Raw genomic sequence first — 144,179 nt, forward strand, 5'->3', positions numbered from 1 at the left:
TGCACAGCATCCCTCATTGCATGTGCATGCTGCAGGTGGAGCTCTGGAGCTCTTCCATCCTCTCCTGCTCCTGCTCCATCCTTGTGATCCTCTCCCAGATGGCAGATTAGACATCACTGGGTGGGCAGGGCAGCAGGCGGGCGAACCAGTAAGGCAGTGGGTGTGGCACACTCTTAAATATTGCTGCATGACCACCGCCTTGAGCATCATCACCATCATCAAGCTGTGTGGGTGACTGTGGGTTAACAGCAACAGAGGATTGGGGAGGACTGATCACAGGAAAACCAAAGCCTGGAGGGGTGACCTGGAAGAGGGCCGGTAAACTCCAGCTCCACCCCTGACCGGTGACAAAAAGTCAATGCTGGAGACTGATAAAAGGGTGCATGGTGGTAGTGGCCACCTGGGGTAATCCTGCCTGACTCGATCCAGGCACACTGATGGCATTTGAGGTGACAGATGTTACAACTGACAAAGAAATTGCCTGATTTGCAGCTGAGGTGGTGATGGGTGCAGCAGCAAATGCGGGGGCAGGAAGCTTGGTGGTAGTGGACCGTGCAGAAGTTACTACAGCATTGACAATGTCGGCAGAGGTGACAGCTGCTTCCGCGTACACCGTTGATCCAGATTTTTGTGGTTGGTGTCTTGTGGCAACTGCATGATGTCTGGAGTGCATGGGTGACAGAAGACGACCTTTGGGGATGCAGGGTCTACTGCTGCTTTGATGGGCATGGCATGTGGAGGCGCGAAATCACTGCCACTGGTACCTTCACCCTGGCTGCCTTGTGTGGCTTGTGATGATTCATGGAATTCTGTCACTTGTCCACAGGGGGAGCTCTTCCCTATGAGGCTAGGGAGGTGATGCTGCTCCCCAATATTCCGCCTAAGGGTGGTAATAGGCAGGAGGACCCCATAGGGAGAGACTTCCCACTCAGCGATAAGGACTCCCTTTCCTTTACGGAACTCCCTCCTATCCCCCTAAAGGACATCCCTACATTCTCTCACCCTTCTAAGTGGTCAGCCCTTCAACTCTCTATTTGTTACTGTGATGCTGATCCATTTACACCTACACCTTTTAATAGTACTGATAAGAAGAAGAATGAAAGCTATACAAAGAGTGCTTGTTGGTTGGCAGCCAACCATACTGAGATGAAGAAGAGGGAAGGAGGAGTTCAGATCAAGCTGTAAAGACAAACAAAAGACTCTGCGTTCGTTCAGGCTGGGGAGCGGCCATCGGTGCTTGAATAAAAGAGAGACAGGACTAACCTTCAAAGTAGAAAGAGCCCGGGAGATTTGAATGCTGAGCAGCAGTGAAGACAGAAGTGAGAGCCGATAGAATGACGGTCGGGACGCAGAGCGGCCCATCCGACCATATGAGTAGTGGGGAGGCATGCCACCAACCCAGACCAAAGAAGAGCTCCAGGCAGTGGCGTGACCCAAGGAGGGTGTACCGGCTGGTCCATAAACAATGCTGATACTGCCAAGGCCTCAAAGGAGGAGGCAAACCACCCGGAAGAAGACGTGGACAGATCTGCGGATGTCCCGTGGTGGAGAGAAGCAGCCTGGACCCCACAGCAAAAAACGGTGACAGGATGTAATCGCATCAAAGTTGCATATCCTTGTGATGGTGGTGACCCTTTTGAAACTCAAGAGAAGTACCAGAGTAATCTCCCTCATCACAGTGGTGACCCCTTTGAAACTCAAGAGAAGTACAGGAGTAATCTCCCTCGTCAAAGTGGCGACCCCTTTGAAACTCAAGAGAAGTACGGAGTAATCTCCCTCATCACAGTGGTAGCACTAAAACAAGCCAAAGAGAAGAAACACTCGGGAGTAATATCCCTCATCACACTCGTAACTCTGAGGGGTCAGTAATGATAGGACCATGTTTTTAACAAAAGACATTTATTAAATTAAAATAGTTTGGGTGAATGCCTTTCTAGTCCTATACTAAAGAGGTATTTCCCTACCTAGAAAGCAAAACTAAGGATATGTCTGTATCAGGAAGTCCCTAACTAATCATCTGTCATTGTGTCCAAAACATCCTATCCTGGCCTACAAACAAAAGGACAAAGGGATGCAAGGAAATGTCTTTGAAATGTCTTTAGTTGATGATGGCAAAAGTGTTCAAAAACAATCCTAACATCCTATCCTGGCCTACAAACTAACAATCCAAACATCCTGTCCTGGCCTACAAACAAAAGGACAAAGGGATGCAAGGAAATGTCTTTGAAATGTCTTTAGTTGATGATGGCAAAAGTGTTCAAAAACAATAATTTAGTAATAACTCCAATACAAATCTTCTCCAAGGTAAAAGATTCATTCCCTTCCCTGAGATTGTTCAAACAGGACTGCAAACGCATTCCTCCAAGTAGCAGTTCCTTTAGACCTGCTTTGGGCTCACAAGGTTCTTGTTGAAATCACAAGTTTTGCATCAGTCTTTCTGTAAGTTTTTCCTTACTTTCCAGATTGCCAGGTGTACTCCACTGCCAGGAATCTTCATTCAATCTCAATTACCTTGTATACTCACCTGCCAGGGTTTCTCTTATCATTCCTTTGAGATTACTTGGTATACTCTCCTGCCAGGGATCTTTACCTAAGTTCAATTGACTAGTGTACTCTCCTGCCAGGATGTCTTTAAACTGAGTCACAGTTCTTCAGTTATATCAAAATGGCCTATACCATGAGGTACTTGGCATATTGGCCTATGGTAACACTTGTTCAAACATCTCCCCCACACTGGCATCTCATGCACCTGTATTGGTTTGGGTGTTTGTTTGTACTGCGTCTGGTCTGCATACAAACATTCTTCTTATTGGGTGTTGCAATAATACTGTGTCTTGACTGCATTCAAACATTCTTCTTATGCATTCAAACAGCTTATGCTCAGCTACTTGTGTCTCCATGGCTTTTCCTGCTTGACTCCAGCGTCCCTCCTTCTGTCCTGGTAACCTTCTCTGTGTGTCTCGCACACGCGAGCCTCCATGTGGAGTTCACCATCCTCTCCTGTGCTGCTCATTTACAAAGTGTGCTTTCCATCTTTAAATGTCCTGCATACTGCAGGTATTACAAAATGACTAGACTGCAGATGGTACTTTGAGTTCCTGTTATTTTGTACAAACTCCTTAGTCCTCTTCCTCGTCTCAGTATCTGAGTGATTATGGGAGTTGGAGTCCATAGATGACATTGGATTGTCAGCTCTCATTTGGTTTTCCATTGGGTTCTCATATAAAGGCATATCAGAAAAAGATGTTGTGTATGTGCTGTAGGTGTTTGAGTCAAAGGTGAGGACCTGAGCAGAATGACAACAGGCCATCAAAAACTCAGGTATTAAGGGGTCTTCCCCATGGGAAAGGTGGGAATACTGCGTCTTCTCCAATGGAGTCAAAACATGTCACCAGTAGCTATCTCTCCTCCCATGTGATCCTCTGTCAAATAACCGTTGCCAAGGTCAGGATCAGGTAGCAACAGCCGTCCAATGGCCACATTGGAGGAGGCCACTGCTGAGGAATTCGTGATGACTCCACTGGATTCATCATATAGCACTAAGAGAAGCCAAAGAGAAGAAACACTCAGGAGTAGTCTCCCTCCTCACAGTGGCAACACTAAGAGAAGCTAAAGAGAAGAAACACTCAGGAGTAATCTCCCTCCTCACAGTAGCAATACTAAAAGAAGTAAAACAGAAGACACACTCAGGAGTAGTCTCCCTCCTCACAGTGGCAACACTAAGAGAAGCTAAAGAGAAGAAACACTCAGGAGTAATCTCCCTCCTCACAGTAGCAATACTAAGAGAAGTAAAAGAGAAGAAACACCCAGGAGTAATCTCCCTCCTCACAGTGGTAACACTAAGAGAAGCTAAAGAGAAGAAACACTCAGGAGTAATCTCCCTCCTCACAGTAGCAATACTAAAAGAAGTAAAACAGAAGACACACTCAGGAGTAGTCTCCCTCCTCATAGTGGCAACACTAAGAGAAGCTAAAGAGAAGAAACACTCAGGAGTAATCTCCCTCCTCACAGTAGCAATACTAAGAGAAGCCAAAGAGAAGAAACACTCAGGAGTAGTCTCCCTCCTCACAGTGGTAACACTAAGAGAAGCCTCAGAGTAGAAGCATTCAGATGTAGTCCACTTTGCTGTAGCAGTTGTTGGCAAAGTGGACAAAGTCAAGAGTGCAACAAGAGTGCCCTTCCTCATCACAGTGGTGACAGTGAAATTAATAAAAGCCAAGAGTGCCCTGGGAGTAGTCTCCCTTGTCACACTGATTACATTAACAGCAGTGCAGAGAAGAACAGACCATCCGAGCTGTTTACAGAGAACTTTCAGTGGGGATAAAGTTCAAGAAAGACTGTTGGAATTGTGGAATAAGTCTGTAAACCTCTGTTGGAGGAACGAAAGAGACGTGTGAGGACTATTGGGGGGGTCAGGAGAAGGGAGTCATTCTCCTGCCCAGGAGCCCTTGGTTGAATCAGAAACAGAAGCAAATGACTGGAAAAGACTGAACCAGTTTACCAGAAGAAGGGAGCCATTCTCCAGGTATTTTGTTTTATATAAATGCTGGACTATTTTTTAACTTAGGGGTAGGGTAAGAGTAGATCTTGGACAGAGGATGGAGATTCTTTCTTGTGACACTCACCCCGACGACGAGCACCCGAGTTACCGTGGAGCAGGTTGGGGGTAACCCTGTAGGGATAGGAAAAGCTAGCCCCTTTTGTTGATTATTTAATAAACTACATTTGAATAATGCCACCTCTTTGTTCGACTCGTCATGCCACCTTGCCACAGCCTGTGATGAGAGGAATTACCTATATTCTTTTGTCATGTCTACCGTGGCAGGTACATTCTTGGAACACGTGGAATGGTCCGGGGCCTGGGTCCATCTACGTACGTGAGTCTCATGCCGGTCCTGTCCACAGTGCACTGGGGTATGGATTACCTATGCACCTTCAACATTACTGGTCTATGACTGATACAGGATGAATTTTTGCAATTGTCCTGGTCTGGTGGATTTTCCACAGTAAATGCCTGCATCACATAAGCCTGCAACAGTGTAATGCGTGCACACTTGTACATTTTATTCAGAAGATGCTTGTGTGAAACAATTCTGTGATGTGAAGACAAGTCGGGCAACACACAGAGATGTCTGGTTGTCTTGTGCAAGTAAGACATTTTCAAGCATCAGGCTGTTGTAATTGTTTACGGACTCCTTGATTTTGGGAATAAGGGGTGTTTAAAATGAATGTTGAAAACAAGGAAAGGGGGTGTTTTATAAAAATGGGGACGAGCATGGGTACAACTTTAAAGTGAGAGTGCCACCACCGGGAAGATGAGACGGCGTTGAAGAGAACTGTGTGACATTGTCAGCTCCACTCCCACTATCAGGAATGTTCTGTTGTGTAGGTTTTGCCACCAGTGAGTTAGGCACAGGCATTTCAGACACATGTGTGACACATGAGTTCCCAGTCCTTTGCACCTCCTGTCAATTCCGTCTTTCGAGTCAAAGTTTCAATTTGCTGGCAAGTCGAGTAGCAAAGTTGAGTTCCTCTTCCCAGTCCTGCTGGTTTATACTGCAGTAGATATCAGTGGAGTCGATTGGTTGCATGTATATTGTGCAAGATGGCAGGTTGGTATTTGATAAGGAAATTAAACTTCTGATTTTCACATAAGTCTAAGGGAGACATTACGACCCTGGTGGTAGGGGGTTAACGGGGCCGGTAGAGCCGTAAAACCAGGCATCCTTAGTGGGTCCCGCGAGCAGCCCAGCATGCTAACAACGAGCCCCTCCTTAACGGGCCCGTTGTTAGCATGCTCCCCATTCCCATTGAGCCCTTTGGGGGCTCAAATGGGAATGGGGATGGACCGGCTCTGGGTTCCCTGAATGGGGAAATACCGGGCCCTCCAAGGTTGGAATGGCCCGGTACTTCCCCATTCAGGGAACCCGGACCCGGTACCCGGATTGGAGGTAGCCATGCCGCAAATTTCAGCATGGCTACCTCCAAGGTCATAATGACCCCCTAAATCTAGTTTTGCCCTGCAAGGGAAATGTTCCCTTCTTTTATAACATGTGCCTTTATGAAGGCTGCATCCCAATCACCTTTCAGTGACGGCATTTTCCTTTTTAATTTCTAGAAGTGGGTTTTCCCACAAATGTGCACAGATGAGGGCATTCAGACCGAGCCAATATTTTTGCACATCTCCTTAACATTAGGTTTGTGTGAAGTGCTCTGTTCAGTCTCGATGTTGGGGATTTCATCAATTTCCTGAACAAAGGGCTTGGCAAATCCACTTGGTGCATCGAATGAGATTCTACGCGTGCCCATGTAGGTGTTTCTCTGTCCACTGGATTAAACCAATGTTATGTGTTGAAGTCAGGGGTGTTGCCAGGTCTGGAAAAGATCCGGGGCTACGCTAATGTCGGGTCTGTTGGGACTCGGGGCTAGATAGCCTTTTGGCTGTAGCCGCTGAGCTTCTATCCGGGGGCTACAACCAAAAGATCTGGGGCTATAGCCCCCTCAGCCCCCCGCACCCTAGCAGCGCCTCTGGTTGAAGCGAGTGAATGCTTGATGGTATTATTTCGAACAAGGAAATGCAAGCCTGCCTTCTCAGGGCCCACACAACCTTGTTCATCAAGCTGTGTATTCTGCTCAGGTTAGCAGCCTTGCAGGGAATGTGTGGGTTGAGAAAGAGTTACAGGAATCTTGGAACAATAGTCATTTCTAAGCTGTTTGACTTTCCCATCCACTCAAATTGATGTTTTCCATTCAGCCGGATGCTGTTATTTGTATTTCATAGGCTAGATTGCAGTTTAATAGGCCACTGACGGTCTGATTGGTAATAACTACGACAAGGGGCCTCATGACATGTTTGGTGTTATTCCACCAGTAAATCCGGTGGGATACCACCAAACGGAATTACCGTTACCGGCACTTGGTCTGCTGGAATTACCGGCAGATTACAAGTGCCAGTAAGGGTAGTTACTCCCCATTCCATGGAGTGCCACCCGACTCCATTGGGGGGAGTTGCTGGTATTACCGGCACTGGTAATACCGGCAGTTTTTGATGGTGAGGTGCCGGAAATACCTCCAGCTATGAGCGGGATTACCTCCAGCTCTGAGCTGGAGGTAATTCCGGCCACCCCACACCCCACCAACAAACGCGAGGGTTGACTGTTGCCGTAAAATGCCGGTAAACTGAATTACCGGCACATTGACACTGCACCGGCCAACTCATAGGTCTTTAATTTCCTTTGACACCCACAAAAGGGGATTATCCTGATTAGTCCATTTTATTTCCCTGGAGATATATTGCCATTATGCTGGATTTGGACCAGTCGACATTATATTCAGCTACCTTTCCGAATATAGTCGCTTGTTGAAGCAGCTCACAGATTTAGGTGCACAGCTCTGAAACATTCAACATCAGCTCCTCCAGGAACACCACGATTTTGAATGTAATACTTCCTATTTTCAACCCACCACGTCTTTGTCTATTTGTCCGAATGGTACTGGCAAGTGGTTCCAAAACTAGATTGAACAGGAGTGGTGAAAGGGAGCATCCCTGTTTAGTGCATTTGGGCAAATTGCATTGTGTTACAGTAGCTCATTGGTATTAACTCTTACCTTCCTGTTTTGGTAAAGAGATTGAACGTACACACAGAGTCTCTTAGGTTCATAGCCGACATCCCTTTAAACCAGTACTTTCCGATGAGATGGACGAAAGCTTTCTCTCATTCAGGCTAACTAGGAAGCGTTCCTCCTGTTTCTTTCTGATGCATTGGATGATGTCAGCTACCTGTCCAATGTTGTTTCAATCCTTCCTGTATTGGATGAAGTCTGTCTGATCCTTGTCAATCATTTCTCTAATCACAACATTGAGTCTCTCTCTCCAAATCTTGGTTAACAGTTTTCCAATGATGTTGGCCAGATGTTCGAGCATTCTGCATAGTCTTTCCGGTATTTTGGAGTAGCTATGATTTGTGCTTGTTCCATGGAAGTATGGAATATGAAGTCATTGTAAATTTCCTTCAATGTTAGTACTTGTTTGAATGTCTTATAAAAGGTTGATGTGGGTACATCTACGCAGGCGAGAGGATTTTCCCAGTTTCAGAGACTAGACATGAACGATACCATTGATATATGTGAGTTGCGTTTCTCTTTACGGGTGTGTTTAAACTCAGTCACAGTATAATCTATTTTCCTCATCATCTGTAAACAACTTTTAAGATCTCAATAGGCATTTATTATTGAGGACCCCCCCTTCCAGAGTTGTCTTTGATAATGTAGTTCAGCCATGAAAAGAGGGGAATTTACAGTGTGTCAGGTTTTGCCGTGGTCCTGCACCAATGTGTTCCCTTTCTCATGGAAATAAGCTTCAGAACGTGAAACGATGCCTTAGCCATACCCGATTCCATAGATACAATGGATACGGGTTGCCATAGCGACCCTGGCATCCATTACACCCTCTTCACAGTGTGTTACTTTGAGGGCATGAATTTCCATGGCAACCTACTTAACACTTCCGGGTTGCTCTTTGCCTCGCTTCTGATTTTGAATCAGCCGCGGGTTTTGCCCTGTCTTGTATCTTGTATCCTGTGTTTTCATCCTTGCCTCTGTCCCTTACCCTACTACCTTGTGAGCATTGTGACCCAGACCGCTTACTGACCTTCCCTTGCCTGCCGATTTGGATTGCCTGATTTACCATGCATCGAACCAGGTCTGCTGTACGACAACGCGCTTGCCTGCCGATTTGGATTGTCGGACTTCCCCTGCATTGACCCCGGCCTGCTGTACAACTCTTCGCTTACCTACCGATAGTGAACTGTTTTCTTCCTGGATTACCTTGATAAGGAATACATCTCCACCACTTGGATTACCGTTACACAGTATTCTTGATTGGGAATTTACCCAAAAAAAACACCCTAGTGTACAAAGAAGTAAAGCGCTGAACTTGAGACTGCCATCATCTGCGCTGAAGTCGTTAGGCGTCCTTGTGCCGGCGGGATAGGACTGGGACTAGAGACTGCCTCGTTTCGATTAGGCGTCCTCGTGCCGTCGGTTTTAGGCAGTAGTACACTGGGTGTGAAGTTGGTACAGAGACATCATCAGGAAAACTTGGTAAGTTTCCTCTCTTCTTTCACCTTCTGTGATCTTGGACCCTTTCCTAGCTTCATGTCATGTATTCTGTTTTCATAGATCGCATCTTGATCCAGTCCTGCCCTCTTCCCTTTTCTGATCAGAGCATCCTGGGAGACTTGTTCTTCTCTGGTCAGTGGTTTTTGATATTGCCTCATATTTTGCATAGTATATGTTTTGCTCCAAGGCTAAGTTATTCATCGTGTTTCCTTGCAGTGTCTGGTCGTAGTGTGGTGTTCCTTATCTTTCAACTAATAGATCCCTCTGTATTTACCTTGTGGGTTCAGAGGGTTACATTTGTAGAAAGAATTCTACAGCTACACTACGGGTCCGAGCTTGGTTCCGTTGTTACGGATTCTGATGGATCTGACACAGTGAATATGTGCACCAACTTGCCATTCCATTCTGCTCTCTTCCCAATATTGTTTAGTGTGCAGCAGATGAATTTCCACCCTCTTGAAGGGTATCCAGTGAAAATGTTGCCAGCACAAATGTAGTCAGTACAAAAATCGTTGTGAAAATACTGCTGCAGTGAAAAAGCCTCCCAGCAAAAAGTAGTCACAAAATGCAGCTAAAAAAGTAGCCAATAATTCAGTGCTGCTAGGGTTTAGTGGACTTCTAATCACCTGATTTAGGGTTAGGATAATCGACAGGGTAACAGAGGTGTTGGCAGGACTGTCTAACAAGTGGGGCCTGACGCTGACGTAGTTGGGCCCACTGCAGTTACATTCAGAGCTGTAAATGCTCACACAGCGCTGCTGAGCGGGCGTTTACAGTTTTGGGTCGGCCTTGCCTGCTCAGGCCCAACCCTGTCTATGCCTCTGGTAACGATGGGGTTACATTCAAGATTTTGGTTAGAATTAGGGTAACGGTTAGGTTAGGGGGAGTGGTGGGGGGTGCTGGTGATGTTGGGATTTGGTTCGTGGTTAGGGTAGATCAAGTTTCAGGTTAAGGGTTGGAGACGGGATTATGGTAAGGTTGTCTAATGGAGCAATGGTTTGGGGTAAGTATTAAAGAAAGGGACAGGGAGTTTGGAGAGGACTGGTGATGTTGGCGTAGGCTAAGGGTTCGTGTAAACCTAGTGGTTAGGCTAGATTAAGCATTAGAATGACTTGTCATTATATAGCGCTTTTATCCAAAGCGCCTTACATACAACATTTAATATAATATGCAATTATTATTACCCAATCGAAATTGGTGCTCAGTTTTTTTACCTTGGAAGGAGGAAAGACTGAGTGGACCTTGCCAGGATTCGCACCTGCGACCTACAGATCACACACAGATAGCAGCAGCGAGCGCTGAACGCATGAGCTGTCTCACTGGCTAAGGTCAAGTGTTGGAGTTGTGGTTAGGATAGAGCTATGACATTTCTAGCGAGCTGGCGATGGGATTGGAGTTAGGTTCATTGTTTGTTTTCTATTTATTTGGTATTTTGTATTGAGTAACATGTAAATAAAATGCTTTAGTGTGCCGAAGGGTGAATGTTAGGTAAGGGTTCAGGGTAGAATAAGGGTTGTAATTAGAGTGAGGGTAAGGTTTATGAATGGTGTTAGGGGGATTGCAGAGGTTTTACTAGCGGTTTGAGTCATTGGGTTACAGCCTTGCACACTTCTGTATTTAAAAATATTTTTTTAAGCAACCTTATTACTGGCAACATTTCAACACTTTGCAGTGCTTGCACTGAATAACTCCATTTTTTAAAAGGACTTTTTGCTGACTATGTTTTCCCATGACTATTTTTTCCTGGGGCCATTTTCAAATAGAACACTTGAAGTGGAGTTGCTTGATTTCCTTTTTGGACCGCACTATTTTCCTACGCATGTCATAAGCACAGCGCAGGTCTGATAGCACAGCGAGTAGAGGGCTTGCTTTGACATCTGTGCAGAGCCTGCTGATGGAGGTTCGAATACCAGCAGAGCCAAACTCAGCCTTTCATCCTTCTGAGGTCGATAAATGAGTACCACACACCGTGGGTAATAATAAGCAGTGTTCAGATGCCTGAGGGTTCCTACATTATTATAAGCGTTTCTGGAGACCAACTATGTCACTCGCACATGGACATTTAAAATCCCTTACAGACATCAAGGAACAGACCTCTGCACCCCTAAAACCAACTTAAATACCAATGCCTGTCCAATGCATCCTAGCACCATGGGCACACAAGTCTCCCATCTGCACATAATGCACCTATGCCAGTGCTGGTCTACCGGCAAACATTCACATGTTTTTGCCAGCAGTTCCCAAATACCATAGCAGCACAGGAAATAGTAGGGGATGAGGAAAGTTGTGGGCTGTAGCACCTGGGGGCCACAGCTTGCTCATCACTGCTTTGTGACCTCAACACAGACCACCTAGACAAAGACCTACACACTATACCCGGGTACTTCTGAATGGCACGCATGGACATAGCAGAAAAACTTTCTTGCATTTTCCTCTCTCCCAACTAGCCTAACCCTTCCCCCTCTCTTTCAGACCCACCAGAGAGCCTGGAGAACATCGTTGTGCGAAATAAATTCCAGTAACTCAACATCCCCCTTTTATCTCGACTTGCGACGATTCTGCTATGATCCCTCATCTCCAGTACTTCGCCCTACTATGGAGATGTCAATGGTAACAATATTAATCATCTCTAGGAACTCAGTCTTGAATTTCTTTTTTTTAAGTTCTAGATTGGTCAGGTAAACTGGAGCGTGTTCTGATAGGTGAATTTATGATATATGATATGTTATTTATAACACGTTTAATCGCAGACCCGGGGATCGAACCTGTGGTGCTCCTTGTCGTCTTGCTTCCAAGACGAGCACGTGGCCCCTGAGCTATCCTCCAGAGAGGTTTGCTGATATAACCATAAGGCACTTGGTTCCCAAGACTCCAGAGCTCAGAAAGTGGTGCAAATGACAAGTGCATATCAGTCACAACTGTTTAACACCATTTCCTGTTCTCTGGGCATTTTAGTGTTTCTTGGCGGCAGAGTGGGTACAGGATTGCAGTGCCCGTCAGACATCCCAAATCCACCTTCAGAAATCACTTGGTTGTATGCCAGCGTGACATTTCCATGCTGGCAGAAACCAATGGATCCCCGTGGACTACGTTTATTTTCCTCCTGCTAAAATGGGGCGGGCATGAAAGGAAACCAATGCAAATCCTGCCTGCCCTTGCACAAGCTCTTTCCACTCTTTCCACTACGAACCGCACAGAAAAGGAGTAAAAGATCATTTCGCCTGTTTTAACACCCCTTTGTTGCACTATTCAATGCAACGGACTAAAACTGCATGGGAGACCGCGTTGCAAAAAGGTTCAAACATAGAGGATGCCCTGCTTGCAATTTACTCCTTTTTCAAAGAGAGACCTTAGATGTCCTTGTTGGACAGCATTCAAGTTGATCTGAGAGTGATTGGGAATAATGTACTGTAGAGGGTACAATCTATATTGTCCAGAGAACTAGACATCACTTGTCCTTCAGGCAGTGTGAGTCCATAAAGTAAGTCAGGATTAGACACTGATGATGTAACCTAGTGGTCATTGTCACATCGATGTTGGAATGACATCCGAAGGTCCTCAAAGCCAACTTCATCCCAGAGAGTTATATTTCCAAGCCACATCAACCTCTCCTCCCCCTCTAAATTTTGTGAAACCTATCATTCAGGACCTACACATCCAAGAACTCCCCTTGATGTCATAGGAAAAACTCAATGGGTTTGGGAATCCGCTACCAGTGGAGGATATACGTGATGAAATGGAGACTCAAGTCTACTATATGGACATCAATAACATTCACCCAGGAGAATCAACATGGATTCCCAGCAGGTTTTGTATGATAGGCCAGAGAGGTTATGATCAATTAAAAAATGTCTAGACGAGGCGTGGCTTGGAGCCGACGTGATGCAGTCGCTCCTCTAAAGCCGCCCGTGGACTGCCCGCTGCTATAGCTAAAATTGTGCGGTTCCTGTGGCCTACACGATCCATCGACGCCAGCTATGTGGATCGGAACCGATGGGGCACTAGCAGCTCAAAGATGAAAGCCGGGAGAAGGAGCACTATGTCTGTACTCGTCGCTTGAATCCCGGTCCCCCCCTCTGCCGCTCGGGGAATCCAAGATGGCGGACGCACGTATGATGGCATGCACAGTCGGGAGTTGGAGGCGATCCTCCCCGTAGCACTCGAGCCGGAGGGGACGGACGAGCATCCGGATATCCAGACAAGAAACGGGGACTGTTTCCATCGGCCGGTGAGGGCGGCCCGGGCCCCCTCCTGGAACCGGCGAGGAGCCCCGCATGCACTGTCCCCGTTTTGTGCACCCTCTCCCTCTTCCTCCTGGGGCGCCCCGGCCCACGCCGCCTTACAGCTACACCTTCAGCAGACGGAGATCTACGCGGGCTGCATTAGTGGCTCACCTGGGTGCCCGGTGGGGCCTACCTTCCGGCCTATGGACATATGCAACGGCCCTTGAAGCGACTCAATTTACTGGAGCGGAGATGGGAGACCCTCCCCCCAACGGTTGGCGGCGGGAGCCCTCAGCAGGAGCCCCTTGAGAGATTTAAGGTAGGCCTAGCCCGCATGCTCTTCTCCCTGAGCCCTTCCTCCGGCGCCCCGGCCCACGGCCCTGCTGCCTGCGGATAAGGCCTACATCCCGCACGGGCAGCGCTTCTTAGCCTCTGGAGGCCCGTAAGCAGCTCCCATAGCAACTCTTCTTCACCGGTACATCGCTCCCGGCAGCCATTGTCCCGCCGCTGACAACCAGCGCGATGACCAAGCAACAAAAGACCACCAAGTCTTCGGACATAGCAACTCTGCTGAACGCTTCCGACAAAGCTAAAAAACAAGATTCCTGCCCCTCTATCTCACGGGAATACCTAGATAACAAGGGACATTTGGCGACCAAAGAAGATATACGTGAATTCATGGTGGATATCAAATCAGAATTCCGCTCTTGTATGGCGGAACTCACAACTAAACTGGAAAGCACAGATAAAAAAGTCTTGGAGGTTGAACAAAGAGTGGGAGTTGTTGAGGATCATATCCAAGATCATGCCTCTGCGCTAACTGAGGTCCAACGCTCAATCGGACTATTGCAGGACAAGTACGACATCCTGGAATACAAGCAAGAGGACTTCGAAAATAGGGCCCGGCGCAACAACCTCCGTATTCGGGGGGTTCCCACTTCGATCCCAGACAAGGGGTTGGCTGAATATGTGGGCCTCTTTTTCCGATCTCTCCTCCCTGACCTCGAAGATTCACAGCTTCTCCTAGATCGCACCCACAGGCTGAACCCCCGACGTGGAGTGGAATCGGAGGGACCCCCCGACGTCATCACTAGGGTGCACTTCTTTACCACGAAGGAAGCCATCTCGACGATAAGCCGCTCCAAAGACGAAATTACATTCCAAGGGACCTCCCTCCAGATCTTTCAGGACCTTTCTCCTCTTACTCTTCAAAAGAGGCAAGCCCTTCGCCCTCTAACCACCCTTCTTCAGGCTCAAGAAATCAGCTACAGATGGCTCTTTCCCAAAGCTTTGCAATTTTCCTACAAGGGCTCACTCAGGAAAATTAGCCACCTGGAAGATGCTACCGACATCCTGCGCCCAGATGCTGCCAAACCTTCGTCTTTCCTGCCCTCCGAAGCAACGGCTGACTCAAACCTGGTGGCCTCCCCTAATCCCACACAAGATTCTTGGTCGAAGGTTCCCAGATTCCGGAAGAGGAAATAGCCGGATGCGACCCCATGATGGAGCTTCCACCTCGATCCCGACTCGCAGCCCGGCACCATGATCCGATCAGCACCCTCAGGAACACAGATAAGCTTCATCCTTAAAGCAGCGGGCATTATTCCACGGTCCATGTCCGGTTCCAAGGCACAGTCCATCTATGAGTCCTTGGAACAAACCACTAAGATTACCTGTAAGGTTAGCCATGTTGGCTACACACTGTTCTATGGCCCCGTTGGCCAAGGGAGGCATTAGACCCGCAAAAGGTCAGCCACCCTCAGTTAAAACTCAGCCCTCCCGTTGGCGGCCCGAGAAAAAACCCCACAGGCAGGTTGGGGAATGGCCACGCACTCCGTGACATGATGGCTGATCCCTCTACATCTCCCCCTCTCCCCCAGGACTCGTCAACCGCCCCGGAACTGGCCCCAGAACATCGAACTCTGAGGTTCATCTCCCTGAATGTCAAGGGACTAAATTCACCCGCCAAACGCAAGTCCATCCTACAGAAGCTTCGGAATGACGGTGCAGCAGTGGCTATGCTACAAGAAACCCATCTGCTGCCGGCAGACCATAGCCGCCTACGCTCCCGAAACTTTCCGAAGCAACTTTTCACATCTGGGAACTCCAAGAGGGGTGGCACAGCTATCCTATTCGGGAGGGGACTGAACCCTCAAATTCTAGACTCTATAAACTGTCCGGGGCGGCGGTACATGGCGGTGAAATGCCTACCACTAGGACAACTCTACTCTATAATTTCCGTATACGCACCCAACTCAGGCCAGGCGCTGTTCTATGAATCCCTGAGTACAACTCTCTCCCCGTTTCTGGAAGGCCAGATAGTGATTGGAGGGGACTTCAATGGGGTCCCGGACCCCACGAAAGACAAGTCACACCCACCCAGTGCCGGAGACCTCACCATAGCCCTGGCTCTCCTACAACTATTTAGAACTTTGGGGGTGGTGGATTCATGGAGAGTACTCCACCCATCCGAAAGAGACTTTTCCTTTTATTCTTATGTCCACAGAACGTTCTCCAGGATAGATCTTCTTCTAGTGTCCCCACAAATCTTCACGTTCACCAACAATGTGATAATTGGCTCCAGAATCTTGTCTGATCACGCTCCGGTGACCCTGGAAATCCGAGTGCAGGAACCAGCTAACCCCCAACAGCGCAGATGGACTCTATATGATCCGATTCTCAATGAGATGCCACTCAGAGACGTGATCGCAACCACGATCACCAACTTCTTTAAGGAGAACCCCAGTGAAGACACCTCTACCGCCAATACTTGGGACACAATGAAAGCAGTAGTGCGGGGTGAACTGATTGCGCAAGGAGCGGCCTATCATAGACACAAACGTCAAACTCGCCAGGGTCTTGAGGAAGACCTTAGAAATGCAGAAAGGACCCATAAGGAGAAGGGCTGGACCCCTAAAACTCAGCGGGCCATCCGGATAGTACAAAAAAAGATAGAGGCCCACTATGCCGAACACACTGCCCACCAAATGGCAAAAGAAAAACAGTTTTATTATGCTAAAAACAACAAAGCAAATAAGCTACTAGTGGCCAAACTTGACAAGGCGAAGAGGAACAATACAATTGTGGGCCTGCGGGACCAACGAGGCAAGGGCCATTACGCTGACCAGGACAAACTGGAGCTCGCTGCGACCCACCTGACTCAGGTGATGACCGCTCCAGTGCGCGACATGGAGGAACAGAAGGAATACCTACGGGGTGCAGCGCTTCCCCGGCTAAAAAGAACAGCCTGTGACTCTCTGGAGGCGCCGATTACTGACGAAGAAGTGGACGAGGCAATAAAAGCCCTTAAATCCCGACCCCCTGGCCCTGATGGGTATACAACCAGGTTTTACAAGATTTTCAAACCCCAACTATTAGCACCTTTGGTACAGTTGTTTAACTCGTTCAGGACCACGGGCACTGTAACCCCGTCCATGCAGGAGTCAATTACGGTCTTATTACCTAAACCTGGAGGCGATCCGAAGAACCCTGCATCATATAGACCCTTTGCCCTGCTCAACCTAGATGCTAATATTTACTCTAAAATCCTGGCATCACGTCTATCTCAGTTCTTGCCGGAGATAATCAGTGCGGATCAGAGTGGCTTTCTCTGACACCGCTCCATGGCCGACAACATTCGAAGAGCCTTGGATCTGGTGGAACTTGCCTCCCGGGATTCCCGGGAATTGGTGCTTCTGGCCCTGGACGCGACCAAGGCGTTCGACAAAGTGGATTGGACTTTCATGAGGCTCACCCTTGAGGCTTTTGGATTTGGCTCGGAGTTCTGAACTATGATGCTGGCAAATTACGAAGCTCCCAAAACCCTTCTCAGAGTTAATGGCACCCTCTCCTCCCCCATCAACCTAACTTGCGGAACCCGACAGGGATGCCCGCTGTCTCCACTTCTCTTCGCTCTAATTATGGAACCATTTGCCCAGCGGATCAGGTTGAACCCTGCAGTTGAAGGCTTTCAATCAGGCCCGGCACACCACAAGCTGGCCCTCTATGCAGACGATGTCCTCCTGACTATCACGAAACCCCGCTCCTCCCTCCCTCAAGCCCTGGCTGAGATAACGAGCTATGGCAAGGTCACAGGCTTCACTGTCAACTACCGGAAATCAGCCGCCATGGGAGTGGGTTTGACCCGAGAAGACCAGAAGCCCTAGTTCCGCTGTGCCCAATACAATGGACGACCAAAGGAATTAGCTACTTGGGAGTTCAGATCCCGGCCAACCCAAGCGAGACCTATCGGGCTAATTTTCCCCCATTATTTACAAACTTGGAGGCAGATTTGAGACGCTGGGCGGCACAGAGATATCGCTGATGGGCCGTATTATAGCCTGTAAGATGAACTTACTACTGAGATTTCTGTATGCGTGCTCCACACTCCCGGTGCCGGTTCCGGCGCCAGCCCTTCAACGCCTGCAGAAGAAAATGCTGCAGTTTATTTGGAGGGGGAAAAAGCCCAGGATCCCCAAATTCCCAATGCTGGGCAACGCGAAACTGGGTGGTCTCGGGGTCCCTGACCTGCAGAAATACCAAATGGCAGCTCAACTGTCCTGTATCCAATCATGGCAAGTCCTCACCAACCGCCCTAGATGGGTGGACCTCGAACAAGCGCAATTACCCCTCCCGCTACGCTTTCTCCCACATGTCCCCCCTCCGGAACGGCGACAGTGGCGGAATCATCTGGCATCCACCAAACACACCATTTCGGTGTGGGACAAGGCGTTGAAACAGAAGAGGATCCCGACGGGACTCAGCCCCCTCTCCCCGGTATTTATGAACCAGACCTTCTCTCCTGGTCTGTCTCCCTGGAATTTTAAGGCCTGGATTGCAGGAGGCCTAGAGACCATGGGTCAACTTTTTGAAAGGGGCCAACCCTGCACCTTTGAGCGATGCAAAGAACTCTTTAGGATCCAGGAACAAGATAGATTCACATATACCCATCTACGCCACTGGTGCACCCACCGTCAGACTCGCCAGGTGGCTACTCGTCCCCCCACAGCCATCGAACTGACCCTTAATGAGCTCCCGCCCCGAGAAAGAATCTCCACCCTATACAAGCGCCTCCAAACGGATTTCCTAACCTCCAGGACCCGGTATATGGCCCTATGGGAGGCGGACCTGGGCCATCCGATTGAAGACCAACAGTGGGTTGACATCTGGTCCCGGGATCACACTTCCTCATCATGCATCACAAATAGAGAGTGTGCCTACAAGATCCTCCTCCGGTGGTACTACCCTCCCCTAAGACTTCACCACATGAACTCCACACTCAACCCTCAATGCTGGAGGCAATGCGGCCAAATAGGCTCCTTCTTCCACATGTGGTGGTCCTGGCCCAAGGCTCAAGCCTTTTGGAAACAATGCCTAGCGACGATAGCGGACATCACTCAGGTGCGACTGCCCTTGGCCCCCGAACCTATCCTCCTTGGAGCACCGATCCCCGGGATCTACCCAAGGTCTGGTCCCAAGGCCAAACTATTATCGCAATGCCTACTTGCGGGCAGGAACGTGATAGCCCGCACCTGGAAAACGACAGAAGGCCCTCTCATGCCTTTCTGGTGGAAGAAAGTCTGAGACATCCTGATCGCCGAGAAGGTGACGGCTGCCGGGGCCGGCACTTTACATCGCTTTCGCAACATCTGGGGTCCGGTATTGGATTTTGACCAAAGGTTCCCAGCCCTGACTTTCAAGCCCCAACTGGCCAGGAGAACTATTCAGGATGGAGATCCCCTGCGGGGACATGAAGACAGAACTTGAGACCGAAGGGTGGGGTGGGAGGAACGTCAAATGGTATTACTGTATGCTACATGTCGCAAGTGATTAAGCTTTGTATTGCCATAACCTGCATGTTTAAAATAAACACGTTAAAAAAAAAATGTCTAGACATCAACTATCAGTTTTGCTAATGTCACCACGAGCGCGACAGGTATGCACAGACGTGGGTCCCATACCTGCTGTACCTAGAAACCCAAACTACAACTCACTGATGATGCCCAGTGAGGCTGAAACATTTCTGGGGTTGCGTTGATCTTGTGCAGAAAAGAAGTAAACCAGCAGTTTGGACTGTACCATCCCTTTTGAGGTGGGACCCAGCAAGATTTGCATTTAATCTTTCTTTTTCTGTAATGGCATAGCACACAGAAAAGGATAGTCTGATGGATTGCCCAGAGCAATGCCAGATGTTGTGATTAATTGACAAACTTCCAGCCTTTAAATACATCCCCTGAGAACGTGTTCTGCAATAGACTCACGAAACGTCATAACCGGGAAAACCAACCAAGAGGTACACCAACAAAGACAGACAAAAACTATAGGAGAACCCCAATGAAGAATATGGATATCCCTTTTAATATCTTCACTTGAGAAGTCAGTTACGAATTAACTGAGCTACTGATTGGAACCCCAGAAGAGAGCTGTGGACTAAATCCTGACTACGAAGAAGAACCTCTGTGTCATGATGCCTACCTCCAAGGAGCCAGGTCCGACCCAGCAACCCCAGAGGCAGGCATCATTCCCCCCAGGGAAGTGCCAGCGGGCCCAAGCTGGGGCCCTTTGGACACAGTCCTGGCGCCTTAGGCGCCAGGCTCATGTTGGACCCCTGTCCTGGCGCCTTAGGCGCCAGGCTCATAAAGCTATACATGTGTTCAAGTGTTTTAATGTGCACTTACCTGAAGCAGACCATGCTGCTACATCCAGGCCCTCTTGAGGCCTGAATGGAACTACTTTACCTGTGAGACTACTTTTCACCTGGGTGTGGTCGGGGAAGGATACATACCTGATCGGTGGAAGGATACATACCTGGAACTTCTTCCAAAGCTATTTAAACCACGCCCGATCAGCAACTCACGCTTCGCGTTGTTCTGCTCCTCGCAGCTGGACGCTCACCGTGTCAGCTCCTGCATCTGGACTTCAGCCACGCCTGTCAGCATCCTGGGTCGCCTGCAAAGGGAGATAAGAGAGAATTGGAGAGAAAGAAGACCTTACCTGCTAAAGCTGCATCACCGAGACATCACACCGACGATCCTGAAAGGGAAGACATCATTTTAAAAGCATTTCGCTTCGATCGCTGCAGCGCTGCATTTCACTCACCTTTCCTGGGCGCCTCCATCTTCAGCAGCGATCATCCGGATCCGCACCCACTTACCAGAGCCTAGAGAGAAAAGACAAGAAAACAAGGTGAGAGAAGGAAGGGAAATAGGAAAAGCTCAGTTTCCTTCTAAGACTTACCTGTTGGGTCACTCCCATTTCATTTCGGGTCCTGCCGCTTCCTGGCATTCCGGACCCCGGCCCCTATGGGGAAAAAAGACAAAGACATTGAATGAGCGAATGCAAAGACATTACCTGAACGCTCATCCAGAACTTACCTGTCATTTACTGGAACTGCACGTTTCACTTCGGGTCGGCGCCATAACTCCGGCATTCCGAACCCCGGCCCCTAAGGGGAAAAAGACATAAGCATTAGCGCTTGCTGCAATAAGACATTGAACATTATTATTAAGCTTGAACTCTTGAACTTGCAACAGAACTCTTACAGCGCCTCACCTGAATAGTCAAGCTTATTTTGAACTCCCATCAAACCTCAATCCAGTGAAGTAACTGGGTTTCAACGCGCCCCTGCATCAGAAGCAGGATGGAGAACTCATCCTTCCAGACCCTAAGGTGAGACTTCACGGTGAATCGTGGAAGGGTATCGTGGAGGGTTGGAAGGGAGTGGGAGGCTTGAGCATTATTCCGTCAGTAGGTAATACTCCCTTTTCACGCACAGGGGAATATTCCTGCGAGCCAGAAAAGCCAGAGTAGAGGGGCCCTTCCTGTCCATCATCAGAGTCCTGCGCTTCACCATTGAAGAAGCATCAGCACTCAAAGCCAGACCTGCGCCTCTGTGGGAATCAGGTGAGCGTGACACTCTGTGGACCCAGACAATACAAGATTGCAGACATGTCTATATAGGGAAAATACCATCTTCTGATTCTGATTTTTCAGAGAGAGTTATCAGCCCTAATCCAATCTGGGTGCCGTCCCTGTCGACCTGGTCTTTCGTTCTCTAACAAGATCTAAGTACAAAAGAAAGATCCTTCGTTCTGTGCATGGAACGATAAAGCTTACCCAGGCATCCAAGTCTGGGTCCCACCCTAGCAAGAGGTTTATCTGCTTAATGTTGTCCTTATATCTACGTTAGCAGAAAAAGTGATAATTGGTAAAGACTTATCCTACTTTGAGCAGTGGTTCAGCCAAGCTCACAGGATCTACTGGTGGAGAGTTCCCAACTCATTTGCCCTAAAGAGGTGCAATACCTGTGGAAGTTCCTGACATCGAGTCATCGAATCTAGGAAAGAGGGACAGAAAGGAAACCAAAGGTATCAGACTAGGCTCGAATCCGGAACAAAAAACATGTGTCCTTGAAAAAACTATTATTGAAACCATCAAGATGTTGGAGATCAGAAGAAGATGCGCTGGGAAACTCTGAAGGTGAAAAGGAGACACGGGGCAGTTATGTGCAAAGGGGGATGCTGTCATGATTCGCCATTTCAGCCCTTTCTGGACTACGTGGTCCATAAGACACTGCTACGTTCCTTCAAGAGTAATTCCAACATGGCCAACGCCAGTGCAGAGTTACTGCTCTAGTGTTTACAAGGATTCGCCATCTCCTTGACAATAGACGCGCCCCCTGTGGCTCTGCACGTCTCAACACTACCTTTCCGAAACTTCAGCAAGTGTGTGTTGTACTTCCCCTCTTTTTCATGCTATCGCCTTGTTAGCGCATACTATCCTGCGAGGTAAATTATTAGTCCCATCCACGCCTCCCCCTTGAATTCCCTCGTGCTTCTCCTTCCAGGGGCCCCTTCCGGGCCGTTCTGCACTCGTTCCCTACCTGCTACTGGTAAGAGTTCTAGTTCCTTCCTGGCTTCATTCTTACCGGGAAGTCTTACCTGATCCTTCCTGGCGTTCTGAACGCCTGCTTATCTACGGTCGGATTCCCACCTGCTGTCATGACCACTGCTTCCAAGGAGTCAGGACCTGCCCAACATCCTTGGAAGCAGGCTCATAACATATACTATCGGCACCAGCAAGTCCCAATAGGGACCTTTTGGACCTTGTCCTGGCACCGGTGGTGCCAGGGTCATAGCATGGACCCGTCCCGGCACAGGAAGCGCCGGGCTCATAACAAGTGTGAGAGTGCTTGGGTGGACCTACCTGCAGCAGACCATGCTGCTTACTTACCAGCAAGATGATGTTTCACTCTCTTCTGGCAGGGACTACTTTTCCTTCTGGGTGGGGCAGGCACCACTCCCTGGATCATTGATGCTGGACCTCTTCTGGAAGCAGGAACTCTTTTGTCTGGGCGAGGCTGTGGAAGAAGACACCTAAGCACTCCTATGGACTATTTAAACCACACCCGATTGATGCAAGGTGCTTCGCGTTATTCTGCATCTGCAGCAGGACGCTCACCGTGTCAGCTCCAGTGAATCTTCAGTTCCGGATCCTGTGAATACGAAAATTACCTGCTGGGAACCAATCCTCGTTCTTCAGCAGCTCCTGCAAAACAAAAGGCACAGGTTAGGCAAAGGCAAAGTTGGCGGTTCAACTTACCCGATCCATCGGCAGCATTCAAGGCGTTTTTTCTGCATATCTCGTACGGCATCGGGCCTGCAAAGACAAAGAACATTGGTTAGTAACGCTTAGTTACAAAACTGCTTACTTGTGTTACGCTCGCTCCAACTCTGCTCGCGCTGCATTCCGGCACCTGTAAAGACAAAAGAGACATTGAGGTGCATTCTACAGCCCTAGAGCAGCCTTTCTACTTACGTGCCTTCGTATGCCCCATCATCTTGTTACGCTCTCTGCCACGAACCTGTGGGGAGCATCTTCTTCGGCACCGACAGCATCTGAAAGGGAAAAGACAGACATTAAGGAGATAAGACATTTGAAGAGAGCAATCTAAAGGGAACTTTTATACTTACAAGTCACGCTCGTGCAGCACACAGCGGCATCGCTCTCAACTTACCCTCTGCAATTAAGAGGCTGAACTCATATCCAGTGAAGTAACTGGACCCAGTGCCCCTGCCTGAGACGCAGGATGGAGAGCCTAGCATTCACCTATTTAAGGTGAGCACAACCATCGACCGAGTACCACAGGGAGAGAGGGAGAGAGGGAGAGAGGGGCTTGGAACTTCTCCCAATCTTCCAGGCACTAATACCTTGATTTTCCACTTGCAGACACCTCACCCTTCAGGTTAAACTTTCGGTGAGAAAGGGGCCGAATCCGGGAGCCAAACGTATCCTACGCCTGACACTGAAGACGGTTGCATCGCCCAGTCAAGACCCGCGCCTCCGAGGGAACCAGGTGAGCGTTACAGAATGCGAAGCCTTACCACATATTTCCCGCCCAGGCGCAATGGAAACTTCAGACACGGACCAATTGGCCCAGTTGCTCGGGGAGTTGAGGGCAGAAGTACATGCAGCGCGCCAGGAAACAAATGCCCTAAGGAGGGAGTTAGTGGTTTCTAAGGAACGAACAGACGATTTGGCTAGGCAATTGTTGCAAGCCCAAGCGGGACAAACTCCTCTGCCTACCCCTGGGGGGAGCCATGCTCCAACGACTTCCTCTAATCCGGTGCAAATTAATCTACCAGGAAATGTACCTCTGGCCCCGCCCGAACGCTTTTCAGGTGATCCGAAAAGATATGCTGTGTTCATCAATCAGTGTCGTTTGCACTTTTTGTGTAGACCTGCCGCTTTCCCAACGGACCAGGCTAAGGTGGCCTTTGTGCTCTCATATCTTAGTGGCAGTGCCGCAGATTGGTCTATTCCTTTAGTGACTCAGGATAACCCAATTCTTTACAATTTCCAGGACTTCCAAGCTAGTATGGAAAGATTGTTCGCAAGACATTCTCAGGGACAGGCCCTGGACAATGAACTTCTTTCACTACGACAGGGCAATCAAGATCTTCTGGCCTACATTGCATCATTCAACAGACTAGTGGTTGAAACCGGATGGCCTGAGGATAAGAGGATCACCCTTTTCTACAGAGGCCTGCGTGGAGAACTCAAAGACGTTCTGGCTCAGGTGGTGAATCCTCCACAAGACTGTTCCGAATACATCGATCTGGTGGTTCAATTGGATCATAGAATACAAAATCGAAAAGCCGATCGTTCCAGAATTGAGACTCAAACATTTTCAAGACCACAGAGTTCCGCTAAAGGAAATGATACCGTGGAACCCATGCAGATTGGGGTTGTGAAAGGACCTCTAACCCAAAAGGAAAGGGAAAGGAGGAGACAACTGCAATTGTGCCTCTATTGTGGAAACTCAGGGCATTTCCTTCAAGATTGCCCCGTGAAACCAAGGAAGAAGATAGTAGGAGCTTCCGATAAAGGTGCCAAAGGTTCAGAGTCGGAAAACGACCTCGCCCGACAAGTGTAGAGGTCCGCTTGCCGAGCATTAAAACCAGTTCTTTGACCTCGCATTTCATCATGCCCATGGTCCTCGTGTGTCCAGAACAACCCAATCGTATGCATGCCATTAAAGCATACATTGATAGTGGCGCAATCGGCAATTACGTGGACTGTGAATTGGCCGCCAGGATGAATCTATCTCTTTGTCCTAAGACGGTGAAAGACGTCATCACCACCGTGGATGGTACGGAAATAGCTTCCGGACCAGTAACTCACACCACCATGGAAGTGACGTTGGTAAGCCAAGATGGACATCAAGAGAAGATCGTGTTTGATGTGATCAAGGCTCCGCAGTTTCAAGTTATCCTGGGAATCCCTTGGTTGGAGAAACACAATCCCCAAATCGATTGGCGAGCAAAGACAATCCGGTTTCCAGAATGCGCTCCTACCTGTTATACTCAGCCTACCACTAAGCTAGTAGCAACTACTTCTGAGAGTCATCACCTGCCTCCTGAATACCGGGAATTTCAGGATGTCTTTCGAAAAGATCAAGCTAATTCGCTGCCTCCTCACAGATCATACGACTGCCAGATAGACTTGGTTCCGGGATCCACTCCTCTGTGCAGTCGAATTTATGCCCTCACAGAACCTGAAAATCTTCACCTGAGGCAGTATTTGGACCAGTACCTGGCTAATGGATTCATCCGTCCTTCGAAGTCCCCAGCCTCTTCAGCTTTGTTCTTCGTTCCAAAAAAGGAAGGAGACCTGAGAACATGTATAGATTACCGTGCCCTGAACCAGATTACGATTAAGAACAGATATCCGTTACCATTGATCCCTGAACTTCTTGACCAAGTTAAAAGTGCCTGTATCTACACAAAGCTGGACCTCAGAGGAGTTTACCATTTAGTACGAATAAAAGAGGGCGACGAATGGAAGACGGCCTTTCGTACTAAATATGGACTGTTCGAGTATCAAGTAATGCCCTTTGGGTTATGCAACGCACCGGCTGCTTTTCAGTATTTTATGAATGACGTCCTCAGAGAGCTCATCGACGTATGTGTAGTTGCCTATATTGATGACATTCTGGTCTACTCGTCCTCTGAGGCGGATCATTGAAAACACGTCACAGCAGTACTGGAGAGGCTCCGAAAACACAGACATTTTGCAAAGCTGGAGAAATGCGTTTTTCATGTCACGGAGGTCAAATTTTTGGGATTTATTTTGTCACCTAATGGAGTCCACATGGACTCAAGAAAAGTGGACGCTATCAGTAAGTGGCCCTCACCAACGTCTGTGAAAGGAGTTCAAAGCATGTTAGGCTTCGCCAACTTTTATCGTAGATTTATTCCTGATTTTTCTCAAGTAGTCCAACACATTACTGCCCTTCTCAGAAATAATAAACGTTTCGGGTGGTCTACGGAGGCGGAACAAGCTTTTCAGGAACTAAAAACAAAATTCACCTCGGCTCCAGTTTTAAAACATCCTCGCCCGGAACTTCCCTATATCGTGGAGACTGATGCTTCCAGTCTCGCAATGGGAGCAGTGCTCTCGCAAAGAGACCCAGAAACAAACCAGTTACACCCAGTAGCATTCTGGTCCCGCAAATTTTCGGCTCCCGAAATCAACTACACTATTACAGATAAGGAACTTTTGGCTATTAAGTCCGCCTTTAAAGCCTGGCGGCATTATCTCCTGGGAGCCCGACACACAGTCACCGTCATCACGGATCATCGTAATTTACAGTACCTTAAATCAGCCAAAGCTCAATCATCTAGACAACTTCGCTGGGCATTATTCTTTGCCGAATTCGACTTTGTGATAACTTACCGACCAGGCAACAAGAATGGTAAAGCAGATGCTCTCTCCCGAATTGGAGTAGGTGAACTCACGACCAATCCTGAACCAGTACCCATAATTCCGGAGCAGAGAATCCTGGGTTTGATAAGTGCACAAACCATTGAAGACCTTGAAGCTAAAGTTAAAGAACTTCTGACTCCAGCAGAAGTGCAAGACTGGCAACTCAAGGGAAAAGATTTCACAATGGATAAGAACTTACTATACTTTCGAGGAAGATTATATCTACCATGCACCGATTTACAAAGACAGGTGATCTCTTGTTACCATGACTCCTTAATGGAAGGACATCCCGGCATTGCCAAAACGTCGGAAAAGATAAAAAGACATTTCTGGTGGCCGTCTTGGAGAAAGGACATTAAAAATTTCATAAATTCCTGTGGTGTGTGCGCTCAAAGCAAAAGCCGGAAGGAGAAGCCAGCAGGTCTCTTACATCCAATAGACATTCCTCCACACCCATGGCATACTCTCTCCATGGACTTCATCACGGATTTACCACCATGCTCCGGATTTAATACAATCTTAGTGATTGTGGACCTATTCTCGAAGATGGCCCATTTTATCCCATTGAAAGGGTTACCCACAGCTTCAATTCTGGCTCGAGAGTTCCTCGAAAACATCGTTCGGTTGCACGGCTTTCCTTCAGTTTTAATCTCAGATAGAGGAAGTCAATTTATTTCCCACTTCTGGCGGAGTTGTTGTCGCCTAGCCCAAATTGACGTAAGGCTTTCAACCAGCCACCATCCCCAGACCGACGGGCAGACCGAGAGGACCAACCAAACCCTGGAACAGTATCTGCGCTGCATGTTACAACAGTCAGAGGACACTTGGAAAGACATTCTCTGGATTGCGGAGTACGCTTATAATAATTCAGTCCATGCCGGAACCGGAAAAACTCCTTTTTTTCTTTTATATGGACTCCACCCTCGCACTTCAAATCTTGATCCACCTCAAAATCTTGGGACACCCGCTGTAGATCATCTGCATTCTACAATCACTCAAGCCTTTAAAGAGGCCACGTCTCACCTTAAGCGGGCCAAGGAACAATACAAGAAGTGTGCGGACATACATCAAAAGGAAGCTCCTCAATATCTTGTGGGAGATCAAGTCTGGTTATCCACCAAACATCTACCGCTAAAAGGACCGCGTACTTTCAATCCGCGATACCTGGGACCTTACCCAATCACTGCCATAATTAATCCAGTGGCAGTTAAATTGGGCCTACCTGCCCATATGAAAATACATCCAGTTTTCCACGTTTCTCTACTAAAACCCTTGCAACCTGGAACCCGTTTGACCAAATCTCCAGACCCTATTCTTGTGGACGGAGAACTGGAATTCGAAATACAAGACATCTTAGACTCCAAGATTTCCACATCAAAATTATACTATCTAATTGACTGGAAAGGTTATGGCCCCCAGGAATGATCTTGGGAACCGTCAGAACATGTTCATGCACCCCGTCTGGTTAAGAAGTTTCATCGAACTTTTCCTGATAAACCGAAACCCCCGGAGAAGACAAATTTGGGAGGGGCCTTGAGGGGGGGTGCTGTCATGACCACTGCTTCCAAGGAGTCAGGACCTGCCCAACATCCTTGGAAGCAGGCTCATAACATATACTATCGGCACCAGCAAGTCCCAATAGGGACCTTTTGGACCTTGTCCTGGCACCGGTGGTGCCAGGCTCATAGCATGGACCCGTCCCGGCACAGGAAGCGCCGGGCTCATAACAAGTGTGAGAGTGCTTGGGTGGACCTACCTGCAGCAGACCATGCTGCTTACTTACCAGCAAGATGATGTTTCACTCTCTTCTGGCAGGGACTACTTTTCCTTCTGGGTGGGGCAGGCACCACTCCCTGGATCATTGATGCTGGACCTCTTCTGGAAGCAGGAACTCTTTTGTCTGGGCGAGGCTGTGGAAGAAGACACCTAAGCACTCCTATGGACTATTTAAACCACACCCGATTGATGCAAGGTGCTTCGCGTTATTCTGCATCTGCAGCAGGACGCTCACCGTGTCAGCTCCAGTGAATCTTCAGTTCCGGATCCTGTGAATACGAAAATTACCTGCTGGGAACCAATCCTCAGTCTTCAGCAGCTCCTGCAAAACAAAAGGCACAGGTTAGGCAAAGGCAAAGTTGGCGGTTCAACTTACCCGATCCATCGGCAGCATTCAAGGCGTTTTTTCTGCATATCTCGTACGGCATCGGGCCTGCAAAGACAAAGAACATTGGTTAGTAACGCTTAGGTACAAAACTGCTTACTTGTGTTACGCTCGCTCCAACTCTGCTCGCGCTGCATTCCGGCACCTGTAAAGACAAAAGAGACATTAAGGTGCATTCTACAGCCCTAGAGCAGCCTTTCTACTTACGTGCCTTCGTATGCCCCATCATCTTGTTACGCTCTCTGCCACGAACCTGTGGGGAGCATCTTCTTCGGCACCGACAGCATCTGAAAGGGAAAAGACAGACATTAAGGAGATAAGACATTTGAAGAGAGCAATCTAAAGGGAACTTACAAGTCACGCTCGTGCAGCACACGGCGGCATCGCTCTCAATTTACCCTCTGCAATTAAGAGGCTGAACTCATATCCAGTGAAGTAACTGGACACAGCGCCCCTGCCTGAGACGCAGGATGGAGAGCCTAGCATTCACCTATTTAAGGTGAGCACAACCATCGACCGAGTACCACGGGGAGAGAGGGAGAGAGGGGCTTGGAACTTCTCCCAATCTTCCAGGCACTAATACCTTGATTTTCCACTTGTAGACACCTCACCCTTCAGGTTAAACTTTCGGTGAGAAAGGGGCCGAATCCGGGAGCCAAACGTATCCTACGCCTGACACTGAAGACGGTTGCATCGCCCAGTCAAGACCCGCGCCTCCGAGGGAACCAGGTGAGCGTTACACCTGCACACTGGCGACTGAGGACACTCGCCCGTGTTTTTACAAGACCTGAGTCATCCGTAAGAAAGAAAAACCCCAGACCAAGACTTCAAAAGATAAACAGGTGAGATTCAAGGCTAAGTTTGACAGATATGTGGCAACTCGGCCTTGTAGTCGTCCTCACATGGACCTGGGAATGACAACCCCAAACCTTGAGAGTTATATTACCAGGCTGCATCATCCCCTAATTTTGGGAAATCCAACAATCAGGATCTATATCTCCAAGAACGTCTCTTGATGTCATAGGAAATACCAGATATGGATCCAGGAGAGTCACCTACTGTGGCATTATAGGCAGTCTACCAGCGGTGTGCATCTAGTGCATGGTCACATGGGACAGTCTGGAATTGCGATTAGCAGTATTAGGGCAGTTCAGAAATACAGCACACAGGTTTTACTTTTTTGGCTCCAATTTTATGTAGATTAATTCTTTTTTGCAAGGGGAGGGGTTGTGTCATTCGATGACTGAGGCCATAATCTCAGTAATACCAAAAGAAGGGAGAGATGGAAAAAATTTAAAAATTATAGACCAATTTCTTTGATAAATGTGGATGTCAAACCTTTTACGAAAATAATGGCAAATAGATTAAGTAACAGTATTGGTAAAATAATACATTAATCTCAGGTGGGGTTTATGAAGGGAAGATTGGGATATGACAATATACGGATGTTAGTGGATTTAATAAGTATTCACAGTAATAAATCAATTAATGCTGCCTTGGTTTTTATGGATGCTGAAAAGGCATTTGGCAGAGTGAATTGGGATTTCTTAGATTTTATAATGCAGAAAATGGGGTTTGGCAATACATTTCTGAGAATGGTTCATTGTCTTCAGAGTTCTGCTAAGGCACGTGTTTGGGTTAATGGTGAATTATCGGAGCCTTTTAGTCTCACTAGGGGCACGAGGCAGGGCTGTCCCTTGTCACCTTTTTTATTTAACATTGCCTTGGAACCCTTGGTTGCACTGATAAGGAATGAGCAGAGAATTTGTGGGCTAAAATTTAAGCAGAAGAAGTGAGGATACTTACTCTCTTACACTGATGATATGGTAGTGGTGCTCTCGGACCCTGAGAGGGGTAGTGCTGTTCTTAGGGAAGTACTTGAGGGAGTGGGTATGTTTTCAGGTTATAAAATCAACTGGGACAAAATGGAGGTGTTCCCACTATCGACAGCGGTTAGGAGGGGTGACTTTGCAGATTGGAATTGGAATTGGTCTGAAATGCATGTGAAATATTTGGGGATCTTCCTTACAAGAGATATAAAAAAGATGGTTAATTTTAATGTGACTAAGTTGTTAGAAACTCTACGGAGGGCTGTAAGAAAATGGTTGAGATTAAATTTGGGGATATGGGCAAGGATTAATAAGATTAAGATGTTGCTTCTGCCAAAGGTTTCATATATTATGCAATCAATACCTCTTGCATTCTCTAAGAGACAACTTAAGGACATTGATTGGGTTTTCTTAAATTTTCTATGGGGTGAGAAAAAGGCTTTTAAGATTCCAAAGTTTATTTTGCAAAGGGATACTAAAGAAGGGGTTTTGGCTATCCGAATTTGGAAAAGTATTACAGGGGATTTATCTTGAAGAAGGCGGCCTTGTATGTGATGGCAGCGACGGAACCGGAGCCAATCTGGTTAGCAATTGAGAGGGATGCCTTGTTACAATTTCGGTTGGAAAATATTTTTTCTATGGGGAAACTACCGAGGGGGTCTTCTAAGTTATTGACTGTTAAAATTGCTAAAAACATGATGTTATGGTGGTTGCTTAATTTTGATGAATATTTATTTTTGAATTATAAGTCATCTATTTGGAATAATCCTGCATTACAAATTGATAACAAGACATTGTGTTGGCGTAGTTGGATTTCAAGGGGGATTTTGTCACTGGGGGATTTGATGCAGGACAGGCATTTGATGACTTTTCAGGAACTTCAGACATTGTTCAGACTGGATGGAAAGGAGAAAAGTAGATATAAGGAACTAGAATGTCTTTTGGTCAGGGTATTTGGTATGTTGTCCAACCCGGTGGAGCAAGAACCGGTTTGATGGACCATATTTTGGCTATTACCACAAAATGTTTCCACGCATTTGAAACTTATGTCAGAGAATGATTCTCTCTTGGAATCATGGGATATTCTGAAACGGAAATGGGATTCAGATTTGGGTTGTGTTATTACTGATGAAGTCTAGAAATATGCATGGCGAACTGGACATAGTAGCAAAATGGATCTTAAGCTACGGCTTATCCATCAGACTATATATGGGACGACTATATTGGGCACCTGAACGCATGTGTGCCTCAGGGCTAGTAACTGATGATTTATGTTGGGGTTGTGGGAAGGAAAAGGGGAGTTTACTTCATATGTTATGGTATTGCCCCAGAGTAGTCACCTTCTGGTGTGAAGTACTAGACAGATTAGATACGACCCTTTCCATTAAATTCCTTAAATTCCCAAGAAGACCGTTACAGGTCTTGCTTTTAGCAAATACTGGGCGTTGTTTGACGGCTCGTTTATATGGTTCATGGATAGATAGAATCTTGGTGATAGCAGGGAAGCAGATTTTGAAAGTGTAGAAGACCAGGAAGAAGCCAATGGTTGAAGAATGGATTAATGATGTGGTGATACTATCTGATTTTGAATTAGTCATGTATAGGAGAAAGGGTAAAGAGGGGACTTATTGGATTTTATGGAAATCTTTTATTGATTTATATGGTAATGGTACATTAAATATATGACTGATTATTCTAAGTGTTTGAATACTTACATTAGTACTTGTCTTATTTGTTGTAGTTGCTGTGTATGTAGTTATTTGTCTATGGCTTGTTTTTTTCTATATGTTAAGAAGTTTCAATATGTCTATTGTATAGGATTGGGTATTATTAGAAAGTGTTTTATGACTCCAATGAATATATGTTTCTTTACTTTATGAATATTCCTTTATTGATTTTCTTGGGTTATGGTGAATTCTAATAAATGTATACGATAAGATATACTGTATTCTATGTTGATTTTGGTTTGTATTATATCTTACATGTGCTTGTTTGAATAAGATAAATAAAGATATGAAAAAAAAGAAATACAGCACACAATGCTTGCATTCATAGTTGGGCTTAGTATGCTTCCTGGAGGCTGGGACCATGTCCATTACAGCAGTGTGAGAGAAACCATTCTAAGATGTCTGCCAGCATTTGCAAAATTTCCCATTACTAGTGTGTGAAGCCTCCTAAGCCAGCATGTGGATGATGTACTTTCTTCCTGTTACATCATCTTCGGCCCGGACAGCTGACAACATAGGATGAAGACCCACAACTCTCCCTGGTCCTTGAAGCCATGTGTGTCACAGTGATTTACCGGGCTCTAAGGGCCACCTGCAGTTCTCTCACTCTCTCTTAGCTTACATTAACGCCTCAAAATATGCACTCACTACTAGTCATTGGTGAGTAATAATGTTATCTTTACGAGTAACAGATGGACTGCTGGGAGGAGACATGGCATTCATGCCATGGGGCGAGTGAATTGTTATGCCTGGCTAATATCCTGTACCTTGAAATGTTTATCCCCCCGCCATACATGCATACATACCATCATGTTAGTCAGAGATTAAAAATGCATGGTAAACAATATGGCGCCATTCACCATGACTGCAAACCCCAACAAATACAACTATTTAAACCTGGCGTTATCTCATTAGGGGGAAACTAGCGTTTTCCTCAGTGTGCGTTTCCCTATTATTTGGACCTCGCTGTGTTACATTAAATGAACATTCCTCCTAGGGTGCATCTAAATAAAGGTGCCTTTCCAAGACACTTCATTTCTTTTATGGAAAGGACATTGAATCGCTTCATAGAAACAATGGTGCATCCCTGACACGAGAAACTGCATCGCCAATGCACCTGCTACTCCACGCACTGCTCTGCTTCTCCAAAGTCCTACTCCACTTACCGCTCTGCGTCTCCAAAGTCCCACTTCACTCACTGCTCTGCGTCTCCAAAGTCCCACTCCACTCACTGTTCTGCATCTCCAAATTCCTACTCCACTCACTGCTCTGCTTCTCCAAAGTCCTACTCCACTCACTGCTCTGCTTCTCCAAAGTCATACTCCACACACTGCTCTGCTTCTCCAAAGTCCTACTCCACTCACTGCTCTGCTTCTCCAAAGTACTACTCCACTCACTGCTCTGTGTCTCCAAAGTACTACTCCACTCACTGCTCTGCTTCTCCAAAGTCCTACTCCACTCATTGCACTGCTTCTCCAAAGTCCTACTCCACTTACTGCTCTGCGTCTCCAAAGTCCTACTCCACTCACGGCTCTGCTTCTCCAAAGTCCTACTCCACTCACTGCTCTGCTTCTCCAAAGTCATACTCCACACACTGCTCTGCTTCTCCAAAGTCCTACTCCACTCACTGCTCTGCTTCTCCAACTGCACTCACTGCTCTGCGTCCCCAAAGTACTAATCCACTCACTGTTCTGCGTCTCCAAAGTCCTACTCCACTCACTGCTCTGCTTCTCCAAAGTCCTACTCCACTCACTGCTCTGCTTCTCCAAAGTCATACTCCACACACTGCTCTGCTTCTCCAAAGTCCTACTCCACTCACTGCTCTGCTTCTCCAACTGCACTCACTGCTCTGTGTCCCCAAAGTACTAATCCACTCACTGCTCTGCTTCTCCAAAGTCCTACTCCACTCAAATTGCACTGCTTCTCCAAAGTCCTACTCCACTCTTTTCCAAAGTAGGGTTGTTATAGTGGTCTGTTCCTTCCCCCTCAGCGAAGCCTGCAACGGGGACTTGCAGCCAGGTGCAATCAGTGTTTGTACTCAGGCACTGGTTGGTTGGCACGAGCCTTCTACACACAGGTGTATTTTGTCTAGTTTAAATAACGTTTCCCCCAAAGCGACTGCACCCATACAGGGCAGGCCCACCATCTTGAATCATGCATGCGCTTTCTGGTAGGCTTGCCATCTTTGGCTACGGAGCGGGCAGGCCACAATTCCCAGTAACTGACAATTCCATGAAAAAGAATGCATGGCTATAATGTGCAAATTGTGGTGTAGTTTCGAAAAAAGTGAGTTTGGCTGTAAATTGGTGGGAAATCTGCCAATTTACTGCCAAACTCGTTCACGGTTATCCCACTCGGTCCAGTGCAATTACCATCGGATTACGAGTGGTGGTAGGGCAGTGTAAATCTCTATTTTTGGAGTTCAAAGGACTCCACTGGGATTTTTGGTGGATTTTCGCTGAGCGGTAATACCGTGCAGTAAATCTCCACACTCATAATTCAGTGGTGGGGTAAAAGTGGTAGTAATTCCGGTACAGCCAAAAGAAAGTGGTGCTAACAGTATTGCCACTGCTTTTTTACCGCCCTGTTGAACTGATAGTGAGGGCCAAGGAACTGTTCCATTGCTGAACAGATTCTTAATCTGAGCAAAAAAGGTGCTGCCTCGTTTAAATACTTGCTCTGGGGCAAGTACTGTGGGGGGAGAGTACCACTGCAGCAAGTAATTCTCAATACTTTTCACACTTCCCAACCTCCCATTTGCCTTGACATTTCTAGTTCCCAGACGATACGAAGTATCGAAATCATATCAAGTAACCCAAGTATGCCCAGCATGCTTGCCATCTATTTGGTTATTTAATTACTGGATTTGTCAAAGTACTGATCAGCTCATATCTCAAATGGGAACCAAGAGGCCAACAACAAACACCTTCATTCATTCTTTCAAACCAAAAACTCCTGTCCGATCACTGAATAATTTCTCCGACAATAGAAAAAGGGCCTCATTACACGGTAGGCGGTAAGGGTTTACCGGTACCGGTAAGGGCACCGGTACCGGTAAACCCTTACCGCCTTACTATGAGGTCCCTTTGCGGGACCCAACCTTAACGGCTGGTTTTACCAGCCGTTAAGGAACGGGCCCGCTAAGGGACCTTGGTGCTAATTACGGTACCGCAATTGGTCAGCAGGCTGTGCTTGGAAAACTTAAGCTCACACCGCCCTATCAGGAGAATCTGCATTGATGATAACCGGCCTGGAAGTGCCGGCATGTCGTAATACAGGTCCAGTTTGAAAACCTTCCCACGGGGTAAAAATAATTGAAAAAAAGGCACTCCCAGCCCCGTCGTCTCACCAACACCTTTTTACCAAGTTCTCTTTCTTTAATAAGTTGGTCATCTCAGATTCATACTGACAGAAATTCTAAATCAACTGGAAATAACATTTTGAAAACTCCAGAAACATTAGGACTCTACACCAGTCACAGGGGATGATGTCCTTTCTAAAATGACAGCCACCTTCTTGGGGGCGTCCGTGACACCCACAATGCCTTAAAAATATCTGCCCTAGACTAAACTACCCGCAACATCTCCTGCAAGACCGGATGGTGGTTCCCCTCTCCGTGAACGCATCTAGAAAAATAATTTAATTTTGTGAGGTCTAACAGCACTACGATACTCCCCTCAATCTGGCCTACCACAATGCGGCCTCACCAGCTGCCGTCACAAAAGCCAAGAAGCAGAGTTAGTTATTTGATAACAAGATCGCATTAAATAGAGAGATCATTGAGGTATCAAAATATTGTCCCTTGCAACTGTACATGCTTACGCTCAGTCTCAACAGGCATCATGAGGTGTAAGTGACTAGAGGGCTGGTTGAAGCAAAACTGGATTACTACAACAGTCTACCTTTTGTCCTCCCTAAACCCCTCATATGCACCTACAATAGAATGAGGCAATTTATCTTCAGACTGAATCCTTGCTTCGGACTGATTCCTTGGATCGAATCTCTCCAGTCCAGAAGGCCCTACGCTGGCTTCTGCGGAAGGAAAGGATTCATTTTAAAGCACTTTGTACCATACATACAGCTATTCATTGATGGTGGACCCTTCTACCTCGTGCCGTCTATAAGGAAGTACAACCCTCCCCATGAACTATACCCAGCACCTTCTAAAATGCTAGGACTGAGGTCAATGAGTTCATGAGGCCCCTTACAATTTAGGAACTCCCTCTGACCATTAAAACTAAGGACATCCACCTGAAGTTTAGAAAGCTGATAAAAACTCCCCTTCTCAAACAGGTTCACTTACCTGAATGCCCCACCCTGTAAGAAATGGAGAGCGGCCCAATACGACTACGGTGATGACTACAGTCGGCCGCCGCACAACTGTTACGGGCCTCGGCCTCATTTCTTTGCCAGCAGACAAGCAGAACCCTGGGGACTTTACACCTGAACAAGTAGCACTACACTCTGGCAGCTAATGATACTCCCCTGCCACACTAGTGTTGTTTTTGCACTTGCCCTTGGCCAGTTATCCTATCAAATATGCTCTTCTCCCGGAAAGTACAACTCAAGTACACAAAATTGTGCATCTCAAACTCACATTATTTGCCTTCGTGAAATAACTTATTCTCACACTGGCACAGCAAAACTTAACAAACATACCACTGATGGGCCAACAAATTAGAGGAACGAATCAAAATGTCATCGAAGTAAGTAATCATGAATTGATTACAAATATCAGGAAAAAGATAAGATCCACGAATCTCGAAAATAAATAGCTGGAGCACCGCAGGGACATTATCACATTACCTGATATACAAAATGACAATACGTTGTGTTTAAGGGATTGTTCTACTCATCTCCAGGCATAACTGGTGAGAGATGACAATCTCCATGCAAGCTTAGTTTAGAAAATGATTACACTGTGAAAAGAGTAAATAATGGCACTTAACTAGAGTAGCAGGAAAGTGTTTACTCTGATATCATCTAATCCGATAACTCCTTCATTGCAGTGTAAATCTATGGTCACAAAATGATGGAGACCCAGCAGGGGCTTTTGGCATTTCAGTGAGTGAGAAACACACATTCTACTGTAAATAGTCCATGAGTTTCATTTTCTGACAAGGTACAAAACACTTCTATTCGCCAAATCCCATTCTGCTGAAGCTATATCTATGCAATATTTCTATAATGCCTGCCACGTCTTTCACCCTGTTTTGTATGATGTATGCCTCATGGAACGAAGTAATTTCCTTGTAACAGTGCCTCGATGTCCCCGGGCTGTTTGCATGTTCTATAAATAAATAAATAAAATGATCCAAAAGAAAACACACCCTTGCTCCATCTCTATGATACACTCAAACTCTTGATGAGGTTGTACATGATCTGCTGGCTTCAGAAAAACATCAAAAAATCTATGATAATGATTTTAAATAATAGATGATTTCAGAATAATCAATGGTCCTACAGCTGCCGGATCCTGCATTTTATTTTCGGCCAGTTCGACCACCAGGGACTTATTACCAGCTGACGCAAAAGGTTTACCACACAAAAGATTAGCCCACTATTTGTCGACAAGTTGTCGTGTTTATATGGGTGGTTTGTTTCTCCATTTGTGGAGGTAAAAAAAATACAAAAATTTGAAGATGCAATGAAATTCCTCCCGGGCTCCTTTGTATAATAACTGGTCCAAAATGAAGCAAATCATAGATGCCCCATCACGAGAGCTGGATTTGGTTGCTTACCGTTGGGGGAAGTACTTGCAAGAAGATCGGGCTTGAGTATACAAGCAGCGTGTCTTGCACGTGGGGCTGAACTTGAGGATCTGGCACACTTCCTTTTTTTTAATGCCCCACATTTGCAGTGCTAAGAAAGTGGCTACTGGTTCCAGTTTTTATTGGGAATAGTTTCACTCAATATTAGCAAGCTTTACATTTTTTTGTTGAATACTCATGGCTGGGAGCAACTACAACAGTGGGTGTCTGTATCTGAACGATAAGGCATGAACAAGGTAACAGTACTCAAAAGACTGAAGCCTATACAGGTCCAGCAGGAACCGAACAATGACTGCTTCCTGAAATAGGAACCAGTACACTGTAACAATGACACAAAGTACAACACTAAAACGTAACAAGGGAAGGGGCAGAGATTGCCTGCTGGAAATCCAGCAGCCAAACTCTGTACATAGGAATTACATAGAACACAAATGAAGACAAGAACAGAAATATCCAGGGAAAAAGGAAGTCAGAGAGAGCAAGGTTCAGGACAGAGAACTGGAAGAAAGGCGGGGCAGAAAACTAGTATCTAAATGCAGGGAACGGCGACCGGAAAACAGTACACAGGAATCAAGAACGGTAACTCAGGGCTGGAAAGACAAGAGAAAGCTAGCAAAGAGAGATCAAGGAAATAGAACTACTGAAGTGGATGAAAAAAGGGGAGGACTGAAGACTCAAGGAAGCTAAGGACAGGAATCATAGCAGAGGGCGCAGCACACGGCAAGGAACAAGATAATTGATGGTAGAAAGCAAGTGGGTGTAGCCAGGGAACAGAGGGCCACAAGCAAGGAGGAGAGCAAGGAAGCTGTAGCCAGGAAACAGAGGGCTTCAAACAAGGAAGAGAGCAAGGGGCTGTAGCCAGGGAATAGAGGGTTGCAAACAAGGAAGCAGGGCTGCAGTATGGAAAGCACAGAGGTGCAGGCAAAAGGCAGGGGAGAGAGGGCTGAGAAGCAGGACTGCAAGGCAGGAAGTACAAGGCTCTGGAACAAGAGCAGGAACTGGAAACCACAGGACACAGCAAATATCCAAGGAACAGGGCAACAAAGGGCTGGTAGAAAGCTCAATGCAAGAGACCGGTGCTCCTGCAGACAGTTGCTTAAATACTGAGCTGCCCTGTGCTGAAGTAGGCTAATTAGCAGCACCTGGAGCAGCACACCTGAATGCAATTTGCCTCCGCCCTCTCTAGTCCTGGGAAGGCGAAAGCTGCACTGCTCTCTAAGGCTTCTGGGGAGTGTAGTGCTAGAACTGCTGCATAGGAATAGCCAGGAAATGGGAACTGCCACACGGTGCATTATGGGACATGTAGTTTGTAAAAGTAAATAAGAAAGTTCCAAAGCCTTGCAAACGGAAAGTAAAGACAATAATATGAATAGGTGTTGTCCAGGGAGTATTACGGAAACAAATGAGTCCCAAATAGTCCATGATGGGTGCCAATTGGTGCGCCAGTGGCACAATCATGCCACAGAGCCTTTCAAATGCGCCAGATATTGCAGGAACAAAGCGTTAGTTAGCTGGGGGATAGCGATCTTGAATCTTAGCGTGGGGCAGTTATTGTCAGGTTTTGCCTGAGGGGGCTGGGCGGAAAGAGTCTTTCTGGTTCTACCTCCATGATTCTATTACGTTTTAAATATTGTGGTGTAGTATACATGCGTTTTGCAGTGTTTGCATCGTATGTATACAAGATTTTGTTTTTCTGACATATTTCTTTTCTAAAAAAAAGTTGTTAATGATATTATTGTTGTTGATTGTTTTAGGAATAAGTGTGTTTAATATTTTGTGATTGTTGTTGCTTTATGGGTATTTATATCTGAAAAAAGTTTGATTGACTTTCTGACTGAAACATGTACACTTTGAGCTGATGGGACCACTAGAACTGCGTACTGCTTAAGTCTGCTCTCGTCCCTATATATTCCCGTAGCCGAGAATCCGATAGTGGTCTATCATCACGCATCTACTCACAAAAAAAAGACGAGTTGGGCGATAGCTCCTAAATGCGGCTGTGACGCTATTACCGCCGCATTTAAGGGTTGGCCCAATCATGAGACTCCTGTTGAGGCCCTAAATCCTTGAACGTAAACAAAACGCTTATAGCAGCAGATCCAGAAACTAAGTAGGGTCGTATTAATAGCTAAGCAGATTTTTTTTAAAACATAACCACATGCATTAGTTATGATTACTGTATGTGTTAATCCATGAAATCTGTCTCATTGCAAGAACTCTGCCCGGTTAGCAATAATAAGGCAGATTTCCAGAAATACTGTGGGTGGTATTTCTGAAAAGCACCCCGTAAAGCCCATTGCTCCTGATTGCTTCCTATTCGGAAGCTAAATTCATTCCTTTGTATTTTGTAGGTTTATGTTAATGTTATTAGCTTGTAGATTTAGCTCAATACTATAAGAGTTACAGTCATTTGAGATACCAGGTTTAAAAATAAGATTTCAGTCACTCTTTTTCAAATCTTTACTAATATGATTGTGTTTAAATCACACAATGTTTAGGCGAATACACAATTCCTCAACTTAAAGTATCAGCTTTTGCCAATGCATTTCGGTGACTAGCGCCATCTTCAGGGCTACATTTTAACATTTTAACACAATCCATATCACAAACACAATTGTGTAAATTATAAGTGTACATACCATCACGTAAGTAAATAATGTCACAGGACACGTCCCATCATGTAGGTAGATAAAGAAAGGGAAAAAAGTCACAGTACGTTCATTAGTATCCACAAGATTATTAGAAGCATTGTTTTAAAGATCTCCGTGTCCGCACTACATCACTAGTACATTTTTTTACCTTAGCTTGCTTAAAAGATTGTTGTCGTCTCGTATATATGCACACACATCAGTGGAGTCTTCCTGTTTAAAGAAAGTAGTAGTGAGCTTTCTATGACCCTCATTCAAGCGTATTACGATTCAGTCAAGGTTCTTAAGCAGAGTTTCTTACCTCCACAGTGTTCTGGTTAGAAACGAGTCGCGTGTCCACTCTGTTTTTCTTGCCGCTGTACTTATCATAGAGCCCGAGTGTCAATGGGCTTTTTTTCAACCCGGTAAGTTCCATATACAATCAAGAACGCATCAAAGTACAAGAGGAATCAGTCGCCTTCTGAGACTAACAGAACCAATAGTGCTGCCCACCTTTTCTCAATTTTTTCCTATGGTATTTCTGAAAACCCATATGAATGTTTTTGTTTTAATAATGAAATCCATTTCTAACTCTTGTGTTGGGATGGGAATTGTACACAGTAGCGGATCACATCGCTACTCTAGGGTTTATTACAATACAGAAAACAGTCATTTGTGACCCTTTTTTGCTTTACATTGGAAAAGGATTCAAAAGGTCAGAATGATAGATGTTGAATTTTTCACCTGCTTTGGGTGCCCTCATGCAGTATTTATTTTTCTGCACAAAATGGAAGCGCATGTGCTTCAGAGCGCCATGTTTGAAAATTAGGCTTGTTTTAGTTCCGAGCCTTGTTTTCACAATTGAGTAACTCATCACTTCTTATTTAGTTGTTTATTAATGGCTGTTCTAGACCAGGGGTCTGCCTGCAACCTTTGGCTCTCCAGATGTTCTGGACTACAATTCCCATCAGTCCTAGTGGTGAGGGATGATGGAATGTGTAGTCCGAAACATCCGGAGAGCCAAAGGTTGCAGACCCCTGTTGTAGATCATGTGGAAAGTTCGTTTTCCTGGATGTGCTGTTTTGCTAGGTGCTGGGCACTTTCTTAGAAGCTTTTTGGGCTAACAAGGAGGTTAGTGTAACTGTTTGGAACCACCTCCCCACTGCAAACTCCAGATCCCAATTTCAGCTCAGAGTTATTTTCCTTATTTTCGTAGAGATTTCCATTTGTCACTGTGCCCCGTGGTCCTGTCCCCAGCCCATCCATTGGAATTAGCACCTTATCATTTAGGACCCATTTGACATCTGGGTTTGGGGTACACTGTCCATTGCTCCTGGAATATCACTCATTTTCCGTTTTCGGCGGTGCAACAAATTGTTAAGACCGAAAATCTGATCCTGAATGCTAACATTAAAAGATTCCAAGTCTCAGCTCTGCAAAGCATTTAGGGATTTAGAAATGGAGGTATTTATTTATTTATAGAGCGCTTAAGCCCGTGGGCATGAGGGCGCTATCACAAATAAGACAAACGCAACACAAAAAGACCTCACACGGATCAAGGTAGTTGCACAACCGTTGCATGCACCAATACAGAGGTACATGTCGTCTCCAGAGTTGATTGACTGCAGAGGGTTGGTAATGCATTCACGCATCATATTGAGTTATACCGTGGCCCTTTCACCGCTCATCTTTATTTCATCACGTTTCATTTTTTGGTACGTCTATTCGTTTAGTTTCAGGTTAATATATTTGCTCATTAGTTATTCATTTTCAGACATAGCGCTTTCTGAATATCGACAATAGTCATCCCCTCTTAACACTTTGTTTGCTTGAGATTGGAACTAGTAATATACACAGTTAATCATATATTTCCTCTTTATTTTTCTTTTTTACCATTCCTTACTCTATTCAATATTCATGCTTCTATCACAACCCACGGTTACTTAAAACCGGTGACTCTGAAAACAGCAATTGAATGACTCTGTTGCCAGTCCCACAGAATGATGAGTACCAAGCCAATGTTCATGTTTTCATGAACAACATTATACTAACCTAATCACTATATAAGAATAAGTTATGTAATTTTGAATTTCGGTTAACGAGGAGATTCAGTATTATCAAAAGTCATGGAATATTACATATATACACTATGTAACTGTATAATTCACTGAAATTGAATAATATTTTTTGTTTTTTACAAGCAACTGAATGAATGTTTTCTCTTTGTGTTAAGAATCCAATTTGGGCCATATGAAGAAAGTATCCCCGAAACGCGTCGCCAAGTGAATTGGACCCCATATGTATACATCTCTTTCTTCAGAAAAAATCCTTTTTCGCTTTTCAAAAGAATTTTTTCTCTCCAAACTTGATGTTATCTTTTGATACCATTTGTGCTTCTTTATGTTGTAAATTTCATGTCGAAAGAATTGAGCCACATTTTTTGTGATATATAAAAAATGTTTTTGTATAATTTTGTCTATTGACATTTCTTTTTATGAAGTATTACTCCTTAAACATTCTGTTGATGTATAAAAATAACAGTATTGGACTTGATCCAAACACCCAAAAGTGTGCAGGGGACGGGAGGATTCCTAGGTTGAATCCTTTTCTTTTTTCGTTTAATGCATTCACTCACCCCAGGCCCAGGGCCCCTGCAGGGCCCCGTTTTCTATTACAAAAAACACCCATTTGCACTCTGGCAGGAGTAAACGAATTACCGGGGGTAAGCGCCCACTTACCATCACCCAAATGCCCATATGGTTTACAGGTTTTACGCTATCCATGTTCAGACATTTGTCACAAAGAGCACTTTACTTTTATGAATCTCTCTTCGTTTTGTCTCACTGGGAAAAATAAAGCATCATGCACGTGTATTATGCCCTTTCATGGGCTGCCTCTTTGATTACCAATAATGACGTAATAATGCAAGATCATTGGGGGGATTTATGAAAGCATTCAAGATCAGCCTCTCCATAAAGAACTCTTTTTATGTATTTTTAATTTTTATTTTATTGGACATTTGTATTGTGCCTATACACAAGTGTTTCCAGGCGCCACAACACAAAAGTGGGGGTTGGGTGGGGGTGGGGGGGACAAGGGAATCATGAGAATAGAGGAACAAAAATAAGAAACTGTTATATTGGCCTTGTGACAACCCTAACGTCCAAGTGCTTCAGAAGTTTGGTAAGTGCAGGGGTGAGGGGGTAGCGGGAGAAGTGCAGGAGTGTAGTGCCCTCAGGGAAGGGGACAGGGAAGTGCTGGGGGCCCAGAAGGCAGGTGCCAGGTGAAAAAGGGGTGATGTGGGAAGGGGAGAACAGGTTGGGCTATTCCGGGAAGTGCTAAGTGCAAAAAAGGGGGAAAGGGAGGATGAATGTTGTGGGAAGGGAGGACCAGGTTGGGCTATTCCGGGAAGTGCTAAGTGCAAAAAAGGGGGAAAGGGAGGATGAATGTTGTGGCAAGGGAGGACCAGGTTGGGCTATTCCGGGAAGTGCTAAGTGCAAAAAAGCGGGAAACGGAGGATGAATGTTGTGGGAAGGGAGGACCAGGTTGGCGAGGCCGAGGGCAGGTGCTGGAGAAAGGATGCAGGGACTGGTGGGGGTTAGTCTGGCCCCTGTATGACTCTGAAGGGACCAGTCCCCAGTCGTAGCCGCAGAGAGGAGGGTTAACTAATAACATTAGGACAATGGGCCTATGTAGCCCAATTGTGAAGTCCCTGGTTTCTGAAACCCAGTGGGCAGAAAGTAACCATATGGCCCTCATTTGTAAAGGATTGAGATTTGCCAAGTGACTCCCACCCCTGACACAACGGATGGGGGTATTGGTTTAATTCTGCAAATTTACCAGCAGAGAGGAAAGGAAGAATGCTACGATTAGGATACGGATCTAATAACCTAATCTATGGAGATAAGAGCAGCGGAACGGTAGACACAGAAATCAGTGCACATGGGGGGACTGCACTGATCCTCATTTCCAGGACAGAGTAAAAAGAAAGAATATGTAATCAGTGCTACTGTTGTGGGGTTCAAACATTATAGCACATGTAACCGCCCTAACAGATTAGTGAAAACAGAGTCAGGAAAGGACTGAGTCCACCAGCAGTGGGCAGACCTGCCTACATTTGTAAATTAAAACCCTGAGATTTCTGCCGCCTGCAGCACCTATAAGTATTATTATAGACTCTGCCTTCCCCATATCCTGGGTGAAAAAATATATATATATGAGTGAAAACACTTTGTTAAAGAAAAGTTATGGTTACAAGTAAAACTGAAAACCCCCAGAAATTTGCCAGTTATGGTAAGCTAAGCAACCATAACTCGTGCCACCACCGTGCACTGCTAAGACTAATACCCAGGACATCAAAGATGATGTCACAAATGTCATTGATGACATCACATATCTGGTCCACCTGTTTTTGTTCACTGACATATTAAGGCCAGGTGGTTTTGTTCCCAGACAGTCAGAATATGAACATTTAAAAGGTGCCATATATCTAGACGTTAAGCTTCTTCTATGTTCTCAAAGTACTTTCTTTAGGGTTTGCTCTCAGCTCATGGTGCACATATATGGGGCAATAAGCAGGCCTCAAACACACAATTCATTTGTATACATGAGTATGAAGTATAATGTTATTGACATTTTCGGGTGATGTTGCTTCTTTCTTCCTTACTTTAGTCTACCCGTATGTGCCTCTGATTTGTATGTCTTGCAGATCCTCATATGTATTATTTGTCCTAACACAAGTGTGTAGCAAGGCTTCAATTATTAGCTATTTATTCCATGTTTAGCATTACTGACCACTCTGATAAGGCAACATTCATTATTTAAATAGCCAAAATGACCAGATAAAAAATATTCTACTTCTATGGTGCATGCTGCAGCCATTGCCTATGTGCATGTATGATTAGGTTCCTTTAATAACAACAACACTCCACTATAATATTTTGTTTAGATGAGTAGATTCTTTAATACAATAGGTACTTCATGATAGGTGTCCTGATCACCCCTGACCCCTGACATTTGTTACCAACTTTATAAACACAACCCCTTGTAAGAGCTTTTCATAAAAATTAACTTCATCAGTGATCTCATCAGTGATGTCATCAATGACATTTGTGATTAATCTTTGATGGCCTGGGTGTTAGTCTTAGCAGTGCACAGTGGTGGTGTGAGTTATGGTTATTAGCTTGCCATAACTGGTGAATTTCTGGGGGTTTTTGATTTTACGTGTAACCATAACTTCCCTTTGACAAAGTTTGTTCATTGAATTTCATAGGATTTTACCAGTGTACCCTAATTTGCTACAACTTCCTTATATCATACTCACCACCAATATATCAACATTTTCAGCCAATCTAGAAAGGTTCAAGTAAAAACGGTGTAATTCCCCACCTCCTAGTAACATTCTAAACACTTCTATCAACCTTTTACAACTTTTTACACCGTTTTTTGTTCGCCGACTTTCACAAACGTCTGAAGTCATTGCAGACTTTCCGGGCAGTGTCATGTGACCATGTGCACGCGTGGCGAGGCATTCGCGAACGTGACTGCGCTTCGTGAACGGGTCCGTGCTTCGCGAACAGTTCAGAACTGCATTTTCTGCTGATCTAGGATGTTTCAAGCTGAAAATGTGCCCTAGAACAGCTCCTAGACCTATGCGTACTGATTTTCTATCTGCAATCCAGGAGAGAACACATGCTTTGAAGAATATCAGCACACCTGCTATTTAACCTCAAAAATGGCATCAGCCATTGCCATTTCTCCTCCCCAGAAGCCATCACCACCAGCTGGAGGGCCTGCACAAGGGAAAACGTGCAATCGTGCAGAAAAAAAATCAAGAGGACCAGGAAGATGCCTTCCCTCAGAACCCAGAGAGAATCATTAGGTGTGGCAGTTCTTTACCACCGTTGGGGGTCTACCGAAGGCTAAGGCTAACAAGGTGAAATGCACTGAGGGCAACATTGCACTCAGTCGCGGACAACCTGGCCAGTACTCCTACGGGACCACCTCCATGCGCCGTCACACCAAATCCAATCACCGGGATGCTCTGAGAAAGGCTTTTCCTTTCTCAGGAAGTAATAGGCTGTCTTCCTCTACCTCATCTTCCTCAACCACTATTACCACCACACAGGCTACTCCTGTGAGTCAGAAAGTCCCACCAGCTACCTTGCAAGCCATAATAGAGGCTGTTGATCTATATCTTTCCAGGAAAACAGTACTGTGTATATACTGCAACGCACCACTCTGCAGGCGGGGGCAGTTTCAAAGTGCTTTTGAGGCTGTAATCAAGGTGCATGAAAAACACTGCCCCACCTTAGATTTACCGCACACCCAACATCGTCCAGTTTCCACTTGCCCCTTCATACCTGTGGTTGGTGCCCCTCCCTTACTTACCTTCCCACCTTAATTCCTGGCCTCGCCTGCAAAAAAAGAAATAAATAAACATAAAATAAATCCACAAAAAAAGGTTCCTTTAGGAACCACCTTTCGCCATTAAAAAATAGAAGTAAAACAAAATAAGCTTATAGACTCCATCTACTTTATATTTATCAGCAGTTAGACTCAATAAGATTCTCCAACATTCCCATTAACATGTTCTACTATGCTAATGGAAATAATGGACAACTGTATACTAGAGAAAAACAAAAAAGCACAGAAACAATTTTCTGTCCCAAATACTTTTATCTAGCATACAATAAGGACCATAATCCATGGACCTTAATGACTATCTGCTGTCTCCGCAGTCCCCTCTCCAGGCCATGCATCATTAAAAAGCCTGGATTACACGTGCACACCATCACGCAAGACAGCCCTTCTACTCTTTTTAGTGTTATGTTTGTAACACTACCTTATTGCCTGCTTTCAAAAAGTTACACATCTATCCACCAATCAGTTATATCATCTCTACATATAACCCTATCAGCAAAATAAACGTCCACACACCAACGGCCACTTAAGAATGTTCTACAAATCCTTTGCATCTGCATTTCCCGTGCTTATCCCAAATAATTGTACACAGTGCTGCTATAAATGCACATATGAATTGTGCAGTAAGAGAAGTGTGTGAATGGAAAGGGAGTAGGGATTTCCAAGTGCTGATAGGAGCCCAGAAGGAAAGTGCCAAGAGATGCCAAGGTGGGAAGCCACTGGCCAACTGCTGGGGCAGAGAAGTCCCAAGGGTGGGCTACATATAAGGGCTGAAATGTGTGAGGTTCACGAGGGACCAGGCCACCAGTCTCTCTCAGTGGCAGTGGTATGAGTTAGCAGGGAAGGGATTGAGTAAAACAGGAATAGAAAAGCAGAGTTTTCAGAAGTTTCCGGAACTTAAGGAAATCCAGCTCAAGTATAAAAGGAGCAGGACGGCTGTTCCAAAAAGAGGCCTCCCGCTCTCTGTTTCAAAAAGCATTTGACAAGCAGAGAATTGGAGTTAGGGGAGCAGAGGGACATAGCAGGGCAGTATTTATGGAGATAAAGTTGAAGATATTGTAGTCCCAGGCCCCGGAAAGCCTTGTCAATGATACAGAGGATCTTGAATTTCATCCTTGCAAACACCAAGAGCCAATGTACACATTTTAGGGTTGCAGCGATACAATCCCTGCACTTGGTGCCAACGATAAATCTTGCAGCCCTATTCTAGATTAGCCGAAGGGGGTGTAGACAACAAAGGGGGAGGTTAAGGAAGAGGCTGTTGCAGTAGTCCAGCCTACAGAAGACCAGGGCCCCTGAGACGTTGAGCTTCTTGAGGAAGGCGTGAAACGGTAGAATGCCTGTAAGGAGGTGAAGCTGAAAGTTGGCTTTCTTTACATGCTCAAAATGTAAGGAGTAAAGGAGAGAGAGGGCTTAAAGATGACCCCAAGGTTTTTGGCTTCACAGGATGTTGAGAGTATAGGGCCCAAACAGGGCAGCCAGGGGGTAGGAGAAAAACAGGGCACAGGTGTCACAATAAGAAAGATCTCCATCCTACTGGCATTGAGACAGAGATTGTTAGCCACACACAATGCCTTGATGGTAGTCAGACAATCAGGGATAAAAAACAAGTAGAAGAAATTAGTTTAGGGAAGTTTAAGGAAAGCTGTGTGTCATTAACATAACGCTGGAAATGAGTAAAAGAAGAAGGACATCAGGTGTGTTGGAGGGACGAAATAGATATTGAAGAGCCACAATGATAGGATAGAAGCCTGGGGTACTCTGCAGGTAGACAGTGAGGTGGTGGAGTAGAAACATCCCCATTTTCAGCTTGCAAGGGCAGTTAGTGAGGTAAACAGGTCAGCCCGTCCAGTGCCCTGTCCATGATGCTAAAGGTATCATGTAACCGTTTCATGAGGATAGAATGGTTGACCGTGATAAAGGCGGAGGAGACATCAAGGAACACTATCCTCAATTGCCCTACTATCATTAATACCATATACACTACAATTATACAATTCCACCATATTCCAAATACTTTATTCTCCCCCAGAGTACCTATAATTACTATACACATATATACTCTACTATGTGTTGCCAGTGGCCACAACCACCACAATATCATTAAACCATATAACAAGTACATACAACACACCTCCAAATCACAAGACTCACCCAGATCCCCCTGGCATCCAAGTGATATCCGCGGACAATAAAATTGACCGTGGACTCTGCGGCACCAGCGCCCCTTTTTTCCACCTATAAAAACAGCTCAATGTCAATTGCATTCCACTCCCCCATCCTTTTTCCAGGCCCTCTTTCGGCCACCAAATAACCTCAAATGTGTTTTCCAGATCTTTTCTCACCGCGCTGTCCGCGGTCAGCAGAGATGTCTGCGGAATCGGCGGCACCCGCAACCGCCTCTTTCAGCTACATAAACAGCTCCATGTCAACTTTATTCCAGTCCCCCAGACCCTCTTTTGGCCACCAAATAACCCCAAATGTGTATTCCTGACTTTTTCCTGACCACAATGTCTGCGGACAACAGCGACTGTCCGTGGATCCAACATGGCGACCGTTAAAAAAAATATATGACGCACCTCATGCTTTTGAGCATCCAATCATTGGGTGTGTATGATGTCTGCAGACATCACACCGCCCCCTGATTGGCCCAGACATGTCCGTGGACCCCGAATCGGGAAGTGAGTCCACGGACCGGACCCATATATCATTATTTCTTTTTCCTACTTTTTGGCAATTTTTTTAAAAAACTACTGGACAGATTTACACCAAATTTACAGAAGCACGCTTTCAGGACCAAGCCGCCACTCCTAGCGCAAATTTGTTGAAAATCCATCGAGCGGTTTGGGCAGTAGGCACAAACACTTTTTTTTTCCATTGCGAGGATGAGAATTTCCACAAATGTTGGGAAATCCCCCACCCCCCTATTATTTTGCCTTCCCTGGACGAAACCACAACAAACTTTGCAGAATTGTTCCGAGGTTCCGTTTTTTTGCAAAGTTTGGTGAGGATTCGTCCAGGGGGGGCAAAGTTAAAAGCTGCCCAGAAATGTCTCTTTCTATCTTTCTATGAGTTGAACAACTTAACCATAACTACAGGGCCGCTACCGCAGGCTCTGTAATATATATATATGAGACCAAAGAAGGAAACACACGGTGCCCGGACCTCACTCAGGAACCACGCAATGCACAAATCACAGGATGTCGGCAGAAATAGCACCCAGATTTTTTTTCATTCAATGCCATTAAGGCAAGGGACCGCAAGGCAAGGTGTTTCGCCTTGTTGTATTAGGATTTCTGTTCTACTGGTCATTTATATAAAACAGAGGATTCTTAAAAGCCGAACATTAACACATGCTCCAACCAACAACACCTGAGAAGAAATATAGTGAAGTGCTTAAATTGCAGATTGGTCTCAAATCCTGGCTTCATCACTTCATCACTTAGCTAAAATGTCCGATCCTGGCCAAATCATTTTTTTCTCACCGTGCCTTATCTAAAGATTTTTGATGAAAAATGTGGTCTAATAATTGAACAGAACACATGTGTGCAATTTCTTTGAATTTTTAACAAAGCATATTTAAATGTACCCATGTGGAAATAAATTAGAGATGCTGATAGTAAGTTGCAATTCCTGCATTCTTTTTTTAGGCTTCGAAATATATATATGCATTGTGTCAACAACCACACTGGTCCTCCTCAAGGCATGAAATCTTCATAGAGTCGTATAATAATCATGGATAAGTGCAAACACACAAAGTAGCTCGAGCGAGCCTTACTAGTGGGATTCACCCCTACTGACTAGATGCCAAGGGAATACGCCATTCGAGGCACGACCCCTAGATCTACGTAAATTCCGAGCGGACTGTATCATCCAAAGAATGTTGGTTCTTTCTAAATTGAAAATATCTCTTCACACTACACCATTATATGTGATACTCTTTTTAAATTTAAATGTTTGACTGTGTCAACAATTAGCAAATATTAATACGTGCTACTCTACTTTGTGTGTCAGCACTTATCCGTGATCATTATACGACTCTATCAAGATTTTAGGCCTTGAGGACGACCAGTGTGGTCGAAACACGTGTCGGCTGTTCAGAACCCGATTAAATATATCTGTTAAATCAACATATGTGTATCTGTTACTACAGTACCTGTTTTATAATTCTCGCAGTGACATCTGATTGGGGCAGTGAGCAAATTACTAGACCTTTTGGACCAAATGTAAATTGTGTGTAACTATTTGGAAGAACATTGCGTACATCATGTCTTATTATCCTGCCCTTCCTATACTTCTGTAAGAAGAAAATATCTTGTTTGTGCGTTTAGCACGAACAAGATTAGAACAGTAGGGCAGGAACCTACTTAAACAAAATCGGAGTCCTCACTGTGGGGAAGCTCAACATTTTTAAAGGCTGCTTCGAGGCCGAGAAGGAAAGCTGAGAAGAATTTGTGACCTACCTTAAAAACCATTACGTATGGATCAATTGCAAGTCGCTTTAGACAGGAAATGTTATTTTTAGTATACGTTCTGTTTTAATATGGAATGATTTGCACTAATAGGAATTCCTTTTATTGATTGCATACATGGATTGAATGTTTTATTATGTATTGTGTCATTGCACTATTGAATACATACTGTTATCTGTTTTTTGTTATTGTTTGAGATTTGTAGGGTGTGCTTTCACGCACAAAAACGGATTAATTGACTGACTGACTGCCCTTTGCAGTTACCCAAAGCCTTATCTGTACTCACAATTGAGGACCTTACACAGCAATTACATCAGACCCTGAAGTCTTAAAAGTTGATATGAAGAGGTGCGCTTGTAAGCTCTATATATCAGCCCAATTGTATGAAACAAGCAACAAGATGCATTTGTACATTTTTTTTAAAAAGATGAACCTCATTTCAATGGTCCTTATAAGGTTTGAAGCGTGATCGACCCAGCGGCTATCCGACTGTAATCCTCACAACATTTACAGATTCATTTAATATTTGCTTATCCTGATTAGACCATTGGTGTCTTCAGAAATGTTGCCACATCAATTTCCAGCTTTCCAGTGCCTTTATTCAGTGAAGAAGCTGAATTTGGAGTTGAGAAGATTTTATACACTCAACTGTCTGCAAGGATACAACCCCGTATCACCCAATCAAATGGAAGGACTATGGCAAAAAAGATTGATCTTGGGAACCTACTTCTCACGTTGCAGCACCTAGGATGGGGAGCCTTCCATTGTACCTCCTCGTCGAGTACCAGAGTGTTGAGGGACCCAGTGAAGGGAACCTGCATTAGAAATCCAGCCAATAGCTGATCTCTAGCACATGAGAGGGCACCCTACCTTTTCTAAGAAGGATCCCCAACACAGTTCTTTGCAGCCCAAGGTGCGCAGGACACAAAAGAGAGGTTGTCGGAGAATGTACATGGGGTTGTGTTTTGACGCCATTATCAAGACACAGACAGTGGTGACGAGGTGGCACTAAAGAGAAGAGGGCAGATTATGGAAATTGAACACAAATGAGAAAAGCGCAGAGGGTGCGCTACTTTCACTTGCCCTTATTTTGGAAATTCACAGGTCACTTTATTCTCAACATTCAAGGAAATGTGCTGTCTAGCCCCTTTCTATAGTGTCAGGGGTGTGATGCCAGCACTAATTTAATACAGCCATGGAGCACCCACAGGGGTGCTGGGAGCACTTTTCAGATACACTGTCCCTAAAATGGCCCATCACTGTGAAATGCGACAAAAAACGTCTGTGTCCTTGTTTGAAGAATAGAAATGCAAGTGGTAGAGCAGCAGTGTACACCATGCATTAAAGGATTGTAAATGAAGCTCTCATGTGGCATTCCTTCTCCTATGCCTGACCTAAAAAGGCTCTGGGGAATGTCTTTGATTTTTGTGCATTTCAAGGTAGATCCCATGTGTTGATTCGAGAAGCACATTGATATATTTGCCAAAATGCCCTCTTATTTGCGCAAAAAGACAAAGGTATGATCTGAAATGATATGATATGGCATTTGTAACGCGCCTATGCACAAGTGTTTCAAGGCGTGACGAGGCAGGGAGGGGGGAACAAAGGGGAGACAGACAGCGATCCTACTAGGTCAGGTGTCATTCAGATCGCGCAAGTGCATGGGTAGAGGCAAAGGCAAAAGTGCAAGGGGAAAGGGAGAGGGGAAAGTGCAGTACAGGGTTAGTAGAATACAAGATAAATAATAAGGGCCAGCTGGCGGCAAGTGCAAGGTAAGTGCAGACAAGTGCTGGGAAAGGGGGGGCTGTAGGGATACAGAGACAGTCCCGCGGTGCAGGGGTTGCCAGGGAGGCAGTGCAGAGGAGAGTGGCTGGGCCAAGGACCGAGATCGGTGAGTGGCCCAGTTGCAGATTCAGTGCAGTTTCAGTAATTTAGCAGGGGAGAGGGGGAGAGAAAGCAGAAGCAAAGAGGAAGGTTTTGAGGTGCTATGGAACCGGAGATGGTTCTCCTCAAGTTTCAGGGAGGCAGGAAGGCTGTTCCAGAGGGAGGCCCCTACCACGGAGGGAACTCATTGCTTGAGGGAAAAGGATTTTAGAATCTCCCCAATTAGTGCAATATTATTTATACCTAACTAAATTGGCAACCATAGAGTGTGTTTACTAACCAGATACTACAAGAGTTTTACCAAAATGGTGGCCATGGCATATTAGGCTTGATCCCACCAGGAAAGAGGCAGTCCATTCCAGAACTGCTAGGTCACATCCCTTGAGCACAACCCTACAAGGAGCCCCAGACATGCTTCAGTGGCATTGGGCATCGCCAGAGGGGTGAGTAGCTTGGGTGTCTTGGCAAAGCAAGAACGGGACCAGGCCAGGGCGTAAGTGTCCCACTTAAGGGGACATGCCAAACTGAAGAGTGATAAGGGTTCGAATTAATCATAGCTACTGGCATTGCTCTCACAACCCACTAAATATGTGTCTTAGAGCCTGCTGTGTCATTAGTGAAGTTGACAAACCTGTATATAAATTCTACTTAGTGCTACCACGAAAGGGGCAGCACAGCCCAAACTACCACATCACATCCCTTCTGCATGTGAGCACAGGCCACCCCAGAAATGTTTGGAAGCGGGGCATGACCTACCTCCATACCTCAGGCTCTCACTCAAGTAGCTCATCACTTTCAGTTAATTGTTTAGAAATGTATGAACAGCAGCTCTACTTTGTCTTTGCAGTTGCTGTTCTGGCTGTTGCTCTAGGCCAGGGGTCTGCAACCTTTGGCTCTCCATATTTTTTGAACTACAATTCCCATCACCCCTAGGCCGCACTGTCAATGATGCCAGGGGGTCATGGGAGCTGTAGTGCAAAACATCTGGGGAGCCACAGGTTGCAATCCGCGTTCTAGACGTTAGAAGAAAATACTTTTCTTGGATTCTTCTTCCTGCTGTGTTACTGTTTGTTGAGTGACACGGCCGAGTATTAAACAACCAGTTCAAGACATGGATATTGAGGTTCAAACGGCTTTATTTCACAAACAAAATAAATAACAAACCTTCTGGGAGTGACTGATTACAAAAGCAGGGAACAATCCAAAAACCACAAGATGAACCATTCCAGCTTGCTTAAAGACAATTACCCATCAGTCCATCACTATCCGCCCCTGGTGGTCACGTGAAGGCCAGTCACTGGCAGGACTCCCCGGCATTGTATTGTATTGTATTGTATTGTATTTTATTTTATATAGCGCTGGTAGCCCGAGGGCATCAGGGCGCTTGCCCTTACAAAACAGCAACAACAAGACAGACATAAAGTGACAAACACTGCGGTCTATTAAGGACCCCGAAACATTGCTTTCCCCAGGCTCTTCATCTGAAGAGGTATGTCTTCAGGTGCTTCCTGAAGGTAAGGTGGTTTGCCTCTGATCTCAGCACTTCTGGCAGGCTGTTCCATAATTTGGGGGCCATCACCACGAAAGATCTGCCCAAGCCAGATTTCAACTTGAAGTTAGGGACTGACAGCAGACATTTACCCTCCGAGCGTAGACTTCTCCTCGGTATGTAGGGCACTAGGCTCTTTTTCAAATATACCGGCGCTGAGCCGTAGAAGCACTTGTGCACCAAGCAGAGGGCCTTAAACTTGATACGCTCTTCAACCCTGAGCCAGTGTAATGATAGTCTATCTGCTGTGGTGTGATCTTTCTTCTTTAAGTTCTTGACAAGCCTGACCGCATTATTCTGGATCACTTGGCAGCTAGATAAGTCCTTAGAAGAGGCCCCCAGCAACAGGGCGTTACCATAATCAAGCCGTGATAGAATAATGGCTCTCGCTATCGTGGCCATATTACCTTCATTAAGAAACGGCTTAATAGCTTTCATTAATCTCAGGTAATACGCTGTGTTCTTTTGTAGGTAGCTGGTCTGGGCATGGGAGTCAACCGCAGAGTTGACCATCATACCCAGAGACCTGTGTGGTTTATATTGGTCGAGGTCTGTGGTTGCAAAAGTTCACATTCTGCCAGCGGGGCTCCAGTCCTAGGATTCTGCATCCACAATGGCCTTCTCACCAGGGACAGCAGCACAGTGATACCAATAGACTGCTACTTATGGAACCCTGGTGCTCGCTGACTGACTTCCGCTTGCGGTACCGCCCCCTTTGTCCAGTGCATTTCTGGATACTTTGCTGAAGTTCCTTCGCTTGCCTGTTGCCCCAGTTGTCTTCACTCCTGTTCTTCCTCGCTCCTGATGCCTCCCTCCCCCCTTTGACATCCTCCTGCCTTGCACCTGCTGTAGTCCTGATTTCCTGCAGCTGGAAAGCCCTTTCCACCATTCTTCCTGCCCCTCAGCCTCCACTGCTATTCTGAAGCCAGATTCCAGCTAAAAGATATCATCTCAACATTCTAGCTGCTGGTTTCTAGTTGCTATCCATCTCATTCTTAACAGCAAGGAGGCTTCTCTTCCATTCAGGGCTTTCCTCCTGGTGCTTGATATCTCTTCCTGCTGCCACTTGCCTAGCCACTGCCCATCACCTACTGACACGCTCGCTTTGGGTATAGGCAGGCGGCCAAATCTCACCACTAAAAAGAATAGGTTAAACCCTGCTCTTGACACTCCCAGCGTGTGGGGTTCCAGGTATCCCTGCACTTCTTTCTTGTATTGGCTGATTGGTAGATTGTGTCGTTGTCCAATCAGGATCTTGGTCTTGTTGTCCAATCAGGATCTTGGTCTTCCAAGCAGTGGTGGGCTCCACCACTGCCAGGGCTCAAAGGTCCCTGGGCTCAAGGGCCTGTCAGGGCTCAAGGGTCCCTGGGCTCCTTTGATATGATGCTTGCCCTTATGATTATGACCTGATCCATAATGATGTAATCAACTAAAATCAATGGGTGTAAGATGACTGTGACAGACTGCAAAATGTGCATAAGGCATACGCATATCATACCTTAACACCAAATTAGAATTTACATGGGCCACATGGGTTATCAAAGCTCTGTAATTAAAATGAACATCTACACATGTTAAGCAAATTGCTCAGGCCTTAAACAACATGATATATTATTACTTTGTTTTCTGTTCACTTGCTGCAACAAATTGAGGAAGGGACCAGTGTGGGGGATTGACTCCTGCCCTGCAGGGATACAAGGATGAGTATAGGCTAAAGCACCTACTCAGCCCTCACACTTCTACACACCAGGAGCCAACGCAATCATCAAGGGGCCAAGGGAAGGCTATACACTTAAGAGGGGAATGACTATGGTTCAGCAGCAAACCAAATAGCGAGTTATGACAGTCCAAAACAAAGCAATGTCCAATCAAGGTTCTATAAAAAATATATACTTTAATCAGGCACACCATGTACAATACTAACTGGAAAACACTTTCAAAACCCACCCATGGAGAAGACCCACAGAATATGCACAGATTAGATAGAGGCAGGACTCTGGATGATGAGACAAGCGGATAAAGGAAATCAAAAGGCCACAATGTTCAAAAGGATATTTCTTTGAGTTGGAAAAGGGGACTGCAATGACCTCTCCAGTCTTTGGGGCTCAAAAATGGACACCTGGGGCGCCAGATATTGGTCAAGCGTACCTTTGCAAATGTCTTGGTGGTTCAACAGCATTGAACTCGACTTCTCTGCGCTGATCACAGTGTCGACTTGGGTTGAGGATGTAGAAGTCGCGACGGCCCAGAGGCAAGCTGGCATCGAGTCAGGGTTGAACAGAAGGTGCCTGCAGCCTTGAATTGTCTACTCACGCTGTGTGAATCAGGCGGTCCCCAGGTGCAGTCGGCGGTCGCAATTTCTCAGTGGAGAGCTGGAAACAGGATAGGCAAGCGTGTGTATTCTATGCAGAGGTTTGGAGGTCACAGTTCGGGGAACACCTGGGTCGGGTCGATCAACTTACAGGAGGGGCAATGAAGAAGCTGGTGTTTCGAACGGCGGCTCAATCAAGACAAGGCAGCAGTACTTTGGGGTTCGAGCTGGCACGGTGCAGCAGTGAACAGAGTCGATCAGTAGATGGCAATTCAGAGAGAAGTGGAGAGCACAGGAAAGAGAGGCAGAGAGAAGCAAGATAGCAGAACCCTCCCAAAACTGTAGAGATACTACTCTGGCTACCCTAACTCTACCTACTCTCCTTCACAGTAGGATCAAAGGACCTTAGAAATGCAGCCCCCTGGTGTGAAGCCTGGCTCTCTATGAATGGGTGTGCCTCTTAGTTTCTGTTCCCAAGCCATCGTCCTGTGGAGTGGCTGTCCTGGAGACAGGGTGTTACCTGCCCTTACAAAGGAACACAGAGAAGCAATCCCCCCCAAGGCTACAATCCTGTCAGTGGACAGGGGTGGGCCTTCTCTGGGAGGAATAGACATAGTCCTTCCACAGCTGAACTGGGCCCACATGGGTTAACACATTATGCAAAATTAATTTATTGTGGCTGGGATAACTCTGAGAGATGTTAGCCACCATACCCTAAGTCAGGTATGACTTATAGGTACAGTTTATTGTGCTACCAGGACAGGATCTTCAGGGATATGCAGTTGTTTGGAAAAGGGGTGCATATTTTATATGCTGCCACTGTGCTGAGGAGACTTGGATGTCCCTGCAGCTGTCAAGAGGGCTGCGATTAATAAACCTGTTCCGTGCCACTGGTAGAGCAGGTGCTGCTAATCAGGATACTGATAGAGTAGGGCTTAACACATACCATGCTTTTGGCATGGAACTTATGACAGGGGAATCTGATTAGCAGACTTCTCATTTAGAGATGGAAATACCGGCATCATTTTATAACTTAATAAAAAATGTTTTTAAAAGGGCTTTCACATCCTTGCCAGATGGCAATCCATTGACCAGGAAAGATGTTTCCTCTGAGCCGAGCAGAAGGCTAAGTCTAAACCTTTCTGTTTAACCAATTTTTCTCAGACCACAGACATAAACAGTTCAAAAGTGTTAAGTTAAGGCGCAGGAATTCAATGTAGGGGAAGTCTCTGAAGAAGAGAGCAGAAGGATAAATTGTGTAACAAACTTTTTTCAAAACTGCATGAGCTACCAGTTGGGAAGTTCAAGTTACAAAGATTCTAACTCTGATGCAGAGGGGCAAAACTTACCTGTTCACTTTTAAGAATGAACATTGATATATTCCAACCTGCTAGCCGCCTTTCTTATCAGCAGATTAAAATATATAGGCTGAGCCAAGAGCCACGACACCCACACACAAGGTCAGCAGTCACATGCAGATGGCGCAAGCCGGATTAAGGCTTGGAGGGATAGGGAGAAGTAGATAAGACAGCAGGAGACTGCAGCTCATAGAGAGGAAACTGGGGCTATTTTACTTTCAACATGATTACAATGGTGCTTGCTCAGGCTGGAGTGCAGGTGAAATATGTGCTTTGTATGCATTTAGAACAAAAATACTTTTTTGTTGTTTTTACCCAGTATCTTCATATCTTATATAATAGTTGTATTGCTAGAATTGATGGCTTGTCGTGTTATCATCGCTGTTTTTGTTGCTTGCCTAATAAACGTATAAGCGATTAGGAGATACTGGGTTACCTTAAACTACATTATATACATTCTCATATCAAGTGACATTCCTTTCATGCAACAAGTCAGAGCTGTCATCTCAGACAAAAGCGGGCTCAAACTCTTTATAATGTCCTGGCTGTTTGTGTTTAGTCAAGCTAAAGGCCCAGTGGCCAAGGCACACAGATACAAAGCACTAGCATCAGGCTTGGCTTGCTCTAGGTATGAAGGATGCCTGATAGCCAAGAACCATTAATCACAGCCTTGCGGCTGAGGCGGAGACCCATGGCCTCTGCTTGCTCCTATATAAATAGGAAATCAAGACACCTTAATCTTCTTTCTAATGTCTAGGCTACTTGCACTTCTGAAGGATAGGCCAAATGTACAGCTATGCCCTTTGAAGACCCTGCCACAGTCTATAATTACTGTTCTGCCTGGTAGAATAGACTCCTCTAGGTTCTCACTTTGCCTTCTCTCCTGACTCCTCTCCTTCCCTCTCTCCTTCCTAGCTGCCTCCCTGTCATCAGTTGGGTGACACGCTCCACATCTCTCTCTCTCTCTCTCTTTCCAAATCTCTATCCCATGTCTTTCTCCATCAGATGTTGCGTTCTTCTTATCCTCCTCTCCTTTTCCTTGATCTACCCTTTCACCTTGCCATCTCTACTTTCTTCTCTCAACCTTCCTCCCTCCAGATGTTAATTTCTCCTTGCTTTCTTCAGTTCTCACTTTCTGTTCCATTTCTTTTTTTATCCTCATCCTTCTCTTTGGGCATTCTCATTCCTCCATGCACCCTACCTCCACGTTACTACTTTCTCACCAACCTCCTCCTGTTTAGCTGTCTAATATCTTTTACCGTCCCCTGTCTTTCTCTTTCTGTCCACTCGAACTTCTGTTGTTAGTGTCACCCTATTTCTTCCTTCGGCCCTTCCTCTCTCCATTTTATCTTTCCAGGTCTCGCCACTATCCCTTTCTTTCTCTCACTTTCTCACATACTCGTCTTTCTTTTTTTTCTTCCTCCTCCTTGCTTCTCTGTCTTGCGTCCCATGCTCACCCTTCCTGCACATCACTGCCTTCCTTTCAGGAACTCCCACGCTTGGCACCGAGCACCATGATATGTTATACCTCTGTGGACCCGCCTTTGGGACGTGCGTAAACGTGATCTGGCTGAACTGTTCAGCCCAGCCCACTGACCTCAGGGACTGGTCTGCAGAATTCAAAATGATTTTCCTCCTCCTTTTTCAATTGGTCTGCAAGGGTCTTTAGACCGAATCTTTAAGAGAGTGGTTTGCTCTCTTGATTGCCAGTTATCTGGTGATTTCTGTCCTATTGGTTTCCTGCATAGCGGGTAACAGTCTTCGCACCTCCTGCAAGCCCGCACGCGTTCTCCTTACTGGCTTGCCTCTCCATGTCAGTTAAATGATGGCTCCCTTCTGACCCCACTAGATGGTTCTCCCTAGCAGGACTTGTGTTCTTCACTCTGGTTCTCAGTATCCTGAGATCCCCTGGAGTTCAGTGATGGGATATTTCTTTCAGGGCTTGTGGTGGGTTGGGGAGCCTGAGGGTTGCTTGATTTAGGTCCTCTGTAGGCACCCGGCACCTCATCACCCGACCCAAAATATGGGTCTTAGTCACATGGGGCATTCTGTTTGAAGCTTGGCCAACTGAGAAGGCGCTAAGTGCTTCTGTTTGAACACTGGTCCTGCTTTGCTGCAAACAGACACTTCTAATTTTAATGAGAGCCGTTTCTCTTGCTTTTCGTACATATTCATATTTGCCACTATGTCCTTTTGTTCTTTCTATTGACCGTCATTTGGAATTCACATTTCTGGGGTTGGGGAGCACTGACTACCACTCTTGAAATGTCACATCAAGTTATCCGTTATCAAGTTTAGCAGGTAACCTATTGTGAAGACCTAAATGTTCCCCAGATTGGTATCATGGAACATGCCACATCTGATTTCTTACACGTTCACATATAGCCCTCTTTGCTTTGCTGCAATGGCCATTAGTAGTTGCTAAGGAAAACTATATGTCTCTTGCTTTTCAAAGACATTCCTGATTACCTCCACCTCCTGTTGTCCTGTCATCAGTCCTTGCCTTAATTTGCACTTCACACTGTATATTTTTGGGTAATTTTGTTTTCTGTCTGCAGCAGGCAACACCAAGCTCTTCACCATACACGCTTCTGCAAATGATGATAAGATCTACAGCAGGTGGTATCCCAGAGGCTCGCACCTTGGTTCTGATATATTCCATCGGGGGCTGGTCCAGTACACTACTGCGTGTTTATTCTCTAATTAGTGTTTTGGCAATAATTACTGAGAATAGAAAGTTTGAAAAGATTAGTTTCTACCTATGTGTCACTTTTTGGAGTGACTAGGCCATTTCCGGGTGAACTGATTTCTTGCTAGTGACCAATCAGAGGCTGCTGTTCAGGGGAGACCTATAAGATATTCATGATTTTCTAAATTGATACAACATGTGTGAAGATTATTTGTAAATGTAGTTATCTGTCAGCGGTAGTTTAGAGAAAGTAATTTCATGGTATGTATTTACAGAGACCTGTTGTGCCCTGAAGAAGGGGCATCCAATGAAGTTATAAAGAGGTTATTAGTCGAAACTATTGTTTACTAGTAGGCGAGAATACAGACGCACCACCCAATAGAATCGGAGGAGCACGTTTTAGGAAGAATTGTTGAATGAGCAATATTTGTTGCTGAATGTCATGTGGATTGAATTATACTTAATATTCTATGTATGAATTACCATTGCCATGAATTTTGTATTTCTTTTCTATATGTGTACGATTTTAATTGAATGTTGTGTGTTTGATGTTTATGTGATAGAACTGTACTAGGTAGAGTAGCTTTCTGAAAGGATGCTTTTTGTAACAAAGGAATATATGTGGTGTATACAATGAGATTGCTTTCTCTATTACCTTCATAAAAATGCACATTAAATATATTGATTAATTCCTAGTGTAGATGGTTTACTATATGAATTAGAAAACGTTTTTTTCTTGAAGTACAAGATTAGTTACAGAGAGAAAAGTTTTCCTATTTCTATTTCACTACACTAGATAACCCGGCCGAGAGTCTGCGGGAATTCCTAAAGCCCTGCACATAATAAACCTCGGGTCTCATTTCGCCCTTAAAGCTCCTGTATAACAAGTCAAGTCCTAGAATGAATAGAGTTAGGATCCCCTTTCACCAAATGCATGTATGAACTAGGGGTAGGAGTTTGACACATGAGGAATCCTCTCACCTTGTGAGTCTTCCAGCATAGATGTAGATCTCTCAGATCCCGGCAATGCCGGGGCTTTGGAGGTGGGCTCTCTAGCTTCCACGATGCCCTGCCTCGGGCTACACTGATCTGATAGGTCAGCTTTCCTGTACTGCAGTGTCCCCTCTAGGCCTTGGGGCCGAGTCAGAGAACTGACATTATCCCCCTGTCTGTTATGCACCATAAGGTCCCAAGAGAAGTGGCACCTAACTTGCCCGGGGTGTTTCGCTAACACCGATTAGCTGTGCTCCACCAAGTACGGCTCTCGAGGTATAGAATGCTCTACTCCTTTTTCTGAAATGCATACTGACATTGTCCCTATTCGGGGCTTCTTGTAGAGCCCCTCTATCTTTGAGGGCTTTTGCTTATGTTCTAGGGTCACACTACAGAAAAGGTTGCCAAGAACCCAGCAACAATTCCCCACTCCAGATGAAGGCCATTGATAGCAATAGCTTGTTTAACTGTTGTAGGCCGAAACACAGATGTGTCGACTGTTTATAATTGCTTGAGTCCGCTCCAGATACCGGATACAAATTATCCACTGTTTAGTTCTACACCAATGTTAAACCTTACATAATTTGCGAGGGGAAGTATTTTGTCAATCACCAAACGGTGATATAATTTGTCTATGTATATGCAAAGTGATGTATTTGTTTCTGTTATAGGGAATGTATTGGGTTTCGATCAACTGTGGCAACATTTTCACCAACTTGTAATGCACAATAAGATTTTTATGTTCTAAATCACTGTACCATTGTGTGTGTTTTTTTATAAACCATGATATATTGTTTATATATTATCCGAGCTACCTGGAGAGATGAGGGAAGTGCCAGGAGCCCCTCTTGTTCTACTGTAATATATGAGGACATGTACAGGGTTGATGTCTGGGCAGCAAAGGCCTGGCACAAGCTCTCGTGTGCCTTGTGTGATACCTCCTGTATTCCCAAGTTTAAAAAAGATCTTAAAAACCTTCTGTTCAATAAAGGAATTGACTAAGAGCTTATAGTTTTCTGGTGTTTGTTTTTGTGAGTCTTTGTGTAATGCGCTCTGAGGCCTTAGGGTGAACAGCGCTTACTAAGAATTAAAATAAATATATACATATATAATGAGTCCAAGGGCAGGTGTGGTAATTGTAATGTCTGTCAATATTTAGTGTAATTATATTAATTTGCAGGATCTCTGAGATAATGAGTGAGCCTGAGATGACGAGGGAAAGGGTTAACCTTTGCTGAAGATTTTCCATTAGCAATTTTGTAGCGTTTCCCCATCCATGCAAAATCAAACCTTAAACTAATGCTATGGCAAGAGCAGGATGTGCTTGGGCTTTTATGTAAGTAGAAACATCAAAATATAAACAGTAGCACTTAATGAACTGCAGCACATAATCTTAGGACTTCACAAGGCAGCACAAGATGAACAAACCAGCATTGGCAATGCCAACAGTTTGGGCTTTTGTGTAAGCCAATGGGAAAGGCACTTGCCAGGCTCTTCCATAGTGGTATTAACTGATCATTGATGGTAGCAGGTGCAAAATGGTGTGAGTACATGGGCCTCAATCGAATACCTCTAGACAAGCAAAAAGTGTTGGATTTGCCAATGCTTGATTTTAACAGGACTTTAGTGAAAGACACGCATAGTGCTCATAAATCGAGTGGCTGGAGGCAGACCTGGTTAAGACATTTGTATTACACCAGTAGCGTATTTACAGCTCCCATTAATTAGCTCCCAGAAGACTGCTTTGGAAAAACACTGGCAGGCATTTCGAGTGCAAAGGTTGATGGTGAAGTAAGCTCAAAGAGTTCCCATCAGGTGGTGTTTTGGGCGGGCGAGAGATGAGTGGGAATGGTCATAGGGATTGTGGGCAAATAACCAATCAACACCTACAGCAAGTGTGTGCCTCCTCATATGTCATTTCTCCCTCCCTGTGCTCTAATGCAATCGTTTCGGGTTATAGGTGGCACACCACCTAACAGCCCAAACTAAAAAAAACAGCAACCGCCTGTACTGAAAATCTATACACCAAGCACTTTACCCATCCACGCTTCAGGGCAGAAAATGCAATTCTGGTGCGACTTCTCGAGGTGTAACGTCATACTTTAAGATAACGCCATGGCACAGTGCAGGATGTGCTTGGAGTTTTATGCAAATGTGAACATCAAAACATAAAGCGGAGCACTTACTGAACTGCAGCACAGAATCAAGGCTTAGGAATTCACGAGGCAGCCATAACATGAACAAACAGAAAGCATCAGTGTGTGCTGGATTACAGAACAGCGAGCTTTGGCACACATGTTACCCGAGGCTGTCATAACAGGCAAGGCTTTCACACTGAAACGCCCGCATCAACTTTAAAATGTGACAACTCTAAGAACAGCGATACCATCACGTGAAGTGGCAGGGTGAATGTGTCATAACAACTGAGAATCGGTATTTGGCCGGAGGTTATCTGGAATTTGGTGGCGAGAGGGAGAGAAACTTTGCTTGTTGGTAGCTGGTTGACTTGGCGTGGAGCCGTCGGCCATTTTAAGGACATTCGGTCAGTTCTGTATTTTTCAGGAAGGTGGTTATTTTTGTTACATTTTTATAAAAATAATCAGGCCGATTCATGGAATAATAAGCGTGGCGCAAGTGGGCAAAAACGTGCGAATCGCAGTGGAATAGCGAAAATCGCAGTGCAAGTGCGAAAATCGCACGAAAAGCAACGCACATCGATTCATGGAAGGACATGCGCGAGAAAACCAGCGGATGTGCGATAAAAAAGTGCGCAGCACACGTTGGCGCACAGGCCATCTAACTGCGTGCGCCAGGTCACAGCGAAAATCGCACAGGCCACAGCGAAAATCGCACATAGCGCGGCGCACGCAACAAAAGTAGGCGGAACACGGGCGTAACACTCGGAATGGGGAACAACTTGCCAAAACGTGGGCGTCACGGGGGAAGTACAGGGCACAAGTGCGCGGAACGCCCACACGCTCGCCTACAACACGTATTCATGGAATAGAATAGGGCAAAAAAGCGCACGGTCAAACCAGCGCACAGGCACAAACACGACCGCCACAAGAAAGCAGGCGGTAGCGTCTCTGCGGCTGTAAGAATTGTGCGCCAAAAGGTGCGCCAACAAATAGCACCTATATACTGCCATGATGAATGTCCTATACTGTGGCCCTCCAGGACAAATGACGTGCAAAGGGGTACCCACAAACATGGACACCCGCTGACAAAAAATACGTGTTTGTGTATACCGGGGTGCGCGGGAAGTCTCACACGAGATTTGGCCAGGTACGTGGATTTCAGGGGTGCGCGGGAAGTTCCACATGCGATTACATCAGGGTACGTGTATTTCAGGGGTGCGCGGGAAGTTCCACACGCGATTTCAGCAGGGTATGTGTATTTCAGGGGTGCGCGGGAAGTTCCACACGCAATTTCATCAGGGTACGTGTATTTCAGGGGTGCGCGGGAAGTTCCACACACGATTGGCCCAGTGCGAGCAGGGTACGTGTATTTCAGGGGTGCGCGGGAATTTCCACATGCGATTTCAGCAGGGTACGTGTATTTCAGGGGTGCGCGGGAAGTCCCACACGCAATTTCATCAGGGTACGTGTATTTCAGGGGTGCGCCGGAAGTTCCACACGCGATTGGCCCAGTGCGAGCAGGGTACGTGTATTTCAGGGGTGCGTGGGAAGTTCCACACGCGATTTCAGCAGGGTACGTGTATTTCAGGGGTGCGCGGGAAGTACCACACGCGATTTCATCAGGGTACGTGTATTTCAGGGTTGCGCGGGAAGTTCCACACGCGATTGGCCCAGTGCGAGCAGGGTACGTGTACTTCAGGGTTGCGCGGGAATTTCCACACGCAATTTCAGCAAGGTATGTGTATTTCAGGGGTGCGCAGGAAGTTCCACACGCGATTTCATCAGGGTACGTGTATTGCAGGGGTGCGCGGGAAGTTCCCCACGCGATTGGCCCAGTGCGAGCAGGGTACGTGTATTTCAGGGGTGCGCGGGAATTTCCACACGCGATTTCAGCAGGGTACGTGTATCTCAGGGGTGCGCGGGAAGTTCCACACGCAATTTCATCAGGGTACGTGTATTTCAGGGGTGCGCGGGAAGTTCCACACGCGATTGGCCCAGTGCGAGCAGGGTACGTATATTTCAGGGGTGCGTGGGAAGTTCCACACGCGATTTCAGCAGGGTACGTGTATTTCAGGGGTGCGCGGGAAGTCTCACACGTGATTTGGCCGGGTACGTGGATTTCAGGGGTGCGCGGGAAGTTCCACACGCGATTACATCAGGGTACGTGTATTTCAGGGGTGCGCGGGAAGTTCCACACGCGATTTCAGCAGGGTATGTGTATTTCAGGGGTGCGCGGGAAGTTCCACACGCAATTTCATCAGGGTACGTGTATTTCAGGGGTGCGCGGGAAGTTCCACACACGATTGGCCCAGTGCGAGCAGGGTACGTGTATTTCAGGGGTGCGCAGGAATTTCCACACGCGATTTCAGCAGGGTACGTGTATTTCAGGGGTGCGCGGGAAGTTCCACACGCAATTTCATCAGGGTACGTGTATTTCAGGGGTGCGCCGGAAGTTCCACACGCGATTGGCCCAGTGCGAGCAGGGTACGTGTATTTCAGGGGTGCGTGGGAAGTTCCACACGCGATTTCAGCAGGGTACGTGTATTTCAGGGGTGCGCGGGAAGTACCACACGCGATTTCATCAGGGTACGTGTATTTCAGGGTTGCGCGGGAAGTTCCACACGCGATTGGCCCAGTGCGAGCAGGGTACGTGTACTTCAGGGTTGCGCGGGAATTTCCACACGCAATTTCAGCAAGGTATGTGTATTTCAGGGGTGCGCGGGAAGTTCCACACGCGATTTCATCAGGGTACGTGTATTGCAGGGGTGCGCGGGAAGTTCCACACGCGATTGGCCCAGTGCGAGCAGGGTACGTGTATTTCAGGGGTGCGCGGGAAGTTCCACACACGATTTCAGCAGGGTATGTGTATTTCAGGGGTTCTGGGGAGTACCACACGTGAATTGGCCGTGTGGGTCCTCCCAGGTGTACGTTCCACAACCTCCACGGACCCTGCAGGCAGCCCACACCACGGGGGACTACCCTGCACCCCTGCTCATGTCCCGCAGGCAGCCCATCCACCATGGGCATGCCCCCAGCCAAACCACATGCCACCTTGCACTACTGATCAACAATGCATGTCTCCCACCACCCCCACCCCCCAGCCACCAGGGGCACCCACCACCAGGCCCCCACTCATGTCTCCCACCACCCCCACCCCCCAGCAGTGCAGGGGCAGCCTCCACCAGGCCCCCACTCATGTCTCCCACCACCCCACCCCCCTGCCACCATGGGCAGCCTCCACCAGGCCCCCACTCATGTCTCCCACCACCCCCACCCCCCTGCCACCATGGGCAGCCTCCGCCAGGCCCCCACCCATGTCTCCCACCACCCCCACCGCCCTGCCACCATGGGCAGCCTCCACCAGGCCCCCACCCATGTCTCCCACCACCCCCACCCCCCTGCCACCATGGGCAGCCTCCACCAGGCCCCCACTCATGTCTCCCACCACCCCCACCCCCTGGCAGTGCAGGGGCAGCCTCCACCAGGCCCCCACTCATGTCTCCCACCACCCCCACCCCCCAGCCACCAGGGGCAGCCTCCACCAGGCCCCCACTCATGTCTCCCACCACCCCCACCCCCCTGCCACCATGGGCAGCCCCCACCAGGCCCCAACCCATGTCTCCCACCACCCCCACCCCCCAGCCACCAGGGGCAGCCTCCACCAGGCCCCCACTCATGTCTCCCACCACCCCCACCCCCCTGCCACCATGGCCAGCCCCCACCAGGCCCCCACTCATGTCTCCCACCACCCCCACCCCCCAGCAGTGCAGGGGCAGCCTCCACCAGGCCCCCACTCATGTCTCCCACCACCCCCACCCCCCAGCAGTGCAGGGGCAGCCTCCACCAGGCCCCCACTCATGTCTCCCACCACCCCCACCCCCCAGCCACCAGGGGCAGCCTCCACCAGGCCCCCACTCATGTCTCCCACCACCCCACCCCCCTGCCACCATGGGCAGCCTCCACCAGGCCCCCACTCATGTCTCCCACCACCCCCACCCCCTGGCAGTGCAGGGGCAGCCTCCACCAGGCCCCCACTCATGTCTCCCACCACCCCCACCCCCCAGCCACCAGGGGCAGCCTCCACCAGGCCCCCACTCATGTCTCCCACCACCCCCACCCCCCTGCCACCATGGGCAGCCCCCACCAGGCCCCAACCCATGTCTCCCACCACCCCCACCCCCCAGCCACCAGGGGCAGCCTCCACCAGGCCCCCACTCATGTCTCCCACCACCCCCACCCCCTGCCACCATGGCCAGCCCCCACCAGGCCCCCACTCATGTCTCCCACCACCCCCACCCCCCAGCAGTGCAGGGGCAGCCTCCACCAGGCCCCCACTCATGTCTCCCACCACCCCCACCCCCCAGCAGTGCAGGGGCAGCCTCCACCAGGCCCCCACTCATGTCTCCCACCACCCCCACCCCCCAGCCACCAGGGGCAGCCTCCACCAGGCCCCCACTCATGTCTCCCACCACCCCACCCCCCTGCCACCATGGGCAGCCTCCACCAGGCCCCCACTCATGTCTCCCACCACCCCCACCCCCCAGCCACCAGGGGCAGCCTCCACCAGGCCCCCACTCATGTCTCCCACCACCCTCACCCCCAGCCACCAGGGGCAGCCTCCACCAGGCCCCCACTCATGTCTCCCACCACCCCCACCCCCCTGCCACCATGGGCAGCCCCCACCAGGCCCCCACTCATGTCTCCCACCACCCCCACCCCCCTGCCACCATGGGCAGCCCCCACCAGGCCCCCACCCATGTCTCCCACCACCCCCACCCCCAGCAGTGCAGGGGCAGCCTCCACCAGGCCCCCACTCATGTCTCCCACCGCCCCCACCCCCCTGCCACCATGGCCACCCTCCACCAGGCCCCCACTCATGTCTCCCACCACCCCCACCCCCCTGCCACCATGGGCAGCCCCCACCAGGCCCCCATCCATGTCCCCCACCACCCCCACCCCCCTGCCACCATGGGCAGCCTCCACCAGGCCCCCACCCATGTCTCCCACCACCCCCAACCCCCTGCCACCATGGGCATCCTCCACCAGGCCCCCACTCATGTCTCCCACCACCCCCACCCCCCAGCAGTGCAGGGGCAGCCTCCACCAGGCCCCCACTCATGTCTCCCACCACCCCACCCCCCAGCAGTGCAGGGGCAGCCTCCACCAGGCCCCCACTCATGTCTCCCACCACCCCCACCCCCCTGCCACCATGGCCACCCTCCACCAGGCCCCCACTCATGTCTCCCACCACCCCCACCCCCCTGCCACCATGGGCAGCCTCCACCAGGCCCCCACTCATGTCTCCCACCACCCCCACCCCCCTGCCACCATGGCCACCCTCCACCAGGCCCCCACTCATGTCTCCCACCACCCCCACCCCCCAGCCACCAGGGGCAGCCTCCACCAGGCCCCCACCCATGTCTCCCACCACCCCCACCCCCCAGCCACCAGGGGCACCCTCCACCAGGCCCCCACTCATGTCTCCCACCACCCCCACCCCCCAGCCACCATGGGCAGCCTCCACCAGGCCCCCACCCACGTCTCCCACCACCCCCACCCCCCAGCCACCAGGGGCACCCTCCACCAGGTCCTCACAATCCCCAATCATGTGCGTAATGGTCAGCCTCCACAGCCAAAAAGCCCTACCAAGTAACCCATTCACCCACATGGAAATGGAAATCACATGTTACACCCCCAATGTTCATGAAGCTAATGAACCCATGTCCGTCACACACAATGGTTGCAATTGAATGGGAAAACACCCAACATGACATGCATGAAACCAATGAGATGATACCACACAGTGAAGTATGGAAACAAAATTGTATTGAAAAAAATAAAGAATGCTAAAGAAAGGAAACAAACTACAATGTGAATGAGAAAAAAATAAGCTTGCTGTCCGTATAAAAACAAAAAACTGCAAATCAGAATCCAAAAAAATGTCGTCCAAAGTCAAATTTAAAAAAATCTCTATGCAATAAAGAACTATGTAAAAAACTACCAAGGGTTCATGAGCCCAACTGAACAAAGGAAACCTACTAAAAAACCTAACTAAAAATCAACTATATACAAAAAGTGGAGCAGTGTCCGTCGACTCCAAATCATAATAAGAAACAAAGGAAACCTAAAACTAAAGAACTATATACAAAGGCGGCGGGCAAGTCCAGCGGCTCACTCCGTGGTGTCCCGGGCCAGGGCATCATCGAACTCCTGTTCGATGTCCCGGAGGCGGTCCAGTTCCATGGCCCCGAGGGTCCGCAGGGACGACGCCGTGTCCTCGTCCAACCCCCTGCGGATTGCCTCGAGGCACTCGGCCCGCCTCAGGGCCCTCCGCATGGAGTTCTCCGCCCTGACCATTGTGAGCCGCACCTCTTCCGCCCGCCGCCGCTCCGCACCTATGGCGTGGCCCAACCGCTGCCACACGGAAGACACTCTCTGTCCTGGGTCCTCCTGCCCTGCGGCCGATGCCTGCCCCTCCGATGTGGAAGGCCCCGAGCCTTCATGTCTCCCACCATGTTGCTGCTGCTGCTCTGCCTCTGCCCGTGCACTGCCTCCTGCTGCCTGCACATCCTCCGCCGGCTGGGGTGCAGTTGTTGATGTGGCCACCCCTGCTGGACCTCCGACTCCCGACTGTGTCAGGGATGCCTCCTCCACCAGCCTGGCCGCACCGTCAGAGGCAGCTCCACAGGGCACCCAGGTGACTGATGGGTGGCAAGATGGCACAGAGGACGACTGGCGCGTAGGGGGTCCAGTTGAGGAGGGGGTCGGAGCAAGCCCCATCAGACGGAGGAATCCGGCCTGGGTGACCTGTCCCAGCAGGCTGACGTGGTCAACGAGCCATTCGAGATGACGTGCAGTCTCTCCATGAAAAGACTGCAGGTCACCTTGCATGGCCCGTTGACGCAACGCCACACCAGCCAGGACAGGCTCAACCCGGACCTGGATGGCCACGTCCGCAGGCAGAGGAAGGCCAGTTGACGTCAGCTCATCCCCTGCCTGAAAACGGGTCTGGACGTAGGCATCCCTGCTGGTGCAAGATGATGCAGGGACAGGATCGGGGACAGGATTGCACACAGGCACCTCCGCGGCGGCCTGTGCTGCCTCCTGTCCCGGGTCCTGCACTGCACCACTAGCACCAGTGGGATCCCCACCTCCAGACCCCGTCTCTGGTGCTTGCACGGCCTCCTCCTCCACCAAACCCCCCACCAACCTGGATGACTCCGTGCCATCTTCCCCTGTTGGGCCCTGTGGGGTCCCAGCTGCCCCTTCTGCTGCCGAGGAGTCCAACTGCAACCTCCGCCTCTTGGACCTCCCCCCGGCAGCTGCGGCCTGGGACGCGGCACCGGACTCCTCACTCCCCGATGAGATGACAACACGGGAGGGGAGCCGGGCCTTGCGTCTCCGGCTGGCGGTCGGATCCCCGCCGCTGTGCTCCACAGCACCTTCTCCGCCCTCTTCATCAGTTGACGTTGCAGACAGGGAGAAACAAAACACAGGCATCAGGGCACTGTACAATGGACACATACACACATGACAGTTGCACATGAGTGGCATTGGCAAACCTCAGACATGTCATCACAATCCCCAACACACATGTCATTGCAACTCGCACACATGAGCCATACCACAGCCATCTCGCAACTGCCACCACCATTCCTACACATACAACAGCATCAGCAGCCAAAGGGGAGCCAGACATCACATGCAACACAGGAAGTGCACCACACATGTACACACACCACCACACTTGCATGCATGTCTACACCTCTGCCAAGTGTTGCACTGTTCAGACGGGCATCCATGTCACATCTGCCAATCAGGCTTCCACATACCGCTGTCACATGCATCCATGTTGCATCACTGTTGCACCCTTGTCAAATACACACACATGCACATGTACACAGTGCTCATACATGCAGCCGAAAACAACATACATGCCTGACATGACGGACATGTCTACTTACATACACATTCATCCAAACATGTGTGCACGCACAACTGCATTTGCCATGCAAGCCTACACACACAAGCACCATCCATGTCTCACACATTACAGCCCTCGCATGTGTCAGCCCCACGGCCCTGTACACCCCCACCCATACTCGACCCGATACAAACAGATGTGCAACCTGCACAATACCAATTAATCACCACACGCACTGCTCACAATCAGGATGCATGTACACTCACCGCTCGACTCCAGACGGGTCTGCTTCTCTAGGACCTGGACGTGGAGCGCTGGGGATATGCGTTCCAGGACCCCCATCTGTTCTTCCGACAAGTGGCCCCGGCGCCCCTTGGCATCCGCTGCCTTCAAGAGGCGCCGGGCCTTGTTCAGGGTCCTGGACCTGAGGTCCTCCCAGCGCTTCCTGACATGTTGTAAGTCCCGGACTGCCACCCCCTCTGCGTTGATGGCAGTCACGATGTCAGTCCAGATCCGAGTCCGTCCTTCCTTGTCGGCGCGGGAACTTCCGAAGAGGGTATCATACTGCCCCAGGGCTTGCTCCACCAGGACACCAACTTCGGTGGCACTGAAGCTGGTGCCCCTCTGCCTCTCTGGCCGGGGGTTTCTAATAGGGACACTGTACATTGTGACACTAGTGTCATGTTGTGGGGATTACTTTGTTTACCTGCAAATAGCATGAGATGGCACAGTGTGTCGTGTGGCGGTGCTGGGGTTGGGTTGGCTGACATGGCACTGTCCTCTTGTTGCATTTTGCAAGTGGGTATTCATTTTAGCTGCTTGAATGTGTTACTTCACAAAACTGCATTGGTGGTGTCTGTGTGGGTAGGGATGCACACATTGTGACACTTCCAGGTGAACAATCTCAGGCTGATATGGTTTTCACGGTTCATTCTCCAGACATTCAGAATCAATGTCAGGTTGAGTCATCATTGATTGTCAGATGGAATGTGCCAGGGCAGTGTGCACTCCACAGGGGTGTGATTTCTATGTGAAGTAATTAGCCACTAGCTGTGTACGGGCTGCCTCCCCCCGTGCCCTTTCCCCTCCCATGCGCAGCGGCTGTGCATGTGGTTGGGGATGTGGTGCCACCACCATGTCCACGGCCAGGCCCCGGCATGTTGCAACGTTGTGCAGGACACATGCTGCCACTATGATCCTGCACACTACTGGGGGAGCGTACAACAGCTGGCCGCCAGAACGGTCAAGGGAGCGAAAGCGTGACTTTAGCACTCCGAATGTGCGCTCCACTGTGCCCCGGGTTGTAATGTGGGCTGCGTTATATCTTACCTCGGGTGGCGTGGTGGGGTTCCGAATTGGCGTCATCATGTGGGGGCTGAGAGGGTAGGCACTGTCCCCTGTGGAGGTGGTGATTGGTATCATTGGTGGGGTTGTGACCTTGCTCAGTATCTGACATGCATGCATGTGCAGTGGCATTGATACTCACCAAGCAGCCATGTATCGCCATGCCGCCCAGCTTCTAGGTCCCGGCTTAGGGTGGACATTCGGTAAATGAAGCTGTCGTGGGTTGACCCGGGATAGTTGGCATATACTGAGGTGATGATTTCCTTGGCATTACATACTACCTGCACGTTGATGGAATGCCAGTGCTTGCGGTTCCTATAGATGTGCTCTGATGCCCTGGGGGGACGTAGAGCCACATGGGTGCAGTCGATGGGACCTAGCACTTTGGGGAATCGTGCAGGATTTTCACGTGCCAAATCACTCCGTACCAAGCTGGCCACGCGTAAGCACACGGAAGACCACGCTCCTGCCCAGAAGGCCGAACTACGGCCCCCAGAGCCCCGAGCACGCTCCCACCTGCCATCTGCTGCTGCCTGACTGCCTGCTGCCCACGTGCACTGCCATTTGCTGCCTGCACATCAGCCAGGGGTGCTGTTGCGGTGACCACCCCTGCTGGAACCGAAGACTCCCGACTGGAATTCCATCGCTCCACAGCCCAGCCCCAGGACCCAGTTGCCCACCCACTCCTGCCTCTGGGGTTGTCATGTCGGGGCAAACACCATCTGTGACCACTGACAACCCCCGGCCAGAGAGGCAGAGGGGCACCAGCTTCAGTGCCAGCGAAGTTGGTGTCCTGGTGGAGCAAGTCCTGGGGCAGTGTGATGCCCACTTCGGAAGTTCCCGCGCCGGCAAGGAAGGACGGACTCGGATCTGGACTGACATCGTGACTGCCATCAACGCGGAGGGGGTGGCAGTCCGGGACTTACAACATGTCAGGAAGCGCTGGGAGGACTTCAGGTCCAGGACCCTGAACAAGGCCCGGCGCCTCTTGAAGGCAGCGGATGCCAAGGGGCGCCGGGGCCACTTGTCGGAAGAACAGATGGGGGTCCAGGAACGCATATCCCCAGCGCTCCACGTCCAGGTCCTTGAGAAGCAGACCCGTCTGGAGTCGAGCGGTGAGTGTACATGCATCCTGATTGTGAGCAGTGCGTGTGGTGATTATTCGGTACTGTGCAGGTTGCACATCTGTTTGTATGGGGTCGAGTATGGGTGGGGGTGTACAGGGCCGTGGGGCTGTCACATGCGAGGGCTGTAATGTGTGAGACATGGATGGTGCTTGTGTGTGTAGGCCTGCATGGCAAATGCAGTTGTGCGTGCACACATGTTTGGATGAATGTGTATGTAAGTAGACATGTCCGTCATGTCAGGCATGTATGTTGTTTTCGGCTGCATGTATGAGCACTGTGTACATGTGCATGTGTGTGTATTTGACAGGGGTGCAACAGTGATGCAACATGGATGCATGTGACAGCGGTATGTGGAAGCCTGATTGGCAGATGTGACATGGATGCCCGTCTGAACAGTGCGACACTTGGCAGAGGTGTAGACATGCATGCAAGTGTGGTGGTGTGTGTACATGTGTGGTGCACTTCCTGTGTTGCATGTGATGTCTGGCTCCCCTTTGGCTGCTGATGCTGTTGTATGTGTAGGGATGGTGGTGGCAGTTGCGATATGGCTGTGGTATGGCTCATGTGTGCGAGTTGCAATGACATGTGTGTTGGGGATTGTGATGACATGTCTGAGGTTTGCCAATGCCACTCATGTGCAACTGTCATGTGTGTATGTGTCCATTGTACAGTGCCCTGATGCCTGTGTTTTGTTTCTCCCTGTCTGCAGCGTCAACTGATGAAGAGGGCGGAGAAGGTGCTGTGGAGCACAGCGGCGGGGATCCGACCGCCAGCCGGAGACGCAAGGCCCGGCTCCCCTCCCGTGTTGTCATCTCGTCAGGGAGTGAGGAGTCCGGTGCTGCGTCCCAGGCCGCAGCTGCCGGGGGGAGGTCCAAGAGGCGGAGGTTGCAGTTGGACTCCTCAGCAGCAGAAGGGGCAGCTGGGACCCCACAGGGCCCAACAGGGGAAGATGGCACGGAGTCATCCAGGTTGGTGGGGGGTTTGGTGGAGGAGGAGGCCGTGCAAGCACCAGAGACGGGGTCTGGAGGTGGGGATCCCACTGGTGCTAGTGGTGCAGTGCAGGACCAGGGACAGGAGGCAGCACAGGCTGCCGCGGAGGTGCCTGTGTGCAATCCTGTCCCCGATCCTGTCCCTGCATCATCTTGCACCAGCAGGGATGCCTACGTCCAGACCCGTTTTCAGGCAGGGGATGAGCTGACGTCAACTGGCCTTCCTCTGCCTGCGGACGTGGCCATCCAGGTCCAGGTTGAGCCTGTCCTGGCTGGTGTGGCGTTGCGTCAACGGGCCATGCGAGGTGACCTGCAGTCTTTTCATGGAGAGACTGCACGTCATCTCGAATGGCTGGTTGACCACGTCAACCTGCTGGGACAGGTCACCCAGGCCGGATTCCTCCGTCTGATGGGGCTTGCTCCGACCCCCTCGTCAACTGGACCCCCTACGCGCCAGTCGTCCTCTGTGCCATCTTCCCACCCATCAGTCACCTGGGTGCCCTGTGGAGCTGCCTCTGACGGTGCGGCCAGGCTGGTGGAGGAGGCATCCCTGACACAGTCGGGAGTCGGAGGTCCAGCAGGGGTGGCCACATCAACAACTGCACCCCAGCCGGCAGAGGATGTGCAGGCAGCAGGAGGCAGTGCACGGGCAGAGGCAGAGCAGCAGCAGCAACATGGTGGGAGACATGAAGGCTCGGGGCCTTCCACATCGGAGGGGCAGGCATCGGCCGCAGGGCAGGAGGACCCAGGACAGAGAGTGTCTTCCGTGTGGCAGCGGTTGGGCCACGCCATAGGTGCGGAGCGGCGGCGGGCGGAAGAGGCGCGGCTCACAATGGTCAGGGCGGAGAACTCCATGCGGAGGGCCCTGAGGCGGGCCGAGTGCCTCGAGGCAATCCGCAGGGGGTTGGACGAGGACACGGCGTCGTCCCTGCGGACCCTCGGGGCCATGGAACTGGACCGCCTCCGGGACATCGAACAGGAGTTCGATGATGCCCTGGCCCGGGACACCACGGAGTGAGCCGCTGGACTTGGCCGCCGTCTTTGTATATAGCTCTTTAGTTTTAGGTTTTCTTTGTTTCTTATTATGATTTGGAGTCGACGGACACTGCTCCACTTTTTGTATATAGTTGATTTTTAGTTAGGTTTTTTAGTAGGTTTCCTTTGTTCAGTTGGGCTCATGAACCCTTGGTAGTTTTTTACATAGTTCTTTATTGCATAGAGATTTTTTTAAATTTGACTTTGGACGACATTTTTTTGGATTCTGATTTGCAGTTATTTTTTTTAAATACGGACATGCAGCTTATTTTTTCTCATTCCCATTGTAGTTTGTTTCCTTTCTTTAGCATTCTTTATTTTTTTCAATACAATTTTGTTTTCATACTTCACTGTGTGGTATCATCTCATTGGTTTCATGCATGTCATGTTGGGTGTTTTCCCATTCAATTGCAACCATTGTGTGTGACGGACATGGGTTCATTAGCTTCATGAACATTGGGGGTGTAACATGTAATTTCCATTTCCATGTGGGTGAATGGGTTACTTGGTAGGGCTTTTTGGCTGTGGAGGCTGACCATTACGCACATGATTGGGGATTGTGAGGACCTGGTGGAGGGTGCCCCTGGTGGCTGGGGGGTGGGGGTGGTGGGAGACATGGGTGGGGGCCTGGTGGAGGCTGCCCATGGTGGCTGGGGGGTGGGGGTGGTGGGAGACATGAGTGGGGGCCTGGTGGAGGGTGCCCCTGGTGGCTGGGGGGTGGGGGTGGTGGGAGACATGGGTGGGGGCCTGGTGGAGGCTGCCCCTGGTGGCTGGGGGGGTGGGGGTGGTGGGAGACATGGGTGGGGCCTGGTGGAGGCTGCCCATGGAGGCAGGGGGGTTGGGGTGGTGGGAGACATGGGTGGGGGCCTGGTGGAGGGTGCCCCTGCACTGCGGGGGGTTGGGGGTGGTGGGAGACATGAGTGGGGGCCTGGTGGAGGGTGCCCCTGCACTGCTGGGGGGTGGGGGTGGTGGGAGACATGAGTGGGGGCCTGGGGGAGGGTGCCCCTGGTGGCTGGGGGTTTGGGGTGGTGGGAGACATGGGTGGGGGCCTGGTGGAGGCTGCCCCTGCACTGCTGGGGGGTGGGGGTGGTGGGAGACATGAGTGGGGGCCTGGTGGAGGGTGCCCCTGCACTGCTGGGGGTGGAAGGTGGGAAACATGAGTGGGGGCCTGGTGGAGGGTGCCCCTGGTGGCTGGTGGGTGGGGGGGTGGGAGACATGGGTGGGGGCCTGGTGGAGGCTGCCCCTGGTGGCTGGGGGGTGGGGGTGGTGGGAGACATGGGTGGGGGCCTGGTGGAGGCTGCCCATGGTGGCAGGGGGGTTGGGGTGGTGGGAGACATGGGTGGGGGCCTGGTGGAGGGTGCCCCTGCACTGCTGGGGGGTGGGGGTGGTGGGAGACATGAGTGGGGGCCTGGTGGAGGGTGCCCCTGCACTGCTGGGGGGTGGGGGTGGTGGGAGACATGAGCGGGGGCCTGGTGGAGGGTGCCCCTGGTGGCTGGGGGGTTGGGGTGGTGGGAGACATGGGTAGGGGCCTGGTGGAGGCTGCCCCTGCACTGCTGGGGGATGGGGGTGGTGGGAGACATGAGTGGGGGCCTGGTGGAGGGTGTCCCTGCACTGCTGGGGGGTGGGAGGGGTGGGAGACATGGGTGGGGGCCTGGTGGAGGCTGCCCCTGCACTGCTGGGGGGTGGGGGTGGTGGGAAACATGAGTGGGGGCCTGGTGGAGGGTGCCCCTGCACTGCTGGGGGGTGGGGGGGGAGACATGGGTGGGGGCCTGGTGGAGGGTGCCCCTGGTGGCTGGGGGGTTGGGGTGGTGGGAGACATGGGTAAGGGCTTGGTGGAGGCTGCCCCTGCACTGCGGGGGGTGGGGTTGGTGGGAGACATGAGTGGGGGCCTGGTGGAGGGTGCCCCTGCACTGCTGGGGGGTGGGGGGGGGTGGGAGACATGGCTGGGGGCCTGGTGGAGGCTGCCCCTGCACTGCTGGGGGGTGGGGGGGTGGGAGACATTGGTGGGGGCCTGGTGGAGGCTGCCCCTGCACTGCTGGGGGGTGGGGGTGGTGGGAGACATGAGTGGGGGCCTGGTGGAGGGTGCCCCTGGTGGCTGGTGGCTGGGGGGTGAGGGGGTGGGAGACATGGGTGGGGGCCTGGTGGAGGCTGCCCCTGGTGGCTGGGGGGTGGGGGTGGTGGGAGACATGGGTGGGGGCCTGGTGGAGGCTGCCCATGGTGGCTGGGGGGTTGGGGTGGTGGGAGACATGGGTGGGGGCCTGGTGGAGGCTGCCCCTGCACTGCTGGGGGGTGGGGGTGGAGGGAGACATGAGTGGGGGCCTGGTGAGGGTGCCTCTGCACTGCTGGGGGGTGGGGGGGGTGGGAGACATGGGTGGGGGCCTGGTGGAGGCTGCCCCTGCACTGCTGGGGGTGGGGGTGGTGGGAGACATGAGTGGGGGCCTGGTGGAGGGTGCCCCTGGTGGCTGGGGGGTGGGGGGGTGGGAGACATGGGTGGGGGCCTGGTAGAGGCTGCCCCTGCACTGCTGGGGGGTGGGGGTGGTGGGAGACATGAGTGGGGGCCTGGTGGAGGGTGCCCCTGCACTGCTGGGGGGTGGGGGTGGTGGGAGACATGAGTGGGGTCCTTGTGGATGGTGCCCCTGGTGGCTGGGGGGTGGGGGTGGTGGGAGACATGGGTGGGGGCCTGGTGGAGGCTGCCCATGGTGGCAGGGGGTGGGGGTGGTGGGAGACATGAGTGGGGGCCTGGTGGGGGTTGCCCATGGTGGCAGGGGGGTGGGGGTGGTGGGAGACATGAGTGGGGCCTGGTGGAGGGTGCCCCTGCACTGCTGGGGGGTGTGGGTGGTGGGAGACATGGGTGGGGGCCTGGTGGAGGCTGCCACTGCACTGCTGGGGGGTGGGGGTGGTGGGAGACATGAGTGGGGGCCTGGTGGGGGCTGCCCATGCTGGCAGGGGGTGGGGGTGGGGGTAGACATGAGTGGGGGCCTGGTGGAGGGTGCCCCTGCACTGCTGGGGGGTGGGGGTGGTGGGAGACATGAGTGGGGGCCTGGTGGAGGCTGCCCCTGCACTGCTGGGGGGTGGGGGTGGTGGGAGACATGAGTGGGGGCCTGGTGGGGGCTGCCCATGCTGGCAGGGGGGTGGGGGTGGTGGGAGACAAGAGTGGGGGCCTGGTGGAGGGTGCCCCTGCACTGCTGGGGGGTGGTGGGAGACATGGGTGGGGGCCTGGTGGAGGCTGCCCCTGCACTGCTGGGGGGTGGGGGTGGTGGGAGACATGAGTGGGGGCCTGGTGGGGGCTGCCCATGGTGGCAGGGGGGTGGGGGTGGTGGGAGACATGAGTGGGGGCCTGGTGGAGGGTGCCCCTGAACTGCTGGGGGGTGGGGTGGTGGGAGACATGGGTGGGGGCCTGGTGGAGGCTGCCCCTGCACTGCTGGGGGGTGGGGGTGGTGGGAGACATGAGTGGGGGCCTGGTGGAGGGTGCCCATGCACTGCTGGGGGGTGGGGGTGGTGGGAGACATGAGTGGGGGCCTGGTGGGGGCTGCCCATGGTGGCAGGGGGGTGGGGGTGGTGGGAGACATGAGTGGGGGCCTGGTGGAGGGGGCCCCTGGTGGCTGGGGGGTGGGGGTGGTGGGAGACATGAGTGGGGGCCTGGTGGGGGCTGCCCATGGTGGCAGGGGAGTGGGGGTTGGAGTAGACATGAATGGGGGCCTGGTGGAGGCTGCCCGTGCACTGCTGGGGGGTGGGGGTGGTGGGAGACATGAGTGGGGGTCTGGTGGAGGGTGGCCATGGTGGCTGGGGGGTGGGGGTGGTTGGAGACATGAGTGGGGGCCTGGTGGAAGGTGCCCCTGCACTGCTGGGGGGTGGGGTGGTGGGAAAAATGAGTTGGACATGAGTGGGGGCCTGCTGGCAGGTGCCCCACAGTGCTGGGGGGTGGGGGTGGTGGGAGACATGCATTGTTGATCAGTAGTGCAAGGTGACATGTGGGTTGGCTGGGGGGCATGCCCATGGTGGATGGGCTGCCTGCGGGACATGAGCAGGGGTGCAGGGTAGTCCCCCGTGGTGTGGGCTGCCTGCAGGGGCCGTGGAGGTTGTGGAGAGTACACCTGGGAGGACCCACACGGCCAATTCACGTGTAGTACTCCCCAGAACCCTTGAAATACACATTCCCTGCTGAAATCGCGTGTGCAACTTCCTGCGCACCCCTGAAATGCACGTACCCTGCTCGCACTGGGACAATCGCGTGTGGAACTTCCCGCGCACCCCTGAAATACACGTACCCTGCTCGCACTGGGAGAATCGCGTGTGGAACTTCCTGCGCACCCCTGAAATACACGTACCCTGCTCGCACTGGGACTATCGCGTTTGGAACTTCCCGCGTACCCCTGAAATACACGTACCCTGCTCGCACTGGCCCATTCGCGTGTGTAACTTCCCGCGCACCCCTGAAATACACGTGCCCTGATGGAATCGCGTGTGGAACTTCCCGCACACCCATGGAATACACGTACCCTGCTCGCACTGGCCCATTCGCGTGTGGAACTTCCCGCGCACCCCTGAAATGCACGTACCCTGCAGAAATCGCGTGTGGACCTTCCCGCGCACCCCTGAAATACACGTACCCTGCTTGCACGGGGCCAGTCGCTGTGGAACTTCCCGCGCACCCCTGCAATACACGTTCCCCGCTTGGCGTTTGCTGTTTGCCAGCCCGGTGAACTGGTCCAGGGTTAGCTCAGCCCTTTGCGATGATTTAGCGATTTTGATGGCTTTTCCTTGCGCGAGGGCGTTCTTGGGGGCGTTACTGGCGCTGCTGCAGGGTCGCTGCGATTCTCTGCGCCACGGCTGGTTTGGAAGCCTAAAATCCATGAATACGCTGTGCGCGGAAATCGGTTTTAGCGCACGTGCCTGGCGCAGTCAATCGCACGCGGACACTCTGCGCCAGCCGCTTGCGACACTTTTCTGCGAAATTCTATGAATTACCCTAAATGTCTTTGAGTTTTTATTCCTTTTTTTAACCCTTTCAAAAAGGTTGATTTTAATTTTAATCTCTATTTATTTTGTGTAAATTAGAGAACAAGGGCCCGATTCATGGAAACATTCGCATTTCTCCTGCGCGCTGAGAATGACACTGCGTGAGCCTGTGCGCAAAATAGAAAATGTGCGCCCTGCGTATTCATGGGATTTACTGTGCAAAGTAACCGTATTCGCAAGTCGCACACAGAATGCCCCCGACACGCCCCCACGCAAAGCATAAACATCCAGAACAGCTGCCAGTGCGTGCTCCTCTGGGCGCAAATACATGCACCCTTCAAACAGTGCATGGGGTGCCCTGCAAGCAGGCCTGCATTTTGGGGATGCTGCGCTGGGTCCCCCTTAACTGTTGCCGGCACCCTAACAACATGCATATGTTACTTCATAACTCGGGTTAAACTCGGAAAATCGGCGTGCAAATCTGTAAACTGGTCCTGCACGCTGCTACACTGCGCACGCACACCCCTAAATTAAATCGGAACCCTGACTGCATAAACGCACTGCTGAATCCAACATGCAAACCCACCTGCATGCTGCGATTCCTGTGTGCAAGTGTCTTTACGCCTGCCTTCGGGTGGCGTAATGATCAAAGGATTTGCATGGCCATTTCTATGCCGAGAGGGTGCGCGGATGGTTCCGTGAATATGTGTTGTTTGGCGCAATTGTAGGTGTGCAAGGGACTGCCTGCAGGCCGTCCCTTGTAACGCCCACTTTTTCGCATGTTCTTCCCCATTTTCTGTGTTCCGCCCCCTTCCCAGCCCTCTATGCAAGCCACGCCGACGCTCTGCGTGGTGTCTCGTGCAAGGTGCTCGACAGCTCGCATTGACGTTCTGAGCCTCTGCAAACTCCACGCATGTCCTAGAAAACTCCCATGCATTTCAGTTCCATGAATCGACTAACAGGATGTCGCATGCAGTTTTTTTCACGTGCAAATAATTCCATGAATCGGGCCCCAAGTCTTCAATGCACCTTAAAATAATGATACCACCATCAGTCATACAAACAATATGTTTCGTCATTGAGAATTGTAATTGTCACAACCTCTGTTGCGTATCGATGAAAGGAGTAATGCTCTCCTTTGCTGTGACTGTCATCTCGATTGGTCCATTATAGCATATTGGCCATTAATGGAGGGGTTATGGACTGCTAGTGGAAAGAAGCCGTCTGGAGCACGTCTGGTCATGCTGCTCATAGCTTCCATTACCATGCTCAACCCACCTACCAGAACTCATGGAGCCAGCGTGGACAAAAGGAAACCAAGAGGAGCACTGGGGAGGGGAAACTGAGGGAGTCTGCACCTCCCATTGTAAACAGACCCAGACTGGGATAATTGAATTCAGTAGTACAGTGCATAGCCCTTGAGCTTGGTTGGTCATCTCTTTTCCTTCACTGGCCTTCTTGGATGCATACCCAACGATACTGTGTGAACAATTGCATTCTGGAGGCATACGCTAACATACAGTGGAAATAATGGAATGCATGTCCTTGGTATGGTATTGTATTGTTTATTTATATAGCGCCTATACACCACCAAGTGTTTCAAAGCACTCAAGGAGAGTGGGAAACATGGGGTCAGAACAACAGTCGCTCAGAGTCCTTGAAATTCTGAGACGATAATAGTCTGCACAGGCAGAGTGAGTGCATATCATACATTTAACAGTTGCGACATAGCAAATAGGCCCGACAGCGATTCTGCAGTTTTACAAAGTGCAATTAAGGGGCAGTGATAGGGGAGAAACAGACAGACGATCTTCAGGCATGGTGCATTCGGATTGTGCAAGTGCACAGACGGTCACAGGGAGGGGCTGGGGGGTCCAAGTGCCCCCAGTCGGTGGAGACTGGGTTAATTGCAGAGAGAGCCACTCTCATGGGTTGTTTCTCAAGTTCCGTGAGGTTGGGGTGCAGGGCCCTGAGGCAAGTGCGAGAGAGGACTGGTGGGGGTGCCTGGGACCTGTGAGACTCTGAGGTACACCAGGCGGCCAGTCAGCAAGCTGGAAGGAAGAGGAAGGAGAAAGGGAAAGAGCAGCGAGGTTAGCTAGGGAAGCAAGGTATAGGGAGTGGGAAGGAAGAGGAGAAGAGGATGGTCATGAGGCGTTTCCTGAACTTAAGAATATCAGGCTCAAGATAGAGGGCAGCAGGGAGGCTATTTCATAGGGAGGCACCTGCTGAGGATAAGGATCTCCCTCCAAATCTCTGCTTGGCGAACCAGCTCACTCGCAGAAGGTTGGAGGTAGATGAGCGGCGGGATTGTGAGCGACAGTATTTAGGTAGACAGTGTTGCAGGTAGATATGTCCCAGGCCTCAGAAAGACTTGTGGATAATGCAGAGAGTCTTGAACTTGATCCTTGTAGCTACGGGGAGCCAGTGGAGGGATTTCCACGCCAGAGATATGCAGTCCTTGGGCTTGAGGCCAAGGAAAAGTATTGCGGTTCTGTTCTGGATGAGTTGCAGAGGGCGCAGAGTAGAGGCTGTGAGGTTGAGGAAAAGGCTGTTGCAGTAGTCCAGCCTAGAGAGAACCAGGGCTCTGGAGACAGTGAGCCGCTGGGGGCAAGTGAGGAAAGGTAGAGTACCTCTGAGGAGATGAAGTTAATAGTTAGACTTTTTAGAGATGTCTGAAATGTGAGAGAAGGAGAGAGTGGAGTCGAAGATGATCCCAAGGTTTTTAACCTCGTAGGTGGGTGCAGGCACAATGCTAAGGGAGGCCGGGACAGAGTGTAAGTGGGAAAGCGGGAGCAGGGGTCCCAATGTGAAGGATCTCAGTCTTACTGACATTGAGGCAGAGGTCGTCTGCAGCACACCAAGTCTGAATAGCAGACAGACAGTCAGATATGGGCAAGGAGGAGGAGGCTGTGGTAGCCTAAAAGATAGCTGCATGTCATCCGCATAACACTGAAAGTTAAAGGTGAAAGTGGCACTCACACGTGCCAAGACAGCCTTATAGACATTGCAAAACCATGGGGATAGGTTAGATCCCTGGGGAACGCCACAGGTTGAGAGAGCAATAGTCGAGAGGAAGGCATCGAGTTCCACCTGTAATGGGCGGTCGGAGAGAAAGGAGGTTAACCACCCCAGAGCGTGACCTGTAATTCCCAGGGTGTCAGAGACGTGCGATCCGTGTCAAATGTAGAGGAGAGGTCAAGGAGAATGAGGACAGAGGGGGTGTTGGAGTCAAGGCCTGAGAGCAGGACTTGGTATAATGGAGTGTTCTTTCATTATTAGCTTTCACATGACCTTGTTGGGCCCAATCACTTTCACTTTCCTAAATCACACTCAGCGGCTCCTCTACTCCTTCTCCAGCTTCTGCTTTAGCCTCTGCTTGTTCTGGGTTTGGCATTTTATTTCTCTGTGTCATGCGACGCCACTCTCAACACCACTGGTACCTATGGAAATGTGGTAAGGCACTTTTTGCATTGCCCACACAAAGGTGGCCGCCGGGAAAGACCAATGCGGCATGCTGTACCACGTCACCACGTTCACACAATGAAGACGCTGTTGCTTCCTGGAAGATCAGCCATATATGCAACTGCAACGGTACAAGCTTTGCATCGCATTTGCCCCGGTGAGTCCTACCTATGTTGAGGCTCTCTGTTATTCTTCTTCATTCTTCCTTGCTTGCCTTGGCTCTCCTTGTTTCCGCCCTTGCTGCTGCTATCTGTTGCTCTGAAGCCTCGTTGCCACCATCATCACCACGAAGACTCTGATCACTCCTCAAAATCCTTCTAAGGCTCAGTACTCTCCTTGAGGATTCCCTGGTTTTTTCCCCAATCTGTTTTTTTTCTCCTTGGCATAGTCCTCCTTGACGGCTACACCAGTGTGTGTAACTTCACGATGGGTTACGGGGCAATACAGAATTGTCACTATATTCAAACCTACTGATTCCCACAATAAGGTGCGTGTGCATGCTAACACACTGTTTTCTTTTACCATAGTCATACACGGCTACTTGTTTTCCATTCTATGTTCCATCGTTCTCGGCAGGGACATCATTCTTCCCAACCTTTGTCACTTTGATGGTGGTCCTGCACTTGGATGATGTGTTCTCAACCATCCTGGATAACCTTATTTTCAATGGTGACCTGGCTGACTAGAGACCACTGGTCATATCATTCTTTTCTGGTCTCCTGGCTCTTCATCACTTTGCACTAGATGTCTCTTACTTCAGTATGACTACTATTCTGCACATTTGATTATCAGGCTGGTGCAAGGTATGCTCTGCACCAACTCATCATTTAGAATGGACTCCCTCCGATTACAAAATTTGGAGTAAGCCTGTGGACCGCTATATTTGAGCGCATGGTTTCTTTTCTTACCTGTCCTAGTTGCCTGCTTAATTTTATTATTCTAATGGGTCCTCTTTTTGTCAGTTGGCTTGGAGTGACCGAGGGCTGCTTTACAATAGTTAAGCTTGTGCTCAAAGTACTATCTTTTCATCTCACATGATTTTAGCGGGACACTGCTATGGCTTGTCAAGTCTTCTTGACATCCTTCTTTCTGAAGATGTCTTCTAATGTTTTGGTTGTGGTTGTGTCGAAGTCTCTTGTACCAAGTGTAGTTTTATCCACATCAATAGATAACTAACCACCACAATGCTGTACTTGCTCTCGGCAATGGATGTTCCATTGGTCTGATGATTATTCATACGATATGTCTATCGGAATACCGCCAAACAGAATTACTGTTACTGCCACTTGGTCCGGTGGATTTACCGCCGGATTACAAGTGGTGGTAGGCAGTGTTAGTCCCCATTTATTGAAATCCATAGGAATCTGTGCGGATTTTGGCATAATTTCCGCCGGCAGTAATTCTGCCGATTTTTTCCGATTTTCAGCAGTAAAGCAGTGGATTTACCTCCAGCTTTTTGCTGGACATAAATCCTCCACTTCCCTGCTGAACTTCTAGTGCAGCGGTGCAGTACTGCAGAGATGATGGAATTACCACACTGTTACTGCAATTCTTTACCACACCGCTGTACTTGTAATGAGGCCCATGTTTTGTATTGGTAATTGTCTGGTGTCATAGGTTCAGGGACCTAACCCTGACAAGTGGGGCAAGGACCCCTCTCAACCAGGGGGAGGAGGCCTACTGAGATGTTTGCCAGAGCTACTACTCCCCAAAGGTGGGGTGAGGGCGTTTGCAGGGCCCCATTTTCTGCGTCTCTTCATTAGTATTTATTTATTTATTTATTGATTGCTTGTTAGGCACATATACAATGAGAAATAGTGTTTCAAAGCAGCCACATGGCAGGGAAGGGGGGAGGGTGGGAAATACATTACAACACAATATGAATAGCTGAGGGGGAAGAGGGAGGGGAACGAACCTACTATGCCTTGTGAGTATTCAGAACATGCAAGTGCAGAAAGGAAGAGGGAAGAGGGGATAAGCGCTGGGGAGTCCAAGCTTGTGGGTGAATCATGGACGAAGTGCTGGGAATGTCTGGGCCTCTGTAGGTGTAAGTGCGAGGCTCCAGAGCAGAGGGTGTGCAGATGCAAAGTGCTGTGGAAAGACAGGAGCGAGGAAGAATTGGTGTGGGTGGTCAAGGCCCTGAAGATGCGTAAGCGCCAAGGGCACGATTCTGCAACTGTGGGATTAGCAGAGGAGAGAAGGATGGAAGGAGGAGGAAAAGAGGAAAGTCTTAAGGAGCTTCTGGAATTTGAGAAGATCGCGCTCAAGGCGCAGGGGGCGTGAGAGGATATTCCAAAGGAGGGAGCCCGCAGAGGAAAGTGAGCGATCCCCTGCCCTCTCTTTGTATGGTTACAGTTGGGGAGTACCACTGTTAATCATCCGATGCCAGCCATACACCCTGCTAAACAGTGCTCTCCTTGTCCTTTCTAGAACTACAAAGCCCAGAAAACCTTGCGATGAAGGATGAAGTGCCCAAGAGAGAGATTTGCAGAGAGGAATACAGAGCGACAGCACACTGTGCACTACATACCGGCATCAAAGGCGTTCCAACGCTGCAGCAAACAAACTCTGAAAACAACAATGATAATGCTGAGCAGACAACACAAACCAGCCGTCAGCAGACCTGTGTTGAGAAAGGGGGCAGCGATTAAGGGGCATTATCTAACCTAACACCTGAGTAACCCAACCCATGGGTAAAGGTCAGGTAGAGATTGTCCCAGAGAACCAGGTGAGCATGATAAACAATAGAAGGGGGAGGCAAAGCCACCCGAGTAGCAGTATATAAGGGAATGAGTGGAACAGGAAAGTATGGGTTGTTCGGGTAAAGTCAAGGAGGGAGGAGGCAGACCAATACACCAGGTGGGAGTTTAAGTTGGTTGGAGTTTTGAGGTGAAGCGGGCCCCTGCACTTACAGGTATGTTTGGTTAGCTCAAGTAGTGCGACCTGGCACATGGTTTGTCTAGGAACAGAAACTCCAAAGTTCCCAGGGGAAGTTTTGGCTGGGTGGTTTGACAAACCTTGTTAGTCACTGGTGCTGGTAGGTGGGTGTTAACCCTGTGTTGTAGCCGTACTTGTAGTTAGTTCCAAAAGTTCGTAATAATAAAGCAGAACGATTTTTGACATGTTGTCATCAGTGAAGGTTGCTTTAATGTTGTTTTGTACATAAAACAATAGACCTAGTAAACATGCTAGGTACAGGTGAAAGCAGAAAAACCAACACGTTTTGACCATGGTCTTTGTCAAGGCAGAGCAATTGTAGGTGATCCTCAGTGGGATATGCGTGCCTGATGTTGGTCTTCCACGTGATGGACAGAGGGCTGGTTAGCCAATCTGGGAAGTGGGCTGTATGAGCTCCGTAGTTCCGCATTCCGATGAGGAAGGACAGTGTAGCAGGGGTGTAGTTAGCGCTGATGAGAGATATTGCTGTCACAGAGGAGAGCGTAGTTGGATATAGTATAAAGAGAGGACTGTAACACTACCGTGGAAAGAAAAAGATATCTCTTTGAAAAGAAGGAAGAGATGTTATTTGAAGGAACAGGAGAAGGCTATGTAAGGTTGTGGAAGGAGGTGATCGGCACAAAGGTGGCATGATTGTTAGCAGAGACGTTTATTAAACAAATATGTTGGGTAAATACCTTTCTGATCTGGCCCTAATAGTAAGAGGCGTTTCGCTGCCTCAAATTAATATTCTAAGGAGTCTGTCAATATAGTCCAAAAGAATAAGTCCACCGTTGATTCAAAAATCCTATTTCCCAGCCCTCGCACTAAGCACATAAATGAATGTGAAAAGTGGATCCTCTTCAGTCTCAAAGTTCTTTTCCAGCTCGCAAAAAAGAGTTCCAAAATGGTGCAACAAATAAACTTCAGAAGGAAGGAAACCTTACTCCCAGGTTGTCGTGCTCTCCGAAATGTCCAATAAGGGTCTTTCCTCTTTTTAGTGTTCCAAAAATATCCTTGATATTGTCCCTATAAATTACGATGGAGGAGGCTTCCCTTCCCCTAGTTTCTTCCCAGTGTATTCCACAATCAACCTTGCTCGCGTTTCTCTCAGGCATTGTGATTAGGAAGATGATGTTCTTGTTTCCTCTTGTCTTCTTGGTCTCACAGCCAACCTGGTACACTGTCCGGCCGGGTATTGGGACTATGAAGTGTGTTTTAGCTCTCTCTTCATATGTGAATGAGCCCTAGACTTTTCTGTACTTTCAGATTGTGTCTTCTTTCTTGCTTGACTACTACTACTTCGTTGGTCACAGCCAACCTGGTATACTATCTCTTCATATGGGTGCGAATCCCAGACTCAGCTTTTCTTTAATTGTGGTCTTCTTGTTTTGCTACTACTATTACTTTGTTGGCCACAGCCAACCTGGTATACTATCCTGCCAGGGACTGTGACTGTGAGGATTGCTTTGGAGGCCTTGATTAGCTTTCGTGATCCTCCCTTCTCTTAGCCGCCCCCTTCCCGTTCTCCCCGACCGTGCTGGAAAGCTTACCAGTGAGCTCTGGTTTTTCGCAGGTGCTTCGGGCCTTCTCGGCCACCCTTCGCTGCTTCCAGAGATTACGGTAACTTCACTCTGATCCCTGGCCTCTAAGCTGTGCATCTTGGCTTCTCCACACGCTCCAGGCTTCCCACCTGGATGGAAGATCAGGCTTCTTCTTCTCTCTGGTTTTCATCTACGACAGAGCTTTTGGGAACGCCTCTGCCAGTGGTTAATGGTCCTGTTCTTGGTATCGTCTGCTTCTTGTCTCCTCTACAGCCACCCATATTCAAATCTCCAGATTCCTCCTGGAAGGAGCTCTCTCTCTTCCAAGTCCTTCATCCCTTTTTATGACATGAACGGTATTGGCCGTTCTAAGGCATTTAGCCCACACACCTTGGTTCTGCAGAACATGCCACATGGTTCTGTGCCTCTTCCTCAGCTCAGTAGTGTGGTCTTTATTCCTTAATAGGTTGTTGTTGATCTTCCTCATCGCAGTAGTGAGGTCTTCACTCCTCACTAGTTTGTTGCTGTTCTTCCTCGTCTCAGAAGTGAGGTCTTCACCCCTCACTAGGTTGTTTCTTGGGGAAGTGGCATTGTGTCTATTCTGCATACATACATGGACGCGTATAGGGTTATTATGTCTTGTGCAGGATAGCAGGGTGAGGGAGGTTAGGGGTTTAGGGGAATTATACCACTTATTTCCCAAGGTGTCGTCCCTCATCCCATAGGGGGCTTCCCACCCCATGAGATCCACCCGCTGAGTAACACCTCCAGGGGAACTATCGGGTAGCAGCCTCACCTCCCTGGTTTCATGGGAAGGGGCTTTCCTCATGGAAACAGTGACGACATACTGGGATTCGTCCCAGCGGATATTGGGAAGTCAGTCGTGGTCAAGGAATGGTATAATGAATTGGAGAAAGATACTGAGGCCAAAAGAGAGATTCAAGCAGAGAGAGATATTGAGATGTGGATAGAGAAGAGGGGAGAAATATTATGAAAGAATAGTTACCACCTTGGAAAAGAAAGAGGAAGATGTTGTTTGAAATAGCAGGAGATGCCATTTGAAATAGAAAGGAGAAGTGAGATTAATGTCTGAAATTTTGATTAAGACGAAGGAGGGAAGTCAGGCAAAGGAGGAGAGTACTGTTGTAAGGGCAAAGAGAATGATTTGGAGTTGGAAGAGAGATATATTAAGGAGAGATATAACTAGGAGATATAATAAACGACTGGTTGGCCAGAGAGGTGGATAGAGCCATAAAAATGTAAAAAGAATGCTGAGAAGACTACAGAGGTTCTGGAGGACCACGTTGACCCAAGGTGGTTTGTGGAGGAGGGTGGAAGAATAATACGGCGCCACTATGCCAAGGAGCAGCAATTAGAGAAAAGGTAAATGAAATCTGTGGAAAGCATGGGAAAGGACACTGAGCAAATAAATGGGTGGATGAAAATAGAGCCATGCTTCTTTGCAAAACCACAGCCACCAGAGTGCCTCACAAGCATGGATATGGTACCCAGTCTGACAAAAGACTTACAGTATTTGGCCAAAAGCAAACCTAGAGGTGGAACCAAAGGGGCCAGCTCTTGGGCTAGCCTCAGAAGCATCTGTCTGCCAAGGAGCAGCGGTTCAATGGCCTGGGAAACCCCACAGGCCACAGAGCGGGTCAAAGGACCCGGCACTTCTTTCACTCAGAATCCTCAGAGGAGGGATGGCCTCCTTTTGGACAGAAGACTTGGTGGACAATTTTGGTTTGGGACAATGGATAGACTTTGAAACTTTGTTTTGCACTTGCCACATATATTTGTGATTTATTGGTTGTAGTAAGACTTGAGCAAGAGGTGTAGTCCCTGTGCCTTTGAACAGTTTATTGAGAAGCCCACCTTTCCATCCTTCATGTTATACCATGACCATCCAGACACCATACATTGTTCTTTGGATTATTTTCTTAATGAAACTCTTTAAACATATGCACTTTGTCCTTGTATCAGTTCAGTGTCACAGCAGTATGTCACAATGTGTTTTGCTTCAATGCTAAATGTAATTTAAATGTTTTTATTTTATTGTCAGCACTTGAACAATGGTTGGAGAAGTGCCAAATCATGTAGTGTGGCAAGAGTGTTATAAATGTAATAAACTCCAGTAAACAAAGAAGATGAAAAGAGAAGTGTGTTTTAGGAAATTAAATTTGGATAACACCAAATTGTGTGCAGAGTAATGAGTGCTGGCTTTTCGATATAAGAAAAAAGTGTTAGAAGTGTGCTCATTAAAAAATATTGCTTACTCCTAAACTGTGCGTCAAACTAATTTGAGTGTAATATCCTACGCACTTGCGATCATCACAGAGTTAGAGAAAATGATAGCTAATCATGGCATCTGGTAAGGTATCGGGGTAGCAGCACACTGGCAGGTCACAGTGAGGCAGGACAGGTTCAGTAGGAATCAGTGGGGCTAACAGCAAGATTAGACTGGCTAGTCTCATGAGCAAAAAAAGAAGAGTGTTTCAAGTTAATCTACAACTGTTAAGCATGTTCTTCCTTCAACGCCCCTATTTTCTCCAATGTTTATTCTCTTAACCGAGGCAATTCTGTTGGAATCTTTATGTCATGAACATTTAGAGCAAGAACATCTAGTGCATGGCGACCTGGCTTATCTAAAGCCAATCCATCTATCTATCTATTCTGGTTTTCATATAGCGCCCTATCGCCCATAGGACTCAGAGTACTCACAACAGAGACAGAAACAACGTAAAACACAAGACTGCAAAGAGAACAAGATAGAGATTCTATTAGACTTCTCCTTTGTCGAACAGATATGTCTTAAGCAGTTTCTTAAAGATGGTGAGAGACGTGCTGTTTTTTATGGGAGATGGCATAGCATTCCAAATCATCGGAGCCCAGTGAGTAAAGTTTGTGCCACCAACTCTTTCCAAGGTTTTCCGCGGTTGTTGCAGATTATTTTTTCCAATACAGAATGAGACAGCCATCCATGGTTTCCTCTTTTAATTAAAATACCTATTTGTGGGAACCTTTTCAATCAAATTCATCCTCTGGGGTCTAAGCTGGTTTTCATGTAACAGAACTTCCCTTGGTATATAGTCTAGGAGTGACACTTGATTTAGCAGAAACTCCAGGTTTGTCAGAGCATTTCTGTGGTAGTGGTAGAAATATTGCAACTAGGGTCCTGGGCTACCCTGAAAGCCTCCAATTCCAACATGAGGCATCTTGGGAGCTTGACTCCCAGTGTGAACTCCTGCATGCTGAACAGAGAACAGAGCCTTTCCCTGAGCCTTCATTGGATTTGTAAGTAGTAGGAAGCATAGTCACCGGGTTCTATGACGATACATCTCACCCAACCTTTGCCCTGGTGAGGCTTAAAGGCGAAGTCAAACAATGGATCATACAAAGAAAGTGTAGCTTCCAAAGACCCTTTTTTTAAAGGGTCATAAAGTAAGCCCTATGTACTAGTGCCTAACCTAGACCACCTTCGGCCACGAATGTGCCAAGGATATTATTTTTTTATCTATTTATAATGCCCCGGCAGCCCACAGGCATCAGGGCACAGTAAACAAAGATACGCTTAGACAGAACGGTTTATCCTAGGGAATGAAGGCTGTGCTAAGTACTTAGTAACTTGAAAAGTAAGGTTTTCAGTGACTTCCTGAAGGATTTTGCCTCAGTCTCTAGTCTAAGTGCGGGTTGCAATCTGTTGCAGAAATATGCCGCTTTTGCAGGGAGCGATCCTACTAGGCCGTTTGTGCGTTTGACATTTGGGCCCTGTATTTGACCTTGGTTAGAAGAGTGAAGGGTTCTAGAGGGAAGATAGAGAGGTGTTTGTGGTTTGAGGTAGTCGGGGCTATCCCAAAGAGGCAGCAATGGACTATGGTGCCCTTTTTGAAAGGTATGCGCTCCTGTATCGGCAACCAGTGGAGGTCTCTTCTATGGTCTGAGATGTGAGTTCTTCTAGTGAAATTTTTGATAATACTTACTGTGTCATTTTGTATAATCTGGCACTTCTTAAGGTTTGAAAGTGAGGCACGACTTAATAAGGAGTTGCAGTAATCGAGTCTGGTTAAAATTGTTGGTCGAGCGATGATAGCATCATTCTTTTCTGTAATGTAGGGGTGGATGTTCCTAAGTAGGTGTAGATGGTAATTGCAGTTCTGATTTGCGTAGTTTACGTGAGCATATGCATTTAACAAGGCCTCTAATTGGACGCCCAGTGTTTTTAACCTTCTGTTGGACTTGGATTTCATTGTTTCCTATCAGGAAACATTTATAGTCTGCGCTGGGATTTCCCCGCGCCTGCCATGAGTCAAAGATCAGGAGCTCTGTTTTGCTGCCATTTAGGCATAGCCAGTTTTCTAACATCCAGTTTTCGATTTGACTATAGATGTTGGTTAGGATGGTCGAGTCCTTAGCATGGTCACCACTAATTGCCATGACTAGTTGGGTGTCATCTGCATAGTTTGCAAAAATGCACCTATGTATCTAGGAGTGTGCACAGTGATCTATTATAGATATTGAAAAGCACGGGCGAAAGGCACGCTCCCTGGGTACCCCACATGTGATGGGTGCTGATGGAGAGAAGACTGATCCCCACTGAATTCTTGACTCTCGCTTTGAGAGGAATGAGTGGATCCAGCCAACAGCCTCTTTAGAGCACTGGCCAAGATGGCTCAGGGAGTGTAGAAGACATTCATGGTCTATCAAATCGAAAGCTGCTTAAAGATCTAGCTTTCATCCCAGCTTTCCATGATTTTTAGCATGTGGGACTGGAGGTCCACGAGAGCTGTCTCGGTGCTGGAGGACGGTCAGAATCCAGATTGTCTGTTATGGAGGATGCTATTACATTCCACGTATGCTTGAAGCTGTGCAGTGGCTCATTTTTCTAGGAACTTGAGGAGAAACGGACAGTTTGTAATTTGTCTCAGGTTGCTTGGTTCTTTTGGGTCTGTACTGTTTTTTTTTTTAGGAAGACGGCTAACTGTGACTTTCTTAATGAGTTGGGTAGTAGGCCATCCTTGAAGGAGGCATTTACAAATCTGGTCAGAAAAGGGGAGAATAGATCTTTATGTTCCAACATCAATTTTGGTGGGAGAATATTATCCGGAAATGAAGTGGGGTGCGTAGAGGATAGCATTACATGCATGTCTGGAACAGAGATTTGAGTAAACGAGAAAACAGGGTGTTCATGACCCCTAGGTTTGGCAATTAGCTGGTCCCTCTGTGAGGACAGTGCTCTGGCATTTCTTATTTTGTTTCTTGCCTCGGAAACTTTAGCTTCAAAGGCAGCTTGGACTGTAGAGCAGTCTTGGCTTATGAGCTGGATGGTTGATTGGGATTCCTTTGGTTGTTGTAATGGTTTCAGAATCTCAAAAAGCTTTCCGGTGCAATTGGAGGATTGTCGAATCATGGAGTTAAAAAAGTTCTTTTTTTGTATCCACTATTTGCGATTTGTATAGTTTGTCAGCCTCCTTCCAGGCTGATCTGTTTTCATCTGTTTGATGTTTAGCCATCGTGATTCAAGTGAACGTTTTTGCCTCTTCAGGGCTCCAAGCTCTGGAGTGAACCAGTTTTGGTGTCCAATGTTGTCTCTTAGCAATTTAGATTTAAGAAGTGCCGTTTTATCCAGCATTTCAATGAATATGCTAGAGAAAGAAGACACCATACAGTCAGCTGAGTCTGTGTTTCGTGTGTTGGTTATGATGGTGTCTAGGCAGATTTGGAGATCTTGAGGGAGCACTTTCTTAGAATTCCGGTTAATGACTGTTTTGGTTTGATCATTAGGTTTTGGAATTGGACCTACACATTGGATGGTGAAGTCAATGGTGCAGTCGTCTGAACATATGCAAGGAATGGTCTGGTCAATATTGACTTTAAGATTTCTAGCAACTATCCAATCCAAGATGCTGTTTTTATCTGTGGTTGGTTTGTTGTTCTGAACTGCGTAATCAATGATACTCACGGAGGATTCCAGCTCAGTCGCTTCTTTATCCTGTTTGTTTCCCCTCCAGCGGTTCAGGTCCCCCAGGAAGATGGTAGCGGTATTTGAACTGGAAATACTTTTTAGGATTTTTATGACTTCTTCATTGAAATCAGGTACTGATATGGGTGGCCTGTAAATTAGAACTATGTTGATACAATTGTGACTCCTTGGGGTCATTTTGACATGTAGGATCTCACAGCCTTGACATGAAATAGAAGCAAGGAAAAGTCCTAACTCAGTTCTGGCCATAATTGCCACCCCACCACCATGACCTAGAGCGCAGTTAGTACAGAAAAATTTGAATCCTGTTGGGACTGCTAGGTCGATCATAGGTCCGCTAGTGTCCAGGATCCAAGTCTCTGTGAGGCAAAAGATATCAAGGTTACTGTCCACATTAAGATCATAAAGATCTCAGGAATGTTTATTTAGGGATCCCGTGTTCAGAAGGGTGATATTTAACTTAGTCTCCTTCTTTTGAGGAGGGGATTATTTCCTCTTGCAGTTTTCTCTGAATTGGTAACTTAGGGAGGGTGTAGGTCCTCACACCTTGTACTTGGGGCTGGAGAACCATGAGTGGTAGAGTCTGTGGCCATAGGTTTCTTGTTGGTGCTGAGGCTTTTGTTGGCACTATTATGAAGAGTTTGGGGTTTATGGCTAAGAAGCTTCAGACCCGAAGGGGATGGTGTTAAGACTTGAGGTGCTGGTGGCTTAACGTAGTGGTTAGCAGTCACTGGGTGCTCTTCAGCTATGGCTGCCAATGCGCTTTGTGATGAAGAGGTCATGTTGTAAGTACATGTCAGGTTGTTGTCCCTTGAGAGCCCAGAAAGGACATTTTGTTTTGTCAGTTTGAGTTTGTTTATGAGGGCTAATTGGTTGGCTCTTTGCACAGCCATCGATAGGGATTCCCTAGGAGGAAAGCCCATCTTAACCTAGAAAATACACTAAGGTGCTAACAAAAGAAAGGGTGATAAACCACACGGGTTACTTACTGATAGAGGTCCTGGACACCAAGACGCCGAGCACACCGACGACCGGCGAAGACCGACTTGTTGCTGAAGCGCCGGCCCTGAAGCACCTGATGTTTCTGTAAATGTGGCCCAGGGGTTCCTACAGGATGTAGTTCCCAAATGGAGTGTTATGCTCAAGGAGTTGAATTTTAGTTTTAAATTAGGGAAGAGGGAGAGTGCTTTATCTCTCTGCAAGGTGGAAAAATAATTGTGGATGCAGCTCGCAGTGGCCGCACTGAAGGCAGACAGACGCTTGCACAATGCACCAAACTCAATGTATTAGCAGTTCAAAAGTCAATCACACACACACGCAACCTATATATAGTAATACCTGAAGGGAAAGCAATCTTCTCCAGTATATACAGATCGGCGAAGACCGGCTTGTTGCTGAAGCGCCGGCGGTGATGCGCCTGACTTTTCAGTAAATGTGGACCAGGGGTTCCTGGGGGATGTAGCTCCCAAACGGAGCATTATGCTCAAGAAGTTGAATTTTAGTTTTACATTAGGGAAGAGTGAGAGTGCTTTCTCTCTCTGCAAGGTGGAAAAACAATTGTGGATGCAGTTCACAGCGGACGCACTGAAGTCAGACAGGAACTTGCACAATGCACCGTAGTCAATGTATCAGCAGTTCAAAATTCAATCACACACACACGCAACCTAAATATAGTGTAAATACAGTATAGTATATTAGAGAAATTGAACTTCGTTGAGATGATTGTTACCAGCTAGGAAATTGAGGTAAAGGCAGATAAGAAAAAAGATTGTAGAAGAATGTAAAGAAAAACAAAAAAAAAGATGATATGGCATGATCCATACAGTTAATAATATTAAATAGGCATGCACATCAAACCAAAAATATAGCGCAAAACAAACACTCTGTCAAGCCAGGGGCACCTGGGACTCTTCCTATTACATTGATGCAAAAGGTACAAATAATGACAACCTGGCTCTCTTGTAGTGCCGCACACTGCCTCTTTCCTGCAATGTGCCAATCTTACACCCTTCAATCAATAAAAAAAGTGCTGCAAAACTGCAACAATAAATAAATGTTTGTGCTGCAAAATGTCCTTTTTCATGCCGAAAAATGTATCATGTCATGCCGCTATGTCCAGGATGGTCTGAGTAATTGTAGGGGTGGTGGGGGAGGGAGGGGGGTGCCAATTAGATAGAGATCATTTTTACTACCTACAAAATTAGGTATAGGCAGACGAGGACAGAGATTCTAGAAGAATTTCAAGAAGATTTAAAAAAACTAATAATATGGCACAATTGCAGTGCTTATTATTATTATTATTGGCTGGGTACGGATTTAAGACCATTAACCAGGGGCTGGCAGGGCGGTATTAGATAGAGATGGAAAGCCCAGATTTCAGTAGTCTATTTATAGAGGGCGATTGAACTGGTTAAGAGTGGGGAAAAGATGCAGCAAATGGAAATATGAGCACCTTTGGCTGTAGGGGGAGCACTGGCTGAAGCCCCTTTTTACAAACAGGGGGCTAGGGAGGGGAGATTCATTTGCTAATGAACTTTAAATCTGTCAACTGCGAAGTTGTACATTTTAGTAAGGAAACTATGTATTTGTGATTTTTTACAAGCAAACCGATAAGGTTAAATGTAACATTATGCTTATTGCCATATGTGGGATTGTTTTATTTTGTGTACAAAGCTAGGGAGAAATCCCAAATTAAGCTGATGTTGACTGAACGCCTAATACTCATTTTCTTCTTGTAATTGATTGCAGACATCACATCAGGGAGAACAAACACAGCCCCATCCCACACACAGCCCCATCCCACAGCATTGGGACTGGCAGAAAACCCGGAAACATTTGCCACAGAGAGGGGGCCTATTCTCTCTAAGAAGGATGCTTCGTTGCATTTGTGATCCTCCCTTACACGTAAAACACCCGTGGAACTGGCTGGTGGCAATGTAAACCTGTCAAGCATGAGTTGCTGATTTGTTCAAACATGTTGACTTTGGCACTGAATTCGCATAAGCCACGGGATCCCAAAAACAGCACTCAGCGAAGGCAGGCTAGTTTTCTTGCTGTGTTAATAGCAGAAGCAACAAATCCTCCTCTTTGTGAAATGTCTATGCAGCCATCAATTGGGGCTCTAGATTACATGCTGATTGACTTTGGGGCTCATTACGAGTATGACGCTGTGGGAAAAAGTGGCAGTAACGGAATTACTGCCACTTTTCCCGCTCCACCAAACTACGAGTTTGCCCCTGGAGTGGGTAATTTACCTCCATCATAATGCTGGAGGTAAATCCTTCCACTTTCCGATGAACAATTGTCAACATTGCCGAAATTGCCACCGGAAGAATTATAGCCGGGGTAATTCCACCAGCAGTAATTACACCAATTTTAACGCTTGCTGCTCCATTGAGTCCTGTGGACTCCAAATTGATGGGGACTAACACCACCACCATCACTTGTAATCTGGCAGTAAATCTGCCGGACCAAGTAGCGGTCACATTAATTCTGTTGGGTGGTATTCTGGTAGATTTATCACCAGAATACTGCCCAACTCGTAATGGGGCCCTATGTTTCATATCTGGGTTAAAGAGACGATCACCCTCATTACGAGTACGGCGGTATGCTGGAAAAGTGGCAGTAACAGAACTACCTCCACTTTTACCACACCACCGAATTAGACATTGGTGCTAATTCTGCAGGTGGAATTAGCCCCGGCGGAAATACCGCTGGCGTAATTACCACCAACATCAGGCAGAAATAGAGCTGCTGCTAATTCCGCATGTGGAATCATTGCCAATATGTCAAATGGTATATCTGCCGTATCAGAACTCGAAATACCACTGAAAATCTGGTGTAATTCCGTCAAAAACACAGTGCAGTTATTTAAATGCATACAGGTGATGGCAATCAATTCACAGGTGCATCCAATCCGCTCTGAAAGACTACATGAGGCCTGCACCTGATCCAAACACACACTTTCAAACAACATGCTGCCATCAGCCGTTACAAACTGGGACGTGCATGTCTGTGTAACATTTCCTTGCCAGCGGCACCTTCCAGCACACTGTGGGCATGCTGCCTGTCCCAAGCCCACTTTTTCACTTGTGCAGGCCCTGGAGGCGTTCCTGTGCCCTGCATCCCGACACATCTACCCACCCACCACCCTGGCACAGATAAATGCCACAAAGGCACGTATCTAATCAGCAGTCCATATGTCAAACGTGATTGCTGCTTTTGACTGCACCCATGTGGCGTAGTTTTCCCCCAGGCATCCGAAAAGGCATACCACAACAGGAAGCAATGCCACTCTATGAATATGCTGGTGAAGTGCGATGCTGACCTGACAAGAAAACACTGCTGCGCCTACTTCCCTAGATCCAACCACGATGCAATGGTCTTCCGTAACCGCACTGTGGCTGCCTGAATTGACAGCCACAGAGGGCAACGGACATGGATGCTGGTTGAGTAAAAGTGTCACCACGCAATACAATCTCGCAGCATGAGTTGAATGCCTTGTGAATAGGGAAGGGAGGGTGGAACATCACTACTACTGATCAACGCATGGACTGTCAAGGCCCCATCCATGCACTACATGCCCTCTGAAGCCGCAGATGACAACCACCAACCCATGAGACTAGGCCCAGCAGAAATATTCAGTATCATGACAGCAATGCATAATGCCCTAACAAGTAACTCCTTCAAGAACAGATGACTATAGGAACCACAATGCATAGGGCACACCCACCCACACAGCAAATGCACCACTACAACACTGAACAATGACATTGTATCACTGCCAGACACTGATGGCATGTACACTGCAAATCACGTGAATCAATTGTGGCAGGAATGAACAAACCACAAACATGGACAAGAACACCAAATAACCCAGCAGGGCACTACTTGACTGCACAGCACACCACATGCCCAACACAGACAACATGCACATTTGATGTCCTATCACAAGCCATGTCTTGCACAACTTGCTTGTGATTTGTGTGCACAGTGTATCTCTATGTGACAATGCACATGTACCAGCGTAGTATCTCACACGTCAATGAATTACTGGAAATCAATACCTTGTTGCACAAATGAACATTTGTTCCTAGGAACATTACTTTTCACATACATCACGTTTTAGTAGATATGCACATTTTGACCAAATTACATTAACACAAAAAGTACTGTCCTCGAATTTCTTCTAGTGAACATATTTTTTGATTATCAACTGTGGCGAGCATGCATCCCCAACAGCCCTTGCCACCCACCTCCCTTGTGCCAAATGAAACAGTGTCATGTCACTTCATGTCACTTTCGTGGCCTCTTGCCCTTGTCAGCCTGCTCAGGCACTGTATGGGCCAGATTGCACAATGAGTGCCACCTTAGGGTCCCAGGCAATGACCCCTTGTGGGGGGATGAAGGTGAAAGACTCAAATTCCTGGCTCCAGGTGTGCTGCATCATAAGGAGCATGCTTGCATGCATGGATTCGGAACAGGCTGACCTGCCCTCTGTGTGCTCCCTCATCCTCTGGCCCACAGATGTGATGGTGGCAGTCGCCATGGATAGCTGCTGGCACTGGCAGTCCAAGGATCCGGCAATCCTCCTTGACGATCCCTGAACACTATCCCTGATGGCGTGCAGGTGCTGCACCTTCAGCTATGCAAGGTTCTCAAAAGTGACTTGGTGCTGCTCCATGGTGTCCAGCCTCGCCCAGATTGCAGCCAGTGAGTGCTGTGGCAGAGGCTGTGGACTTTGTAGAGGGCCTGGGCTAAGGCAGGGCCACCTGAAGCCTGTGTCATCCTACTTACCTTCTGGAGCGCCATCAGTCCCTGTGTTTGGCTCAGCATTGTGCTGGTAATAGTTGTCTGCCACAGGTGACAAGAGGGTGTCAGAGGACAGATGTGTGGGTGTAGGTGTAAGAGTGGCACCATCTTGCTCCTTGGGATCACCACAGGGGCCGGCTGTGGTTTGGCAGTCACAGCTGCTGCACCTGCAACAGCATGTGCAGTGCACCCTGTACCATCTTCAGAGCTGGTGTAGGGGCCACTGGGCACACATGTGGGGACAGTGGCTGTCTCCACACTTTGCACGGCTGACTTGGGGCAGGTGTCATGTGGCCTTGGCGTCTCCCTTCTGATCTTCCTTCCACCACTCCAATGGCCGGCCTGTGCAGGAGTGGAGGTAGATGCGCTGCCAGCGATGGAGGCTTCCTGGGCAGTGGAGGACCTGGCCTCTTCAGCCTGAGTTGCCTGTGAACCTGTTGGGTGGATAATGACATGCTGTCAGTCATCATGCATACTAGTAAGTGGGCTAGCGAGACACTCATGCAACGTGAAGTATGGTCATCCTACACACATTTTGTATGATGTGCAGGGTCGGTTTCAGACCAATGGGTACAGCTAATGCAAGGTAGGAATACTGTCTGCTGGGGATGTACATGGCACTTGCATGGGCACATTGCCTGTTGGTCTGTCAATATGGCTTCTTGTTGTGGTGGCGCTGGTGGTTTACTTTGCAACATGGGCTTTCACAGCACACATGGGCGCATCTCATGGTCCCGTGGCTTCACATGCATATTTCCCCTACAGTGCATGTCCATCACAATGGTATCCCACCTTTCCTGGCACATGCATGTAATCCCTGTTCCTTTGTACAGATTGTCATGTGGTTTCCCATTCTCTTGACCATTGGCCCATTTTTGCAGGGGGATGCATGCTTTTGGGCAGTGCATTTACATAGGAGTGGGAACTGAAAGACTCACTGGCATCCCCTTGGCTGCTTGCTCCGACTTTGGCTCTGCCGATCCCCTCTATCCCTTCCATGTGGAAGACTGTGCTGGCCTTTTCCTCCAACAGAGTCAGGGCAAAGGGTTCCACAGTGCCACATCCTGTGGCGGATGTCTCTCGCGCGTGCTTGGCTATGAGGCTGCACACCCTGGCCTTCAGCTCATTCCACCTCTTGCAACAGTCTTCACCGTCCCGTGGGGCAATACCCACTGCCACAACATTGTGACCTATGCTGGCCCACATTGCAGCCTTCTTCTGGCCAGAAGTCCTTCACTGTCTGCATCCATACCGCTCATCTGCATGTGTGACAACCTCATCCGCCAGCACCTGCAGTTCACCCTCACTAAATGTGTGCTTCTGCATCGTCATCTTTGCTTTACCCTTTTCCTGGGACATGTTCCTACCAACTCTGGTCTCTGGCTGACACCAAGAAAAGACAGATTCAGGGTGAATTGGATTTTTTAAAGATGGCCGCCGACAGGCTTCCATTTCCAGTGATGATGCTATTTCTGCTGGCGGTAATTCTGCCGGTTGTAAGTCCGCTTGCAGAATTCGAGATGAATGTAGCAGCGGTTATGGTAATTACACCGGTAATCGGTGGAATTACCGTCCAGAACTAATTTGTGATGTTAATTACGTCAGACGGAATTGCTGTTATCGCCAACTGTGTGTCCCTGCTACCGACAACTTGTAATACAGCGGTTATTCTGCTGGACACCATGGTGGTAACAGTAATTCTGCCATATTACCTCTGTACTCGTAAACATGCCCTATATACTATGTTCAGTCTGAAGAAATTGTCATTAGGGGACTGACTCTGGAGGTTTTGCTGCCCATCTGCTTGGAATGTTAATGTCTAAACAGAGGGATTTAATTCTTCAGAAGTATCTTGGTTCTAAATATGCTAATCACCATCCCAGGTAATCACTTGCGCTCCATCAATCTGTGAGGGGAGAACAAGGCAATATATTATAGATTACATGGGGCCTCATTACAAGTATGCCGGTCTGGAAATAGCATTGCCGGTCGCCCCATAGCAGCACCTTTTTCTGGACCAGCATAGTCTGAGTTGCGATGCCGCTAACACCGGCACTGCAAGTGACCCATCGTATCCGACAACACTGTGGCCAGAATCTGCAGAGAGACACGTCAGCCGTGCCGGAGACACCGGCATGGCATCAGTAAGTGCACATTTCGAGTTCCACGCACACGCAAATACCTGCATGGACATGCGGTAGCACTGTGAAAACTGTGCTGGAAACAACAGCATCGCGGACCAGGCATTAAGTAGACTCAGGTCTGTAGAAACATGCCACAGGTGTCCACAATCAGCCCAGGTGGACCGAATGAGCACTGCAACAGCACAAAAGGACCACTCCCACACCCCTTCCAACACTACCATGCTAACAGTAGCAGTACTAGAGCTGGAGGCCCTGCATGCAGGCCCAATACTTGAAGATGGAGGGAGGCAGAGGATTCGGCGGAGGCGCTTGAGGAGAAGGAGGGCCATCATGGCTCAGCAAAACACCAAAAGTCGCAGCCCGCAGGCAGCCACCAATTCCACGTTTAAGGGCCACACCTTTCAACCTGAGCCAAAGCCAGATCCACACCCTGTACCGGCTATACAGGGACACCATCACTTCCATAGTGGACCTGATCCATGACGACCTGGTCAGCCGATACATATCCATACAGCCATCCCCCCCCTTGCTCAAGGTAGTGTCTGTGCTACACTTTCTAGCCACGGCACATACCAACACACTGTGGGTGAACTGCATGGTATATCGCATTCCTGTTTTTTGTGTCCTATTTCAGGTCATTGATGCACTCCTGCGTCACGTTGGAGACCACTTCAGCCTACCCAGGACTGTTGACTAGGTCAATGCCACCAGAAATGCCTTCCATGCCTTTGCAGGCATGCCAAACGTGATAAGTGCATTGGGCTGCACACATGTGGAGCTGGTGGCCAGGCATGCTGTTGAGGCAGTCTACCAGAACAGAAAACTGTATCACTCACTGAATGTGCAGATGGTGTGTGATCCCGCCACCTCATCACCCACTGCTGTGCCAGATTTCCCAGTTCAACTCACGACTCCATGGTGCTGCGCAATTCCACGCTGCTTAGGTACATGGTATGTCACAGTGGACCACGTACCTGGCTGCTGGGTGAGTGTAACTACAAGGGCATGTGCACTGTTGAATGGGGAAAACACCGTAGCCTACCTGGCTGCTGGGTGAGTGTAACTACAAGGGCATGTGCACTGTTGAATGGGGAAAACACCATAGCCTACCTGGCTGCTGGGTGAGTGTAACTACAAGGGCATGTGCACTGTTGAATGGGGAAAACACCATAGCCTACCTGGCTGCTGGGTGAGTGTAACTACAAGGGCATGTGCACTGTTGAAATGGGGGTGGGAGGCAGAAAACACCATAGCCTACCTGGCTGCTGGGTGAGTGTAACTACAAGGGCATGTGCACTGTTGAAATGGGGGTGGGAGGCAGAAAACACTATACCCTACCTGGCTGCTGGGTGAGTGTAACTACAAGGGCATGTGCACTGTTGAATTGGGGGATGAGGGGCAGAAAACACCATAGCCTACCTGGCTGCTGGGTGAGTGTAACTACAAGAGCATGTGCACTGTTGAATTGGGGGATGGGGGCAGAAAACACCATAGCCTACCTGGCTGCTGGGTGAGTGTAACTACAAGGGCATGTGCACTGTTGAATGGGGGAGGCAGAAAACACCATAGCCTACCTGGCTGCTGGTTGAGTGTAACTACAAAGGCATGTGCACTGTTGAAATGGGGGGGGGGGTGGGAGGCAGAAAACACCATAGCCTACCTGGCTGCTGGGTGAGTGTAACTACAAGGGCATGTGCACGGTTGAATTTTTTTTGGGGGGGGAGCAGAAAACACAATATCTTACCAGGCTGCTGTGTGAGTGTAACTACAAGGGCATGTGCACTGTTTGATTATGGGCATGTATAACACTGATCAGCAGTGGCTGTGCTCAATGTATGCATTCATTTATTTGTTATTCAACTATTATGCACTCATACAATTAGCAAAACACCATGAAAGCGCACAGAGGGCAGACAGGGTAGGTAAAGGGGAAGGTAGGCCACGAATAAGAGCAAGGATCAATAATTGCTACAATAGTACAAGTAATGATCAAAAAGGTAATGGGAGCCAAACCTACCATGGCTTGTGATTGCATTCAACATGCAAGTGTAGAGGGGGAAATCAAGGTGCAACACAGTAATAGCATGCATGAGTGCAAAGCATTGACAGGCGTGTCTACATAGAAGAAAATGATCCAGTGCATGCATAACAACATCAATTCCGTACACCAATATGAAAAGCACTACATGTACCAGAATGCCCAACACCAAAGTGACAAAAAGAAGCACATACACAGTCAACAAAACCCACACCACCTGATGAACAGACAGAGAATACTTATGCTCCCACCCACTTACCACCATTGGCATGCACACCAATTAGCCAGGTCCCCTGCCTGTTGGAAGTGCGCAATCACATTTGCATCGGATTGGAATTTGAAATGATTTGCAGTACATATCTATGATTTAGTGTCATGGACATAATAGTATTGTTGCATTGTAACACAATAATAACACATACACCAGTTCCATTTGTGTGAGTTGTACTTAAAGGGTCACAGGTCATGTTGGCTGTGAATGGGCTCTGTCAAAGCCAATGCACGCCACACACCCACCACGCATTATCACAATGTGCATTTCTAGTACCCGAAATAGGACACATGCTAGCTAAGCCGCTTTTTGCATGTGCATTATTGTATTTTTAAGTTAGTTACCAACATGATATGGCCAGATGTATGACATTGTACACTTTCTGTTGCTCCCGTGCAGGTGATGCTGGTTATCCCCTGATGCCATGGTTGATAATCCCCGTGAGGCAACCACATAACCATCATGAGCAGGCATAAAACCGTGCCCATGTCCGTACTCAGTGCACAATTGAACAGACATTTGGCCTGTTAAAGGCGAGGTTCCGCTGCCCGAGCAGATTGGGGGAGCACTAATGTACAGCCCTGTAAAGGTGGCAAAGATAGTCCTTGCCTGTGTTATGTTGCACAACATGTGTATCAGGTGCAAAGTCCCACTGCCCCCTGACATGGACATGCGCCCACCAGAGGCAGAGGAGGATATGAGTGATGAGCAGCTGCCAATTGCACAGCGCCTTGATGGCATGGTTGGACATGTAGCATGAGAGGAACGTATTCACCACTGCTTCTGATTACCTGACACACACACACAGCACAAGCTAGCTTGCGCATTGGGCACTTGGCACTGTACATTAATAAAATCACTCACTTACACTGAAAAATCAATGTCCAGTCATGATTTGTTTGCAACACCAACTGTAATTTGTGCTATGAAAATATATACAAATGTGTAATGGAGTAACTGGCAATACTATCACTCCCCACTCCCCCTCCCCAACTATCCCTCCCCAATCACCGTCCCCAACAATCCCTCCCCACTCCTTCTCACCAACTATCCATCCCCACTACCCCTCCCCAACCATCTGTAGGCAACCCCTGTCATGTTTGGCAATGTTTATTTACACAAGCCACAGACAGGGCACATATGTGTCCATGGCCTATTTTCTTCCCCTTTTTGGGTCAGGTGTGCGGCTGTGTGCCGAGCAGGACAGTTGCATGGAACGCCGCCTTGGGCTGCTCTGCACCGAACTAGCAGGTGTTGTGCTTGTCGGTGGTGCGGGGGGGATTGCCATGGGCCGTCGGTCCCAGAAAGCCTGGAGTAACATGGACATTGTCTCTGCTATGGATGACATAACACTGTTCCCCTCCCGAACCCTCCTTGACATCAGTACGATAGCACGTGTGGAGTAACCAAGTGCACGTGCATTAAGGCGTCCACTGGCCTGGACGCTCTCACGCATGAGCTGCACCTCCTGAAGGTGCTGCTGCACCAGGGCAGTCAGGGCATCCTGGCGTTGTTCCATTCTTGTGAGTCGTCCATCAATATCCCTCACACTGGGGAAGGGTGCACGTTGTGGGCTAATTGGGCCCTTTAAGGTGAATAGCAGGGGCTCATCAATGCTGTGGTCGGTCGTATCTCCGTCGTCAGCGGTGTCATCTATGATGCGTGCATGTGCACGGCCTTGTAGCTGTAGTGGTGGTGGCGGCCCTGCTGCATCTGGAGCTGCCGGGGTGGCTACAGCTTGTGGGGACTGACGTGGCTGTGCTTGTTGCACCACTGGGGCCTGGGGTGGCTGTGCTTGTTGCCCCACTGGGGCCTGAGGTTGCTGTGCGTGTTGCAACACTGGGGCCTGGGATGGCTTTGCTTTTTTTACTACTGGGGCCTGAGATGGCTGTGCTTGTTGTACCACTGGGGCCTGATGTTGCTCGACGGATGCAGCTGGGGTCGCAGTTGCAGTTGTGCCTGTTGAGGCTGTGGAGTCCTGGGTTGGAGAACCAGGTTTCAGTGATAAAGGCTAGGTCGGGTTTGTCAGAGGAGAGGAGGTCAAAAATGTTGTGCCTGTTTTTCACTACAGAGTGGGCATTAAAAAGGATGCACTTGACTTTGGAGTGGGGTGCGGTCATGGAGGCTGTTGGGTTGTGGGTAGGAGGTGCATGGGGGATAGTGGGGGGACGGGAGGGATGGGGCGCTCAAGTGTAATGAGGGAGGGGGAGGAGGGGTAGTGGGAAGGTAGGGTGTCAGCAGGCTCTGGGTGACGAAGGGTGGGGGCAAGTCGGTGGAGGGTGGGAAGAGTAGGCGTGCGGAGGAGGATATGTGAGGGTGTGGGTAGAGCTGAGGAGGGGCGGGCAGGTGGACAGATGGTCAGTGGGTGAGGGGGGGTTAGGGGCGGAGAGTCTCGAGTGAGACTTGAGGGGATGGTGGAGGCAGGCGTGCAGGGAGAGAAGTCGAAAGAGAGAGAGTGGTAGCCGGGCGAGGGCAAGGGGGTGTCTAATGGGGGTGGGGAGGGAGAGGTTGGGAGGCTGGTGGAGGTAGAAGTGGTGAGGAGTAGACAGTTGTGGAGGGGAACAGGCTCTATTTCTACTTTCCAGGGGGTTATGTGTAGTAGGGGTGTGAGAGTGGGTGGGGGGTCGGTGGGTTATGGAAATGAGGCTACTGGTCTTGCGAGGGCGAGGCGGGCTGTTTTTAGAGAGGGGAAGGGATATGGACGGGGTTGTTGGCTGGTGTCGAGGGGATGTTAAGGGGTGATTGGGGGGTGAGGGCGGGGCGGTGGGCAGTTTTGTTATGTGGTGGGGGAGGGACTCAGAGGTAAGAGGGGGCGAAGGGAAGGGGGCATGATTGCTGGGGGGTGAAAGGGAGGTGTTGAAGAGGGTGAGAGTTTGAGCTGTTTGGAGCGCCGGCCGGCTTCTCTGGCTTGGGAGTTAGATAGGGGGCGGGGGGTCAAGGTGAGTGGTTTCCACAGCCTTGCCAAACAAGACTGATTCTTCAATGGGCATGTTAAGATGGTGCGCATTTCTGGTCTGAATACAGAACTGCGCAGCCACAAGTGCCTCTTTCATAACATTGCCTGTGCCAGGACTCTGCCTGTTGTCGAGAGTATTTTTAAAAAAATATTGTGGGTAACCTGCCTCCCCTCTTTAATGATAAGTAGTTGGGACTTGGTTGGCTCGGGGACGTCAGTCATGTTATTTTGGAGAAACCACCAGTGAACATCACTAACATTCCAACAGCGTAATATTATTGGCAATGCGTGCTGAGTAAGCCGCTGAGGAAGTGACCCTCTTGCCCAAAGTGTAACGTTTTTTACACTTTGTCTGGAGGTGCTTCGGTATTGGAAAGTGGCACTCCCGCAAGTTTCCTAGTGGTAGTGACTACCAGCGAGTCAGTGTTACGTGGCACCGGATATATAGATGGTCAGTTGGTGCAGGTTTGAACCTTTTATCCACACGTGGGTTGACTGCAGGTGTGACGGAAGGTGTAAGAAGAGACACCTTAAAACCTTGTTTCTTAATAGAGTTCAAGGGGTGGGGATAGATTGTAGAAGAGAAAAAGGCAGTTATCCAAAGTCAGGACCAGAGACAGAAAATACCCTGCTGCACTTTTCAGTAAATTATTAAAGAGGATTTGATCGTCAATCAGAGACGAGTTATTGGGTTGTTCTAGATAGTCATCGTCAAAAACATCTGACTCAGAGTATCATGCATGAGAGTTGCTGGCCACATCCTCTGATCAGTGTCCCCTTGCCGAAGATTTTGATCCTTATCCCCTTTCTCTGGGATAAAAGTATAGACCTGAATCATATTGGAGGTCCTGAAAAATATTTGAAGTGTCCTCAGAGACCATATGTGGTGGAGAGTGATGAAGTCTAGGACTCTTGGCAGGTTGCCAAGCTTCTCTGAATACTGAGTTCTGTTTAAGTGGGTACTTTTAGGTCACAAAGTACACACCCTATTCATAGTCTTTTCAAATGTATGTTATCCAAGTGCCTGTTCTGGAAGCCTCGGGAATAGGAAAATACAACTTCCTCTGGATCCACAGACCTTTTACTCTGCAGGGACTTAAAAGTATCAGTAGCTGTAGTATATGTAGAGGGCGTTACTGATGTAGTGTACTGAACCAAGATAGTTGGATGAAAATGAACAATTGGAAAATCTGTCAACGTACTTGGACGATAATAAAGAGACAAGCATATCCTTGCAAGAGCCAACGAAGGAAACAGTATCCATGTGTAACTCAAAAGACGCTTTGAACAGGCCTAGAAGACTGCCTGAAGACTCCAAGCTACACGATAATGAAAAGCAGGATGATGGAGTGACATGGGAAGACGGAGGCAAGTCAAGTCCTCGCCTGATAAGCAAAGGAACATCCATACAAACCGAGAAGAAATTAGTGCGAAAGTTGGCATTAAAGACGCACCCTTGCCCAACATAAATCCAAATTTTACAACGGCACAAGTCGAAAGGAGGGGAGAAAAAAGTATGTGTGACACCCAGGGAGGAGTCAACACAAGGAGAGCGATTGAGAAACTGCAAACGGAAAACATTCTCAGAGAAAAATGAAGTGAACTTGAACAGGCGCAATATAATTAAATTGCTAGATTGCGTTCCCACACTGGAATAATTTCATCGGATGACATTGACATAGTTGAATATGTAACAGAGTTGAATATGTAACAGAATCGCGGGTAATCCTGCACACAAATTCGAAAATCATTCAAAGTACCTTATTAGAAGCAAGAACACCACTACCCTTGTTCTTGCTGCCCTGGTGATAAAGAAAAGGTGGCAAAGGTCCCAAAGGGAAATGAGGGTGTTGATGGTAACCAAAATGAAAGAAGAGAAATCCTAAAGATATAGAAAGAAGGAAGAGACATCTGTAGAGAGGCAAACAAGCTACAGGTTGATAATCATAAACAAGGAAGAGAAGGAATGGAGAGAGATTCTCGCACACTATTAGCAACAAACAAAAAATCAAGATGACATGTGAAGGATCCTTAATATCGTGGAACACAAGAGGTTTCACATACTTGTTTAATGAGGTGGGTTTAAACAAGGAGGCATATACCATAGTCTGTTTACAAGAAACTTTGCTGCGAGAAACCCCGGTGAGCGATGAGCATGACATGCATTACCTACCGTAATAGCATTTCTGATGATTGTATCTGCCCAGACTCGCATGCCGTGCACACAGCCCGACACCCAGCTGCAACTGCGGAGCACCACATCCTGCCTTTTTTATAAAGATCATTGAAAAGTAGGGTTATTATTAAACATCTATAAACATCATGTGGTTATTTATTTTCTCTCATTTGTAATAGGTCACTTTAAATTGTTGAAAACTGCACATAGATTGAAAGGACTGCACGTCCAAAATTGAATCATTATAGTCAGACAGGTGACAGATGTGACTATACAGTTTTGTGGTGATGGGGTGCTTGAATTGAAACCGAAGAAAGCCTAGCACCTGTGTGTAAACGCTCTTGTGACAGTAATGCCTTTATATGATATACCGATTCACAGTTTGTAAACCCAAAAAGTAAACAAATAAATAAACAGACCCAGAGCACAAACACCCAAGCTCACATCCAGCCTCCCCAACCTACAGAGCACAAGCCCTATACCTTGCATCCTTCAAACCTATCACAAAGACTGCAAAACCCATGGATGGGACCCTGTTACCCGGCACCCAACAGCCAGAGCATAAACACAGTACTGGGCACTGTAAGGGTTTGGGAGTAAGGCTCAAACACAATGGTGTCATTGGTAGAAACTTTTATTGATCAAGAAAGGGTTGGAAAAATGCCTCTCTGTACCTAAAGCTAAGAGGGGGTTCCCTGCCTCAAAGAAAACTAGTGAAATTGTCAGGATATCCAAAACTAAAAAGTCAGACAGTGTTGTTTCTCAAAAGCCTACTTCTGTCCCTAACACCAATAACTTAAATCAACTGTGCAAGGATGACCTCCTCCCAAAGTAAAATGTTCATTGTAGCTCCAACCAACAGAAAAGTTTCCAGTTGCTCTGCTTATAAAAACTGATGAAATAACACTACTAGGCTATGGTTGTGCTCCTTTGCCCTAGACTCCTTCTTGTTCTACTTTCCTTCCTTTTGGGCTCCTGAGCCCCGTATCATCTTTGGTAAAAGTCATAAATCAGTGGGTAATTCACAATGGTATGCGTCTCAGATTCACAGTTCTTTATCCCACCAACTTGGCACACCTCCCTAGCATAGGATTCCTTCAATTTAGTCTTTTCACTTCCGCTGTCCTTGACCCTCTTATTCGCAAAGTCTCGTGTGGGTGTGGATTCCAGACCAGCAATATTCTGAATAGCTTGGTTTACTCTCCTGTCAAGCAAGTGTCCTCTGTGAGGGGTCAGAAATTAGAGACAGACACAAGGTGCTGATGTTCTCAACCTTAGACATTTTATTAAATTAAACTAGGTGTGGGTAAAGGCCTTCCTATTCCTATCGTACAGAGAGTTTCCCTGCCTATGAAACTAAAATTAAGGATCTGCCTTTTTCTCGTCGTCAAAAGTAGGCAAACTGTCCTTGTGTTCAAAAACCTATCTGATCCTCACACTAAAAATGAACAACAAAATATACAAGGAAGATTTCTCAACAAAAAAATCCTTGTATCCTGGGGATGGTTCACTTGCCGGTAGAATGTTGCAAATGTTCTATTCGGACAACAGTCCTTTAAGTGAAGTAGACATGTCTCTTTCACACAGCACTTCCTTAAGATGATAAAGAAAATGTGTTTTCCAACCAATGAGGGTTGTAAGGATGGCAAAGTGTCTCTTGGCCTTTTTAACATTTTCTTAGGAAAGATGCAAAGCTTGTCAACAATTTCCAAAGAATAATAGAAATGCTTGCTCTACAAGTCTACAAGACACTGGGCCTCATTACGATTGTAGCGGTAAGGCAACAACGGCGCCGGTAGCCATACCGTCACATTACAAGTTCTGCTCGCAGGTGCCGCTCTGCACACCTGGTCAGACCAGGCGTGCAGAGCGGAACCCGCGAGCAGAACTGGATGGTAGCAACGGTACCGTTATGAACGGTACCGCTGCTACCATCCTCCCCATTCCCATTGAGCCCTATGGGGGCTCAAATGGGAATGGTGACGTACCGGCTCCGGCTCCCACGCAAGAGGAATTACCGGGCCCGCCGAGGTCGGAATGGCCCGGTAATTCCCCTTTCACGGGACCGGGGCCGGACCAGAGTTTGGGGGTAGCCATGCTGGTAAAAACGGCATGGCTACCTCCAACCTCGTAATGAGGCCTACTGTCGTAAGGCTGACAAAGAGTCTCTTTTTCAAGTAGTGTTAGTTTTCATAATAATGATGCAAATGTCTCATATCCTCCTGCCAGAAACCCCCTTTTCAATGCCTTGTTGCTTCAGACAATTCACACAGATGGCCATCTGGTATACTCTCATGCCAGAAAAACATCTCAAAATATCTCCTCTGTTCATCTACTCTACATGGATTACCTGGTATACTCCCCTGCTCTGAATACCCCTCTGGGCCTTGAAGATCCCATGGTGTACTCTCCTGCCAGGTATTTTCTCTCCCCAAAAGTTCACTGCCTGATGCACGCTTCCCACCAGGTCTTCCAACAATCTTTCAGTTTTCTCTTTCGTTAAGTATAACCCGGTTGTGCTCTTCACTGGTTATACTCTATTAACTTCGGGTATCACTTGTTCCAACTTCCATTTTATGGAGGCTTGTTCAAGTTTTAATAGCTATCCTCATCGTTAGCATTCATTGGCTTGTGCCAATGCTTGTTCCAATCTTCCCTATATTGACTTGTCATATAATGAGATTTGTACAATTCTTGCCTTGCAATTGTTCCATTACAGTTCATTGGTTCATCATAGCATTTACTCTGGGGTTCCCCATATTGGCATCTTGTATAAGGGAACTTAAAATAGGTTCCCAACTTAAGCACCTTCCAGTATGCCCCGGGCTCCGAAAGCTTTTGGGCAGACTCACCTGTGTTGGTTTGAGTGTCCAACACGTGGTGATGAGCTCCAGCACTGTCGTGCCTTCAGAAAGCTTTCCTCGCCTTTCAAATCCTCCTGCGGTTCTGTTGACAGATTCTCTGTCATCTGCCAATGAAACTGCTGCGTTCCCGGGGACCCCGACCTCACCAGCATCTCTTCTGCTGTTGATCGGCAAACGGTCCTTCTGCGGCGCTGCTTAGCTTCTCCTGGTCAGAGGTGTAGCCAGGATTCTCTAACAAGTGGGGCCTGAAGCTAATGTAGTCTGGCCCACTGCAGTGACATTAAAAGCTCTGCCCACACAGCACTGCTGAGTGGGCATTTACAGATTTTGGGTGGGCCTTGCCCGCTCAGGCCTTACCCTGTCTACGTCTCTGCTCCTGGTCTCTTGCCACATTGGAGCAAAGCTTTCCTCCGCAGAGTTCTTTCATGTAGGTCTGCTTCCGGGTCTCCTTCCTGCTGCGCTCGCTCTGCATCCCTCTTCTCCTGCATCATTAATGCCATGGAAAGACATACCAGTTTTAAATCTCCTGCACAATGATTAGTCCTACAACAACTAGTCTGCACATTGCTGTTTCTTCTGCTTCCTATTGACTCCTTTCTCCTCTTCTTCATCCCAGTACTAAAGGATTTATTGGAATTGAAGTTCAAAGAATTGTTCACCGTTTCGAAGCTATTTTGCATTAAAACCAACATTAGCAGGAGATGCTAATTGAGCAACATGTACATATGAAGCATGAATTGCATCCTGACTAGGGTGCTTGGCAAAGAGGGGCTTTAGGATTTTACTATTGGGAGGATGGTCTTTTGACAGCATGCCATCAGGAATGTAGGCATTATAAGGTCATCTTCAGAATGAATGGAAGAATACTGCATCTCCCCAACAGCCATCTCCCTCCCCTGACCCATGGGATGAGATCTTAGGCTAGGGATTAGTGGTGACTCCACAGGATTCTTCACACCTCCTATGGACTGTCTCTCTTCTCTCACAGAGTGCCAGACCCTCGTGTTCTTCGTTACTTTAGGCTTTATGGGTGGAGGTCCGAGATTCGCAATTCATTATTTTATCTGCTTGGTTCACTCTCCTGCCAAACATACGATTCTTCTTTCTCTTTCATGGTTATTCTCGGGGTCCCAGACCCTCTTATACTTTGACCTCCATATGGGTGTGGGTCCCAGACTCACAATCTCTTCTCATGGTCTGAGACCGTCTCATTCCAGCTTCTGCGTTCACCCCCTTGCGTCCCCAGACCTCTAGCACCTCTCGTGTAACCTGCGTACCTGTTTGCCTCTTTTGTGCAGGTACCAGTATTTCCTGAGCAGCTGCGTCCCTTCTCGAGGCTCTGGCTCTGCAGGCGTCTGACTCTTCCTGGCTGCACGTCCTTTTTCTCAGGCGCTTTGCCGGGCCCTAGGTTGTACAGAAGCTCGACTCGGCAGCAGCTCGAGTAGTCCTTCCATTCTGGACCACGTTTGTATTCTCTTTCTCTGTTCATGGTTTCCCTTTCGGCTCCCGCCTGCTCACCTGGTGCACGGCTCCCACAGTTCCTCCTCGGAGGACAGCTCTCCCTTACTGTCTCAGCTGAGCTGCCTTTAAACTCCAGCGCTGAATTTTTGTATTGCTTTGGGTCACATACCATGAGAAGCTAGATCGCTCACTCTGGTTCTTTAGAGTGATTCTCAGACTCCTGGTCATCATCTTTTTCACAGTACTTTTAGAACCATATGTAGCATACTTTGTATTCTATGATGTTTTAGTCCTGCCAAGTATTTTAGGTTGGCTGACTTGACAATAGAACACATTGGCTCTATCTAAGGAGGAAGAAGGATCATTTGGCATTGGAGAAGGGGTTGGGTGTATTGAAGCCAGGGTATACTGCGTTTTCTGAGAATTGTCGCCCCCAATCCCATAAGGGGCTTCCATCCCCATGTGATCCAACCTCAGTGCACCACCCCCAGGCGGACTATTGTACTGTGGATGCACAATTAGAGGAGAAGGGACGACATACTCAGATTCCTCACAGCATCTGTTGATGCCTAGGTGTAAGAACTTAAGTGTTTTCCCCCTGTGTTCGATGCTGACTGTCTCCATAGAGAGGATTCAAGTACGGAAACACATTAACACACCTGTCACCTGGGTGTAGGTGTTGATGGTATATTACGAACCGCTACTATCAGTTTTGCAAGATTGGGGGGCATGCCATGAAACATTTTGTGCTAGTTTCCACCAAATGCTCGTCGGAAAATTAATGATAAACTTACACACAATCGTTCCTGTCCCCATATGGTGACTTGACTCAGTGCCATCTCACTGCAACATTCGGACAGGGGTGGGACATGGAGCTGTGTGCTAATTCTCTGCATCTGGCTCTGCCATTTATTGGGCCTGCAGTGTAGTCAACGTCCTGGAGTGTAAAACGAATCGTTGCTCCTGCTGTGCCACCCATTGTGCATGTGGGGTGCAGAGCAGGAGCATACAGCCACACTGCTGTCCGTGTCCTGCTCCAGGCCGCCGTTCTACAGGCAGCCTGGCTGAGCAGAAACACATGGCAACACTGCTATCCTGGATAGGATGCCCAAAAGAGAACCATCAGGACACAGCAAGAAAGTGCTAAACTGGCAGCCACAAACTGCACACAAGCCAAGCAACAATGCATACCATGCTTGGTTTAAAACCAAGCATGGTACGCATCACCACCTAACCAGACCAGAACCTTAGGGACAGACAGTTCAGCCCTCCCGACCCACCACTGCTGCGTGACGGCCTCCCTTCTGGGCCTCTATGACAAACCTTACCATACATGCCGAGAGAAAAAAGTCATGCCACAGTAAGCAGAAAGGCTGACAGCAGGCAGCTAGTGCCTGTGGCACCCCTATGGCCAGGGGACACTCGTCAGCCGCGCAGACTGGCCATGCCTCGGGGCAGCACTGAACACACAGCACTGTGTGGTGTCCGTGTCCTGCACTGCTCCAGGCTTCAGCTGTTCCAGTGGGCAAGAGTGGGGTGGGACAGGGTGCCTGGAGACCATTAAAATTGCAGCGGTGCGCGGTATAAATCACAATAACATAACATAACGTACCATAACATAACATGGACACCTATTTCTGGTGTGCTCCTGCTTGGATAGCAATGTAATTGTTTTTTTTTTGTGCAGAGGGAAACCAACCAGCCGCCACAAGCTCCCCCGCAGCTGCCCCCGTCCATTACGCCACTGATTACTGTTGTATCAAACTCACATAAAACCATGGATAAAATTGTCATTATTACTGTAGGACACTGTTTGAATCGGGGTGAAAGAAGTAAGTCGTTATTGATTGTACCAAAAGAAATGTGATTTTGAAGACAAGTAATAATCGCTACACTCAGGCCTTTAACTGGGGCCCCGGCCGTTACCACCCTATCCAGCCCGTGGAACTGGTGATTATTGCTATAGTGACACATAGTGTTTTATGAGAGCCCTGAAGAAGGTGACCATCAAATGGAAGAAAATCTGCAAATAGAACTATTCAAGTTCCTTTGAATCATCATACAAAATCTTACTCCTTGACTGGACGTGAACTCACAACCCACTTACTGGGATAAGCAGTGAGCTCAAATACTCCTTGTAACTGTTCATGGACACTAGTACATTCCTTGGAAGAGGCAGTGGAAAACAATAGACAGCCCACTAAAGCTCAGGCCAGATAAGAATATGAGGGAGAATATCTGACAGACCCCCGGAAACCAGGTTTCAGTTTGAAATAATCAAGTTCAACGAAAGTTCAACTATGTCACACCCCTGGGGTATCACGCAACTCCTTCCTGACTGGAAGCCGAATGTAGTTGACCACTCCCACCTTGGTTGGCACAGGCTACTGATAAGTACCAAACGGTAACCTCGAGGAAGCCAATGGGGGGAAGAGGGTGAGGGAGAAGTTGGGGATAGTGAACGGGGTGTTAGGGTAACCCGAAAGAGGGTTAGGGCTTGTGAAGATGGATGGGTAAGGGAAATGCAAGGGGAAAAACACAAACTCATACAGCATGAAACATGAGAAAATACAATAGCCCTTCTTGTATGGGACTCTTCTGCATCTAGACCTTTCTCCTGATCAACATAACATCCTCCTTCTTAATTCGGAAGATATTCCCCTAGAACCTACACCCTTGGACATTCATTCGCTAGAAAAGCGACAAACATAAGCACATGTCAATAGTACAAACATAAGACAGAAAGCATAAGTCATGACATTAGCCGTGGTGTTCTCCGACAGCGTGCTCCCCTCCTCCCCTAGTCTCGTTAATGCTGTCACCCGGAACATGCTACCACAGTCTGTTCTTGGGTTAATACGAGGTCTACATGCCTCTATAGGGGCACTCACAAGTAAGCAGCAACAGACAACATAGCGTGCCCTGAGAGTGCATGTTCTTTCCCAGGGTGCTCCTGGAAACATTCCAGACGGTTTAGGTGTGTTTGACCGTCTACGAACAGATCGCGGCAAACGGTTAAAAAAATAACAGCCCTCATGCGATCAGTTGATCAGTTCTCAGAGGTTCAAACACACTCACACCAATCCCCCACTCCCAAGCCCCCTTCCCTACTTACCTGTTCACTCGCCACCTAGTTGACTGCAACCGTGCGGCGTCAGATCCGTCCCTCAAATGCAGGTCGGATGTGATACTGTAGGTTCCCTTTTTCATTTTTTATTTTTTATGAATTTGTTTTTTCGGTCCCCTGCCTCCAATATTGAGGAAGCAGGGGACACCCCCGCAAACCGTCAAGGCTTACACATACCGATCATAGGAGCAGGGGACACCGCCGCAACATCCGCTCCACATGTTCGGTATGTATTAGCCAATTTGTACGTTTTTATTCGATCAAATGGTACAGGCCAAATTCGGTCAAATGTACCATTCGCTCAGATAAAAACAAATACATTTCCTAATACCTTCCAGACTACACACAGTGTCAACTAATGTGCGTTCATAGTATTGCCGTGACAACCGGCACTTCCGCACCGTGCCCCTCCTTTCCCCGTTCCCCACCCCTGAGAAATCACTCTCAGCAAGTACTTAATTGAGGCCTCGTGGGAACCGGATGGCATCCCCCCCCCAGGGTGATGCAAAACTAGCGTTGAGCAGATGAGGCGCAGTCTCTGGAATGCCTGCTGAGTCACCGGAAAAGTGAAGAGAGGGCAGCATCTCCTCCTTACTCCTTCTGAGTTGCCTCTCCCCCTTCTTCCCCGCCTCAGCCAGGATCCATAAATGCACTGTGCTGCTCTCCTCCGGCCCATGCCTGTATGCCCAAAATCACCAACAAGCAGCACAGGCCAGGGAGGAGCTTGAATACCTGAGCCCAGCATGCGCATGCGCGCTCTCCAAACCCCATGTGATCACGTGTAACATAGTTTTCTGGGTCCTGTGACCTGCCAACAGCCCTTCCAAGCTCTGACAAGCCCCTTTTCCCCCAAAAACATACCATTTGACATCATGCACTTCACCATTACCTAAACCAAAGGTAGTATGATCATCAATGAAAACTCTAGGGGATACAGTACACAGAACTGCACATTTGTCAAGAATGTAAGACGACACTCATAGGCCCTGCACCTTTCAAGCACCCAGAGCCCAGACTCTAGAAACAGAGATCCAAATAAAGACCTCCTAGAGCCAGTTCCAGATTCCCAATCTCTTAAACCACAAGAGATACCAGAGATTCCCCCAAACTGCAAAGAGTCTGAAAGTGAACTTCCCCACATGACATCTGAAATGTCCAAACGTGTGAGTAGAAGCTCCAAATCTCTTTATCAGCTCTGAAACAACCATGCACACCTTGAAAAGGCTGAAAGACTACGGTCTAAGCCAGTGAACTATGGTGCTATGCTTGTCTAACAACGTGGTGGCCATGAGAGATCTGCTTGGCCTTTTAGTGTCTGACTTAGTCAAATTGTAATGAACAAAGGTCTCAGATTCCATCCATGAGGGGTAAAGGAGAATACATCAGGGATGATGAGATCAGAGGCTTCCTTCAGACATAATGGCAAGTACAAGTTAAAGAACAGTGAGTGGATTAATTCCGGAAAGCGAGGCAAGCAGTACCATGCAAGAAGCTAGATCACCACTGCAAACCTTTCTTGGAGAGCCTAAAAAAACCTGATTCCGTGGTATCCATGGCTAGCCATGTTCCAGATACACCGGAGTAACTTATTATGCCCACGCAGGAAGAAAACGATGCATCAAGGGGGAAGGGACTAATATTAATACCTCTAGAGAAAGGTGGGGAAGGTGACAATGCATTTGAAGAAGCAAACTGGAAACTGGCTAAATGTTTTGACAACAAAGAAAATGTTATGCTACACAAAATAAAGTTCTACACAGGAGTACAAGGTGCTCACGAACCAGCGGGTCACTACAACATCAGTATTGACTGCTGAGGGTATTTTCGGGGAAATACAGAAACAATGATCAGAGACATACTGATATCGACAGTGGTAAGAAGTAAGAAACGTGTATACAAGCCAAGTGTCAGTCCCTGTTGTTGGCCGTGCAGAAAAAGAAACGGTGAGCAGTACAATGAAACAATGCAGAGTGTGTATACAACAGAAGTAAATGGCGTGTCCAACCAAAGCAGAGAAGATTATCTGAGAAAGGTGCAGACGATGGACTGATTCAGAGGGACAGAAACTAGAGAAGGAGGCTGCATACCCCAGGGAATATCAACATAGAAAGCCCTCTGATCAGTAGGGTGGTATCATACACAAATAAAAAGGCTAGACTCCCCCTCACATTTTCCTGCCAAGGTTTCGACCAGACACTTTGACAGTAAGGGTCCTGAGGAGGGGCTGAGAGATTTCTGGTGGAACCTGGGGGTTTCTTGCCCAATAGAAGGGTGCTTACAACAATCAGAAACAAAATATCAGAATCAGTCAAAGCAGTACAGTGTATCCCCTATTCTAGAAGGATCTAGGGTCCTGACTCCAAATGTGCAGGCCCTATAAAAGAAACAAGGTTCCTGGGGCGTCCCAACCAGTACAGTGCCCAAGTCACTCACAGTCTCAGGGATATATAATGTCCCAGTCACTTCTTTAGTCTTGATGTCTTCCTTCCCTCCAGCACTCTCTTCATTGCTAGGTATCTGTTCCTTGGCTGTTGCACCTTCTGGCACAATGAAATGTCCACTGGCCATTGTCTGCCCCATCATGTTTTCTGGGGTGTGCAGTATGCAAGAGTGTAGTTCCACATCCAGATCTAGGGACCTAGGCTTAGTTCTCCGACCTCTGACAACATGGGTAGGCATCCCACCCATGTGGGTATTTCCATATAGGACCCCCAACCCCAGTGCAAAAGGCTTTATCCCTTAGCCTGAATTTTCAACTTGGGCACTGAACCATCGTGGTTCGCAGAGTTGACCACCTTCTGGTCAGCACCTCTGTCCCTAGATGACACTACAGCTCTTGCCCTCTTCTTTGTGCTCTTGATCCTCCAGCTCCTTCTGCTCATACAGTTCTTACCCTCACTCCTGCTCCTCCACCTCCTGCTCTCACTCCTACTTATACAACTCTTGCTCTCTCTCCTGCTTCTCCACTTTCTCCAGCTTCTGTTCTCACTCCTGGTTTTCTTGTACTTTGTCCAGATTAGAATGCCCTCCTCTACTGTACAAAGCAAGAGGAGCATTGCTGCTGGGTGGATAATAAGGGGATTGGGGTAACAAAGGTTCTGATGGGGTTCCCCCTTTGTTTATGGGTTCCTCTGCTCCTGACTGGCTCGGCATCCAGGTACCCACCTGCTCCCCTTGTGAATAGACCCTCGCCAGGCAAGGGTAGTTGTGGAATGCTGATGTTCGGCCCCTGGGTAGGCCCGCCATGTTAAATTCAGGCAAAGGAATTAGGGCAGCCGCCCATGCCCAAATTCCGTCTGCCTGGTCCACTGTGCATTGACTCTCCTCTCTCGGATTGGAAACCATTGATTGAAGGTTGTAGTTTGCGATCTTGAGGCAAATACGAGCGACTGATTCCTATCCCTGCTGTATGTTTTGATGGTACGTGGTCTGCGATCCATGGTGAGCTTTGCCCCTATGACATATGTAGTGCTGGAACACAAGCTCCACACATGCACCCATGGACCAGTTCAAACCATGCAGTGTATGTTTCTTTCTTTCTTCAGCTGTCTGTAGGTGTGACCTACGTTTCTGACTCAGCCGATCTACCGCCAAAATGGTTTACCCTTACCACTCTGTCCTGTAGGCTTACCAAAGGATTAGGAGTGGTGGTGTAGTAGTGTAAATTCAATTTTTGGAGTCCATAGGACTCCACTGAGATTGCTGGTGTGTTTACCATGAGCTGTAATTCTGCACCGTAAATCTGCTGATTTTTGGACTTACACGCTAGAGGTAAATCTTGTACTTCAAGGGCAAACGCAGAATTCGTTGGTGCAGTAAAAATGGCAGTCATTCTGTTACTGCCACAAAAAGTGTCAGTAACAGAATTACCACACTTTTTTACGACATTGCCAAACTCATAATGAGAATCAGTGTTTTCATCAGACAATACAAGCACTGATACGTCATGTGAAGATATAAATGAACAAAGAGAAATTCAAACCACAATTGTTTGGGGGTTGTCACAGGTCACAATAAAAAGACACAACAAGGACATAGAGTTTCACATAGATTTTGAAGATATCAGAATTGTTGGGGTGTTTAAAGTGTCCCCAACACTGTACACCACATTTTTCGTGACTTCTTTCTGGGTTAGTCCCTCAGGTGAATCTTTACTCTTTCTGACTTCTTCAAGGGTTATTCTCCAGGCGACCTTATTGTCTTACTTTCTCCTTTTTCTTGTTTAGGGCCTCCATGCATGCTTCTTCTGCCTTCTCCTCTGAAGCTTTCTCTTTCTTTTCGATCAGAGCCTCGGCATGTTCTTCTTCTGCACTCTTCCTGGGAGTTTTGTTTTTATCATTATTATTATACATTTTTATGGCACAAATCTATCTCGGGAGCAACGAAGTGCTGTACAGGTCATAAAACAAAGCATTGGTAGCAAGAATTTAACAAGCCATTAAGTAAACATTAATAATAATGATCATGGTACAACAAATAGATGGGGGTGTGCACAGGATAGCCAGAATGTAGGTTACACCAAGGTGTTGTTGGAAGAGTCACGCCTTCAGTTTCACCCTAAACTAAAGGAGACTTGGAGCAATCTGGATTTCCACCAGGCCTGGAACATAGCATGACAAGGAATTTTCCCTAGTTTTTACCTTGCGAGCCAATCTAGTTCCCAATCTGATGATGCTCTTGCTGCGAAATGATCGAGTACCACCTAATGTTTTTGGTTTGGCCATTGGGTAGGCTGGTGCACCAGTGGTGGGTGCCTTGTAGGTGAGACATGTGGCTTTAAAAAAAATCCTAGCCAGTATAATTCAAGTGGGGTGAGGGGTGATGTGGTTGAATTTCTTAAAGCCAATGATCAGGTGAGCCATGGCATATTGGGCCACTTTGAGGGGGGCTGGGTGGGCAGCTAAAAGCCCTGTGAGAAGGACACTGCCCCCATCTGTATGAGATATCACTAGACTGTGCACCAATGTTCAGAAGTCCTGGGGCGGGAGCAGAACTGGATCTTGTGAAATAGAGAGATCTGATACCAACCTGGTTGAGACTTTTTTCCCCCCAGAGATGTGTTGTTGGAAGGATAGACAGCTATCTGCAATCAAGCCTGGGGATTTTGTTGAGGGGGTGAGGTGAGGGTTAAACCCATCGAAGGGCATTTCATCCAGTCACCATTTAGTGGGTTCCTGCTTGGATGGGTGTCCAGGGAGTACGAATTTGGCCTTGGTGGGGTTAAGCTTCACAAAGGCACGTCTCATTCACATTTAAATGGTTGCAAGGCATGAGCGAAGGCGAGCAATATTTTGTGGGCTCTTGACCTTTAGGTACAAATGTGTATTATTTGTGTACTTGGGGTCATCTAGGACTGAAGGGCCTGGTAGAGCACCTGGATTCAGCGTTGCGTTAGGGGGAGAACCAGGATTGTTAATCCTGGAGAAAATGGAGTTGCTTGATTTTTGTACCAATTTTATTAGCAACTACCTCCTCAATTATTTTGCTGATAAATGGTAGGCTCGTCATCATGTGGTAGCTTGTTACGTCTTCCAGCACAAGGGTGTTTTTTTTTCTTCAGGAGTGGGCATTTAACCCTGTTTTTAGGATGTCTGTGTATGTACCTTCGCTGGGGAAGGCATTGCCTATCCTCAGAAAAGTAGTCAGGGCAAGGCCAGTACATTTAAGAATAGTGGCTGGGAGGAGATTGTCGGTGTAGGAGGCTGTTTTTAAGGATATGAGCATGTACAAGAAGCGCTCGGGAGAGAGGGGAGAGCTGTCAGTCCAGGGTAGAACAGCCTGGAGAGATATAGGGACAAAGGTCAGAGGATTTGGCGCCCTCAATGTGGAGCCTGATGGTTTTGATCATGTTGCTAAAGAACTTATTGATAGCTTCAAACTTCTCCCAGGATTATGGTACCTGTGGTTCTGGTTTGGGGTTTGAGCAGTGTCTGCTGTGAAAAAGTCCTTGACTCCTGTTGGGGACTGCCTAATTGGTGGTGGTGTAATAGGTAGCCTTGCCTTTGCATATCGTGGTCCGCCATTTGGAAGATAAGGCCTTGAGTGATAAACGGTCATCTGATTTGTGATCCTTGCACCAGAATTTCTTAAGAGCTCTAATCGACCTTTTGTGGATAGAGAGCTCTTGAGTATGGGCAGGTGGTTTTCGGCATAGTCCAATTCTTTCAAAGTGAAAGTATCTGTCAACTCCTTTGAGGTTTGAATAAAGGTTTCCAATAGTGAGGTGATGTTTGCAGAGGAGGGGAAGGAAGTTGGTGAAACTGTTATCCAGCGCCTTTACTGGAATGTTTTTGACGGAACAATGTACCACCATGGGCGGTTATCAGGACCATTGTGGGCTGTCAGGGAATGTGATAAGGACAACAAGATGTCTGCATGGTCCATCCAGTCGAGCGCAATGGGGTCTGTGCAACTTCTAAGGGGTTGGGTAGAGGATCAGAAAGGTCTAGGGTGTTACCCCTAATTAGTGTGGGGGCTAGTATGCATTGGGTTCAGTGATTGTGCCAGGGACAGAAATGCATCACTGATATTTTTGGTTCCTTGGTTTCTGGGGAAGGTGAAGTCTCCAGGAAAGATGTTGGTTGCGTGAGAAAGTGAAGTAAGCATGTCATTTCATCTGGGAAGGTCCTATGAGGCTTGTTGGCAGAGTCCAATTAAGCTGGGTTTGATACATGTTCTCTGTCATGTTCATCTCGATAAAACAAAGTCCTTTATAATAATGACTTCTGTTTTGGAAATAATTATTATTTACAAACTTCACGGACATCAAAGGGGTCTGCTATGGCCCCTGTCTATGCTAACCGCTTCATGTATGCTTTCGAGACAAAATTTGTATTGGAACGAATAGAATGGTCCGACAACCTTGTGATATGGAGAAGATTTATTGATGATATCTTTGGTATTTGGAAAGGCACAAGAGAAGAACTGGATAGATTTTTGAACATTTGAATTCCTGTCACTCACAATTTAAGTTTATCCTAGAAGTGGGTGATCCATTCATCCACTTCTTGGATGTAAAGGTAAACATTGACCATGGCAGACTAATGACTACCATCTGCAGCACATACAAGATAACCTGCCATTGAGCCAATACCTAAGAATAGGAAGGATCATTTCAGATGATGTAGTGTGAGAGAGAGAGAGAGAAAGAGAGAGAGAGAGAGAGAGAGAGAGAGAGAGAGAGAAAGAGAGAGAGAGAGAGAGAGAGAGAGAGAGAGAGAGAGAGAATAACCGAATGATTCAAACCCAGGGGTTACCCAGAACCGGTGCTTTACAAGGCCCAACAGAGATGTAGTGCTACCACTAAGAGAACTCTACTAGAGCCCAAAAGACAGAAAGAGAACCCAACTTTGATCCACCTAATGAAGTTCTCAAAACAAAGTGCCCATATTTCACGTCTGTGTAAGAAGAATTTTAAGATTCTACAACTAGATACACGACTAGCCAGACTTTTTCCAAAACCGCCCATGGTAGATGTGAGAAACCTGAAGGTGTCTCCCTAGCTAATCCCCGGGAATTTGTCATCCAGGTGGCCAGGAGACAGCCATCGCTATTGGATCCATGTTCCTGAGGATGGACCAGTGAGGGAGGATCACCTGGATGGGGGATCCTCGGGAGTGGGAGTGGGACATTGGGGGGTGAGATGCAGTATCCCCCTTCCTTTGCCACCTTTTCCCCACCCTCTCGCGTAGGACATTCCAAACCACTCCCCCCCTTTTCCAACACAAACACTTTCGCACAACACAGAGAACGGACAAACACCAGGGCCGTTTACCTGACAAGTCCCAATACAAGGGTCAGGCAGAGTCAGGCAACTGATCAGAATCACACACGCCTGACGGCCTTTCCCTTCCCCACAGGGATGAAAGGTGGAGACAGAGAGCACAATACGAGCAAGGCGAGAAAGGCGAGCATGGCAGACAGCACGACAAGGTGGCTTATCAGGCACAGCAGTTCAAGAGAAGGAGAAAGTCGGCAGGAATCGAGAGGGTTGCGAGGAGAGAAGGGACCTTGCCCTTTGCATCCCAGGTCCGCAGAACCTTTGTGGAAGAGAGCCTAAGAACACGAACAATAGCACAAGTGTCTTACAGCAGATGTCAACGGTACACAGGGCAAGTCTATGCTGATAAGCAGGAGTGAAGGAAGCTCCCGTGACCGTGGTACCGGCCTTGACTCCAGTAAAGCTGAAAGCCAAGCGGTTCATCACAGCCGGTGAGTCGAGTAGAGAACCGATAAGAACCGGGCAGTGTTGAGTGAGAATCGCAAAGTGGCAAGTTTGAACAAAGTTTAATGAACTGTGAAGAACTGTAAAGAGGGTTAAGGGAAGACTAGCTGAAAAGGGAAACCGGCATCACGTGGGTGCTAACTCAAGAAACTATGGTCGATCCCCATCAGAGTGAAACTACGAGTACCAGAAGACCATAGGAGAGTCACCGAAAGAGGTCAAAGTGGTCTAATAAAATCCTTGCACAATCAAAAGAGTTTGATCTACAAATTGTGTGAAAGCAAGGGAAGTGAATCCCGCAAATTCAAGATAATGTGAAGTTGGCAACAGTGAGCCCGACCCAGGGATGTTGACGATAGGGGCAAAGTCTAAAAGTCCTGAGAAACAGTTTGTTGTCAGAGGTGAACCCCGCCGAGGGATGTCCACTATGTAGTTTGAAAAGACATTGAGAAACCAGCTAACAATTGAGAAGGGTCAGCGCCCGGAAGAGGGGGACCCAAGGGTGAAGCCATCACCCTACGTGAACTGTAGCTAACAATTGAAGTGAAAGTAAAAATAATTGAGAAAGCCAGAGTGAACCCGGCAGAGGGAGGATGAAAGCAAAGAGGGGTCTGCGCCCAGAACAAGGGGACCCAGGGGTGAAGCCATCACCCAAGATATGATATGATATGGCATTTATAACGTGCCTATACACAAGTGTTTCAAGGCGCGACAAGACAAGGGAGGGGGAACAGAGGGAAAACAGAGACAATGATCTTACTAGGCCAGGTGACATTGAGATCGTATCATTGAGAGACATATAGAACAGAACTTTGTGTTTGTTAATTATTAATATCAAGGGGTCTATGCCCAGAAGAGGGAGACCCAGGGGGTGAATCATTACCACCCCACTACTGTGTGAACAGATTTTGAGTCAAAGTAATGAGAAGGGTCCATGCCCAGAAGAGAGGGACCTAGGGGTGAACCCATCTCCCAGGGAACATTGGAACTGCACTTTCATTTGTTAAAAGAACTTTTGTTGTTGTTAGTTGAAGGCAAGAGACTTTCAAGGAAACGGGACTTGGCCATTGACAGTCCTGAGAGCTGCCATTAGAACTATTGTCTCATGCTGGAGAAGCCTAATACTGTACTGTGCTCTAAAATCCCACCTTAGCCTGTGCTCAAAACGAGCAGAAGGGAGACCTAGGCTAACGCATCCTGACATATTATTTGAGAACACTTCTTTCTTTTCTTGAGAACTATCCCACACCTTTTTTGTATTAGTTGTAAGGTTTGGCAATAGGTTTCTTAGTATAGGTCTTTTTATTGGTTCCATGTCTTCATATCCCCGCAAAAATATTGCCATACCAATATATCGCCATATTTTTGCGGCAATATTAAGGCATGGAACCTGCGGGGGACACCCCTGCAACCACTGCATTATTTTTAAAGGAGCGGGGACACCCCCGCAACCCCTGCTCCCAAGAACCCCAAAAATTACCCCCCCCCAAAAAAATATTGCTTATGGCCGTTCCAGGCGACCATTTATACGGCGATATTTTTTGTGGGGATAATATGTAGTGATACCCTTTTATCTGACACAACGCCACTAGGACTGCCTTATTTTTCATTTGATGGTCGACGCTTGCTCCCATCTTAGATTTAGGTTTAGATTAGGCGTTTTTCCACCCTGCATACAACATTAATTGTTCAATAAACACCCTTGAACTCTGATCACTTGTGTCTGTCTTACTTGTTGCCACCATAAGTTCCTTACATAGCATCTCACAAGAGGAAGACATTTCAGGGGCAGTTCAGTGAAAGCAGAGAGGGGCATGGTTCAGAGACAAACCTTTTTAGCCAAATCTGAACAAGGTACATTTCCATGCTTGAATTGCAGAAAGGTGAATATGTCAGGCATCTCAGTACAGGGCGTAAGACTCAAACATTTCACATATGGACGGATCTGCCCGTGTGGATGATTCTATGTTGGGCAGACAACGAGGAAAATAAAGGAAAGAATATTGACCATATACTTTGCATGGGTTGGTGCATACCCTTTTCACAATTAATATATAACAAACATGTAGAATTAGGGCTATATTTTCGTCCTGAAACAACTAAAAATGAGTTCTGACTGATAAGATGCAGTGACCTGCGTGTATGAGTCAAAACCTGGGTCGCAGACTAATGCAATACATCAGTCAACTTGGTTATTTGTTCTTGAGTAGTACCCTTGTTGTATTAACCAGGACTGGGATTATGAAAATAAGTATAGCATGTGTTTTGACATCTTGATTTTACATTGAGAGATATAAGAACATGACAGCAAAGAATGTGAATATATATACAAATGTAGGTATATGCATTCATGGAGATAAAGATATACAGGAAAACTGATCAGACTGTAAATGATTGCCCTCATTGGCCAATCTTGAAATGCCCAATGCCAGGTTAATGTGACATTGGTAACAAATAAGAATGTGTACAATGGGGCCTCTGTCCACCTGATTACCCATCTGACTGTGTTGTCATACTACATCTAATTTGGAAATACATATAAGTACATATACCTCAATCCTGTGAGGCTTGCTAAATTGGATCATAATTTCCAAAACTTGGCATTATGTTTTTTTAAATAATCTGGGTTGATAGACACACACCTTGGCTGGGCTCATGTTCCGCGTCCGGATGGGGATTTCATGCCCTCTATCATCTTGACTCCTCCACAATCTCCAAAGTTTTACAAAAGGCCAGGGCATTGCTCTTCCAAGGGCGGGAAGCAGAGTCCACGCTCAACTTTTGCAGAAGTATATCATAATGTGCGCGTGGTATCATCTGATGCTTAAGAAGATCAAATTTACAGTATAGCATGTTTGGGCTCCCTAAGCGGATTGCGTCCGTTCAGTTGACGGTTTATCGATGTTGTTTAGAGTAAGGAGGCTTTACGAGTCTCTATTGTGTTGCATTTCATTTCTCTACTTCCGATTGTTAATGTTTCTTTTTTTCTTTTATTATAGTGTTGTGTTTGCACATACCACCATTGGTCCTTATTTTGTCTCCACCCATGCTTTGTTACCTAGTAACCATGGAACAATCGCTGGCCCCCCATGAGAAATATCACTGGGGCGCGCTGCTGCCAGCGCAGGTTTTGTGGTATTGCCATACTTATGCAAGATGGGATGGGGAGGGCGGGAGAGATGAGGAGACGTGGGAGATCGGTCTCTCGGGACAATGAGGCCATCCAGTACAACATAGGACCCTGAGCGATCTTAGGATGGCCACCCCGGATGTTAAATGCATTACCCTCAACTTCCAAGGCCTAAATTCCCCTCTAAAGCGTAATGCATTGTTTCACAGGCTAGCAACGCTTGATGCTGAAAGTATTGAAGCTGGTGCGTGACAAGGAGGCAAGGTTTCTACTAGTGGTGTCATTATTGTGGGGACGTAGGGTTACATTGGTATCACTATATGCTCCAAATAGTAAGCAAGACCTATTCTATGCATTGTTATCTAATTCCCTGATAGAACACGCAGAAGGGGAACTAATCCTGGGCGGTGATTTCAACGCTGTGGTGAACCCGCTAGTTGATAAGACGTTAGCCCCAACCGTGGCGGACAAGAAGAACTTCCTAGCCCTTACTACATTTTTGAGGGAACATTCCCTAATTGAGGTCTGGAGGTTTCTCCACCAGGACGAGCGGGACTACACCTACTTACAGCAGTTCATAAGGGTTTCTCCCGCCTAGATATGTTCTTTCTTTCTGACACACTCATCACTCAGGTAATAGACGCTGAAATTCTCCCAGAAGCTTTGTCAGATCACTCTCCTGTGAGGCTGACATTCTCCTCCATCCAAGAATCCCCTCCCTGTAAGCCAATATGGCGGTTAAACGATCTCTTGATGGAGGATCCCCTGATTCGAAGCCACATTGCTGAAACCATAGGCCTCTATTTCACAGAAAATGATACTGGCAGCGTGGGGTATAACACAGTGTGGGATGCCGGGAAGACGGTAATTAGGGGGCATTTTATTGAACAAGCGGCTCAAAGAGGGAAATCCAGAAGGGCATTACAGGCCCAACTGGAGGGGGAAACCTGCAGGCTCGAGGCTGTGCATAAAGAATGTGGATCCTTTGAGAAACCTACGAATAGCGAGGAAAGCGCTGGAGTCGCATCACACAGCGAGGGCAGAACACTATATGATGCACACAAAACAGTATTTCTATACAAAGGTGAACAAAGGTAATAAATTACTGGCAGCCAAATTGAAAAAGCAATTAAAGCGTAACAGAATAGATACCCTGCAAGACGGAGCAGGCAGCTATGTCTCTTCAGAGGAAAGTAAATTACGCATTGTAGAGCAATTTTTTAACGATCAGGCCGCTCCCCACCCTGGCGATTCACAGGCGACTAAAGAATTCATAATAAATGCTCATCTCACCCAGATTCCACAAACCCTCAGGGACCCCTTAGAGGAACCAATAACGGTTCAGGAGGTTCAGAGCGCGATACAAACTTTACCCTTTGGGAAAGCCCTGGGCCCAGATGGGTTCACGAATACATTTAATAAAGTTTTTAGCGCCAAGCTGGTCCCCCATCTCACGAACCTTTTTAACTTCTTATGGGAGGCGGGATCTGTCACTCAGACAATGGCGGAGTCTGCGACGACCCTGATATTGAAACCGGGAAAAGATCCCACGGAATGTGTGTCCTACCGACCGATCGATTTGCTTAACACTGACGCGAAGATTTATGGTAAGGTCATAGCTCGTCGGCTAGGGGAGATTTTGCCGTTAATAACTGACAGAGACCAAACTGGGTTTATTCAAGGCCCTCAGCTCGTGATAACATTCATCGAGCAGTGGACCTGGTGGCTCTGGCCCCTAGGATCCCAGGTACTTTGTCACTCCTATTTTTAGACGCGCACAGGGCTTTTGACAGTATATCATGGAAATATCTGGAGCGAGTGCTGAGGGGCTTTGGTTTTGGCCCGAAGTTCTCCAGTCTGATCCTTTCCAACTTTCGGATCCCATCCCAAGTCCGGGTTAACTTGCGGTGGACCAATCAGATAGCCCAGAGAAGAGGAACCAGGCAAGGCTGTCCTCTATCTCCACTAGTGTTTGCATTGTAGTGGAACCCGTAGCCCAGCAGATTCGCCTTCACCCAGGGATACAGGGTTTTGAGGTTAAAGGGCAATGCCAAAAGGTTGCGTTATACACAGATGATGTCTTTTGCTTCCTGAGAGAAGCGGCCATCGCTATCCCCAATCTCATGGCCTTGCTGGATCGATTTGCAACGATCTCCGGTTTCACGATAAACAAGGCAAAATCGATGGGTATGAACCTATCGGAATCCCAGGACACCTTAAATCGCCTTATAGAACACATATTCTTTCCAGTGGAAATCCACGTACATCACTTATCTGGGAGTGCGTTTGACCCCCCACTTACGCTAGTATGATGAAAGCCAACATCCCCAATCTCTTAAAGGACTCCAAGGACTCTTTACAAAACTGGGCGGCGCAAGAAATATCATGGCTTGGGCGAATCAGCACAATTAAAATGACCCTGCTCCAGAGACTGTTGTACATGTTTCACGCATTACCAATATTGATTCCAGAGCGGGACCTCCTTGAATTACAAAAGGTAATAGGTAGTTTTATCTAGCAAGGGAAAACACCTAGAATCCTGTGTAAGCTCCTCACGAGGGGGAAAGCTCAAGGAGGCCTGGGGCTCCCTTCTATCCCACAGTATTACAGAGCTTCGCAGGTAGCGGTAATATTAGGCTGGACTGACTCAGTAGAATCGCCTAAATGGTATGGCATTGAACAATCAGCATCCCAGTTCCAGTTAAAGTTTCTGCCGTTCCCCCAAAGAGCAGCACGCGCCTAGCAAGACCCCCTCTTGCCCTCCACGACAACAGCACTCTGTTGCTGGGATAAAGCCTGTGCACTAAGAGGTTTTTCATGAGGCCTGAGCCCGCTATCTCCGATCACACAAAACCCAGCCTTCTCCCTGGGTCTCCACCCCGATTCCTACTGGTTCTGGTCAACCGGGAAACCATTAAGATTAGGCAACCTCTATGATAATAATCTGCCTCTAACGTTCGAACAATGTAAAGAAAAATGTAATCTTCCCGAAACAGAGAGATTCAAATATATACAGTTGCGTCACTGGATACCTAACCCGTCCATAACACAGGCTGCCATTAGGCCTCACACGGGTATAGAATTGACGGAATCCCAGGACACCTTAAATCGCCTTATAGAACACATATTCATTCCAGTGGAAATCCACGTACATCACTTATCTGGGAGTGCGTTTGACCCCCACTTACGCTAGTATGATGAAAGCCAACATCCCCAATCTCTTAAAGGACTCCAAGGACTCTTTACAAAACTGGGCGGCGCAAGAAATATCGTGGCTTGGGCGAATCAGCACAATTAAAATGACCCTGCTCCAGAGACTGTTGTACATGTTTCACGCATTACCAATATTGATTCCAGAGCGGGACCTCCTTGAATTACAAAAGGTAATAGGTAGTTTTATCTAGCAAGGGAAAACACCTAGAATCCTGTGTAAGCTCCTCACGAGGGGGAAAGCTCAAGGAGGCCTGGGGCTCCCTTCTATCCCACGGTATTACAGAGCTTCGCAGGTGGCGGTAATATTAGGCTGGACTGACTCAGTAGAATCGCCTAAATGGTATGGCATTGAACAATCAGCATCCCAGTTCCAGTTAAAGTTTCTGCCGTTCCCCCAAAGAGCAGCACGTGCCTAGCAAGACCCCCTCTTGCCCTCCACGACAACAGCACTCTGTTGCTGGGATAAAGCCTGTGCACTAAGAGGTTTTTCATGAGGCCTGAGCCCGCTATCTCCGATCACACAAAACCCAGCCTTCTCCCTGGGTCTCCACCCCGATTCCTACTGGTTCTGGTCAACCGGGAAACCATTAAGATTAGGCAACCTCTATGATAATAATCTGCCTCTAACGTTCGAACAATGTAAAGAAAAATGTAATCTTCCCGAAACAGAGAGATTCAAATATATACAGTTGCGTCACTGGATACCTAACCCGTCCATAACACAGGCTGCCATTAGGCCTCACACGGGTATAGAATTGACGGAATCCCAGGACACCTTAAATCGCCTTATAGAACACATATTCATTCCAGTGGAAATCCACGTACATCACTTATCTGGGAGTGCGTTTGACCCCCACTTACGCTAGTATGATGAAAGCCAACATCCCCAATCTCTTAAAGGACTCCAAGGACTCTTTACAAAACTGGGCGGCGCAAGAAATATCGTGGCTTGGGCGAATCAGCACAATTAAAATGACCCTGCTCCAGAGACTGTTGTACATGTTTCACGCATTACCAATATTGATTCCAGAGCGGGACCTCCTTGAATTACAAAAGGTAATAGGTAGTTTTATCTAGCAAGGGAAAACACCTAGAATCCTGTGTAAGCTCCTCACGAGGGGGAAAGCTCAAGGAGGCCTGGGGCTCCCTTCTATCCCACGGTATTACAGAGCTTCGCAGGTGGCGGTAATATTAGGCTGGACTGACTCAGTAGAATCGCCTAAATGGTATGGCATTGAACAATCAGCATCCCAGTTCCAGTTAAAGTTTCTGCCGTTCCCCCCAAGAGCAGCACGCGCCCAGCAAGACCCCCTCTTGCCCTCCACGACAACAGCACTCTGTTGCTGGGATAAAGCCTATGCACTAAGAGGTTTTTCATGAGGCCTGGGCCCGCTATCTCCGATCACACAAAACCCAGCCTTCTCCCTGGGTCTCCACCCCGATTCCTACTGGTTCTGGTCAACCGGGAAACCATTAAGATTAGGCAACCTCTATGATAATAATCTGCCTCTAACGTTCGAACAATGTAAAGAAAAATGTAATCTTCCCGAAACAGAGAGATTCAAATATATACAGTTGCGTCACTGGATAACTAACCCGTCCATAACACAGGCTGCCATTAGGCCTCACACGGGTATAGAATTGACGGTGTTTGAGGGACATCACTCTCATAGAATAGCTACTTGCTACCGTCTCCTGGAAAATGTTTTGATCGAAGATCGAAGAAAAGCTACCTTATATGTTAGCATGGGATAGGGAGCTGGGTGAGACGATCTCACAGGAGTCATGGCAAAGAATATGGGGGAGGGCCCACAAGATTTCCCGATGCACTGCCATAAGAGAAGGAGCACTTAAGCTATGCTTCCAATGGTATTTATCCCCGCACAGGCTACATGCAATGAACGCAGATTACCCGGACATGTGTTGGCATGGGTGTGGGGAGAAGGGTGATCTAGGTCACTTATGGTGGCATTGTTCGATCATACAAACATTTTGGCTTGAGATAAGGTCCAAAATCAGGGAAATCACTGGCACCTCAATCCCTATGGATCCACAGATACTGGTATTGGGGGATGTTCCTGATGATGGCTCTTACCCGATGCCAGGCCCAGAGCAGAATTGATCTCTCACCTACTTATGGCCGCTTGTCTCACACGTGCCCGCTTCTGGAAGGAGATAGAGGGCCCCCACATAGCGTACTGGTGGGTGGAGGTTTGGGAACTGTTGGGGATGGAAAAACTTACAGCTATGATCGAGGGGAAGTTGCCCAAATTCTCTCGTATATGGCGACCATTCCTCGAATATGTGGCGGAAAAGGAACACATGTTTTTTCAACCAAGGATATTGAAATACCTGCTGAACCCGTGATACGGGACTAGGGGTATATGTGCCAGGCAGAATGGGACAGAGTGATGTGATGAAGGTCTATAGGTGTTTTTGTTTTTGTTTTTTTTTCTTTTTCCTCTTTTCATGCTTTCCTTCTCTTATTGTTCTCTTTCATACATTATAACTCTTACTGGTCCTCTTGGGAATAGTAGTGATTTATACGAAATAAGCATGGAACTCTTAGACAAATGAGAGCTCATGATATCGACTCGGATCAGCTCTTTCTTGGATGTTTATTTTACAAAATGTGATGTTGTTATATCAATGAAAAGACAGTAAAAAATAATCTGTTTAAAAAAAAATAATAATAATCTGGGTTGCATTTAATAATGACAATTGCTAAAGGATCTGGGTGGGGGGTGAGGTAGAAACTTAAGAATGAATCGATAAAACTGGGAAATTTCTGTTGTATAGCAGCAGACAACGAAGTTATGACGCGGACTCATATTGGCAAAAGCTATATTCTTGTACATTGTTGAAAGTAAAATGTCCTAACCTCTGCAAGAAAATAAAATGTTTTAAACATTTTAAAAAGGGCAGTGGGGAGGGTGGTGGAATAATAAAATATAGTTTAAAAAACGGAGGCAATTTACACGACAACGGGTGACATTAACCCTGATTAAAAATGTGGTTGTATGCATTGTGTTAATAATGACAATTGCACAATCATAGATGCGCAGTGGATCTTTAAATAATTCATTACCAATAGGCATAGAATAACATTTGGACCGGGAGCGCGATGATATCATCGCATCATGATGCAATGATTCAATGATGTCACGCAAACGCAGTAAACAAAAAGCGCCCATTTTGTTCGCGATCACAAGGTTTTTACCCCAAATTATTGAAAAGCTGCTTGATATTATTCTGAACTCCTAAGGTAAGATAAATTTAGGTATTGGGGTTGGTTTTTAACCCCAATGAATCAAACTTAACCAATGCAGACTTTTATTATGTTTTTTAAATGGCTGGATTATGCCAAAGTGATCCATTATAAGTAAACCATATTGTTTGATCATTCTCCTTGTTATCAAGGCCATGTTTGTAACCGCTATCATTGGCATTCTCCCGCTCTTCCCGGCCAATTTCTCCATTGTATACAAATCAGACCCTTAAAAACTATCCGGAAGACTCTGGAGCTCTTGAAACGTTGGTGTTGGTGGCCCTGTATGGAGAAGGATGTCAAAGACCATTTGGCAACCTGCGCGGTTTGCGCCCAGTGTAAGAATCTGCATGGCAAACCCGTGGGATTGCTAAGACTCATGCCCGTACCCAAGTTACCCTGGACAATGATTTCCATGGACTTTGTTGTGGAATTACCCCTGGTGGAAGGATATGACACTATCTGGGTTGTCATAGATTATTTTACGAAAATGGCATTGTTCATTCCTTGTCGGGGTATTCCCACTGCTCCTGTCTTGGCTGGCTTGTTTTTGGAAAAGGTGTTCAGATGTTTTGGTCTTCCTCAGATCATTATTACGGACCGTGGTTCGCAGTTTACCTGCCTTTTTTGGCAAGCACTCACTTCTGCCCTAGGTATAGACGCTAGATATTCCAACGCCTATCACCCACAGACGGATGGGCAGACCGAACGTCTGAATGCCACTATGGAACAATATCTACGTTGTCTCATCAATCAGCGGCAGAGCACTTGGGTTTCTCTCTTGGCCTTCGCAGAGTATGCATATAACGATTTGTTGCATACTGCAACGGGTGTTTCCCCGTTCTATGTCATGTATGGCATGAATCCACGTTCCCTTCCAATTCACTTCGACCCACCGCGGAATACTCCTGCGGCGCTTGCTTGTGTGAGAGACTTATTTGGAACACACAGGATGGTTAAGCAACACCTGCTTCAAGTCCAAGCGAAGGTGAAGGAGTCTGCGGACGTACATAGATCTCCGGCACCTCTATATGAGAAGGGAATGAAGGTTTGGCTGTCCACACGCAATCTGCGAATACTAGGTCGCAGGGCGTTGCTGCCACGATTTGTGGGGCCATATCAAATTATGGAGGTGATAAATCCAGTGGCCGTACGACTGGAACTTCCATCAGCCTGGAGGATCCATCCAGTCTTTCATGTTTCGCTAGTGAAACCCTGCCATCCTTCTGCTAGACTTCCATCCCGCCCGCCTCCGATTAGAGTTCACGGTTCTGATGAATATGAAGTGAGCGCTATTCTGGGGACACGGATACGTAAGGGCAGACGGTTTTATTTGGTGGACTGGAGGGGTTATGGTCTGGAAGATCGTACTTGGGAACCTACAAGTAACATACATGCCCCTGATCTCCTGTCCCGGTTCTGGTCTGCCCGCAGGGTGAAGCCCTCTTTGAGGGAGGATACTGTCAGGTTTCCCTGCCGTCCTGGTACGGTAGCAGGGAAAGTGTGGGCAGTAGCGAAATACAAGTGTAGGCACGCCCGTAATCGCATGCTTTTTCACAAGGATGCGGGCCGCATGAATAAATCTTTCTGCTTACCTGGAACGCAGCCTGGCACCTGGAAGGTCGCTTGGCAACGCTGGCGTCCTCTACACCGCAGGTTGGCCCGCCCTGCGCTGACGGCAGCACGCAATGCAGTCACATGATTCATCTTTCTTAAGCCCTTCCCATTGAAGTTGCCGGCGCGTCTGAACAACCTTCGGTGGCGTTACGAACCTTGCTGTTGTGTTTTTGTAAACTTCCCTTCTTGCCTTCCTCGATATGACCACGGACCGCTATTAGTTTTGCATATCTGGATTCTGATTCTGCTTTTGTCGCCTGCACCCCGCCTGACCACGGACCGCTGCTGTTTTGCCTTTGGATTTCGACTCAACTCTTCGTTGCCTGCCTCCTGCCTGATCACGGACCGACTTTAGGTTTATCTTTGGACACGTTTGAGTACCTTGCCGCCTGCACGTTGCCTGACCTGGAAAACTCATAGGATTGTCTTTGGATTTCATCTTCCTTACCTTGCTCACCTTGCTTCACGGAACTTGGCACAGTGCCTGGAAATAACTTTGTATTTGTGGACTAAGTACACGGACTAGAGACTTCTGGGTGTACGTTTTGCCATCAAAGGAACTTGCCACACATGTCAGTTGCTCTTGAACTTCGTTTTTTCCGTCGGACAGGAGTCCAATACGGTATGACTGTTATTCTGCTAATTTGACTCTTTCATGTTTCTGCCTTAGTCAATTCCTAATTCCTGGTTCCCCTCTCTGTGAATTCACTTGGCTGCTTATCATTTTATTGGGTACATTGTGTTGTGTTTTCCTGGTTACACGATATTGACTATTGCCTTGTCTTCAGCTGGGGGTGTGTACTTCAGCCTACCTTGTGCCCAGTTCTACGACGCCAGTGGTGTGTACTCCTGCCTACCTTGTGTCCAGTTCTACGACGCCAGTGTCATCGGTCTCCTGTCTTTCCATTAATAGACCATTCTGGTTGTGAATTCTAACAATCAGACAGGTACATTATTTGGAAGACTTCTTCGTCTACACTACGAGGCAACTCGCTCCATCTCAAGTATTCAGTTGCTCTGACAGAAATCTTTAAAATGGTCACTACCTTAAACCTACAGCATGCAAGTGAGACATCTGCCCGGCCACCATCCTTAAGGAATCACTCCCTTTTTGACACCTTGGATCACTAAAATGGTCAATCCCTCATTTAGTGAGGGCATAGTTCCACCTTCGTTTAAGGAGGTGTGGGTGACTGCCTTACAAAGAAAGGTTCCTTGGATCCCTCCCTAGCAAATAACTATCGTCCCATAACCAACGTACCTTTTCTGCTCAAAATCCTGATACGGTGGCCTACCTACATTTTCAGGATTTTCTTGAAACAAACAACATTTTAGGTACTCATCAGTCTGGATTCAGAGCAAGGCATGGGACGGAAACAGCCATCTTGCACATCAAAACAACTTTGACTGGCATAATTGAAAGTGGGAACGCAGAATTATTGATGCTGCTGGATCTCTCTGCGGTCTTTCACTTCGTCAATCACTCATTTCTTGTCGATCGGTTAAGGAATATAGCGGGCTCTTCCACCAAGGTGTCAGAATCGATGTCCTCCTTCCTCGGCCCGTGACTTTCAAGAGTGGCAGTGGAAATCTCCAATCACCTCTGGATTTCATTAATGCAGGAGTCCCACAGGGATCCTGCATTTCGCCATCTCTCTTTACTATCTATATTCGGCCACTGCTTGACCTACTGGACACCTGGGTGTCAAGTACACCAACTATGCTGATGACACTCAGGTGGTATTTGAACTTGTAGGCAATCATGATAAGGACCCTGACATCCTGAAGGGTGTCTATGCCGCAATATAAACATGGATGGTCTCAAACTCTTTGGCTTTGAATGACATTAAAACTGATCTTATTGTGACCACCAGGCATTGACTTAAGAAACTTGATACATCCTACAAACATTTCAATATTGCAAATAATCAGATTAAGGTCTCAGATTGTGTCAAAACCCTAAGATTCCATCTAGATGCTGAACTTAACATGAAGACTCATGTGTCACACACACACACATGTTATGTGGCTACGTGATAAGGTTACTCAACTAAATCAGGCCATTCATCTCACTCACCAATAGATTCACCCTAGCATCTGCCCTAGTCACCTCAAGCCTTGACTACTGTAATAGTCTCCTGAGTGGGACTACACAAACTAACCTGGTCGCCCTCAAAAAGACACAGAACAATGCGGCACGAGCAGTCTTTGGCCTCCATAAGCAGGATCACATCTCTGATTCCAGGAGGGCTCTGCACTGGCTGCCTGTTAAGCAAAGGATACTGCATAAGACTCTGGCACTAGCTTATAAAGGCTGGACCACGACTTCTTCCGCTTATCTCTCAGAACGGCTTATGCTTGATCGATCACTACGATCCCTCCGCTCCAGTGACAACTACAAATTCAAACAGACTTGCTTCCTGCTGGCTAAATTTGGAGGCGTTAGCTTTCCAGTACAGGCTCCTAATGCTTGGAATGCCCTTTCATTACCGATGAGAGCCTGTAAATCCTTGCCTGCATTCAAAACGACAGTCAAAACCTACCTGTTTAACAGGCCATAAATAGGCTCTTCCAATCTAAGGCTCTCTTTCCCTCGTTCCTGATTGCCCTAGCTCTGATATCTGTTTGTTCGTCTTGGACTGTTACCTGCGCGCTCTGAGGCCCATGGGCATGTGGCGTGATATAAGAAATCAAATATATAAATATCTATGACATACGGCTTGTAAACACTTTTCTCTATTTTCAACCAATTTGTGTAAGCTAACTCTTCATTATCAGAATAATATAAGATCTGGGTTTCTAAACCCCCCCCATCATTTACGCTACGTAGTAGGATACATTTCGGTTTTCTTGCACGTTTACCTGCCCCCCACAAACATTTTTGAAAAACTAAATCCACATTCCGTAAAATATTTTTCGGCACCAGTATGGGGAGGGAGTGTATTATATATCATACCTTTGGCAGCAAAACTATTTTTATTGCATTCATTTTTGCCCAAATCAATTGAATCATCCTACCCCATTTTTTAATGTCCATTAATAATTTCTCGATTACTATATCTATATTATGCTGAACTTTTTTTTAGAATCTCTATCAATCTGTACACCTAAATATTTTACTCCAGATACTGACCATCTGCAATTCCATGATGCTTACACATCTTTATCACAGTCCGCTTTAAGAGAAAAAATGACTGTCTTACTCCAGTTGATCTTATGTCCCGATAGCTTCCCTACTTCTTCAAACATTGATTTCAGTATCGGACCAAATTCATCTAGATTAGAGAGTAACACTGTCATATTGTCTGCGTATGCTAGTATGTTCAATTCCTCTCCTCCTATTTGAATTCCGTGCACATCTCTACTTTGTCTAATATATGCAGCTAATGGTTCCAGCGCCAAGTTAAATAAATACAGAGACAGCGGACGTCCTTGCCTAAGGCCCCTTGACAATGGAAATGAGCCCTACACTAACCCATTTACCATTTATTTGTACCTTTTCCTGATATATACCAGTGTAAACAATGTATTACTCCTATGAAGATTGGTCCAAAACCCATTTTTCCTAAAGTATATTCCAGGTACTTCCAGTTCATATGAAAAAGTCATTACTGAAGTATTTTTCTCTCCAACCTTCCTACCTAGAATATCGAAAATCGTTCTGATGTTGTCATATGCAAACCTTCCTGACATAAACGCTACCTGAACATTTTCCACTAGCTCACCTATATATTTCATCAATCTATAAGCCCATATTTTTATAAATACCTTTACATTCACATTCAGTAGCGATATCAGTCTATAATTACCACAGTGAGTATGATCTTTATCTGGTTTAGGTAACAAGACAGTTAAAGCTTCCCTCGTCGTTTTACACAGCAAAACTGTAGACATACAGCTCTTTGTATTAAGGCGCTATGTAAATAAACACATCATTATCATTATATCAAATAATTAAACTGATCACATAAGTGTTTAGCTAGTTGAGATGCATATAATTTATAAAATTCTACAACTAACGCATCAGTACCTGGGGATTTTCCACTATTAAGTTGTTTAATTGCCTCTATGAATGTGATTTTTGCATCCATCCCAATTTTCACTTCTGGCTGTAGCATTGGAAGTTACATTTTCCTAAAGAAATTTTCCAAATCTGTACCATTTGGAGATATATCTTCTGTATACAATTTTGTATAATAATCCTGGAAACGGTCACAAGTTTTAGAGCTTTGTAACACTGTTTTTACACTGTGATGCCCCATACATCTTATGCTTGCACTATCCCTTTAGGTTTACCAGCCAACAATGTACCACTCTTGTCTCCAGCCTCGCAGAATTTTTGCTTTGCATAAACAATACCCTTTTTCGCCATTAAGCCAATCAAGATATCATGGGTATCTCTCATGTTTTTCAATTTTATCCAATCACTTTCCTAGCTTGATACTGCATATTGCTGTTTTAATATTTTGAGTTTATCTTCCAACGTTTGCATTTCTTCTATACTTTCATTCTGAGCATGTGCGGATTTACTAATTAGTTCTCCTCTTACCACTGTTTTAAATCCATCCCACACAATTAATGGATCAGCCGTTCCCACATTTAATTTGAAGTAGTTAGTAATAAATGACTCCATTCCCACCATTACTCTTAAATCCCTGAGTATCCCTGCTTGTAATATCCATTTATTTGCTTTTGATTTCAAACCAGTAAGCTTCATCTGAAGTTCTACTATGGCATGGTCAGAAATCACTCTTTTATATCAGTCCTTACTACCATATCTGCCATCTTCTCACTAATCAGCAAGTAATCTATCCTTGAATAAGAATTGTGTACGGGCGAATAAAGTGTATATTCCCTTTCCTTTTGGTGCATTTATCTCCAGATGTCAATTAGATTATACCTCTATATATAAGATAGCCGCACCATGAAGAGCATGGAGTGCAGGATTCACTTACTCCATCACCAATCAATGAGGACAGATCAACGGTTTGGCAAAGGGAAGTCCGTTTAATGACAAGTACAAAAATGGGGCAACAAATGGTAATCAACAGTGATGCAATCACCTGTCTCGCTTCAACTTTCAAATTATTCATTCAGAGAGCAATAATTATACCCAAAAATCATCATCATTGACGTGTAACACTCATAAGTTTATCATGCAATTCCATTGGTTGGAAAAGGTAACTTAAGTATAGGTGCTATATCTGTATATGGTTACAAAGCGTAGGGATTGGATAACTCTTATTTGGTGGTCGTCTACGCCCATCCCTCTACATCACTCGTGATAGACGTCACTACAAGCACAATGTCTAATTGGTTCTACAGCTATAGGACCCTAGATTATTCGGTCCATTGTGATTGGGTGGGTTACACCCCTAAGCATAAATCTCTACTTTAATTAGCAGCATGCAGAATAGACACCCAGGTGCCTTGTGCCCCAAGACTCACCCTGCCTCCCTTCCATCAATCAGCACTTTAGGGCTATGTGTCAATTAGTTGGCTGAGGATGGCCTCGAAACTGTAGCTTCTTATCTGGGAAAGTTATGGCATCCTCGGGTTCTGGGTGACATCAGAGGTTGGTACCTCTTCGCCCTTGGCTGGTCATGTGTCTGTTCACCGTGAATCTGCTTCATTTTCCTTGTATTTGTGTATTTGATTCTCCCGTAGCCTCGCCACCTGCCTGGGGCCTCTTTATCTCGACCTTCACTGGCTGGCTGCTATGCTCTGAAGTCTCGATTCTCCGGAGCTGCCGCTCACCTCCCTTCCTTAGGTTGACCTCGAATTCCCAAGCATGAGCTACTTCTCACTAAGTTTCGATTCCGCTCTTCCCTTTGGCTTTGGCTGGAATATGAATCTTCGCCTTGCTAGCCCTTTGCAGCCTGGCCTTAATTCTGCTTTTACAAAATGGAGTCGCACTTGTATAGTGTGCTTTATTGAGGTAGATATATAGTTGGCGTATGCCACTCTATTCTTCTACTAAGCATTGCAAGCAGTATAGTTCGCTTCTTGCGTTCCGAGCCTATTTACAGGCACTTTA

Source organism: Ambystoma mexicanum, chromosome 14 (assembly GCF_040938575.1).
Source record: "Ambystoma mexicanum isolate Mex_15411 chromosome 14, UKY_AmexF1_1, whole genome shotgun sequence".
Taxonomy (NCBI): domain Eukaryota; kingdom Metazoa; phylum Chordata; class Amphibia; order Caudata; family Ambystomatidae; genus Ambystoma; species Ambystoma mexicanum.